At 33.4% G+C, this 143,479-nt stretch overlaps 11 protein-coding genes and 2 long non-coding RNA genes across 22 annotated transcripts; 8 read left to right on the top strand and 5 right to left on the bottom strand.

Moving 5' to 3' along the window:
* Positions 1–1,146: 1,146 nt before the first annotated feature.
* LOC129308740 (respiratory burst oxidase homolog protein C-like) lies at positions 1,147–6,679 on the top strand. Its single transcript, XM_054950076.1, has 12 exons — positions 1,147–2,087; positions 2,193–2,355; positions 2,446–2,494; positions 2,666–2,779; positions 2,892–3,317; positions 3,469–3,852; positions 3,943–4,038; positions 4,159–4,274; positions 4,393–4,495; positions 4,574–4,647; positions 5,317–5,861; positions 6,133–6,679. The coding sequence occupies exons 1-12, from the start codon at positions 1,460–1,462 to the stop codon at positions 6,240–6,242; spliced, it is 2,808 nt and encodes a 935-aa protein (XP_054806051.1). The 5' UTR covers positions 1,147–1,459; the 3' UTR covers positions 6,243–6,679.
* A 4,530-nt stretch (positions 6,680–11,209) lies between these two features.
* On the top strand, positions 11,210–11,788 carry LOC129309012 (uncharacterized). Its single transcript, XM_054950360.1, has one exon. It carries the CDS (start codon positions 11,210–11,212, stop codon positions 11,786–11,788), a length of 579 nt encoding a protein of 192 aa, XP_054806335.1.
* Positions 11,789–27,622: 15,834 nt separating this feature from the next.
* LOC129309940 (uncharacterized) lies at positions 27,623–31,395 on the bottom strand. Of its 4 annotated transcripts, none has more exons than XR_008592976.1 (4): positions 31,152–31,395; positions 30,483–30,592; positions 28,641–29,902; positions 27,623–28,253 (listed from the first exon to the last, which is right to left on the bottom strand). It is a non-coding gene; the product is annotated as an uncharacterized LOC129309940 (long non-coding RNA). The 4 variants fall into 4 exon arrangements; XR_008592977.1 differs by lacking the exon at positions 31,152–31,395 and having other exon boundaries at positions 27,628–28,253; positions 28,641–28,817; positions 28,928–29,902; positions 30,483–30,619; XR_008592978.1 differs by lacking the exon at positions 30,483–30,592 and having other exon boundaries at positions 27,626–28,253.
* Positions 31,396–44,923: 13,528 nt separating this feature from the next.
* On the top strand, positions 44,924–50,786 carry LOC129309367 (chaperone protein ClpD, chloroplastic). Of its 2 annotated transcripts, none has more exons than XM_054950931.1 (12): positions 44,924–46,122; positions 46,907–47,013; positions 47,133–47,362; positions 47,493–47,601; positions 47,696–47,826; positions 48,279–48,380; positions 48,480–48,761; positions 48,843–48,931; positions 49,016–49,310; positions 49,462–49,695; positions 49,798–50,031; positions 50,383–50,786. In XM_054950931.1, the coding sequence occupies exons 1-12, from the start codon at positions 45,380–45,382 to the stop codon at positions 50,695–50,697; spliced, it is 2,871 nt and encodes a 956-aa protein (XP_054806906.1). In that variant the 5' UTR covers positions 44,924–45,379; the 3' UTR covers positions 50,698–50,786. The 2 variants fall into 2 exon arrangements, with proteins under 2 accessions (XP_054806906.1, XP_054806905.1); XM_054950930.1 differs by having other exon boundaries at positions 44,925–46,122; positions 46,907–47,067.
* Positions 50,787–57,665: 6,879 nt separating this feature from the next.
* Positions 57,666–62,249, top strand: LOC129310093 (protein FRIGIDA). The gene is made up of 3 exons (XM_054951939.1): positions 57,666–58,894; positions 60,696–60,871; positions 60,960–62,249. Exons 1-3 carry the CDS (start codon positions 57,829–57,831, stop codon positions 61,818–61,820), a joined length of 2,103 nt encoding a protein of 700 aa, XP_054807914.1. The 5' UTR covers positions 57,666–57,828; the 3' UTR covers positions 61,821–62,249.
* A 755-nt stretch (positions 62,250–63,004) lies between these two features.
* Positions 63,005–65,279, top strand: LOC129307920 (GDSL esterase/lipase At5g08460-like). The gene is made up of 6 exons (XM_054948875.1): positions 63,005–63,076; positions 63,173–63,437; positions 63,555–63,682; positions 63,766–64,008; positions 64,124–64,379; positions 65,059–65,279. Exons 2-6 carry the CDS (start codon positions 63,197–63,199, stop codon positions 65,277–65,279), a joined length of 1,089 nt encoding a protein of 362 aa, XP_054804850.1. The 5' UTR covers positions 63,005–63,076; positions 63,173–63,196.
* Positions 65,280–70,997: 5,718 nt separating this feature from the next.
* On the top strand, positions 70,998–79,293 carry LOC129308731 (uncharacterized). The gene is made up of 11 exons (XM_054950062.1): positions 70,998–71,381; positions 72,675–72,821; positions 72,956–73,070; positions 73,162–73,357; positions 74,330–74,367; positions 74,691–74,926; positions 76,173–76,266; positions 76,363–76,553; positions 76,937–77,156; positions 78,077–78,244; positions 78,852–79,293. The coding sequence occupies exons 1-11, from the start codon at positions 71,178–71,180 to the stop codon at positions 79,004–79,006; spliced, it is 1,764 nt and encodes a 587-aa protein (XP_054806037.1). The 5' UTR covers positions 70,998–71,177; the 3' UTR covers positions 79,007–79,293.
* Positions 79,294–84,901: 5,608 nt separating this feature from the next.
* LOC129308517 (uncharacterized) lies at positions 84,902–87,269 on the top strand. The gene is made up of 3 exons (XM_054949657.1): positions 84,902–85,155; positions 85,253–85,396; positions 86,943–87,269. Exons 1-3 carry the CDS (start codon positions 84,931–84,933, stop codon positions 87,084–87,086), a joined length of 513 nt encoding a protein of 170 aa, XP_054805632.1. The 5' UTR covers positions 84,902–84,930; the 3' UTR covers positions 87,087–87,269.
* An 875-nt stretch (positions 87,270–88,144) lies between these two features.
* Positions 88,145–92,946, bottom strand: LOC129308516 (calcium-dependent protein kinase SK5). 2 transcript variants are annotated; one of them, XM_054949656.1, is made up of 7 exons: positions 92,109–92,946; positions 91,137–91,232; positions 90,846–90,998; positions 90,595–90,710; positions 89,303–89,470; positions 88,948–89,172; positions 88,145–88,471 (listed from the first exon to the last, which is right to left on the bottom strand). In XM_054949656.1, the coding sequence occupies exons 1-7, from the start codon at positions 92,653–92,655 to the stop codon at positions 88,325–88,327; spliced, it is 1,452 nt and encodes a 483-aa protein (XP_054805631.1). In that variant the 5' UTR covers positions 92,656–92,946; the 3' UTR covers positions 88,145–88,324. The 2 variants fall into 2 exon arrangements, with proteins under 2 accessions (XP_054805631.1, XP_054805630.1); XM_054949655.1 differs by having other exon boundaries at positions 91,137–91,280; positions 92,109–92,945.
* Positions 92,947–99,117: 6,171 nt separating this feature from the next.
* LOC129308135 (protein DYAD-like) lies at positions 99,118–102,823 on the bottom strand. 3 transcript variants are annotated; one of them, XM_054949166.1, is made up of 8 exons: positions 102,700–102,823; positions 101,241–101,563; positions 100,771–101,154; positions 100,621–100,678; positions 100,455–100,538; positions 99,982–100,277; positions 99,688–99,808; positions 99,118–99,596 (listed from the first exon to the last, which is right to left on the bottom strand). In XM_054949166.1, exons 2-8 carry the CDS (start codon positions 101,534–101,536, stop codon positions 99,492–99,494), a joined length of 1,344 nt encoding a protein of 447 aa, XP_054805141.1. In that variant the 5' UTR covers positions 101,537–101,563; positions 102,700–102,823; the 3' UTR covers positions 99,118–99,491. The 3 variants fall into 3 exon arrangements, with proteins under 3 accessions (XP_054805141.1, XP_054805142.1, XP_054805140.1); XM_054949167.1 differs by having other exon boundaries at positions 101,241–101,551; positions 102,700–102,789; XM_054949165.1 differs by lacking the exon at positions 102,700–102,823 and adding an exon at positions 102,299–102,692 and having other exon boundaries at positions 101,241–102,232.
* A 4,938-nt stretch (positions 102,824–107,761) lies between these two features.
* LOC129308523 (probable manganese-transporting ATPase PDR2) lies at positions 107,762–118,134 on the bottom strand. Its single transcript, XM_054949671.1, is given in 23 exon segments — positions 107,762–108,414; positions 108,417–109,272; positions 109,732–109,848; positions 109,938–110,049; positions 110,293–110,444; positions 110,752–110,823; positions 110,926–110,991; positions 111,294–111,422; positions 112,070–112,178; positions 112,511–112,590; positions 112,958–113,083; positions 113,170–113,220; positions 113,332–113,514; positions 113,604–113,690; positions 113,798–113,908; positions 114,005–114,109; positions 114,519–114,690; positions 114,784–114,956; positions 115,047–115,119; positions 115,424–115,626; positions 117,099–117,191; positions 117,285–117,587; positions 117,932–118,134. Coding segments are annotated over 22 exon segments (3,576 nt in total). The 5' UTR covers positions 117,534–117,587; positions 117,932–118,134; the 3' UTR covers positions 107,762–108,157.
* An 8,417-nt stretch (positions 118,135–126,551) lies between these two features.
* On the bottom strand, positions 126,552–128,102 carry LOC129308392 (uncharacterized). Its single transcript, XR_008592599.1, has 3 exons — positions 127,949–128,102; positions 127,222–127,287; positions 126,552–126,670 (listed from the first exon to the last, which is right to left on the bottom strand). It is a non-coding gene; the product is annotated as an uncharacterized LOC129308392 (long non-coding RNA).
* Positions 128,103–135,713: 7,611 nt separating this feature from the next.
* On the top strand, positions 135,714–138,676 carry LOC129309858 (protein LAX PANICLE 2-like). Of its 3 annotated transcripts, none has more exons than XR_008592966.1 (4): positions 135,714–135,962; positions 136,091–136,138; positions 136,337–136,409; positions 138,303–138,676. XR_008592966.1 is itself a non-coding variant. In XM_054951605.1 (3 exons), the coding sequence occupies exons 1-3, from the start codon at positions 136,083–136,085 to the stop codon at positions 138,468–138,470; spliced, it is 297 nt and encodes a 98-aa protein (XP_054807580.1). In that variant the 5' UTR covers positions 135,714–136,082; the 3' UTR covers positions 138,471–138,676. The 3 variants fall into 3 exon arrangements, 1 of the variants encoding a protein (XP_054807580.1); XR_008592965.1 differs by having other exon boundaries at positions 135,714–135,969; XM_054951605.1 differs by having other exon boundaries at positions 135,714–136,138.
* Positions 138,677–143,479: the final 4,803 nt, after the last annotated feature.

The raw sequence follows: 143,479 nt of genomic DNA, 5'->3' as shown, positions 1-143,479 counted from the left end.
TTGAAATAATTTACCCATTATAATACAATATAACAATAAAGCAACAACATTAAAATTAAAATTAATATATAAATCTATTATGATTGAAAATATAACTAAAAATAAAAAAATAGATTAATTAAAAATTAAATGGTGAAATTGATGTGATTGTGATATATTACATAATATATATATATAGACTAACTTGTTGGGCTCGTAGGTTAGGCTTTGAAAAAATAGCTTAACCTATCTAACTAAACAGGCTTAATTAAAAGTTTGAATTTGACTTGAGTTTATTTAGTAAGTAAAATAGGTTAAGCCTGAAATAGACTAGACTGTAAGCTTCTATTAAAGGCCTGACTCATTCTCATTCCTAATTATAGGTTATAGCTGTTTGTTAAGGGAAAAAAATTAACATTGAATCAATCAGTCAAATTAAATAATAAAATGCAAAGTAGTACGAAGCGGATTCAATTAACATTACTTGAAATTAAAATAAAAGATATGGTTAAAGGACTAAATTAAAAGAAAATAAAATAGAAGAAAAATTGAGATGAACTAAGGGATAAGAATAATATTATTTTCAAAGATTAGTGCCATTCAATGAAGAAATATGATATAATAGAAAATAAAAAATAAAAAAGAGCAATTTTATAAATAAAATTTTTTTTAATCAACTTTTACCTTTAAAATTTAAATAAAATTACAAAAACATGAGTAATTATTAAAGCCTTCTTATTATTTGTATAGAATAAAATAAGATCTCCAACCAAGACGCCCTCTTTATTAAAATTTTCCCATGTTTATCAGCAGTAACCGGGAATCAACATAGTTTAGACAAAAAGGTTAGGTAGACGAGGAAAAACCGTATCACTGCCCCTTACATTTTCCACATGAATTTTACTTGTTAATACTATTTAATAAGCTTTTTTCTCCTTTGTAAGGTTGATTATAAAGTCAACAGAAAATTTATGATGTGTTCTGGAATATTTCAATTTTCAACGTCTTTGTTACCGGCACGTCGCTCCAAAGCTCTGTCTTAAAAAACAAATTAACGTGCTAAGCTAGTGCCATGCGTTCAGATCTACACAGGTAACGGAGTATAATATAATATACGTGCCTCCTGTTATCTTCTTTAAAATTTTTGTCTCCTGCAGAAGGGGTGAAAGAGAATCATTGATTGATATCACTGGAGATATTTCCTCATCCTGTTATCGTCCAGCCCACTTTTTGTCAAAGTTCATTTCACTGAGAATTGAAAATCCACAGGGATCTTTGATTTGTTACCTGTCCTTTTTCACATACAGGTACAGCACGAGCCCGTGTCTTGCTACAAATATGTCCACTTGTCTTTCCTGCAAGATAGAATATGGCCAAGTAAGCATATCATTCAAAGAGAGAAAAGCAAGCAGAAAGTGAAAGGAGTGTAGTTCTCTGTATGTCAGAATCTGCATCGGAATCTGAAAATTTGAGCTAGAGAATGGGAACAGACAACGAGATGGTCGGAGCTTCATCAGATCTTCATAATCGTGAATCGGATATAGAGCTCATTGGAGGTGAGAGGGCATCTAATAGTGGTCCATTAAGTGGACCTTTGAACAAAAGGGTTGGGAGGAAGAGTACGCAGTTCAGTGTTCCTGAATCCAGCGCCGACATTATTGTTGGTAGCAGCAGTGGCAACAAACCAGAGGATGGAGACGACGGAGCCTATGTTGAGGTCACAATGGATATACAAGGAGACTCTGTTGCTTTACACAGCGTTAAGACTGTTGCCGGTGGGGATCTCCGTGAAGATGAGAGATCTGGTTTGCTTGGAAAAGGCCTTGAGAAGAAAACATCCTTTGGTGCTTCACTTGTGCGTAATGCTTCTATCAAAGTCAAGCATGTTTCTCAGGAGCTGAAGCGTTTGGCTTCGTTTTCAAAGTCATCAGCACCAATGAAACACTATGATAGGACTAAATCTGCAGCTGCTCATGCTCTCAAGGGACTCAAGTTCATCAGTAAAACTGATGGAGGTGCAGGATGGGATGAGGTTGAGAAGCAGTTTGACAAGCTTACTGCAACCACAGATGGCTATCTTACTCGTGATCTCTTTGGAAAATGTATAGGTATTACACAAACCTAGCTTCTTCACCATCTTTTTGTCAAGTTGTGACTTTACTTTTGGGTTTTGGAGCAGTTTTTAGAGGTGGATTTTGGATTTATATTTGTAGGAATGAACAAGGAATCTGAGGCTTTTGCACTGGAGCTGTTTGATGCTCTCGCTCGGAAGAGAGGTATCCTGGGGGATTCCATTAACAAGGCGCATCTGAGGGATTTTTTGGACCAGATTTCCGACCAAAGCTTCGACTCTAGGCTTAGAACATTCTTTGACATGTAATTCCTAGCTGTTGTTAATAGAAGCTTTGAATTTGTTCAATGCCCGGAAAGGCTTAAATGAATCACCAAGCTCAATTTGCGATGCAGGGTGGATAAAGATGCAGATGGCAGAATAACTGAGGAAGAAATCAAAGAGGTATGGCATTATTGATTCCCATATATAATTCCAAGCATGTAGATTCAATGTTTCTACAACTGGAAAAGGGTAAAAAATTGTAAAGTAGTCCGATCAGACGATCAGATAATATTTCCAGCAGGATAAAAGTTTCTTTGACCATAAACAATCAATTCTGAACTTGCTTTTCAGATTATCTGCCTTAGCGCCACTACCAACAAACTCGCAAATATCCAGAAACAAGCAGAGGAATATGCAGCTTTGATCATGGAAGAACTAGACCCAGATAACACAGGATTTATCATGGTAACTACTTACCTTCAATCTTAAACATGAGAACTTGTATTCACAATTACAGAATTCTCATCTCAACCACAATTGTTTGGGTAATATGGTGACCTATACTTGGGAAAAACAGATAGACAACCTGGAGGTGCTATTGTTGCATGGACCTGAAAATTCTAAAAGGGGAGACAGCAAGTACCTGAGCCAAATGCTAAGCCAAAAGCTGAAGCCTACCTATGACAACAATGTTATAAGGCGGTGGTACAGGGACACCACATACTTCTTACAGGATAATTGGCAGAGAGCTTGGGTATTGACACTGTGGTTAGGTGTGATGGCAGGTCTATTTGCCTACAAGTACGTGCAGTATCGAGAAAGAGATGACGTGTATGATGTAATGGGCCATTGTGTGTGCATGGCGAAAGGTGCAGCTGAGACGCTAAAATTGAACATGGCTCTTATTTTGTTACCTGTTTGCCGAAACACCATCACCTGGATCAGGAATAGGACCAGGCTAGGTGTTGTGGTTCCTTTTGATGACAACCTCAACTTCCACAAGGTAATTTGAACTGCTAACTGTTCCTTTCATGCAACAAAACAGTGACTAGAATTTATATTGGGGGGGGGGGTGGGGATAAGTAGTATGTTTTTCACGAGGTAAAGGGGAGCAAGTATTCTTCTTCTAATTAACAAATTGGTGTGTTTTGCAGGTGATAGCTGTAGGAGTAACATTTGGCGTTGGTATACATGGTATTTATCATCTTGCTTGTGATTTTCCTCGCCTTCTTCGTGCAAGTAATGAAAAGTACAAGTTTATGGTGCAATATTTCGGACCCAAACCTTCTAGTTATTGGCATTTTGTCAAATCATGGGAAGGAGTGACAGGGATTATAATGGTTGTGCTAATGGCAATAGCATTCACCCTGGCCACCCCTTGGTTCAGGAGAGGCAGGGTGAAGCTACCCAGACCCTTTGACAAGCTAACCGGTTTCAATGCCTTTTGGTATTCCCATCACCTCTTCATCATTGTGTATGCTATGTTGATAGTGCATGGAGAGAAACTTTACTTGACCAAGAAATGGTACAAGAAAACGGTTAGCACCTTGAGTCAACTCAACCCTTTCCTCCTTGTCTTTTTGTAACTGAATTTTACACACAATTTAATCATTTCTTGCGTTTTGTAGACCTGGATGTATTTGGCTATTCCTGTCATCATTTATGTATTAGAAAGATTGATTAGAGCTCTCAGATCGAGCATCAAGCCTGTGAGAATATTAAAGGTGATTGTCAAATATTGAAACTCCAATTCCTCTCATAAAGAAACTACGGCCTTCCTTTTGGCTAATCCTATAAGTATAATATACAAATGTCTTACTACAATTTCAATGCCAAACTTGAAGGTGGCTGTTTATCCTGGAAATGTGTTAGCAATTCACATGTCAAAGCCTCATGGATTTAGATACAGAAGTGGACAATTTATGTTTGTCAATTGTGCTGCTGTATCTCCGTTTGAATGGTATGTATTGAAGAAAACATAGTCTGAGACCCTCAAGGCGCTAGGATCACTTCCCCCTTCCCCTTCCCGTTGTTTGTTTTCCCAGAATCTAATTTTTTTAAGTGCTGTTTAATTTCAGGCATCCATTCTCCATAACCTCAGCACCTGGTGATGACTACCTTAGCGTTCATATTCGAACAGCAGGTGACTGGACCCGGAGCCTAAAAGCAAAATTCTCAGAGGTGATTTCTGGTTTCAATGCTTTTTCTTGAGCCGAAATCCCTTAGAATTACTCAAGTTCTTGCTTTGGTTTCTTTCAGGCGTGCCGGCCTCCGCCAAATGGTATGAGTGGACTGTTAAGAGCTGAATGCATGCAAGGAGATAGCAATCCAAGGTAAGGCCCCTCTAAAGAGGGGATTCCTTGAAGCCTTAATTATTATATAAAAGTAGTCCATGTTACATGGTTTTATTACAGCTGACAAGCAAAAGCTTTTGTCTGGAATTTCACGGAAGATCTATTGAAACTCGGATAATGAACATGTGGCTTGCTGGTGAAAGTATTGTGCTTTCACTTGTCAACTCACGAGTTGGAATACACAGTCACACTCGGGATAATGAACCCAATAATTGAAGCTGTGGACGGACTGCCCTTATCCATTTCTACTTATAGTTTGAACTCGTTACTGGACTGAGCATATTCTTTTAAAAGATGCAAATTTTGTTGGTTGTGCTTTTTGGGTGACACTGATCACTACCAGCATTCCCGGTGCCACCTTTACAGCTGCATATATCTTAGCGGGCAAAACAATAGTCATAAGTAAATCATTGTAATCCAAACATTTACGCTACCCTGGTGATAAAGCTGCCTGTTGAATCTTTTTAATGAAAGAAAGGGTAAGCACTAAGAAGTCATCCCTCCCAAGCATGCAAGCTAATTTAATTAGGTTCTTGATTAGTTATATTAGTGAGATACATACTGAAGCCATTTAAGATATTCGTAGGACTTAGCAAGTGTATGTTTAATAATTGAAGTATATTTTATTCATGACTACAATACGAGCAGCTCTCTTCCCAAAGTTCTGATTGATGGTCCATATGGAGCGCCAGCTCAAGACTATCAAAAGTATGAGGTAGTTTTGCTAGTGGGATTGGGAATAGGGGCAACCCCAATGATCAGTATAGTGAAGGACATAGTAAATAACTACAAGGCCATGGAAGAAGAGGAGGAGATGGCGTTAGAGGAAGGAGCAAGTGGTAAATCACAAAAATCCCAAGAAAGAAAAGCTGGACACAGTGGGTTTAAAACCAGGAAGGCATACTTCTACTGGGTGACTAGAGAACAGGGTTCTTTTGACTGGTTCAAAGGGGTAATGAACGAGACGGCTGAAGCAGACCACCGTGGAGTGATTGAGCTCCACAATTACTGCACTAGTGTCTATGAAGAGGGTGACGCACGCTCTGCTCTTATCGCTATGCTGCAGTCTCTAAATCACGCAAGGAATGGCGTCGACATTGTCTCTGGCACTCACGTCATGACTCACTTTGCCAAACCCAATTGGCGCAGTGTCTACAAGCGCATCGCGCTTGCTCATCCACAAGCCCGGGTTGGTGAGTTCCCACATCTTTAACTAAAGTTTCTTTTCGCAATTTCGAAGTCCTCCATCACTGGTACTTCAATAATTTCATACCTTTTCTTTTGCCTTTTTCCAAAGATAATCCTTTTGTTTACTTACTGCCATTATGAGTGTTAATCTTTTGAGCGAAGCATCTTATATTATTAAAGTGCTAGAAAGATGAGATAGACGGTGCAGAAAGGAACATCCATTGAAATTGAATGTTTGGTGCCTGAGATCTAACAAAGGCATACTACTTCACGCAGGGGTGTTTTACTGTGGGATCCAGGCGCTCACAACAGAGCTTCGCCAATTAGCTTCGGATTTCTCTCACAAGACAAGCACGAAATTCGACTTCCATAAAGAAAATTTCTGATGAGATGGACGTTATGTCAGGGGAGAAATAAAGAAAGAAGATGTGGGAATGATATGGTCCTCTACTTCTTGATCCCCACCATCATGATAGGCCTAGGCCAGTGCCTGAATGTACAGTTTTTTGTGACGATGCATATTTCTTTGTATTGTTGATCATAATAATATGTAACGAAGGAAGATGTAATTAAAGATGTGGTTAGTTGCCGATTGGGTGGATGACTGTGACATCTGGGCGTCAGCATGACGCTTACGTATGTGCAGGGCTTACGGAAGCAATTCCAAAAGCCAATGCTGCAGAAGAGATTGGAAGAAAGCGGATTCGGAGCATATACCAAATCGTTTGTCCTACCAGAATGTACCCGACTAGGTTTATTAAATGAGATCCTCTATTTGTAATTAGAAATTAATAATTAAATAATTAATTCCTGATTCCAGAGACGAAGTATATAGCAATGGCCAGTGGAGTTTATTCTGATCAATCTTATTTACACGGGTTTAAAATATCTAAACATATAAATAAACTAAACATATAAATAAACTTTTATAACAAAGCTTGACTCTAATACTTTTTATCTTATTCAACAAATTTAAATATTTTAATTATTAATTGTTATATTATTTTTAATTAATTTTTATTTTTATTTAAAATTTTTTAAAAAAATTTAGCAACTGAACACTACAATAAATCTTTTTAGAAGATGTTAGCTGTCAATGGATTAAGAAATAATTAATTATATTGAGTGAAATTTTTATATAATTATACTATTTTTCTATCCCCGTTAATGTGAAACCAAGTATTGCAAGACTAAAAATACAAATAAATGAGTAATTTGTGTTTATTTTTTCTTAATATTTTTTAAAAAATATTCAAAACAAAATTCTTATTAGAACATTGAAATTTCATTTAGACGTGCAAAGTATGTGAGATGAGAATGTGGAGAGGATTTATGAGTGTTTACGTGAAAGTTAATTTTATTTTATTAATAATAAAAAAATTCAGATGCCGGGCTAAACTCATTCAATTTAAGCTTATTTAGACAGTTTGAACAAACTAATTATAAAGGAAAAAGAATCTAAATTTTCAAGTCCACTCTTAAAATTTTTCAAATTTATTTAAACTAGTTCATCAAATTTGGCCGGCCTCGAATTAAGTATTAGATCCAATATGCTTCTTTGTGTTTTTAATTGTATTTTCATTAATAACATCTAAGAGAAATGCAAGATTCCTTGGTATTATGGTAATCTTTTTTTTTTTTGCCAAATTAAACTTCTTTTGAAACAAGATGCTTTTTTGTATTTGGATGTAATATTATTTGGAGTCTTAATTTTATTTTTATAACTTAAAAGAAATTTATTTAAGATAATAAAAATATTATTAGTTATTAATGCCTGGCAAACTCTCTTTGCTAGCCTCAGAATTAAAATTCGGCAAGTATTGATTATTTTTCTCTGATTTAGAGGTACTTATTCTTAAGTACTTCAAACATACTTACTCTTTTACACACACTCATTTATTTAAAAGAAGTACTTATTTGGAAACTAAAAGAAAAAAAGATTTAGAATTGTGGAGATCTTTTGCGAATGTGTGTATGTTATGTCATTGATTACAAAAGATAATTATAATTATCATCCTTTCAGGGATATCATTGAGGCAATGAGGAGACTTATGTGTAGACAGTTGAATATTAATTTCAATTTTGTGTATAAAGAGGAGAATTGGACGGCAGATTATTTTATTAAGTTGGCTCATAAGCTTCCTTTAAACTTTCTTACCAGCCACCCACTAGGCATTTTTATGAGTGGCTTTTTTGATCTTTGTTTTTTTTTTTTTTTGGTTAGGTTTTTCTATAGTTTTTTCGAGTTGATTGTTCTGTGTGTTTTTATTTGGTTTCAATGAAGTTTCCAGTTTACATTCAAAAAGAAAAAAGGAAACTAAAAAGGAAAAAGACTTCTAGCCTTCTTTGCTCTTGTTTGATTTCAAGGAGGCTAGGAGACTTTCATAATTTTTTATTTTAGTTTTTGGAGAAGATAAAATGCACTCTTTCCTATCAGGGGAAATAGTTTAAATGCATACTACTCTACCACCAAATCACTTGATTCAAATGTGAAGAGATTATTGTATTAGTTTAATCAAGAATTACAATTTTAGATTTTGATAATCAATAGCGTTAAACATTGGACGGAAAAATTTTGTCATCCTTTGTGATTTACTCTTGATTTGATTAGTTTGAGTCTCAATTATAGTAGGATAAACTCAAAATATCAAGTAATCCAAACCAAATTTAAAAAAAAAAAAATGCACTAACCCCTCTAATTTTCTTATCCAAACCAAACGACTCCTCTCCTCTCTCTCCTTCCCTCCAAATGCTCCCCTAAATAAAACAGGTGCTTATATATATATACATGCGAGCGCGCATTCAAGTGGATTTTAATTGCATTCACTAGCATTCAAGATATTTTTAGTGATCAACTCCTCCAATCAAAAATCAACTTCTTAGCTTAATAGGGCAATAGATCTAAAGCTAATTGATTATCTCCTGAAGATGGATAGATCAGATTTAACATAGATGGCTTCACCAATAATCAAGGTGCAACTTTTTGTGGCGGCCTCATTCGAGATGGGAAAGGCAATTGAATTAAAGGCTTTTTCAAATACCTTGGTTATCACATAAGTACGACAGTAGAGCTTGTAAGTATCTTGAAAAGACTTAACATTTGTTGGATGAAAAAGTTTGATAAGATTAACGTCTACTTTGACTATAGAAGCTCTCGCATTAATACGCAATGAGTTCTTTACAAATCATCTCCTTATTACAACCATCAACAAAATTAGAGATTTTATTATGAGAGACTGGATGGTCACTTTTGATTACATTTTTAGAGAAGCAAATAAATGTGTGGATTGATTGGCTCACCAAACTCCTATCGAAAACCTTAGAGTTTATATTTTTGATACTCCACCTCTTGAATATATAAATTTCTTGTATGCTGATATCACATAGCACGATTTTCTAGTCGCCTATTATTAAAAAAAAAAATTGGCAAATCAAATGCATTTCCTTGTTTAGAGCCAGTTCAGGCAATCGAACTTATTCGAGCTTAGTCCAAATCTTGAAAAATCTGAATGAATTTGGGCTTCGAACAGGGCCCCACTGTAAGCATTTTTATTTTTAAAATTAATTTTCATTCTTTAAAATTAAGTATTTTTATTTTTAAAAAATATATAATTTATTTTTTGGATACTTAAATGATGTATAAGGCTCAATATTTTTTATAAAAAATATGTGGGTCTTAAAATTTAAAATTTAATATTAAAATATATTTTAAAATATTTTATAAATTAAAAATAATAAAAATATAGAAGTATAAATATTTTTTTAAATGTATGACAATACACTCAAATATATAATATTTTATTATAAAATAATCTGAAACTTAAAAATAATTAATATTTATCATATTTTATACATTTTTTAAAATATAATTTTTTTTACTTGGATATTTAGTGACAAGTCCAACTAGATCAGGCTTTATTCAGGTTTGAACATGCCAAAACATTAAAAATCTTTTATTTTATTAAGTCCAATTTTAGATTTTTTTTAAACTTATTTGAGCTAATATATGAAATTCGACCTAAGTTACCGGTTTTACTTGTCTTCTTTTTGGCGTGTCTCCGACGGAATTGAAGAAACAGAGAAACGTGTTGACATCACCCTCTATTCTATCCGCAAACAACCTCCATGCTTTGCACGCACGATGCACTTCAACTCCCCTCCAAAACTACAATGGCCCACCTCATCGGCAAAGAAGTCAAACAAACTACTGAACTTAAAGAAACCCCTTCTTTAAAATAAATAAATAAATAAATAAAGGAACCCCAGATATGATAATATTAATAATAATAAAGGATGTTTCTCATTTCCATCTTTTTTATGGCCAAACTTATTATTCCTAACTTCTATCCGGAGGGCTTCTCCAACGTAGGATTCTTATAATTTTATAAATAATTCCCCATCTTTCACTTATCACAACATTCATATACTTATCTTTTACAAGTAATGTATTATAATGTTTTCATTCTCGTTCAACTCTGCCTAATATATCTGCTTCTACACTTTAATCTATCTCAAGAAAGAATTCACTTGAGCTAAGACTCTAGTAAATTTTAGTAGACAAATGAACTGAAATTGTCAAGTACTTTGGACCTGCAATATTTACTAAAACAGATTCACAAGTGCACCTATAATATTTCCAGTTTTCAATATCTTTTTTGGGGAAAAAAAAAATATTGATTGGGCCTCTGAAAATATCCAAGTTGAAGTGTCAAACAACACTTTGGTAAAACAGCACTATAAACGTTTTTTTAAAAATGTCAAAAGAGCAAATTGGCAAGAGAAGTTTGAGGATGGCGCTCTCCCTCCCCGCTAGGAATCTCTCTACGCAGGCTCACCATGCTCAGTCTAATGAGAAAGATGATCAGCTTCGTCGGAGCTCAAAGACGATTAAAAATGTTAATGCTCAGAAGAACGCGACTCTCCTTCAGGGTCATTGGTCGAAGCTGGGAGAGAAAGAACCTGATAAAACTACAAGCAAACCAACGTTTGTGCAGAAAAATTCAAAGGAACCTCCAATTGATAGTCATTTAGGTGAACCTCAGAATAGTGGAGAGAACCTTGAATCTAAGGAACCTGAATTCAACACTATAGAGGACGCTAAACATAACTTCCCCACCTTTGTTTTTTCATCAAGAGTGAAGAAGAGGCTCTCTAAAGTGTGGAAGAGGGCTGTGATTGTTAATCTCTTGGACAGACCGATTGGTTTCAAGGCTCCTGAGTCGAGTGTCCAAACTGTGTGGGTGAAAGGCGGAGTGATCAGACCCATCAATGATTTAACATTGGATATGGCTACTTTGTTGTTGTGCTCTGTAACAGAGAAGATTATTTTAATGTTTTGACAGGAGGTCCATAGATGATTGATGACCACTGCCTCAAAGTCCGACCTTGGGAACCCATATTTAATGCCAGGAATGCTACCATTGACAAGGTAGCTTGGTGGTTTAGAGTACCAAAGGTTTTTCTTGAATATTTTGATGATGAAGCACTTACATTCATCGGCAACAGAATTGGCCAAACCATTAAAGTAAATATTCATATGGCCTGGCAGTTGAGAGGCCATATTGCTCGAATATGTGTTCTAGTTGATTTTGGTAAACAACTAATGTTTGGATTTCATTTATATGGGGAGGATTATTATTTAGAGTACAAAGGTTTGCACATGTTGTGCACTAACTGTAGGATTTATGGGCATCAACTTGAGACTTCTCCTTCAAAGAAGTCACAAGTTAATTTGGAGAATAGAACAGAGCAAGCTAATGCCACAAGAGGTCAGGTACCACAAAATGCAAAACAAAGTGATGCTATTAAGCTTGATTGTGGAAAGTTGTTCAAAAAGAGAGGCGGCAAAGAAAAGAGAAAAACAAGGGACCTGAACCTTCTTGTCAGGATCCTTCCAGCTCACATGTTGGGGTGCTTGCCAATGGTAATGTGACACGGGAAAGAAGATAATGGAATAGTGCCAACCATGCAAGAGATATGTACAAACAAAGTGGGCCCATAAATTAGCAACAAGAGAAAGAACAAAAAAAAGGTAAGTAGTGTTAATATTGAAGAGGGTGTCGACTGGGATGTCATTGTGGAGCATAATGCTGTCATGCTAAAAATGGTAGGGACACAAGAATGGTAGGAAAGTGCACAACAATAGGTGTATCAATTTGTATAGCAAAAAATGGCTCAGCAAGAGCACAATGAGAACGTATGTCGGGGAGAAAATAAGAGGCGAGTTAAGAAGAGAACAAAAGATATGGTGAAAGAGTATGCAAAAAGTGATGAGGTCTTGATGTTAATATGGGAGGAAAGTGAGATTAACCCTAATATTGAGGCCCAAAACAAAGATGTTGGAGCCTAATACCCAGTAATGCCAAATTTTGATCCTACAATCACCCAACCTAATAGGCTGGGTGATACAAGGATCGAGGAAATGGATCCAACGCGAGTAGCAAAAGTGCCCATGAGCATATGCATTGAAGTGGAAAGATTGCAGAGAAACTTCATATGGAGAGGAAACTCTAATTTGTCAAGCTTTTCATCTTATAAGCTAGAAGAAAATTACATTACCTAAGTAGTATGGTAGCTTAGGATTTAAGAAGCTGGAGGTATTTAATCATTCTTATAGGATTAAAATATCATGGCAACTTATTAGTGGTTCTAAAGGCTTATAGGCAGAGGTGCTGAGCCATAAGTATATGATATAAAATGAGGATGAGTTACCTAAGGCAAAAGCTAGATATTCTGCATTATGGCATTTTATTTGTTAACAGAAGGAAGTAGTGGAGAAAGGGATGGGGTGGTAGATTCAAAATGGTTTGCATGTTGGCTTCTTTAATGATACTTGGTTACTATCAGATGGCATACTTAATGATAAGTACTTAAGACCACTTACAATAGAGGAACAGGAAAGTAAAGTGGTAGATTGGGCATTGTATGATACTTGGGACTTCATTAAATTGTCACAACTTCTGCCTATAGAAATTATTAGAGATTAATCACTGTGCTACCTCCCTAGGAAAATGTAGGTCATGACATTATGAAGTGGAATGCTACTTCTCATAGCAACTTCACAGTTAAAAGTGCCTACTTTATTATTGAGGAATGCTCAGAACATTTATACAATCCTCTATATAGATTGATTTAGAGATAGGAAGGTGTAGAGAGGATACAAGTATTTATGTGGCTTGCCTACTAGAGTAGACTCTCAACTAATCAATGGAAAAGCTGATGATGGAGTTCATGCTCATCTCTTTATGGCTAGTGAAATTCTGGTACTGAGAATGTCTTTCATATTCTTAGATATTGCAGCTATGCTATAAAACTTTGGCATAAGTTACTGCATCCCATGTACTATTCATATCTTTTTACTACCTCCTTGGCTGATTTGGAGATGGAAAGGTGTAGAGAGGGTACAAGTATTTATGCAGCTTACTTACTAAAATAGACTCCTAACTAATCAATGGAAAAGCTAATGGAGTTCATGCTCATCTCGTTGCGGCTGGTGTAATTTTGGTATTGAGGATATCTTGCATATTCTTAGGGATTGCAGCTATGCTAGAAAACATTGGCACAAGTTACCAAATCCTAAATACTATTCACAATTTTTTACTACCTTCTTGGCTGATTGGTTTGCTTGTAATCTTAAAAGGACCTTTAGTCATGAATTGAGTCTTGATTGGAGTTTGATTGGGGGAGTTGCTATATGGAAGCTCTAGAATTGGCGGAAAAATTTCATATTTAACTTGAGTTTTACAAAACTAAATGATCATGCTATAGCTATATATAGCAGTTAGATGTAATGTTATTAAAATTAGACCAACTGTTGAACCGATTAAGGTATTAGTTTACGGTTCAAAGGTCGGGTCAAGGTTAGACCGTTTATAATTAAATTAATATATTTTAAATATTTTATATTAAATTAAAAATTATAGGTAAAATGATAAACTTAAGGAAACTTACTGCTAATAGAACTTATTAAATGATTAAATAAATAAATAATAAAGTATTAACTAAAAAAGTAACGTATAATAATTATATATCATTATACATAGGGATTCTTGGTTATGGCATGCAAATTGATTCAATAGAAAAATAGAGGGTTAATATAAAAAAAAAGAATAATAATGGGTCAAAAATTGGGGCAGTGGAAATGAAAATAAAAAATTTCAAAACACTAACAAACAGATTGATGCCAATTGCCATGACTCCTCCTCTAGATTGAGATGATGCCGACTATGACTAAGGATGAGTGATTGCATGACTGTGATAGAGAGTTGAAGATGATGGAATGAAATTGAAGAAGACTATAGACCAAGAAAAACTTGAACAACACGAACAAGAAAAACATGGTTGGAATGGAGGAGATAATTGCGAGTAGTCCTTAAGTTGAAGAGATTGATGGACAGAGGAGAGGAGTGCATTGATTGACTGAATGAGGAAGATGGTTGAAGAATAAGAGGGGTTAGGGTTTTGATTCAACCATAAGAGCAAAGTAATTTAGGTCATAGAATATAAATTTCTTTTCAAAAAACAGCAAAATGATGTTGTCTTGTCAAAATTGAGGGGAAAAATATATGAGTAAAGTGTCTGAATCGTTGGTTCCCCTGATTCAGTTCGATTCATATCTTGTTTGAGTAATTTGAGGGTAGTATGACTCCCCCCAAATCTACATCATTTTTAGACCAAACGCTTGGCCAGTTCTCGATTAAATCAGTCGAACTGGCCAATCCAATCCGGTTCTAATAATAATGGTTGGAAGCACTACTCTATAATTGATGAGTTGATTGGTGACAACAAAAATACTAGTAGCAGTATTGAGCATGTATGGAAAAATCATCCTTTAAATTTGATTAAGATTAATGTGGATAGGGCTATGTCCACCATTAGTAATAAGACTGGTATAATGGAGTCTTGAGAGATTATAGAGGAGACTAGGTGGTAAGATTCACTCAATTTCTTAGCAACTGCAATACGTATAAGGCCGATGAATGGGCAATATTGGAAGGATTGAGAGTAGCATGGGACATAAGGTTTATACAGATCATTATTGAATTTGAGCCGAAGCTAGTTGTGGATAGCCTTCATATTAATACTTTGGATGAAAATAGACCATTTGAAAATCTTTGTCAATGATGAATTCTAATTGAAAGGTGCAACTTTTACATGTGTTGAGGGAGCAGAATCGTGTTGTTGACATTTTGGCTAAGGAGGGACTTTAATCTTCTTTTGTTTTAGATGTGGCTCCTTCTCATTTAAAGGACCTTATACATAATAAGTGTTTGGGATTACAATCCTATCTTATTTAATTTTCACTGTTGGGCTCTGCCCTCTATTGTATAAAACAAATCAAGAGAGCATGATGAAATTATGAAAGCTATATTCACATTTATGATGATTATGGAACAACTGATCGAGGATAAAGAATGAAGATTTAGACATGAAAGAGATGGAGCGAATGATTCAAGAAATTGACTTGTGTTTGAAAGATAAGTACCTTGAGCAAAAGAAAAGAGGCATAAAAGAAAGGGAGAAGGAATTACGAAGAATGGAGAAAAAGCTACTAAAAAAGAAGCAAAAGCTAAGGAAAAGGCTTATAAAGAAATACCAAAAATAAAAGTCATGAGAGAGGGACAGAGGACTTAGTTTTTTATTCATTTTTTATTACAAGTGATATGTTTGTAGTTTGTTAATGATTGTGCCCCGGTCAATCTTCTCATTATGTTATATATATTGTAGGAAATATAAATTAATGGGCTGATTTGTATTATTACCTTTAGGATAAGTTAGGTTTTGGACTTTTGTTATAGTCAACATGGTGGAGATAATGTCTGGCAAATAACGGCTTAAGAAAAGTGATGGTAAGCAGAAGGATGGGAGACCTTAGAACGTCTGGAACAGGGGTGAAGTAATTCAAGGAAACTCTGAGACAGTATGGGACCGCCTAGGGAAGCCTATGAGTTGGAGTAAAAACAAGTCTTCTAAATGGGACATAGGCCCAGAAAGGCAGAACATGAAAAGCCTAGATGGCTCCAAAGTAGTTTGGGACCGCTTGGGGGAAACCTAAAATGGAGACAGTCAACAGAAAAGGAAGAAAAATGGCAAACGACCCTCAGGATGGGATGTTGGCCTAGGAGGATTAGTGATGACAGAACCAGATGGATCTAAGGTGGTCTGGGACCACCTAGGGGAACTATCTGGCAGATTCGACTTCTTTGTAAAGCACCCCCTAGATCAGGTGAACCATTCATGAGGATACTAACGAGTTAGGATGTAGGCCCCGACGGCCTACCATTACCACCGTTAACGCCATCAGAAAATAGCATAGAGCTTCCTTCAAAACCAAAAGCCATTAAGGACTCGGGTAGGTTCGTTACACCGCCTGGCAATGTGCCGCTTCTGAAATAAAGAGTTGTGAGGCACAAGAAGTTCCCAACTGTCTTGACAAGAACCTAGAAGTGATGTCTTTAACAAAAATGAGCTACACAGAGGTACCTTAAATAGTAAAAAACTAAGGTACAGGATAGCCCCGACATTCGACAGGAGGCTAGTAAATTTAGAAAAAGGTCCATTGAGGATCAAGATGAAGGAAGTGAGGCCGAAACTCAAAAAAATGGGACCATTCACATTGGAGAGATACTGCTCAACCTCTGCTATGTGGTCTCATTAACACTACCTTCTCAATTTTGGTCCACTATTAGTAGTACCTAATGCCAGCAAAAGAAAAACTCCTCAGGGCCAACACAAACGGGCTGTATCAGTATTGCCCAATGGAGTCAAGAGAGGAAGAAGAATACGAGCCTATAAGCATGCAGGCACAAAAAGAAGAGATTATAGAGCCTGTCTGCCAAATCACTTTGCAAGCAATAGAAAGAAAACTAAAGCAGGCTATTCTTGAGAAACCCAGTGTGAAGATGACTCAACACCTATAGCCTTTATATATTAGGGCACATTTCGATGGGAGACCAATGATTAGGGTCCTCATTAATAATGGTTCAATGGTGAACATTCTGCCAGCCCTCATGATGATCAAGATGGGACGAGAGGAGCACGATCTGATGTCAATTGAGGTATCAGTTTTAAGGTTCACTAGGACTGCATCTAAAGTCCTCGGTGTACTACCATTACAGGTTGATGTCGGGACCAAGTCATCACTAACGACCTTTTTCATGATCAGTACTATAACAAAATATTAAGCCCTCTTAGGATGGGATTGGATCCATGCCAATGAATGCGTACCTCTTTACTGCACCAGATGCTCTTTATGTGGAAAGGAGAGGAGGTAAAAGTGGTCTAGGCTGAAGACAAGTCATTCACAGTAGCTATTGACTTCGTGGATGTGAGGTATTACGATGATGATGTGGGCTCGTTCACATTCTAAAAGGCTTAAGGAATCCTCTCATGCAGAACAACAACAGACGCTATAGTGCCTCTAATCTCACAGAGGCGTGAGCCCAAAACTGGTTGATGACTAAAACAAACAGAGGAAAGGTTGTAGCAGTCGCAGCTATTCAAAAGTTATGGCTACATAATATACAAGAAAAACTAGAAGACTACGGACCCGAGATTTATAGGACCGAAATTGTATATGAAGATGAGACCCAGAAGGTAGTACAAGTGCACGAGCTAGACCCTGCACCTCTGAAATTCAAAGACATAGCCCTAGAGGTTCAGGATCCACTAGAAGAAATAAACCTCGAATCCCTAGAAGAGCTGAGGATCATATTCATTAGCTCACTACTAGATAAAGAATATAAGGATGCCATCAAGCTAACACTGCTGTAATTCAAAGACTGCTTCGCATAGGACTATGATGAAATGCCAGGGCTAGCTAGGCAGTTGGTCGAACACAAGCTTCCTATAAAGCCAAACTATAAACTACACTAATAGTCTGCCTAGAGAATGTCAATAGAAATGGAGCTACGAGTAAAGGAGGAGATCAAACGCCTCCTACGAGCCGAATTTATACAACTTTGTAGGTATGCTCAGTGGCTCTCAAACATAGTCTCAGTAATCAAGAAGAACGAAAAACTACAAGTTTGTGTAGATTTCCAAAGCATAAACACAGTCACACCTAAAGAGGTGTATGCAATGCCTATTGCAGATAGGTTAATAGATGTTGGGGCTGGAAACGCTTTATTGTCATTTATGGATTACTTCTCCAGATACAATCAAATATTTATCACAAAAGAAGATATTCACAAGATCACTTTTAGGTATTCGGGCTCCATTAAAACTTTCAAATGGGTAGTTATGCCCTTTGGTCTGAACTTATCAGCGGGCTATGAATGCCATCTTTCATGATATGATAGGAAAGCATCTAGAAGTATACGTAGATGATATAATTATAAAATCTAAGAAGGCATATGATCATATTGAACATTTGAGGATGAGTTTCCTTCGAATGAGGGAGGTCAGCCTTAAGTTAAACCCATAAAGTGTGCTTTTAGTGTAACTGCAGCTAACTTCCTTGGATTCTTAGTCCACAAAAAGGGGATTGAAGTAGACTAGAATAAAGCATAGGCTATTTTAGAGGCAAAGATGCTGAGCAACAAGAAAGAACTTCAAACGTTCCTGGGGCAGGTCAATTATCTCAAGTGTTTCATCCTAAACCTTACAGGGAAGACAAAGGAGTTCTCTGAACTCTTAAAACTTAAAAATGACAAGGAATTCACCTGGGTCAGATATCATCAGGCAGCCTTTGACAAGATTAAAGAATACTTAACAAAACTTTTGATCTTAGCAGCCCCGAAGGAGAACACCCCATTTCTATTGTATTTAACTTCTACCACCACATCTATATGTTGTACGTTAGCCCAAAATGTTGATGGGGGACGTGAACAAGCAGTCTATTATCTAAGTAGGTGTTTAACTCCCACTGAGGCTAGATACTAAGCTATGGAAATAGTGTGTTTGGCTATATTATGCTTGAACTAAGTTAAGGCATTATATAATAAACGTAGTTATGTATGTGATTTCTCATTCTGATTTAATTCAATACATGCTTAATCGGCCAATCATGATGGGTCATATAGGGAAACAGAGTTTGGCCTTGGCATAATTTTCTTTAATATTTTTATCTTAAAAATCAGTAAAGGGCCAAGCATTAACAGACTTCCTGGTTGATCATCCCTCAGCCGGGCTCCTTGAAGATGAGCAGGAACTACTTGTGTTCTTAATAGATCCAGGGTCTTGGGTGCTTAAGTTTGATGGATCTAGCACTGAACAGGCATTTGGGGCTGGTATAATGATAACCTCTCCTATGGGGATAAAAACAATACTATCTCTTTAATTAAATTTTGAGTGTACTAACAGTCAGGAGGAATATGAAGCATTGCTCACAGGGCTTGAGATTTTTCAAGAAATAAAGGCCCGTGATGTGATCATAGAGGGGGATTCTCAGTTAGTCATTAAACAGTTAATTGGCAAGTACAAGTGTATGAGCCCGGCTCTAGTGATGTATTATGCTAGGGCTTCTCAAATTCTAGAGAAGTTTGAAACAGTGACGCTGATTCACATTCCTCGAGCTCAAAATTGGGAAACCAATGAACTGGCTCAAATAGCATCAGGGCTAAGGTTGTCACCTAAACTCACCAGAAAAGTAATTATGGTGGAACAGAAAGAACATCCCTCAGTCGTTTAGAGTGGTTTGACAGTACAGTGTAGTACAGTCTCATAAGGGTTAACCCGGGATCGGAGAGATGATTTTAAGAGTTATCTGTAAGATCTCAGTCAACGTTACCCTTACAAAACAAGGATACGCGCTCTACACTTTATTTTAATTAGAGATGAGTTATACAGAAAAGATCCCGACGGGTTATTACTTAGGTATTTGGCCTTCACTGATTATATGGAGGTTTTAAGACAGGTATATGAGGGAGTCTTCAGGGCTTATTAGTTAGGGCCAAAGATGTAATAACTAGTGCGTAAGCATGGATACTATTAGCCATTGATGATAAAAAGTAGGAGTGTTCATGGGACGGGACGAGACCAGGATACCCCCGTCCCATGTCCCGTCCCAAAAAAAAAGATCGGGACTGAATTTTAGTCCCGTGTCCCATCCCGTCCCGTCCCGAAAGTTGTCCCGTCTCGTTAAGAGTCGGGACAGGATCGGGACAAGATCGGGACGTCCCGTCGTCCCGATAAATGGAATAATGTCGAAAAAAAATCTGGATAATAACGATCATTAAAATTTTAAATCATATAATTTATTAAGTTTAAAATCAAAACAATACAAGCACATAAATAACAATAATTTAAAATTAATTATTGAATTATATTAATCACAACTACATATTATAATAATAAATACAAGTGATCTTTATGCTATAAGATTAGCAACAACAGGCAAGTCAAACACAATATCAAATCATTGTTCTTTTACTTTAGTGAAGATGTACTAAGCTAATTACTCTTCTAAAAATAAGCAAGAAATATGTTATAAATAAAAGTTATTAGATAGATAGATATAAGAATAAATTATATTAATATAATTAATATATTATAAAGAAAGATATCGCTATGTTTACTCCATACCATTAAAATTATCAATATAAAAAAACTTTAGTTTTAAATAAGAATTGCAAGTATTAAAAGTATAATTGATATACTTAATATAAGTATAAATTATATTAATATAATTAATATATTTAAAATAAAAAATAATATATATAATATTCGGGACGGGACGGGATGTCCAGATAGTAGTCCCGTGTCCTGTCCCGTCTCGTAAAGTCCCGTCCCGATTACTTTCGGGCCGGGACAAGACCTGTCCCAATATGATCGGGATGATACCGGGCCAATCGGGACGGGTTCAGACTGAACACCCTTAGATAAAAGACTACATCGAATACGCTAGGAGGTGCAAGAAATGTCAGACTCACGGGCCAATATAATAAGTGCCAGCATCAAACATGCATCCGATCATCAAACCATGGCCTTTCCGAGGATGGGCCATGGATATAATAGGGAAAATCTATCTGACCTCATCCAAGGGCCACTCATTCATCTTGGTGGCTACAGATTATTTCACTAAATGGGTTGAAGTCGTCCCTATGAAGAAAGTAGAACAGGGTGATATCATTAACTTCGTATATGAACAAATCGTGTTTTGATTTAGGATTCCTCAAATGATTACAACAGACCAGGGGACGATGTTCATCGAAAGTGAATTCAAAACCTTCGCCAAGGAAAGTGAGATTAAGTTATTGACATCCTCACCATATTACCTTCAGGCAAATGGACAGTCGAAGCTTCTAACAAGATCATCCTCGAAATTGTAAAGAAAACAATTGAAGAGAATCCTCAAGAATAGCACGAGTGATTGCTCGAGACATTATGGGCATACCAGACATCTAAAAGAGAAGCTACGAGCACGAGCTCGTATGTGTTAACATATGGGCACGAGGCTGTTTTGCCTATGGAAATAGAAGTTCCCTTGTTACGCGTTGCGAGCAATCTAGGAAGACTGTCTAATAACTATAACGAAGCCATAATAAACGAGTTAATCTAGTTAGACAAAATTCACTTACAAGTACTCGATCATATGATCGCCTAAAAAAAAGAAGTGTCAAGAATATACAATAAGAGGATAAGACGGAAACATTTTCGTGTAGGTGAGATCGTATGGAAACTTGTGTTACCACCTGATTCTAAAAACCAGACATTTGGTAAGTTTTTGCCTAATTGGGAAGGACCATTCAAGGTAGACGAAGTATTTAAAAGGAACACGTACATGTTAGCTAGCATCGATGGGATTCCACACTGACGGGCTATAAATAGGAAATATTTAAAGAAATACTAGCCGTCATTATAATAAGAAAGCAATAAAGGACTCGAGGCCTAGAATGGCCTCCAGGCATACCAAACTTACACAATGAAAAAAATGTTTGTTCTTTATTATTATATTAAATTGTGTTATAAAGAATAAAGAATAAACAATAAAAAAAATGTATGCATATATACATAAGTACACTATTTATAGAGACTGCATATGAGCTCCCACGTTGCCAAAGCCGAGTCTAGATCTGCAGAAAAAGTCTAGTGGTGAGCAAGGACCATCTCAAACTCAAGCATAGACTGAAGCTTAGCGTTCGAAACAACCCCTCATCCAGAACCTTGGTAGCAACCTCTAGCTCGAGTTCTGCTCGACCGTCTTCAGCTTCAGCTTTCGTCAACTCTTTTTTAGCTATTGCGAGCGGGCGCCTCAAGTCTGCCACCTTAACCCGTAATGCCCGGAGGTGATCCATGTGGGGGGCAATCTCCTAGACCCAGTTAGTAGCAGCAGTTGTTCGGGTCTTGGCGGTCAAATATTCATCCCTCACTGCCCAGTTGTTTTTTAAATACTCAGACAGGAGAAGAGTTCTTTACGGTATTGGCTGATGATGCCATAATATGCCAGGATTTGAGCTCACAAGAGCGCTAACTCAGACATGGAGACTGCCTTCTCCACAACCTCGAGAGCCCAGATCATTTCCTTAAATTTTTATTCAGGGATGAGGAAGGGATCACGACTGAGTTGGAACTGTACGACCCTCCAAGCATCAAATATAACGTTCATTTCAGGGACGTGAATGCGAGAGAAAAGGGCGTCAATAAGTACCGTTTCCAGTGCAGCCAGCTGAAGAAAACAAAATAACATTAGCAAAAGACCAAGACGAAATTGGGAGGACTAGAAAGAAAAAGCAAACAGGACAATACCTGAATTGGGTCCACGAGTGCTTTATCTTTGCTTGTGGGAAGGGGACGAGTACATGCAGACCGCACTATTAAGCGCAGAGCCTTCTCCACATAGCCCGTCAGAGTAGAGTCAGCTTAACCCCACACTAAGCCACCTTGAGCAGAGACCAGAGCAATTAAAGCATCACTCATAGACTTTATCTGTAACCCCTCCACGAACCACTCAGAGGTCCTACCCTCTTGGATACTTGACAAGTGGGAAGGAAGGATCAGACTAAGTGGGGAGACTGTTTAGGGGCTTGCGATAGCAGCAGGGTCCTGGACCCTAAACTCCAGCTTATCATTCGAGGCGGCAGCAAAAGCTTCCCCTTGATCAAGGGCAGCCCCAATGTCTTATAAACCACCTGGGGTTGTAGTAGATAGAACAACTCCTGAATCTTCATTACTTTTTGCCACCTCCTGGGCCACCTCCTGGGCAACTTCAATTGGATCCATGGGTGTAGGCTCAGGAATGGTAGCGGCTTGGAAAGGGACTATTTGGAGATTTGGGTACTGGGTCTCTTTCTTTCCTTGTTGAATTAGACTCACTCTGCCATCGTCAAAGTCTGCTGACAGGATCATCGTCTGTCGGCGCTTATGTGTACGGCTCCCTTTTTAAGGTGTGAGGCGGGTTAGGAGAGGGGTAGAAGCAGGTTGGTCAAACAGTAAGGGCATCGTCTTCTTCCTTCTCTTAGCCTCAAGAGATGTAGACATAGCCCGCTCCTTCTTGTCAGGAATATCTCCTTTGTCAAAACGATTAGAGGAGCTCTTCTTAGCCCTGAATTTTTTAGAGACCAAGGGAACAAAAATTTAGGAGGAAGTATTGTCATGTTCCATCCCCTGGACCACAGTCCTCAAAGAGGGGGCTGTCGGGGTCTCAGAAGCGGTGAGGGCATCAATATTGCCCCTCAAAAATGTCATCAGCATATGGGATTGTGTCCAATCATGACCTACAAAAAACAAAACAGGTTTAGTCTAAGGGAACAAGTAAGAAGGATAAAATTGAGACAAATACGGAGAAAATACTTACTGGTGTGGCTCTTTATTATGCACCTAAAGTGCTAGGGCCACCATTTATTGAACTGGAGGCAAGCATCTCTATCTATAAGTTTCACTTTGCACTGACTCTGGGTGGTGATAGAACAACTATTTGATCTATAGCCTCCTTATCCAATAGCTTCACACTGATTTGAGGGGACAGGCCCTAAGGGATGTACTGGCTTAATCCAAATTAGCCCACCACCAGTTGAGGATGATAAGATTCCAAGTATACTCTGAGAGACTTAGAGGAAGAGCCAGTATATGGCAGCCATATCTTTTGGGGAGTGGTGGCTAAAAAGAAGACCTCATTCCTCAGAGGGTTGGTGGGCTTGTTCTTCTCCACCATATACTTGTACCAGGTGGAAAGACGACAGTCAGGGATGTTGAAAGCTTTTAAGGTCCTCCCTAAAGACCAGCTTTGCTAATAGAAGAACTCAGAAGTTTTTTGACTCCACCAACAGATGACCACCCAAGAGATAAGTGAAGGGGTGGTTGGCGTAGGAATCATCTGGAAAGGGCTCCTGCTGAAGGTTGGGAAAGTAAGCCGTCGTTCATAACTTTAAAAATCAGACGGGCCCATGAAAGTTGCTGAAGGGCTTCTTGATCAGCGACTCCCTTATGCCATCATAGAGACGACATAGAAACATAGTCCCTAGGGCTATTTGGTTGCCACAGAGTAGGGATTGGGTGATTCTTAAATGCAGCTACACGGGCTTCCCTCCCCTCGGAGCCAGGATCCATTAGCTTAATAGGATCCTTAGGAAGACCAAGTGCTCTATGGCAGTAACAGGCTCAGAGGCTGGCTTATCAGAGAACAGCTCCATAATCTTCGTATAGGAGCCCATGGCCCTGATCTTGATCTCCAAATCAGCAAGAAAGGTGGTGTAGGAGTCGTGCTTCTCGAGGATTGCATAGAAGTTCTCCTCCCCGATGATGGGCAGCCCCAGGAACATGAAAATATCCCATAGTGTAAGGGACATTGGGCTGAGCTCGAAGATAAAGGCATTACAGCCCGGAGCCCAAAAGGTAAGGAGGGCCGTTAAAAGGTCCACGAGGACGTCAAATTGGCCAGAGACAGCTGAATCAGGTCATATAGACCTATCTCCTTCCATTGAGGCATATGATCTGACTTCAAACGCTTTACCCAGTTGACTCAAGCACGAGGTGATCAGGGCCAATTCTTGAGCTTTCTGCAGGATGACTCGGGGAAGGGCGAGGTCGTCCAGGCCAAGACCAAATTGCGGATGGAGGTCAGTGGCCATGGATTCAATTGTGTGGGAGTATTGACTTCAGATAGGTCAGGAGAAATCATCAGATACCCGATGTCACTCTTATTGGAGATTTGGAAACTCCAAGGCGAAGTGGTGGACAAAAAGGAGGCACAGTAACACTTTTCAATAAAATAGAAGGGCTAAACATGAGAAGCGAGAAACTTACCAAAAAGCCACTGATTTATGGAATGATGAATTCTCCTGAAAAGAAATGAACAATTATTAGAGTGGAAAACCAATCTAAATGAAAAAAAGGTTTTTTAGACCACTAAATATATACCATCACGAGCTCGCCTAGTTGGTTTACCGGATTCTGGATAGTTGCCAGAGAATCTGGCAGACTACTAGTGGAAGTAGAAGAAGGTGCAGCGCCAGAGGAAACAGCAAAAGCAGATGAAGCCATTTGAGGGTTAAGGTAAGAGAAATGTAGCAGACTAAAGACTTGAAGTTCAAGAAATGGCAAAGAAAGCAAAAAAAAGTGACTAGAATATAGAAACGAGTTTATATCGACAGAGGGCGCTCAGAAGTGAAGCGATGTTTTGGTTTTTTCAAATGTGCCACGTGGGTTATGTTACCAGCCATTGGCACACGGGGGGCATTGTTTGGTCTGAATATGAAACGTCGCTCAACTAGGTCATGAAGCTAGTTGGGCTGAGTAATTGAAGCATCAGGTCCAATATAAACAAAGAGGCTGGCCTCAAAGCTCAATAAGTCCACAACAAATAAACATGTTGAAATCCCATCAGCTTCAAATATCAAATTGTTGGCACGAAGACACCATCCTAAGTGATATCGAAATCTACGTCCAAGTGGTTCGGTGAAATGGGCTGGTTATTTAAATGAAGAGACCGTGCCATAAGTTTTGCGGGATTCCTGATTCTTCGACAGAACGTGCTAAGTCTCAAGGGAAAGGCTTCTGCTATTCGACACTATAAATAGAAAGAAGAAAAACAGAGAAGGCTAGTCAACACTCAATCAAGACTTGCATATTTTACATTCATTAGCCTTTTTCAGTTTTTAGTCTATAATTTTCTACACTTCAATAAAAGCATAGACTTGTTCTACCAAAGCCTTCTATCTTTTTACATCCGAGCGAACTGTGATAAGGGAACTTGAAACCCTTTTCGTTATCTATTGATACTCAACGTCTCTGGCACACCTGATATTTATTGTTCAATCACGAACATGTATATTATTTTTTTCAAGATCCCAAAATGTAAAAGCTAAAATTATAACTTTTAACTTGTGCAAGAGGTAATCAGCTGTTGTGTCACATTCACAGGGTTCTCTGGCCCCCAAAAAAAAAAAACATTCACTGGATTCAAAATTCAAGGGAAAACATGAAAAGGCGTTGATAATTGAAGTGGTGGGCGCCATTTCCGTCACTTATGGATTCCCTTTATCTTAACTTTTCCCCCGTTAGGCAATTGATTAATTCCTTAATTTCCCTTTACGCAAATTGTTACTACTTGATCAATTTTGTTGGTTCCCAATCATTTGATTGTCACATTTCTTTTTGTTTTCATTCATCTGCCATTTTAAGATTTTATACCAATATTAATTACTGTTTTTCTAATTATATCATTATCTTTCATGACTTTAATTATAAACTTGATAATTATGGAGACAATAAATAAAATAAATTAAAGGCATATTATGAAATTTAAAAAAATTGGCACATCAATTATTTTTTAGTAAAATACACCAACTCCCCTATATTTTATCTTAATTACAAAAACCTCCCTTCTATATTTAAAAAAACCCATAGAAACCTTCCTTGAAATCAAAATTTACATAACAAATACCTCCTCTTTATTTTAAAGATTTCACTTCTATCCATCCAACCATTAAATCATATATTTTAAACTAAAATACCCCTTTTTAACATAAATTATGTTTAAGAGTCATTTAAGTTTCCAAATGATAATTATAATATATAAATTTGAAAAAATATTTAATATAAATAAACTTATTTATATATACAAGTTTAAGAGTTATTTATATAATTTTATTTAAATTGTAATTTTTAAAATTTTACATATATAAGTGGACAAAAAAGAGTCAGAATTTAATATAACGAGAGATAAATTAATTAATATAATTTATATTTATTTTACTATTTTAATATTTTGTAAAATGTTTATGAAAACATAACCATAATATTCTTTAAAATAGGAGAGATTATACATGAGATTATGAAAGTAAATTAATAATTTTATTTTTTTCACAGATTTTAATTAATATAATAAATCTTTTTAGAAACTTCAACGGAGTATTTTCTACGCCTTCCTCGTTTGTTTACTTCTCAAACTACTTTCACTCTTTTTTCTCCTCCCAATGTCATATTTCCGCCCTCATTTCCTTCATTTCCCAGTTCTCAGCCGTTTTAAGCCCTGCAGATTTTACTTTTAAGGCAAATGGCACCTAAAATTCAACTTCTTATTTACCTTTTCTTTCCTTCTTTCTAATCCAAGATTTTCTCTTTACATGTCAATCTTTATATATAACGTCTAGTAGATTGAATTTGCTACTTTTAAATTCGCTGGTCAAGGAGATTGCAACGTCATCATAATATTTCCGCCCTCATTTTATTCATTTCCCTGGCAGATTCAGGTAAACGGCATTTAAAATTCAATGCCTTCTTTCTTTCTGTCTGTCTGTTTAATCACAGATGTTTGCACTGGATCCATGATTTACATTTCATTCTTATTTGTTTGCATCGAAATCAGTGGTTATGTAGAATACGACACTAATCCTAACCAACTAGACCTTACCGGTACACAATATAAGAAATCTAATTAGACACATGCCAGTGCCCGCTAACATATAGATATACTAAATGGGCTATTAGTCCAATCCTGACTCACACAGTACAAGATAAACCTACTTCAGTTCAACACAAACATTAACCTTAGAGATCAAGATAATGAAAACATCAATATGATGGGGAAAAAAAACTGTCAAATATAGGCTGGGAATCAAGCTTTATGGTGAGCCCGAACTTATCAATGAATTACATTCAAAACAGAATACCAATGATTCTGCTAATGCATGGATTAGCAGAAAACATCACAAGTAACGGAAACTATAAAGAGGAGAGGATGAGGGCAATAACTCCTAGATTTTCAGAGGCCAGGCTCTCCTGACCTGGAAAATTCCCTACCATCCCTCTCAGCCATTCTCACTACGCACGCTCTCTTGCTCTGCTCCCAGCCACCTGTCATAATTACATAGCTAGGATCCTCATTTGATGCCTGCTAGGCCTATTTCATGCAACGCTGTCCCACCTGATAAAAGTGCGCGATGCACCATTAATTTTTTAGTGGCCCATCACTCTGATAAGACAAAATATATGCAATCCTGTCCTACCACCCTTACATTCTGCAAGACAAAATAAATGCAAGCATCCCCATATTAGCAATGGCAGAATCTCATGTGTGTTCACCAGTCTAACAACAGAGAGCTACCCTATGTCCAATCTAACTTTTCGATTGTCAGTATATCACTAACCATGTGCCCCTTTCCCTTGTCCATGATTGGGGAAAAATTGGAAACCAAACAAGAAATAGGGACTCAAAACTAATAATACCACGGACAACTGCTACTAACCATTAAAATCATTGTTTGCAAGGGCAGGATCAGTTTAACAGAGAATATATCATTTTGTATTACCAAATTAGTGAACAAAGATGACAAGTATATGGAACAAATAAGCAACGATAATGTTATATGGCAACTGGAGACCATCTCCACAGATGAAAAACACACCTTAATTTGTTTGCCCAAGAGAAAAGACTGGGTATTCCACATCTGAATAGCCATTGCTGCTTCAGCATGAGAACTGCACCTCACATAACCAAACCCTTTATCACGCTGGACTCAAACCTCCTCTATCGAACCAGCCCCAAGATTATGGAGGCGGCGATGGAGATCAAGCTGGGTTACCTGCACAATAGCCAAAGTTCATGATTAGAATCACAACTGTCACAAAATTCAATGGACAGGTAACAACTTGACATAACCTATATATTGAATTAAAAGAACAAAAGATGAACCTGGAAGGCGAGTCATTCTTGTACTTCCTGTCAGTGGACTAGCTAAAAAGAAAAATATTCCAGATTGTTCATTCAAGATCTCAAGCACGTGTGCACTGACTACACAAACTTGGGCCTGGGCTAATGCCCAATACACTACTTCCTACACTATACCAACACTTCCAACCTAGTGGTCAAAAAGGAAAGACATTCCAACAGAAAGTCATTAAATCAGGGACAGCTAAAGTACAAATTTCAGCAATGCAACTATTGAAAGTGAACTTTGAAACGTCAATTGTATTGCCGTCAAAAGCTACCAGACCATTCCCCAGAATTGTCGATGGTCAACAACGTTTGCACTAAATCCAACATACAAATGATGAAAACGGTGCAATGTTTCCCATATAGACAGTAGTATATTGAGGATTATTCTCTGGGTCATCACTGTTACTTGTCTCCTTGCCATCTACTGCACCATGAGAGAAGAACATTCCAGGCAGTCCCCATATATTAACAAGGAGAACAAAATGCAACAAATGAGATATCAATATCAACAAACACTGCTTTTACAATTTATTTACAACTCCGACTACATATATATGAATGTTTTGAAAGGGAAAAAAAACACAAAAGATTGCTAGGAAATACAAAAAAAACATCAAAACCCATCATTAAAAAGGAAATACATAAGCTGAATAGAGAAATAAAATTGTCCATCGACATTGTACTTTTTGAAAATACAGTATAATTTACTCACTAGAATAGCCATTTGTGAGTTCAACCACACTTTTAGCGTCTGAACTTTGATTGTCCTCACTAGAACCAGCACCTTTTATGCCCAGTTGCAGCATATTTGTCTACCACCAAGTTTGCTCACCAGATGAGCCATTTGTGAGTTCAACCACACTTTTAGCTTCTGAACTTTGTTTGTCCTCACTCTACCGGCACCTTTTGTTACCCAGTTGCAGCGTATTTGTCTACTAACAAGCCATGTGCCTGAAAGATAAAGCTTAGATATCTTTACTCAGCCACCAAACGGATGTGCAAGTAAGATGAGAATGAAAACATATCCCTCGAGCAATTAAATACGTAAAAAGACAAGAACTTCTAAAATAGTCTCAAAAATAATTTTTAATCTTGAAATACTTGAATTAGTTTTACATTAACTTACTGTTGTTGATTTTGTCTTATAGGCGGATGGTTTGTTTAATTTAAAATTACAATGAGTTTCAGGAAGACATTTCCCAAATAGGTGAGGAGACGGGAGACCCATCAACTCCTCACTTTGGAGAAAAGGGTTATCCACGAAGAAATGCGTGTGAAATTTTTTAAAAAATTCTCTACAGTTTGTGTGAGAGGGTAACTGCAGCCGTGACGGCAAATGAAAATAAACAAATTTCAGCCATTATTGATGACGTGCTGAGCACGAGGTAACTTTTTGGTTACTTTTTCTGCATAGCTTTTTTTTTTTTTAATTGCTAACCCTTTCTAATCATTCTCAATGAAGCTGGAGATTCAAAGAATGACCTATGAAGGATTCATAGGAGGGATTCCAAGAAAATATTCTAAGGATTACCTTAGAGGGGATCCGAAGAGAGAATGGCTGGACAGACAAAGGCCAACCAAAAGTTGAAGGCTGCGGAGCTCAACACAAGAGATGAAGAGCTTAAACTACGAGCCATTAAACTGGAAAAGCAGGAAAAGGAACTAAGCTTGAGGGAAGATGACCTGCTGAAGGAGTGTATGCTTGAAGAATATCATATTGAAGATAAACAGATGATCAAGAAATATCGAAAATAAGTGATGGAGATGTAGTTTGCTCAGTTTTTTCCCTCTTTTTTTTTTTCACTTTGATATATGAGATGAACTAGGGCTCGGCTTTGCTTTGAAGTGTGGCATGCTAATTTTTTTTAATAGAAAAAACAATTGTTAGGATATTGAATTAACAATGTGATGACATGCAGTATTTCATTTGGACTTTATAATAACCATATGTGAATTTAAAAAATGGATAATAAAAGAAGAATGTGGCCCCTGCACAGTAAAAGAATAAATTGAAAGTAAATAACCAATCTAAAGCAAGTCCAACCCACAATGCAAATAATTAATTAGACCTTAGTACCAAACAAAAAGGAACTAGACGAATTTTCAGGCAGGAGGAGAGGGAAAGAGAGGCTGAGGAGCTTTTATTATGTGTAAAGCAAGACCTGAAAATATTACAAGTCTGTCGCAGCAACAAACTTACAGGTTTTATCTGTTGGGTACCTCCTGAGCATGGGTGGAGGAATGTCAATATTGATAGAGCAAGTCATGTTGTTGAGGGAAATGCAGGCTGTGGTAGGGTGGTAAGGAACTGGAAGGGGAGTTGTTGATGGGTCTTTCAAGGAATCTGGACTTTTGTCGTGCCTTCCAAGCTGAATAATGAGGCATGTTGACAGCACTAGAGATTTGTTGGCAAGCTGGGTTGGAGATGAACGTGAAAGTGAGTGCACAAAGCATAAATTTCTTTACATTGCACATACTTGATTGGCAAGGAGCTCTGAAGCACAGACACATCAAAATCGGCGCTGCGCCCCGTGTCGAATATGTATCCAACACGAACATGCGTCCTATACGTGGACGCGACGTGTCCCTTTTTTTTTTTGGCAAAACGGGCCGACGCAAGCAATTGTTGATGGACATGAGTCAATGCGGACAAGATGTGAAACGCAATATGTTTTGGTTTTTTTTCCGTAGATGCCCTACTTCACGAAACGTCGATCGATCCCTTTCATTCCCAAGTCCTTCACTTGACTCACATCACTCTGCTCTGACCTAGTGATCATCCACTATCGTCGATCGCCATCCTTTCCTCCTCCTTCGTCGAGCTCAAGCGAGTAATATTCTCCTCTGTCACTCTATCTCTCCAAGCCACTGTCACTCTCTATCTCCGCCTCCTCAGTCACTGTTTCAATGTCTTCCTCAGTCATTGTATTGCTCTGTCTCTCCTCCTCAGTCGCATCTCACAAGGTAACATTCTTGAGCATGGCTGTTGTTATTTGTGTTATTATGTGAACAGAGTGATCTGATCGCTGATAGGAGAGCTATTTAAAAAAAAGTTTTGTTTCCTTATGTCGTATGCATTTTGTAGTTTTTGCTCCAATTTCCCTTTCTTCTATTTCTCATTCACCCAAACACTGGATAGTTTTGTAGTTACAACAACGACAAAGCTTTAATTTAGATAATTTTTGTTTGTTTGTTTTAAATTTTTATTAGCTTTCCTCATATTAAAATATGCAGGAAATTATTTATAATTATTTAATATTTATTAATTTACGTTGATTATTATTTTTTGCAGCTTGATATTGCTTAATTATTTAACTATTTATATCAAATATTTATATAGCCATATTCATATCCTAAAATTTTTAAAAATTACCACATCAGTATATCATGTTATATCGTATTTGATACTTGTACTTGTATCAATGCTTCATAGGTGAGGAGCAACCTATTAAGATTTACCTTTGCTTAACTAACTGTTTCACTAGTTGTATGAAAACTTAGACCAGATCAGTCAATTGGACTGGTAACCAGTGAACCAATCCGGTCGATGGCGTGAACCGGGGCGAGAAACCCCACAGGTTGGGCGGGTTTCCAGATGACATAATTTTGTTAGTCCAAACCCAAAAAAAAAAAAAACTCAAAAATGCCAGAGCTGACAGAAGGGCGGAGGAAAGTAAGGAACACAGCATTGCGCCATTACCCTCTAAGCCACAAATTATCTCTACTTCTCTTTCGTTTCTTGCCCTCGGCGTCTGGCTGCTGCTTTGCTTGTCTGTCGTCTATCGTGTCTGGTTTGGTGTCCGTGTCTCTTCCGTCTTGCCACCACTCTTGTCTTGGTCGTCAGCTGCTGGTGTTTGGCCTTCTAGTGTTGTTCTCTTGGCCGTCGATGAAGAATTTGAAAGCTTCTTTGTTGTTCTTTGCTAATTGCTCACAGAAACAAAGAAAGCAAGCGATTGAGGAACAAGACGAGGAGGAGAGGAGTTTCAAAAAATGTGCCTTCTCAATTACTGAGTAGTGAGCACTGACCCTTGTACCGCCGAACCACATTCCCGGCGCTCTTTAAATTAAAAAATAATTATTATTATTTAATCTTAAAATTTGACTCAATCATTAAATTTTAACTTATTATAACTTATTTTTAATTTTGACTCTTTCTATTCAATTCCTATAATTTTAATTATTTAAATATTAACTTTTATATTTTTAAAAAATAAAATTTTAAATATTAAAATTATGTTAAAATATAAGACTAATATTTTAAAGTGAAAATATAAGTTTTAATCTCTATAATTTTATTAAATTTTATTTTTAATCCTTATAATTTTTTTAGTATTTTTAGCCTTTATAAAGACTAAAAGTACTAAAAAATCTAAAATTATAGGGATTTAAAAACAAACGTCATTCCATATTTTTAAAATTATAGAGAATAAAAATATTGAAAAATTATAGAAACTAAAAGCAAAACTCAATAAAACTATAGAAACTGATGATTATATTTTTTCTATTTTAAATTACTAAACTATTTTAATCTTTATACAAATCATAAAGATTAAAATTTTAAAATAGTTTTAATCTTCATAATTTTATTTTTTAAAATATAGAGATTAATATTTAAATGGTTAAAATTATAAAAACTGAGTTGCAAGAGTCAAAATTAAGAATGAATTACATTCAAGTTAAAACTATAAAGACCGGGTTATAATGAGTAAAAATTCAAAAATTGAGTTACAACTAGGTTAAAATTATAAAGATCAATGGTTAATTTTTCTATCTTAATATTAATATTTCTAAGCTTTTTAAAAAAATGACAATTTGATCTCAAAAATTGAATTAATAATAGCTAGGTTCATCAAAAAAATTTTTAAAAATGAATTGTAAATATCAATTCAAACAGTTACAAATAAAATTTTTTGCTATAATCTAAAAATTACATCAGATACTTAGAGACTTATTTGTAATTGAAATTCTTAAATTTATAATTATCTAGATCCATATTCTCAACTTAATTTTTAAAAAAAATTCTCAAGAAATTAACTGTCATTAATTTAATATTTTAAAATTTAATTATCATTCAGAACATGAAAAATAGGTTAAACTCGTGGACTAATTCATTTAACTCACTAAATTTGCTAACTCGATTGAAAAACTTAGCCTATTTTTTAAAATGGGTAAAGCCAACCTATCCCGCAAATTTGACAAATTAAATAAATTAGCCCATGGGCTAACCTATTTTTTATGCTTTTATTTTTAAATTTTTTATTATTTTCCATTGCAATATTTCTTATGAATATGCAATAATGACAATGCTTCTCAAATTTAGAATTTATGACTTTTAAATATGATTTTCAAATTTTGATTTGCAAATGAAATTTTTTTTACAATTTATAAATTTATGATTTTTTTTAGTTTGTTTAGAAAGATTTTGGATATACTATGTATACTATTTGTTAATTTCATTAAAGACTTTGAATACATATATATATATATATATATATTATTTGTTAATCTCAATCTATGATTGAAATCACAAATATGAGTTTGTTGAGAAAAATAATATTCATTTATATTCAAATGTTCTTCATCAGTAATAAAGATAATGCATGAGAGGAAGAAGATAATTAATAGCAAAAATCTTAATTTTTTATATTTTAGCTTTATTTTCCTATTTAATTCATATTCCATGAAAACCAAATAAAAATAATATAAAAAATACATATACATTTTTTGTTTTTTAATCCTAATTCGTTTATATCTTTTCGACTTCAATTTCATTTATTTTTTCAATTTTTGTAATGTTTAAATTTTCTTCCACTGGAATGTCCAAGTCAAAAAGGTTTGGTTTCAACAATTTTTTGAAGCACAGCGGCCTTTCTAAAATGCACTATAGATTGCTTTAGATTTACGATAATACTTGAAAAAATTGGATTTGATGCAGTGAACCAAGAATATCAAATCCATTCATTTGGCCAAAAAACATGAGTTATTTAGAAGTAATAAAAAAGAAAGCTTGTCACGCACATGAGCCTAACAAGAGTTATTGGAGTGATTTGATTTGAATATATACATATACATACATATAAATATATATTAATTATAAATTTTAAATTACTTAAAAAAATTAAAATTGTGTTTTGTAAATTGGCTAGTAGGCTCACCAATCCACCAATATGTTGAGAGTGGGTTGGGTTTTCCTATCTCATTTTATTTAACGAAAAACCCAACCCAATTTTTTAAGATACCATCTCACATAAGTTGATCTATAGTATATTTGCACAACTTTATTATCATTTATTTTTTTCAAAAACCTAAAAACTTAGATTATATTTAGGTTAGGATTTCAATTGAGTTCATCCAAACTTTAGTTGAGATGTCAAAGGTTGATTAGAATGTTAAAAATTTTGTTTGAATAAAAAATCCTTGAGAAGAGTGTTGAGGAGTAAACGTCCATTTCAATTGAAGCCACGAAGATGAGCTTGGAATGCAACGTGCGGCCCAATGAGCTTTGGATGAGATTTTCTCTCTCCGTTATTTCCACGTGACTTCTCATAACTTGTCTGATGTCTCCACCTCTGTCACCTCAAGTTTATCTATTTAATTTTTTTTTTCTCTTTCGCTCGTTTTTTGTTTGCCAAAAGATAGAAGCTGTTAAACTTATAAATACAAAACAAAACTTTCTTAAATTTAAAAAATTTAGATATAATAATAATAATTAGCTTTAATAATATCAATATATATGCCTATAAATTCTAAACAAATAACTCATCTCTCAGTCTTTATACGACATGTTTAACTTAAATTACAATTTAATATTCATGATTTATCAATGTATTTTATATCTATAATATGCTTTTTTAAAAATTTATAATTTTGAATTTAATATTTTTTCCTAAAAATATCAAGTTAGTCACAAAATAATATAAAAAAAACTCATATCCATTTTTATTATTATATATCAATTGAATTTTCACTCAAATCATCTAAATAAATTTTAACTTATTCAATGACTTCTGAAAAAAACAAATATCTAAACATAAATTATGTTAAAGTCATAAACTTTTTTTCTAACATAAGTTTGCTAGCCTAAGTTGATTCTAACTAACATCACTTGTAAATTTTTTTAATCCCAATACATGCACACTTAGTCTCACTCAAATAAACTAAATAATGTTTAAATTATTATTATATCTATTAATGTAACATCCTAAACTTTTTAATTATGAGATTTTTAACTAACTATGGGTGAAATTATTAAATTAGAGTATTGATTATGTTAATTGTGTTTTCTGTATAGCTAATAGACCTATTGAGATATTTGGATAGCTTAGGAATTGAGCAAGAATAGTAATTAGGCCAATAGGATCCAATTGATTGCCTAAAATTTCATATGGCCCAACTGAGCCTCCGCCATGATGCAAATTTTCATTAAATCAGATAAAGCAAACACATGAAGATGGAGGAGAAAGGAAGGAAGAATGTGAGAGCTTAAGAGAAAAGTAATCTATTTGCTAGGGCATCAAAATTCAGGCACTAGAGAATTAATTCTAAACTCTGATCTTTCGGATAAGTTTTGTATCTCCTCCTCTTATAATCTACCTTAATTCTCTTGGTTCGAGATTAAGGAAATGAATTATGAGTTAATGGAAGGTTTTGATTTGGCCATGACTTTTATAGGATTGTTAGGAGTTAAGTTAAATCCCTACATCTAAGGCTAGTAGTTTTACAAGGTTTGAAGGTTGAGAGATGTAATGACCTTTGTCGTTAACCCCTAAATAAGTCCACAAACCAACACCTTTAAACAATAGGATCAATTATGGCCTTCACATTGAACATAATTATTGAAATGATAACTAGAAATTAGAATCCCAAAGAATCATTAAAGATTAAATATAATGCTTTCTAAAATTAGAGTATCTATAAATATGCAGAAACATGAAAATATAAAATATAGTATTGATGAAGGAACAAAAGGGAAAAATAGTCATTTTAGAAGACTGTACTAGCTTGCCATGGCTAAAGACATGTTCGTTGTGATGTATGACATAAAGGCTAACTCGTTATAGCCTACAACCCTACTCGCTATGGCAAACCTTGCATTATTAGCACAGTCATGATAGCATGTAAAGATAAACTTTCATACCCCTATAATTAATCACTCAGATCTCTAATAAAGGTGATCCAAGCATCTATACCATAAAATTAAAATTATATTATTGTTGGTACCCTCTACCACTTAGCCTAGTACCAACAGAGAATCTTGAAACACTGCATGCCATCAAGAGTAGTTCAGTGCCATGTATATATACAAGTGTCTCCCCTTATAACTCAACTCACTGGCCACAGTATATTTATTATCACAGGCCAACTTTATTACACTCAAGGATATCGTAATCCAAATCCTTCCTGATAGTTCAATGAACCCCAAGGCATTGTTTCAAGCATGTAACATGATACTGCTTGCTCTAATTAAGGCTAAGTAAACAACTCATAACCTGTCAAACCCACCTATACCTAGTCAAAATGAGAGAGCTAAAATCGGTCCATTTAAAAAAAATAAGGGCGAGCTAAATTTACAAGCTCGCCCTTGTTTATTATAAAGGAGTGAGACATGCTACGGTTACCCTTTGGGCTGCTCATCCTATCCCATTTTCAAGTAAAAATAAAAAATTAAGGAATGTAATGTTGTGTTTACTCATTGAACCTTAGTCAAAGAAAAACAACTTGCTTGCTAAAAAAGCCCTCACCAGTTGCTCATGTACTCAAGTCATCAATTGCTCTTCCTTTTCTCACTAAATCTTTGGCTGCTCGATGCTCCATACATGATCTCGTCTTCCAAGCATATGCAAACCCATACGACCTCTTCTCCCAATACGACCTAGTCTCCTTGTGCTAGTGCTACATCGTACTCATGCATAGTGCTTCATCGTTTCTATTCGCCGCTTGCTCTCATCTTTTAACTCTTAAGTCTCATCCAAATCTAGTCACTGTCGCCATCCCTTGAGCAGCATAGCACCTCTTGAGGCCAAATTTCTTCTCTCAAGCTGTTACTACTTCAATCAATCGGGAGCATATGGCTATGCTTCCCTTATCTCCTCTCCATCTCTTGAACTTGTGGTGTTAAGGCTCTGAAGTCTCTAGCGAATCTAAACTCTAGAGCTCATTTTCTTCCTTTTCTTAACAAGTTTTTGGCATTTTCTATGACCAACTTTCCTAATCAAATGTTTGAGGGGTTTTCTACTCCTATATTGCTTCTTTAATTTTGCAATTGTTTTTCTCTTTTCTTTAATAAAAGTAGCATTTTTTTCATTTTTTTTCTGTCATCACTTGCTTCAATATACTCACCATTAAACCACCTTAGTGATTGCAATCAATAAAATTAACATTTTTTTCATTGTTTGCCATCATTTTTTCTCTTTTTTTTTTTTGCATTTCTAAGGGTGCAAATATTTGAATGGTATGATCTTAAATTTTAAAATGATAGTTTGGATCATGGATGACTATAATGTAATATGTATCTAGTGATATTTTAAGTTGTTTTTTCTTTGATCGTGGTTTGATTTTTATATTGAAACATGACATTTCAAACATCAAGAAAAAGTGACTTTTTTTCAAAAAAAATTGAGCAACCTTGTAAATGAGCTGGTCTAGCATGTTTTAACCTGCTCATGCTAGGCCAACCCACTTTGGTATGGGCCAAAATAGGCTGAGCATAAGTACGTGCTGGCCCAGCTTGTTTTACACAAAATGGGATTGCTATAGGTAGCCCCTTGGGCTAGCTTGTTTTGCTCATTGCATAGCCTTAGCTATAATGGATTTTCTATTATTGATAAATATTTATATTACCTTACACGAGTCAAACTAGAGGCTATTATAGGAACGCCTTAATCCCTTACTAGAAAACACTTTTCCCTTTCTGCTTATGGACACCTAATATGCATATATAGTACAAAATGTAAGATATAAGAAGGATTAGCTCCGCTCTCCAATTGTGAGGAGCCATCAGGCCAAAGGCTTCCCTACTTACTCTTAAAATGGGCTCCTTTACTCAAATTTCAATGTATTGTAAATTGTCCAAGTCACACCGTCCAATACAGGATCAGTAATATTGAACATCATGCTCAATCCATGCCACACCTATAAGTTATTGGCAATATTAAATACATTAGTAATCAAGATGCCAACCATTATGTGTAAACTCAATAAAGGCCATACTAGGTGAATTTTAATATTCTAGCCCTTTGCTACTCGAGGGTGAACTCCCACCTATCATGCTCAAGCAAGTTCAACTTAATGTATGCAATTCATCTCATGCATATCATAATATGTTAACATTCTCATTACCTACATAACTTGCATGTAACCATATCACATATAACCACCATTACTTAGTGACAAAATACTCATGTTAACTACAAATAAAGCCAATCTAACTTACATCCATCATAACATAATGACAATCCATAGTCAGTTCAAGCCTACAGTCCATATCTCATCTTACACAACATTTGACTTATGTGGTCATCAAGCATTTAATCACTATCAGGCACACTTATCATTTAAAAACAATTGAAGTTTATAGAAACCACAGTAAGTCCATGTCACTCATCTTAAGTAATTAATTTAGTAGTAAAAACAATGACATGGGCTAATTAAACTCCCAGTTACATAAAAGAATTTGTTTAATTATTAATACTCAATCATACTAACAGCGAATGAAATCCATATAATTTCAATGAACGAAGTACCGAATCTCTCAAGTACAAGTACTATGGGAAACATCTCATCTTCCTAATTAACTAAAACAATTGCTTCTGTTAAATTCTTCCACCTTAACTCGCTAAATATGCATGACATTTTTGAACATACTAATATTATCCTTAATCATAACAACATACCTTTTCGACTCCGTAAGCCAAAAATAACATTAGGCTAAATATGAAGTTCTTATTCCCTACATTTAAACTTATATTCCATCCCAAAGGCACTCCATGTAAGTATTTAAAACTCAATACAGTAGTTGTACAATTGATCAAACAACAATACTTTCTAATAAATTCACTATAGTAAACTACAACATTCTGTTATCTTTATTCTGAAGTCCTTACCATTTTTTAGAGTGGAAAGTTCGACCTCGGAGAAGCTTTTCATCCATTTAATAAGTTTGGTGTACACCTACATGTAACAGTCAATGAATCATCATTAATGACCAATCGTTAATAACAAATCCCTAATTGTGATTAAGGCCTAAACCCTTCATTATGCATGATTAGGTATACTTAACCCCAATACTAATTCCTATTAGCTCATTTAACTCTCACCAAACTCAAACATCATTGTTGGCTTCCTTTATAAATTGTACTTTAATTAATTAGTATCAGGATTAACAATTTAACCCTTAATAATGATGCTTAATGATGGCAACAACGAAAACCCATTGATGATATTTATGAGCACCTTATGGCCCCATCAATATAATTAAATGTCTTATTATTATGGTGATTTTCGAATAGCCCCATCATACTCCAAAAACTAACCAGGGGAATTGACGCAATGAAGAAATGGAGGAGAGATTGATTCATGAGTCAAATCCACGTGGTAAATCATAGATAGTCAAACTATTTTCTCTCACCTTATACTAACAGTCAACATCTATGTATTTAACATCAAGATTGACAATGCTTATCAAAGAATACTATGATGAACTTCTTCGAGTTTATTATTTTAAAGGCGAAAATGTTATAATAAATATTTTAAAATATTGAGTGTTATTCAAATAATATTATACTGACAAAAATGCACAATTATCTTATTTTAACTGAATGAGAAGTCTCAATTAAATTTTTTTATTAATTACTCTTTTTTATTAAAAATATTAAAAATTTTATTTATTACATTTCAAAAAGTTAAAAATATCTTATATTTTTTATCACGAGACTTTTTTTAAAAAATGTTGTTAAAAGTATTTGATGAGACTTTTATCACAAGACTTTTATTATATTCACATCTTGTTAAAATAAATCTTATTAAAAGCATTTGCATCTTGAAGAGTTCAAAATATCTTATATTTTTTATGATGAGACTTTTATTTATTACCTTTCTTTTTATTTAATGTGATGTTTTAATAAAAAAAATCTCATTAGTCACATTTTTTTATTAAAAATATTTCAAAAATTTTATTTATTGCATCTTGAAGAGTTCAAAATATCTCACATTTTCTTATCATGAGACTTTTAAAATAATACTTTATAATACCAAACTCGATACACTAGGGTTATTATGGATTTACATTTGTGCTCTCATTAATAATGATGAGCGCGGCATGTTTATCACCTACAAAGTGATCCTAGCCCTTCATTTTTTTTCAAAATAATCTCTGCCCTTAATTTTAAATTAATTTTTAAATATTTTAAATATTATATTTGTGAAAATAAAAATTTAATATTAAAACTGGATTGCCCTCGGTGCTCATTACATGATGACCACTATCATATACATCACTCCTGATAAGATCTGGACAATCAGATTTAAATTTAAATTTTTATTTTATATTAATCAAAAATAAAAATGCATAAAAAAGATTAAATTTTTAATAAATCTATTGATAATCAATCTTATTAGTTTATATTTAATCTAGATAATTCAATTTAATATAAATTTTTTTATATCTTTTATAAATTGACTGTTTAGATATATTCTAGACAGTCCAAATATAATCTGAATGCTCTAATTTAATATTATTTTTTATAATTTGACTATCTAGATATATTTTAAATACTTAAAATTTAACAATAACTTTTTATAATTTTTATTTTCACAAATATAATATTTAAAATATTTAACAATTAATTTAAAATTAAAGGCAGAGATTATTTTGAGAGAAAATGAAAGGTTAGGATCACCTCAGTGGATGATGAGTATGATGAGCACGAAATGTGAAGCCGGTTATCATTATATGTTTCTATATTCATCCTTGTATTTTTTGATCCGACCATCTTCTTCTGCAAATGTTTTTTTTTTTCCTTAAAAAAAGAAGAGCAAAAATCGACCCCAAATTTCATACCATACACGCTTTTCACTGCTTTTGCGAGTCTTAAATCGGTCGAAACAACATGACAAAGTAAGTGAAAGTACGTCCAAATTTGGAGTCTTAAAAAGGGGGGGGACCCCAAATTTCATACCATACACGCTTTTCACTGCTTTTGCGAGTCTTAAATCGATCGAAACAACATGACAAAGTAAGTGAAAGTACGTCCAAATTTGGAGTCTTAAAAAAAAGGGGGGAGTCTAAACACTAAAAATTTCTAATTACAAAACTTCGCGTGCGAGAACTTCCTTCTATTTTCCCCAAAAACGACAGAACCTTTCTTTGGATGGGGTTTTTTTTTTTTTTTTTTTGTGTGTGTGAAATCAAATGGCAAGTTACAACTTGAAAACGTCTAACTGGTGGTCCCAGACGCCAGATCATCCAAGTCGCAGCACGGCGCGATTACATGCATCTTCACAATGGGACAACCGCACCTTAAGCCTCATACCCCATGTTGATGGATTTGAATTTGAGAAGTATTTTAAAAATATTTATTTATTTAATGAGTCTTTTAATTATGATAACTAAAATTCATTCATATTTAAAAATTATCAGAATATATTTTTAAAAAAATTTAAAACAACCATAGCAATCAAAACACTATTACATGTTGTTATCTCTAAAAATTTAAAATTTAATACCTTTGAGAATTATATAACAAAAATTTATACAACCATTTGATTAAATTAATCCGTTATTAGTGTGTTCCATGATATATACTTTGAATAACTACATTTAAACCAATTATCCAATCCAAATTCCAAATTGAGGTGTCAGTTAGGTTACCAAAGGAAGAATCAGTGGGGAAACACAATTGGTAGCCTCAAGGAAATCAAATCACTACAGGCCACAACAAAATTGTATTCTACATCCATTGACTTAACCTAAACTCAATATCAAATTTATTGGATTCCCTTTTTTTATAATACAAGTAACCAAGCCGATGCTTGGGTGGTTACAAAAACTTAGCTAAAGCCAAGCCTACCAGAATAAACTTGTTGAGTATAAAAATCTGGGCAAGAACGCAGCATTCGAAATTCTCTTACCAAAGAGTGGGCATGCCTCGCGATACTATCAGCACATCTAATGGAATCCTTGTATGTATGACTAATGGAAATTCTATAGTCTTGATAAATTAGTTCTCTGACCTCATTAATTAAGTTTTGAAGTGGACAACATAAACCACACTCCTTAAAGAAGAGATTGATGGCTTCTAGAGAGTCAGAGAAGACTTGTAAACGCTGGAGCCCTTCCCTTTGATAGACCTGGATACTTGTTTTGAGCGCCATGAGGTCAGCTTCTACTACTGATGATGGTTCGATCTGTCGTTGTAATCCCATGACCCAATCCCCTTGGTCATTGCGACAAATACCTCCACACATAGCATGACTCATTTGATCAAACGATGCATCCACTTCTAATCGCACAACACTATGTGGTGGAGGATACCACCTATTTGTTGCTGCTGTTGAGGTTTGGAACACCTCATGCTTGTACTTATCACCATTGATCTCTTCCATAATATGGAAATGACATTGATGATTCACTTCTTGGGATCTGATTTTAGAATATTCAAAAAGTCTACTGCATCGAGCTTTCCATAGTAGCCAGTAAACAAAACCAAAGATCCTGATCCATGGCCATTTTTTGAATTTGTTTCGTCCAGGGCAATTTTCAAAGTTCCATCGGATCTATCCCTGCAAGTCAAAAGAAAAAAAATATAAATATTTAGTTAGGTCCAATAAAACTTTCCCACACTGATTTTACAAACTCACAATCCGAATTATGTGTATAGCACTCTCCTCACTTTGACACTCAAAAGGACAATTATGGTTGTACATAAGACCTCTCTTTACACAGAGTGTATTAGATGAACAACTTATCATAAAAACACTTGATTTTCTTTGGAAGAGGCCGTTTCCACAACTTAGTCCATCGAGGTTCATTTGGCCTATTTGAATGATTCGACACAAACTTATAAGCTGCCTTAACACTGAAGTGTCCATCAGTAGATTGCTTCCATCGGTACGTATCCTTCTCGGCACCACTAGGAGGTTTAGATTGGAGTATTTCATTGATCACCCATGTAGGTAGAACATGTCTCCATGCATTGACATTCCACTGACCAGATGGGAGGACAAACTGATTGACATTATCTATAAAGTTAATCCTAAAATTTACTCTATCTACATTGTGAGAGTAGAGGTTGATCTAGGTTCAACCAATGTTCCACCCAAAATTTGCTATTCATGCCCCTACAAGCTTTCCTCCTCACCCCCTGTTGAGAACCGTTCCAGACTGCAGTAATCGCCTGCCATGTAGAAGAGGAGTTGCGTTTCCTATGAATACAAGGAAATTCATTATCACCACATCCATACTTCAATTGCAAGACCTTGACCCATAGTGCTTCTTTGTTTGCGAGGAGTCCCCGACATACTTTCATTATAAAAGCTATATTATTTGATTATCAAATTTGATACCTTTGAGAATTATATAACAAAATTTTTTTATAACCATTTGATTAAAGTAAGCCGTGTGTTACATTATATATACATTGAGCAACTACATTTAAACCAATTATCCAATCCAAATTCCAAATTGAGGTGTCAATTAGGTTGCCAAAGGAAGAATCAGATGGAAAACACCGTTGGTAGCCTCAAGGAAATCAAATCACTACGGGCCACAACAAAATTATATTCTACATCCATTGACTTGCCCTAAACCCAATATCAAATTTACTGGATTCCCATTGAACACGTCACGTAATCCTTATGCTTATAATGTCTTTTTCGCTTTAATATTTTTTTAGTCGGTCGGAAGTACTACTTCACAAACAATATCATTCCTTAATCTAATTACCAATCAGTGATGTGCCAATCTCGCCTTGAATCCGGACTGTTGGAGTCCCGAGAGAGAATCTTCGAAAGCCGGACAAACTTATACAGAAGTGATGGTCGTTAATATTTTATTTTTAATTTAATTGATGTTCGGTTTGAACTCATCGTTTCTTTCTTTGATGCAAGTTACGTCATGATGTGATGTAAAGCAAAGGTTGCCTCTTTCTCTCTGGTAACGTGTCTTGTATGTGTTGTTCACTTCGTACTTTTCTTCTTCCTCCATCCTTCTTCTTCCTCCTCCTTCTTCAACCTTTGCTTGCTCCCTCTGAAAGGAAGAGGTACTCAAAAAGGATCCTTTTCTAAGTTATTGACGAAATCAAATAAAAAAACTTTTTTTTTGAGACCCTTTTTGTGAGGAAGTCATCATCGAGCGGACTTATTTCTCTGCTCTGCTATTTCCGGTGACTATCTTTGGCGGCACAGTACCTGAAAGCAGAGACTCCTTCGAGGATGCAAGTTTCGTCATCGTCGATTCACTATCGCTGCAGATTGGACCCACTCTCTATTGGATCATTTGCTTCCAATCGATCCAGCCATGTTCATGTCCAACGCAAGGCAATTACTTTCAAGTTCAACCCTATTCGCTCTCTGCCATCACAACCTTGTTCTAGCTCTACTACGACCGTTGCTTCTTCGAACTCACCTTTCATAAACGGTTCATCCTCTCATGGAAATTTCCTTGTGACTCAAAGAAAATGTTTCGTATCACTACGAAGCAAGAGGAAGATGAGAAAAAAGAGAGCTCACACTGTCTGCGCAGCGTTTGAGAAATTTACTGAGAGAGCTATAAAAGCTATACTGTTTTCCCAGAGAGAAGCTCAAGCCCTTGGTAAGGAAGCTGTTCTCACGCAGCATCTTTTGCTGGGACTAATAGCAGAGGAGGATAGTTCTCCTGATGGTTTTCTTGCTTCTGGCGTCACCATTGATACGGCTCGAGAGACAGTTCGCAGCATTTGGAATCTCAAAGATTCTAGCTCTGCTGCTACAGGCACCGATGATGGTGAAAGTGACGACAAAAAGGATGTTACTGCTGTTCCTTATCACCATGTTCCCTTCTCCATTAGCGTAAAGCGAGTGTTTGAGGCTGCTGCTGAATATTCCAAGCTTCTGGGCTATAATTTTATTGGCCCCGAGCATCTTGTCGTTGCTCTGTTCAAAGTTGATGATGGAAATGCTGGCCGAGTCCTCAGGAGGTACTGCATCATGTCTCACTATATTGTTTTGAATCCGATGTATTCTTCTCCAGTCACAAACAAATTGATCGCGTATATCATATATAGCCCAATTTTATTGTTTCAGCCCTTCTTTTTAAACACGTTGCTACAACTACAGAGGATCTTAACTTGCATTCTTTCTCTAATTTTATTGCCCAAACGTGATAAAGTTTAATTCCCCCCATTCGGTAATTACTTTATGAAACGCACCTGATTATGTCTCTGAGTTCTAGTTGAATCTGACGAGAGTTTGAATTCTTTCCACTGGCCCCCCGCCTACCTTTTTTTCATTTTCATCTTTTTTTTATGGGTATGCATGTTGGACCCACAATTATTGGCCCAAGACTGGATGGGATTTTGCTGAGGTGGCCGAAGAGGAAGAAAGAGAAAATAGTACTTATAGCTGATTCAGAAGGAACTGTGTGGTGTGTGTGTGATATATATATATACATATATTTGTTTGGCTGAGGGCTAAAGATGGAAAGGAAAATCTTCTGGTTTAGTGTATAGTCTCTGATGTCTCACATACTAGGAAGGGTACCTCTTTCTTGTTCTGTTGATTTTACTGTGGTGGACAGAGCCCAAGGGTTACAGTAGCAGCGTTGTCTATAAAAGCGATAATTTTTTATTTCGGGGGTTCCATCACTGTATTCATTTCTTGCAGTGCAAACAGCCACTATGATATTGCTTGACATAATCATCTGGGGCTGTTATTTTGATTCATTTTTTTAATAAGGATGTTGCTAATGTAAATTTCTTTCAGACTAGATGTAAATCCACACCACTTGGTATCTATAGCATTCTCCAGACTACAAAAGGAACTTGCCAAAGATGGAAGAGAACCTAAGATGTTATCCAAAGGGATGCGTGGTAAGTCTCTTTCAAGAAAGGGCAGTGCCTCAGAAACCTCTGATTCATCAAAAGGTAAGAAATATTCTTTAATTTTGTCAAATTAGTCTACTTTATACTAATCAAGTTCTGTTTGTCAGATCAAAGTGCTCTATCACAGTTCTGTGTGGATCTCACTGCTCGTGCCGATGAAGGACTAATTGATCCTGTTATTGGTCGGGAATTCGAGGTTCAGAGGATTGTGCAAATTTTAGCTAGAAAAACTAAAAGCAATCCCATTCTTCTCGGTGAAAGTGGTGTTGGAAAAACAGCTATTGCCGAGGGTCTGGCAATTCGTATCGCTGACGCAGATGTTCCTGTTTTCCTATTGGTGTGTTTCTCCATAAGTGATTTATGTTCTTCTGTCCTCTAATCTTGTGCCCTTTGGTGTGCATTAATTAATAGATGGGTCCTGTAACTTAATGTCTTCTGATCTTCATTTCTGCTTTGTGTTTCCACAGACAAAGCGTGTCATGTCCTTGGATGTTGCATTATTGATGTCTGGGGCAAAGGAGAGAGGAGAACTTGAGGAACGTGTCACAAAATTAATAAAAGATATAATACAGTCAGGTGAAAGAAAGAAAAACATTTCAGCAAAACGTAACAATACAAAGTTGGTTGAATAGAGAATTGCTTTAATTCTCATTGGTTTCTTCTGATACAGGTGATGTCATTCTTTTCATTGATGAAGTCCACACGCTTGTCCAGTCAGGGGCAGTTGGATCGGGAAAACAAGGAGCTGGCCTTGACATTTCTAGTTTGCTGAAACCTGCACTTGGAAGGGGTCAATTTCAGGTGATTATTTCTCATCTAATTGCATTTACTGATTTCTGTTCTTCTTTGTAGCTTCCAAGTGTTCCTTGAACATGGACATATTTTCAGGTTTGAAACCAGAACCATAATTCTGGTAAGCTATAACAATATTTTGCTGGAAAATGTTTTCTGTCAATGCTTTTGAAGTTGAGATGATTTTAGAAAGACAAGTTAATTAAGGTTTTTGTGTGGTAGTCATTCTGCTGGGGTTAAACAGCTGTAAGAACAGACTAAATAATTTAGACATTAAAATTTGCTTTTTAATTGGTTTATTAAGTTCTCATTGCATTTGGAATGTGTCATATATGCATGATAGTATGAAAGGGTCATCTTTATTTATTCCTTTTTCTATGAAAAAACTATGCACAATATGTTCACAGATGTCGTGCGATACTTTCTTATTCAAAGTGCATAAACATTCACCTTTTGTACAGTGCATTGCATCCACAACCATGGATGAGTACAGGATGCATTTTGAGAAAGATAAGGCATTGGCACGGCGGTTTCAACCTGTTTGGGTTGGAGAACCAAGTGAGGTTGTTTAAAGTTTTATTTATTCATCCCTTCTATTATTCTATGTAATGTGAACAGATAGTCCTAATTTGGAATTTCTAATTGGACATCATGATGTATAGGATGATGCAGTAAAGATACTTATGGGTCTACGTGAGAAATATGAGGCACACCACAAGTGCAAATATACACCAGAAGCCATAAAGGCCGCTGTGCATTTATCAGCAAGATACATAGCTGATAGGTATCTTCCTGACAAAGCTATTGACCTCATTGATGAAGCAGGAAGCAGAGCTCATATTGAAGCCTTCAAGAGAAAAAGAGAAGAAGAAGTTTGCATTCTTTCCAAGAGCCCAGCTGATTACTGGAAAGAAATTAAAACTGTTCAGGCCATGCATGAAATGGTAATGGAACTGCTTCTTGCATGCTTGTAGTTGTGTGGATTGTTTTCATTGTTCGTTTTTATCTGATGCATGCTGGTTCAGGAAGGCAAACTCAAATACTATGGAGCTTCTGATGATACCAATGAACTCGTCCTAGACTCCTATTTGCCTTACACAACCAATGATGATGAGTATGTGACTTCATGTTATGAGTACAAGGTTTGGGCTTGAGCTTAGTTTGATTTCTCAGTGGCTAACATCATGTTTTCTTTTAGACCTTCAGTGGTTGGATCTGAGGAGATAGCAACAGTTGCTTCCCTGTGGTCAGGCATTCCTGTTCAGCAGCTTACTGCTGATCAAAGAATGCTTCTGGTAAATCTTGAACACCATCTTCAGAAACGTGTGATTGGACAAGAAGAGGCTGTTTCCGCCATTTCTCGTGCTGTTAAGAGATCGAGAGCTGGCCTTAAGGATCCTGATAGGCCAATAGCAGCAATGCTCTTCTGTGGCCCCACTGGTGTTGGCAAAACTGAACTTGCTAAATCTCTGGCAGAATGCTACTTTGGATTAGTAAGTCTTCGTCTTGAGCATCAAAACCATAGATGCATATAACAAACATTCAATCTTTCCCTTTTAAACTTGTATAAGATCCTAGACTGAACTCATACATTCTTCTGGAAAAAGTTGAACATAACAAGGAGTTAAAAATACTTTATCTCAGGAGGCAGCCATGGTACGATTAGACATGAGTGAGTACATGGAAAGACACACAGTAAGCAAATTGATTGGATCTCCTCCAGGTTATATTGGTTATGGAGAAGGAGGCACTTTAACAGAAGCTATCAGAAGAAAACCATTCACATTGCTCCTGCTAGACGAAATAGAGAAAGCTCATCCTGATGTATTCAATATCCTTCTTCAGCTTCTTGAAGATGGCCATCTTACCGATTCTCAGGTTTGTGAATGTCAATGCATTTTATATCTGGGGTCAGTTGGTAATTTTCATTATCAGTGTCTTACTATTTTCGGTCATTGTTTTTGAAACTGGATTTAACAGGGTCGAAGAGTTTCATTTAAGAATGCATTGGTGATAATGACTTCAAATGTGGGGTCAAGTGCCATTGCAAAAGGTCGACGCAACTCCATAGGTTTCTTGCTTCCAAATGATAAAGAAACTTCATACAATGGTTTGAGATCAATGGTGATTGAAGAATTAAGGACATATTTTCGTCCAGAGTTTCTCAACAGAATAGACGAGGTGGTAGTGTTTCAAACCTTGGAAAAGACACAGGTTTGTTACCATTTGTTCCTTTGTTTGCTGAAACTCAGCAAAAAAGGGTAAAAATGCATTTTTAATCTTTTAACTATGCATAAGATTTCATTTTAATCTTTTAATTTTATAAAGTATATTTGTAATCCTCCAATTCTAACACACATGGCGCTTTCAAATGTTGATGTATTAAGTTTAATTTATCAGAATAACAATGGATGGCACAAAAACTCATCAAGACTAATGTTATTAGGGTTAGAGGAATGAAAAGATATTTTATGAAACTACGGGACGTACAGTTAGAGGACTAAAGGTGTATTCTTGCCCACAAAGAAAATGGTCTAACTTATTACGTTACTATTTAAAATGCAGCTTCTTGAAATACTGGATTTGATGCTGGGAGAGGTGAAGATGAGGACGAAGTGTCTAGGAATTGATTTAGAGGTTTCTGAATCAGTGAAGGACTTGGTGTGTCAGAAAGGGTATGACCCAACATATGGTGCAAGGCCTCTGAGGAGAGCCGTTACTTCACTGATTGAAGATCTGTTGAGTGAAGCAATCATTGCTGGAGAGTGCAAGCAAGGTGACACTGTCCTGATTGATTTGGATGTTAACGGTAACCCATTTGTTATGAACCAGTTTAATCATATTGTCAACTTATCTGACACAACTCAACCCTGTAAATAACCATTTTATACGGTATAGGTACACAATTCATTGTTCTGGTTTTTTAAGCCCCTTGTTTCTAGCTTGGGCAATTCATTACTGTTTTTTCATATTGAGTACATCAATCATTCTTTTTATGATTTGAGTTTATAATTTTTTTCCCCTTACGCAACTAAGATTTACCTAATTTTGATGAAATCAAGAATCTCCACTTGACAAGTACAATGCTTTACTGAGAAAATGTGAGTGAGTGACACAGAATGCAGGCTAAATGGGCCTTTTCACCCTACGCATCACTCCCTCGGCGAAGAACTATTTTAGGGTCTAGAATGTGGCCAAACGAGATAAAGATTCAAATGTCGAATTAATTATATTTTGGATTGGAATTAATTAACAATTGGTATAATTACAATTTACATTAAGCAATTATTTTTGTTTTAAATACTAAATTTAGAATAGGTTGGATCTTTTAATCACAATAAAATTTTAAAAATATTATATATATCTTTTATTTAATTTAGATAAAAATTATTTAGTTGTTAGTTTTATTTAGCCTTTTGATTAAAAAAATTAGATAAAAATTGAAAGACCATGCATCTTCGTCGATATAACCTCAATGCTCGATGTCTTGATGACTTCCCTCAGTTTAATATTTTTATTTCTCCATGGGCTATTATAACTACTGATGTTGTACTTTAATATTTTTTTATTATTGGTATATCTTTGTTTTTTTTTTTTGCCTTCAAAAAGATTAGGACTAAAACAAAAAAAGGAATGGGTCATGTTATATGGTATTTTTTATTATTGGTATATCTTTTTGTTCCCTTTTGAAAAGATTAGGACTAAAAAAAAAAAGGAATGAGTCATGTTATGTGTAATTATAATATTTATGATACTCCCTCTTTTCCTATTTAGATACTCCCCCTTTTCCCATAAACTGATTCAAATAAAAATAAATATTTTCTGTATAAATTAAATGAGCTAACTCTAATGGGTTGGGGTTGACTTGTTTAACCCATATTAGTTTAAAAAAAATTAAACTAAAAAATGGAGAGAGTTTTAACACCACAACCCTACAAAACAAGAAGATAAATTATGATGGAATGGATTAATGTCATACATTTATTATGTGTTTTTTTTTTTCACTCGAATGAAATATCATATTAAAACTTATTATTTAGGTGTTATTTTTTTTTCTAAAGTTCATGCAAAAAATATTTAAATCGTTGATAGGTTGACATTTCTAATTCACCAACCTATGAAAATAGAGTTAGGTTGAGATTTTTTTTTTCAATTTATATGAAAATGGATTGTATTCAATTGAACCCATATTTTATACAACCATATGAGTTGGGTTGGTTCATATTCCCAACATTATCTATCCATTATAAAAATGGATATTTTTAAAAAGATGGGGTAATATTTTAATTAATTTCTTTAAATTATGGGTGAATATGTTGAATGTGAAAAAATATTACTTACAAATAATAAATGATTTCATCTAAAAAAATAATAATTGATAAATGATCACATAGGGATATATATTTTTTAATACAAGATCATGACATTACCATACAAAATAGACAAATATCAAATCATGTATAAAACTATAAGGTTTCTATGTTCAAGCATGAAATTATCAAAAATCCTAATGTCAAAATTATCCCAAGATGGCTGATGGGTAAGTAGGTCAGTGCATCTATTAATTTTTTTTATAAATATAGTTGAAAGTAATCACCCAATTATTCGTAGTGAAATATTTGATTTTCTTTGTAATTTGGATATATCATTTGTTCTAGCAAGTGATGAAAGTTTATTTATCTTATATGCTTTTGACTTTATTTTGCCCATAGTGATATACTCATTTTGTATGCTAATAAAAGATATCTAACACCAAATAATATATATATATATATATACATAGCCTCAAAAATAATATTTCACATAGAGATATGTTTTTTTCAATAAGTATAGGAAATGAGTTTTGTTGATGATAAAAATTATTTCCCATATCGAGAATTATCATTTTTTTAATTCTTACATTATTTTAATTACTTGTTTAATGAAAATAGCTTTTGATACTTGGAAGCTGTTATTTATTTTTGGTGATATTATTATCATTTTTTATTAAGATATAATAATAAATTCAATATCATAACCATTTTGTAAAAAATTTAATGTGAAATACTCTCTCAAATTTCATTTATAAGTCATATTTTAGAAAGCTTATTTAGTCTCATTTATAAGTTATAGTGTGACTTTTTAAGTAATATTTATAAAATATTTTTAAAAGTACCTTTCATGAGAGAAAAAAAGTAACATGACATTACTTTTTAAATTTGTTATATAAGGATATACTCCCTCCGGTCCTATTTATAAATCACTTCTATCAATCTCACCAATACCAATACAATAAAAGTACAAAGAATAATTGTCAATGAAATTCCAAATTTACCCTTCAAAATGAAAAAGGCAAAAGTACAATCAATGAATAAATTATTATTTTCAGAATTTCTCTTTCATGCTTTATCAAGTATGAGACTTTTACAGTGAAAGTATGAGACTTTTGACAGGAATAAAGCCTTTTACAGTGAAAATGAGACTTTTACAGTGAAAAAATGAGCCTTCTTGCGGGAATGAAAAATTAGAGGTAGTGTTTCACATTTTGAGAAACTTATATCCCACTAAAAGAGAATGAGACGCATTGAAAAACAACAGAAAAGAAAGGCACAGAAACTGCACTTTTCCACCATGGAAAAGTGCTCCTTCTCCTTTGATTTAAATGCTCCAGCCAATGAGGAGGATAGTAGGGACAGCAACACCATTTCTTTAGACTTAAATGCTCCTCCCATGTGTGAGAATGTCCACCTAGGACAGCAATCAAAATGAAGAGCAACATGTTACAATAAATGAAGGAAATGGTAAGAATCTCTCTCTTTATGAAGCCTATGAATATCCACATGAATATCCCCATCTTTTGTTATTTTTTCTTTCAATGATCTAAATTGTTTCTTCTTCTTTATTTTTCTTTTAAATTATTTATGTTCAGCTAACATTAAATAATAATTACGTTAAATAAACTAAAATCTTCTACCACTTCTCTCCTCTCGATAATGCTTTAAATTAAATAAAATAAAATTTTCTTACCTCCTGTGCATCGCATGGGTTAAATATCAAAATATTTGAAGACAAGGTTGGCCAAGAAAGTGCCATCATGATGCTAGGTACAAATAAACTAGTGAAATAGGACTAGGAAATGTAACTTGATGGGTTTAAACTTTAAAGAGTACAAGGGTGAATCCTACATGGCTAACTTGATGAAACAAGTAATTGAAAAGGCTAGATCTGAAAACATCAAGTCTTTAATGATGATAAGGCTACAGTTGATTTGTTATATAATAAGTGGGATTGAATGATAGAAGCAGTAAAGGAACTGAATTACAAGCATGAGAGCAAGGAACTTTTCAGGCATCCAATCTTTCATGAAGTTTTAGAGTATCGTAAATCAAGAATATTGGTCACTGACTATGTTATAACATGAAATAAGTCTATAAATATACAGAACCAAGATCATTATTAAACACCTTCATATCATTTCTTCTTATATTCATATAATGGTAAGCAACATGTTATCATTGAAACAAAATATGAGATGGCAAAAGATGTCAAACTACATAGCAAATAAGGAAGCAGTGAGGGATAAGAGTTCAGCTAGCATTTCCCACATGTATATTGTCCAGAAAAAAACTTATAATTCCAATTAAAGAAACAAAAATCACAGAAACTTTTCAAGGTAAGCAACAACATCAATCTTTTCCATTTCTATGCAGCGATTCAAAAAGAAAATTTATACCTTGGTTTGTGCTCATCTGGTATCCTGACAGTCTTAGAAACTCACCCATAGAAACTTTTGTGTTTAATTGGTATCCTCACAGTTTTAGAAGCTCACCCACAGCAACTTTTATAAATTCTCATTTTTTCTGCAAAAAAGGAAAAAAAAAAGTTTATTAGATTATATGGTCTATCAAGAAATCTAACATTTGTAAACTTTTGAAACAGAAACAGATATGAGACAAAACACAATTGAATCACCAGGGTAGCCATCATGTAAAAGAAGAAGGTTCTTATCAAATGAAGAACGTGTCTCCATTTACAATATCTTATTAAACTCAAGCTATCAAGGTAAACTGAACAATATTACAACAAGAGAGATAGCTTCAGCATATTCAGTTTTAATCAAAGTCATTCAACGCATTTGGCGTCAAGTTAAGGAAACAGGGGATGCAAGCCATAGAAAGACAAACAAGTGTGGAAGAAAGGGACCTAATGTGAACATGGAACAAGTCATGGCAATTCCGGTACATCAATGAACTACTTATAGGTCTCTTGCAAGTGCACTGGGTGTTAACAAGACATCACTAATCAGACTTAAAAAATAAAGGAGTTCTATGGCGCCATACAATTGCACAAACCATATTTGAAGGAGCAAAACATGCTTGGTCAGTTGAGGTGGTGTTTATCTATGCTAGAGCAACAAAGTATACCAAATGACCTAACTTTCCAATCTATGTACAACATTATCCATATTGATAAAAAATGATTTTATATGATAAAGAAATCCCAAACCTACTACTTGGCGGCAGGGGAGGAGCCACCATATCGAACATCTAAAAACAAGAACTATGTTGGTAAAGTTATGTTCCTAGTTGCTGTTGCTAGACCTAGATTTGATGTACAAGGAAATGAAATTTTCTCTGGGAAGATTAGTTTGTTCCCTTTTGTTAGAAAAGAGGCAGCAAGAAGAAGGAGTGTGAACAGGAGCAGAGGCACAATGGAAACAAAATCGATCACTTTAATTACAAAAGAAGTCATGAAGTCTTTTCTTATTGACAAAGTGCTACCAGAAATCAAAGCCAAATGGCCAACATGTCATGCAAATGAAACTATTTTTGTTCAGCAAGATAATGCTCCTTGTCATATTGATAACAATGATGAGGATTTTCGTATGGCAGCAAGTGTTAATGGGTTTGATATTCGCTTGATTTCTCAACCCCCCAACTCCCTTGATTTAAACATTTTAGATCTTGGATACTTTAGAGCAATTCCAGCACTACAATATTAAGAGGCACCTAAAACTATAGAGGAGTTTGTTAGAGCTGTGGAGAATTTCTTTAAAGTTTACACATCTAAGCAATTGAATATGATCTTTCTACCACTACAAGCTATTATGGTTGACATTATGAAGGATAAAGGTTTAAATAAGTACAAGCCAAGCCATTTGAAGAAGGATGTGATAGAAAGAAGGGGTGAATTACCAATCAACTCAAGTATGATCCCTACCTAGTCCATGAAGTGTTAGAGCACTTGGAAGAAGTGGATGGATAGCTTAGATTAAGGGGTGAATATTTTTGTGAATCCTCAATGTTTTAGTCATTAATATTTTGTGTTATAATTTTTCATGTAAATTGCAACACATAATAGTAACAGTCAATATTTTGTAGTAAATGAAGCAATTTGTGTATGAAGTGGGTAATTTAAAATTTGCCAACAATTTCTATATTGACAATGCATATTGATGCTGCATATCAAATTAAAGAAGAAAAAAAATCTTTAAGGATTCAAATTAACTCCACAATTATGAAAGGGCTAAATATTCAACACTGCATATTGACACTGCATATCCATTTGTAATTTCCTAACTACATGTAATCCCTACCATAACAGAGATGCAAAAGCTCACTAAAACAAAAAGCTTGCTAATTCAAAAAAACGAAACAAAAAGCTTGCTAATTCAAAATATCTGCCATTAGTTTAAATATCATCATCTATCATTCTAATATAATAGAGACGCAGAAGTGGCTAAAATGTCAATACATTCATCCATCAGACTAACTAAAAAAGAAGATCATCGACATGCAACTTTAGCCTAACCAAAATAAACTAAACTATTATGCATCAAAATAAGCTTAAAGTCTGGACTAATTAAAATTACACAGAACTACAGAAGGCCTAAAATTCGACACTAATCAGAGCATATAATGCAAAGTGTCGTATACAAATCGCTTACAAGCTTTCTCTTCCTCGGTCAGATGCGTATAATCTTCCTCTGAAAATGGAAATTTGTTCAGATCGAATGAGTGGACAATTTTCCTCTTTTTTCTTTCTCTTCCCCGGTCAGATGTGCATTTGCCATTGCCACTACTCACTTCTTCACTGTCCTTCATTGCCTCTTCATTCAAATCAAAGGATTGGACTTGCTTTTGCTGCACCATCTCAACGTTGGAAAAATCAGAAGACCCAAGTGAAGAATCCTTCGTACAAGATGCCCACGAAATCTTCCGATTTAGAAACGTCACCTCTCCAGAGAAGTTGACTCAGGGTATATCTTCTTCCCCATCAAGAGAATCGTCGGCTATACATCCCATTAGCTCATCCCATGATAGATCTTCAAAGCCCTTTTTCATTTAGCTTGAACGACAAAGATCCATCGACATTTCAAACCACTCCTTTCATGGCGAGTCTAAGGCAGACCACGATGGAAGAGGAAAGTTAGAAATGAAAGCCAATCACCGATGAGGCGAGAGCTAATGGGAAGAATGAGAGAAGCGATTGACGGCAAAGACTGAACATGGTGAGAGAAGAAGCTCGACTTAGAGAGAGAGAGAGAGAGTTGAGCCACAAACAGAGGCAATGCGTCAAAAATGTCATACCACTAAGGGTATTTTGGAAACTTTAATGTAAAATGCACAATCATCATCTCTTGGTGACTTATGTTGTGGACCAGAATTTCCTTTTAAAAAACGTCTAATATTGCAGACCAGAGGGAGTATTTAAAATTGTACACACTTTTATTTTTTTTTTATATTAATATTGATAAAATTGATAGAAATGATCTATAAAGATAGATAAAAAAGTTTTACAAATTTTAAAATAATTACCCCATTTTATGATTTCTTTTTTGATTTTCGTACTTGGATGCCATCTCGTTCTCCTCGCATCTTCTTTTTCTTCTTAGGGGCCGCGGCTTCAACAATCAGAGGAGAGGTTTTTTCCGCCGGACAATATCCCTCTCGAAATTAAATTGTTAACATTGTTAGGGTTCCTTTTCGGTTAGCACCTGTGCTCTGATTCATTCTCAGGCTACCCTTTTCCATGGCGAAGCCTTCAACCGTATCGAATTCTATCCCAATCACTGTTAATGCACGCGTCAAGGAGGAACATGGCGCAGTAGCGTCAACTTCAGTGTCTCTGCGATCGATACCGTCTCAGCAATTTCCAATGAAGCCTGTCAAAGGAGAGCAAGATGATGTTACAAACGGTCAGCTTCCATTGGTGGTGTCGTCAGTTTCATCAGCGTATGAAGATAATAACCGTGCGGCTGAAATTGCGAAATCGGTGAATGAACTCGGCAATTTCGCTGTTGCTATAAATGCGTTCACTAGCTTGTTCGATGAATTGCAAAAGCATGTGGATTTTATCGACAAAGCCATCGACGCGAGGTCTGAAGAGCTTGCTCTGCTCTCCAATACAACGCAGAATACGGCGACAGTGTCTTGTACTCCTTTGGCAGGAGGCAATGTTCAAAGTACGGAACCCGTGAATACCCAACCTACTCTGGTGAAAGAGAATGAATTGCATTCAAATCAGAAATTGAAAGCGAAGACCGAGAATGGCGAAGGAGATGGATCCCTAAATGATGTTGTTTCGATTTGCCGAACCATGTGCAGCCGTGGCCTCCGTAAATATATAGTATCAAATTTATCACAGCCGGAGAAACTCCGTGAGCAAGTTCCCGCGGCTCTCAAGAGTGCCCCGAAACCATCCAAACTCGTGTTTGAATGCATTGGGCGGTTTTTTCTCCAGGGAAGCAGAGCCTACAACAAAGACTCTCCGATGATTCCTGCTAGACTAGCTTCAATTCTTGTTCTGGAATATTATCTCTTGTCCGGTTGCACTGATAATGAGAAAGACATTAATCATTCCTTGAAGGAAGAAGCTAGCTTGGCTGCCACTGCCTGGAAGAAAAGACTGATCGTCGAAGGTGGTGTTTCAAAGGCTTGTGAAATTGATGCAAGGGGTTTGATTCTTTTCGTTGGTGGCTTCGGTATTCCAGCTAGTTTCAGGCATGAAGAGATACGGGATTTGATTCGTTTGAGCAATCCTAGGGAAATTATGCATGCCCTTCGTCAGTCTCGTGGCCTTCTTAAGAAGGTTTCAGGTACTGCTTTTTGTATAATTTCATTGGCCTCATTGCATTCATGAGGCTCACTGATTATGCATCATGTTCAACAATTTCCAACAATTTTATTACTAAGCTATATGATTCTATTATTTATATATATTCCCACTTAGTTTGATTAGAATGGGGAAAAGAATTGTAATGAGAAGAAAAGGCAAAGTATTATCGGTTGGAACTAGAATTCCAAGACAATAGGATGGAATCTATAGGGCATGTAACTGGGCTAACAATTTTGTGAAGATTTGCGAATATAGGTCTTGTTAAGTTGAAATGCCCATTTACACGTAACTAGAGTTCCATTTAGCTTAAGTGCCTAAGGTATTGTTAGTTTATTATCTACATAGGTCCCATTCAGCTCTTGGGGATTATTCAATATAATAAAACAATACCTCAGTCAACTTGATTTGCAGATAGCTGAGGTCATGAACAGTTCTTGAATCTTGCCTGGAAAACATGCCTTACTTGCAAGAAGCCGTGAAGACTGTTTAAGAACTAACTGATGACCAAGGGATAGTCCCTGCTTTTTCTAACTGTATGAGTATGATACTGTGGATAATTAATATGATTCATTTGGGGAGACAAGAAGCTGCAATCGTTTTATTGGAATCTCAACGACCCCCCTTCACTAAAAAAAAAAAAACCTCTTATTGGAGCTTGCTTCCTTGTTTTATGCTGATAGTTTTGATGTAAACTACTCTGGCAACATCCTTAATCCGTTGCCTGCCTAGATCTGAGTCCCATGGCCGTACAACAATAACAACAACAACAAGCTTTATCTTATTAGGTGGGTTCATCATGCTTTGTCATTGACCAAGCTTTTAGAAATATTGTTAACTAAGAAGTCTTGTTCAACAATTTCCATAAGTTTTTTTTTTGTCTTTCTTTACCTTTTTTAGTTTGTACAGGGCTTAAGATTATCCGTTTCACTCTCCTTATTGGTGCCTCCCACCTCCTTCTTTGTATATGTTCAAATCATCTCAAATGATTTTCTACCATTTTCTTCTCAATAGATACAAACTTTTTCTCATATATGGTCATTTCGGATTTTGTCTTTTTGTATATGCTGGCACATCCATCTTAATATTCTCATCTCCGCTAGTCCAATTTTATACTCTTGCTATCCCTTTAAAGCCTAACATTTACCATGATATAACATACGTACAGGCCATAGTTATGGCCTTATATTTTTTACAAGTTCTTTTGAAAACTCCATTCAACCGGTCCCAACCCTATAACTAACATCTTACTAGGCAAATATTTTCAGAGAGTATAAGTTTTAAGGATAGTTCATAGCAGAAGAAATTAAAAAAGTTCCATTCTGTGTATCTTATGCTGTTAAGGCTTGTTTGTGCAATGCGTTAATTAAAATCTTTACCATTCTGTGTGACGAGTGGACTATTTCATCTATTTGAGGGCCTAAAGCTTTATTGTGCTAGTTAGTACTTCCCATGCCTTATTTAAGTAATGAGAGGTGTCAATTGGATTAACAGTTGACACAATTAGTTCTACTAGTTCCAGTGGCGGAGTTGTTTTATCTCCAAAGTTATTATCTTTATTTTTATGATTTCTGTCACCTTCTTGTTCAACATCCACTTTTTACAAAATTAGATTTTCTCCTAATCAGAATAGGATGCTAAATTGGTCATGACAATTATTATTTGGTGGCATCACTATCTGATTGATTAATTTTTTCTTCTGGAATGGTGATAAATGAGTAAGATGGTTTTGAATGTTCTGAAGCCTAAACCTTATATAACCTTGCTATTTATAATTGCCACAGATATTGCTGATGGATTGATGAAGAAGGGAATGGTTGCTGAAGCTGTTGACCTGGCATATATATTTGGATTTGAAGAAAAACTTTCCCCTCAGACAAATTTGACTTCATATCTGCAGAAGTCTGAAGATTCTTGGAAGAAAACTAAACAAGAAACTTGTGGTTCAGCTACTGCGTTGGTATGGGCTAAGTGCATTGGCATTTTTTATTGGTTGCATTTTTCTTTTATGAATATTAACCATGACAATACATCTTGATCTTTCACAGAAGCAAGCTGATGAAAAATACTTAGCTGCTCTGAGATCTGTAGTAAATTGTTTGGAAGGTCACAAAATTGATCATGCAGAATTTCTTCCTGGATCGAAACTAAAGGAGAAGATAAGCAACCTGGAAAAAGATATTGATGATGCCAATAAAAAAATCCAAGACATGGTGGTGTCAAAGAGAAAAATGGATAAAAATGATTCTTCAAACAAATTGAAGGCTCCAGAGTCAAAGCGATCAAGGTTGAATGTGAAAGATCCATCTCTAGTCTCCTTCTTGCAAGAGCAAAGGATTAGTAGTAACATGGATGGAAATAACTTGTACGATGTTTCATTGACGGCACATATGCTGAGTAGTAGACCCTCTAGCCATTTAAATAATTACCCCGCTGCAACATCTGTACAACTTGGATCTGCTGCAGGGCCTTTGCTGGATAGTGTCTTTGGAGGTACATTAGCAGGGGGTGGTAAGCTTATAGGTGCTGGAATTGGTGGTACAGCTGGTTCATTTTCTGGATATCACGGTGATAAAGTAGTCGACAATGTTGGGACAATGTTGAATACCAATGACCATCTCTACAGACAGCTTGGAATAAGGGAATCTGTATTATCTCACGAGAGGTTAGTCGGGCGACCTGTATCAGCACGAGTAAGCAGTCTGTATGGGGTGTCACCATCTGTAGAGAGTTTTGCAGGCTTGCAAGATCATCCTTCTTTGTCTTCTGCTGGTCGTATTGGTGCCTCTGATCTATATAGCTTTGCTGACGCCATTTATGAAGGGGGCTCATTCCAGGCCAGCAGCTCTGCCAAGGCCACCAATGTGCCACCCATTCTTCCTGGCCGTAGTTCCTCATACATGTATTAGATAGACCCCAGATGCATCTGTTGATCGGGGTAACTGGAAGCTTGTGCCATTCATTAAACTTCTGTACTGGGAAAATTAGCCTCGTCAACTGGCTAAGTATGATATCTGCCCTCACAAACCCATTAACTACACAGGTTTGGTTATTTTAATTCAACATGCCAATGTTGAAACTAAATTTGCCGCAGATTGCTGTGGATATTGTGCTAAGCTGGTCTTTAGTGTCTATTTTTACTCATGTATCCCCTAAGGGAACAAAGCTGTAGACGTGTACAATGTTAAATTTCTCAGAAGTTTATCCATTCGAGCATTTTGGCGTTACTGGGTAGTACCGGTTTTCTAACTTGTACCGCCAGATTTTGTTATGTAAAATGAGGAAGGTGTAAAGTCCCTGTAGCAGCCGAACCCTGGGTGACTCGGCTGTTTTGATAATTTGTCCCTGGTTGATGTTTATAATTCCGACCCTTTTGATCCCTCAAATTGATTGGACTCTCGTGTATGTATGTGCTTATAGTTGGTTAAATACCGGTAACAGTGGACGTACCAAGAAAAGGAACTTGACAATGATGAATCTTAATGTCGGCAGAGGGAAGACAGATTGACACGTTTTGACTAGGTCATTTTCAAATTATCAAAACAGTGGAGCTAATTTAATAGAAAATATTATGTATTTAGACATCTTATCTTGATATAAAAAATAAACTTCCATTATTGGTTTGTTTTGATCAATTTTATCTGGTTTGATTCAACTGAAACTCCATCTAGTCAGATATACTAATTTAGTTCATAAAAAAATATGAAATCTTAAAAATAAGTAATTTTATTATGCATGAAGTTAATTTCTTTTATTTTTTTATGCTTTCTTTCTTTCCTTTGCTTTTTTTTTTTTAAAGAAAACTTGTTGCATAAAAGCAGTTGTTGCTGGCATAAATTCAGACTGATCAAAAATTAACAAAATGTACAGATTCTAATTATCGTAACTACTGTATCCTTTTCCATTATACATCTTTCTTTCCCCCTCAATCTAATTGAGGAAAAGTCATATTAGACACAAATATTTATGATCATCATATTAAGCTTTACAAATCAAATGAACTCAGACTTCTAAACCTCATATTGCACACTGATGTGGAAGGGTGGTTTCCTTTGAACTTCCTATGTTACTTTTTAGGCATCAACAACTTCCCCAAAAAAGCTCAAAAGAGAGCATGAGAAGTGCCAAGAAATCGTGATCATTCAAACAGTTTCTTGTTTTGCAAGTAAGTAAAAGCATCACGCTTTTGTAATTTCTTCCGTTAGTTCCTTCTCCTCAGGATAAAAGCGAACTGATTTCAACTATTGAAAAATGTGAGAAGAAGAAGAAGAAACAGAGATAGGACATGGATATGCCATTTTGGAGCCTCCTTTTGATACTTGTGTGTCGCAATGTTGTGGTGGGGGCTACTCCTTCTCCTCCACTTTTCCCAGCGATGTTTGTGTTCGGAGATTCTCTTGTTGATAATGGCAACAACAACTACCTCAACTCTCTAGCAAAAGCCAACTATGTTCCTTATGGAATCGATTTCCCGAGTGGTCCCTCTGGCAGATTCAGTAATGGCAAGACCCTAATAGATCTTCTTGGTAAAAAGAAAAACCAAAGAAAAAGATAACTTGGTTTCTATTTCTTTCTTGTTTTGATTATCTTTTTCTGGTTTTAGAACTGCAAAATCAGATAAATATTGAGTTTGCATTCTATAGGGGAATTGTTGGGTCTGCCTTATCTTCCAGCTTTTGCAAATACTTTCTCAGAAGGAAGCAATGTTTCTTCTGGTATAAACTACGCTTCAGCAGCTGCTGGCTTTCTTGATGAGACAGGACTCAATCTGGTAATCTCTCTGCTAAATTCTCACAGTAACTTTTTTTTTAAAAGAAAAAATCGTAATCAATACTAAAGAATAGTAATTTGCAGGGAGATCGTGTTACCATTGGCCAACAGGTCCAGAATTTTGAAACAACCTTGAAGCAGCTGAGAAACCAAATGGGTGACAACAATCTAAGTCAGCATTTAGCGAAGTCTTTGGTTGTTGTCCACCTTGGAAGCAATGATTACATAAATAACTATCTCTTACCAGAATTATATGGATCAAGCTTGATCTATAATCCTCAAGACTATGCCGATCTCCTCATTGGCCTTTACAAGAAGTTACTTTTGGTACAGTGTCAGAGACTAATAACAATAATTCCAAGATGGTTTTTCTCATATTGAAAGTATGCGTATATGATAATATCAAGTTATTACAATTATGATTTTTTTTCCCTTTTTTCAGGACTTGCAGGGTTTGGGACTAAGAAAATTCTTGTTGGGAGCTCTTGGACCACTTGGGTGCATACCAAATCAACTAGCCATAGGCCTTGTACCGCCAGGACAATGCAATGTTTTGGTGAATGAAATAGTTTCCATGTTCAATGATAGGTTGAAATCATTGGTCAAACAACTTAATTCAGATCACCCTAGGTCCATTTATGTCTATGGCAACTCTTATGGAGCTTTCAGTGACATGATAAATTACCCAAACACATATGGTAAGAAATGTCCCTAATTGTTCGCCTCTGAAAATTTAAGACATTCTCAATAAATCTACAGTAGATTCCATGACAAGTGCATTTCCCATGCCCATGTTTTCCATACATTCCAAAATAGGAATCATGCATCTCCTTATAACATATTTGCTGCATGGAACAGTGTTTTAGAGCAAGGAAATAGATGTACATCGGGAAAAAAAAAATAGGATAGGTACATTTTTCATTTCCTTCTAGAAAACACTTTTCCACTTACCAAATATTTTGCATTAATTTGAGAAAATTAATCATTTGGTTTCTATATTTTTGATTCAATTGTAATTTAGCTCTTAAATTTTAACTCAATACAACTATTCTCTATAATTTAATTCAATTGCAACTCAATTCTTATAGTTTTATCAAGTTAAGATATTAGCTCCTGAGCTTTGATAATAACTTTATTCTTTATAATTTTATTTTCTAAAATGTAAGGACCAATATTTTAAAGGATAAAACCATAGGCACACAATTGTAAGGGTCAAAGTTTATAAATTAAGTCTTAATCAGGTTAAAGTTTAAGGATAGAGTATTAATTGAGTAAAAACTATGTGGACCAAATGATTCATTTTTCTCATAATTTTCATTGTATTCCTTTTCGTTCTTGCAACCAAACTGAGCCTAAACATGGGATTTGTTTGGACAGGGTTTAGTGTAGTTGATAGAGCATGTTGTGGAGTAGGGAGGAATCAAGGACAAATAACATGTCTGCCTTTGTCAGTTCCATGCTCAAACAGAGACCAATTTGTGTTTTGGGATGCCTTTCATCCTACCCAAGCAGTTCATGAAGTTCTTGCTCATAGGGCCTTTTCTGGACCCATCTCTGATTGCTATCCTATTAATGTGCAACAAATGGCTTACATGTAGCTACTCACCTTCACATCTGAACTACTATACAAGATTATATTTTTGTATTGGGCTGATCAAAGAGATTAATTCATATGATTTATTAATGTTAAAGTTTTGTTTGTCTTACTTTTAATATCAATGGTCAGATTTGTGCGATATATATTCATAATTGATTAAAGAAACTTCAAATTTTTTTCACTATATTCTAATCTTTAACTTTATGTTGTGTTTGGATGGGTGGATTTAAGTTGAAAATTTGAATTTAAAATCTCATATTTAAAATCTCACATTTAAAATTCATAGATTCTAAATTCTTTGTTTGGATGATATAAAAAATTTCAAATTACAATATTAAAATTCTTTGTTTGGATCTAAAGTAAAATTTTAAATTTTAAATTCTATATTTAAATTTAAAAGAAATTTGAAAGATTAGTCAAACTTGACAATTTGAATGGCCAACTTTCAATGGGATCAAACAAAAAAAGTTGACTAGGATTGTGGCACTGGTGATGACCGGGATGGGGCCTCCAACTTCCACCGAGATTGAACCAACAATGACAGGCACCGAATAGTTGACTTCCATTGGGACTGGACCGACTACAATGATGAGGATTAGAGGACTGACTTCCACCGAGGCTGGACTGGATTAACGGTGATGAGGACCGGATGGCTGACTTTTACTGGCACTAGATTGGACCAATGACTATTACAACCAGACTGAAGGGATGGCGATGGAAGGAGACTGTCCAGTCCTTGCCTGGTGAAAGTTTGACTTTCGGTCCTCGTCATCGCCATCGGTCCAATGCCCAGTAGAAGTTTGACTTTCGATTCTCATCATCGTCGTCGGTTTGGTGCTGGTAAAAGTTAGTCGTCTGGTCCTCGTCATTGCCATCGATCTAGTCTCGATGAAAGTCGGCCATTTGATCCCTGTCATAATCATCTATTCAATCTAGGTGGAAGTTGGCCATCTGGTCCGCATCAGTTCAGTCCCTGTCATCGCTGTTGGTGAGGTCCTAGTGGAAGTCGGCTGTCCGATCCCTATCATTACAATCAGTCTGGTCCTGATGGAAGTGGTCGTCCCATCCCCGTCGATCTGATCTCGATAGAAGTCGAACGTCCCATCCTAATCAACGGTGGATGCTTATTTCCGTCAACTTTGGTGGTTCGGTTTAATTATTGTTAGCAGGTCAATCAAGCCTTTATGCATTAGGTTAAATTACAAAAGAGCGTGAGTTAAGATTTGAAATAATGGGGGTTTAGAAAAGATTTTAAATTACAAAGAGATTAAGGGAGAACTTGAATTTGGATTTAGGTCAAATCCAAATCCATACATTTTTAATTATTCAAACAATGGATTTGACTCAAATCTAAATCCAAGTGTTATCCAAGCATAGCATTAATGTATATTCTCTTAAATAATCTTTTGAATTGAGCCTCATTGGGAAAACTTTACTAACTAAAATTGGCATGAGTAGTAGAAATTTTCATCATTTAAACAAATGTTTTACGCTATGTTTAGGAGATTTTTTTAGGAGGAAATGGAATGGAGTGAGATGACTAAAAGACATAAGCTATTGTTTGAGTTTGTTTTTTAAAGAAGGATGGAATTGCAAGGAAGGATTTCTAAAGCCCTCATTTGCCATGCATAGTTCAATATTTTTGTCCCCCCAAATTAGGGGGTCAAGGATGAAGTGGCATAGTATAATTATTTCATTTACAAAATTACTTCAAACCTTCTATCCTAATAAAAAAAATCTTACATGACATTTTTATTCTTCAATCATCTCTTTCACCTCATGTTAGGATTGCACATGGGCAGGGTTGAGTAAGGCATCACCCTAGCTTGGTGCCCAACTTGATATGCATTTAAGCACCAAGCTAACCCAATTGGCTTCACAATATTTTTACAAGTATTTTTTGAAAAATATATAAAAAAAGTTTTCCTTGAAAAAATATTATTATTATTATTTAAAATATATTCTTCATAAAAAATTTTAAAATAAAAAGTAATTTTTTAAAAGTTTAAATGAACAACAATTGTCAATTATTTTTACATAATAATAAGTTTAAAATAAATTTTAAATTTTAAAAGAGATTTAAAAAATTATAATAATAAAAAATGTCTAAAAGATCATAAAAATAATATAATTCATGATAATTTTCAATAAAAACTAATTCCACAAGATAGATATTATTCACAAAAAAATTTTAAAAAAAACTTGCATGTGTTCGGGCAAAGCAAAGTTTGATCCCTGTCGATGCCTAGCCTCATATGCCCTAATACTTCAAGCAAGGTCGGGCTGATCGAACATTTAGGCATAGTGCATAATCTTACCTCCCACCATATTTCTTTCACTCTTGCTATCTCTCTCCATCGTGCCTTTCAACACTTCAATTTTGTTGTATTTTCCTCTTATGCAATAGGAGTGCTTGCTTAAATAGTTATGTTATTCGCTTTCTCTTTTTATTCTTAATTTTTGAATATGTTGTTTACCCATTAATTATTATTATTATTATTATTATTTATTAGATAAATATTATAATTATTTAATGGCATTATTATTTTTTTAAAATTTAGTCATATTGGTAATATTGAAAGAAAAAAAATTTTAAACCATTCCGTTCCATTCATTTTATAATAATTCTCAAACAATAATAATGTAAAACCATTCCTTTCCATCATAAAACTTTCAAACAATAAAAAATTTTGTTCTATTCCACTCTACCCCGCTCCATGTCGTTTCATTCTATTAATGATCGTTCCTTTTTATTTAATTATAAACTTCCAAATACATTCTTAGAGTTCAAATCTTAATCCTCATATATGTATTAACTTAATTAGGAGATGCCTATTCTTCATCATTAGTTGGCAGAGCCATTCATTATAATTCATTTATTTGTTTTGAATTTATTTATTTATTTATTTTAAATTTTTATGACATTCTCTCTCATTTATCACATCATATTATTTTTCATGTTCTGTTTATTTTTAAAAGTTTTAACAAATATAGTACAATTTTAATAAATAGATTTAAAAAAACAAGAATTTTTTTTATTAAAAACTTAACAAGCCTTGAAAGTAACTTCTCAAACTAATTAAAAGAGAAAATTAATATGTAAATCCTTATAGTTTCCCTCACTTTTAAATTTATAGTTTATTTTGTTTTAATCAAGTACTTATTATTTAATCCATTAGACATGTTAATCCTTAAATATTAAAATTAATAATGAATTATTAACTTAAACAAATCTTTTAGAGTTTATAGAAAAATTGATTTAAAATTTTTGGTCAAAATGAAAAAAATAAAATTTGATTTAATGCAATGTTTACATTTTTATTAAAATTTTTATAAAAATTTAATATGTATTAAAATATTTACAGAAAAAAGACTCGGATTTAATTCAAAATTGGGAAAACTATAAAGACTTGCACGCATATATTTTCTCTAATTGAAAATATTTTTAAGATTCTCATTATTAAATATTTTATTAAAAAAAAACAAGTGATACTTTCAATAAAACGGCCCTGTATATTTTCATCCAATTGAGGGAGTTTTCACTTTCTTACTATCGGATTCCACCATATATAATATACATTATCCAATATTTCAAATATTTGCATTATCTATACGTTTTTTATTGTATATATTATTTAACATATAAAATTTTATATTATCCATGCTTTATTTTATTAAATATTATTTACTATATCAAATTTATATTATTTATGTATGTTTTTAAAAAATTAAACTTTATATAATAAAAATTACACATCATAAAACTTATATCCTTTTTATTTGTTATACATTTAAAATATTTTTTTATTATACTTTATTGAAATGAATATTATTATTATTATAATGTTTATTAAATTGATTTTTGACAAATAAATTTGGATAAATAGGTATTTAACAAATGAAAAACTAAACACACCATGGCCTGAAAGAGAAGCACTCCATCGTAGCTATGAATCTAGTATATCACAAATTGTATGGATAATGTTGATAAAGAAGTAATGATAATTCGGTAACATACTCTGTCAACTATTTGATGAATGACATCCAAAATTTTAAACTCATATATTGTGCAATTTCTTTTCTTAATATTTACATTTGTATTAGCTAACTCTCAACGTTAAATATAAAAAACAACTGTTATTTTTTAGATTGTGGGGATCACTTACGCGTTTATGTGGCATTTATATTTGACAATTCACCTCTTGTTCTCTTCCCTTTCTCCCTTATCACTGCTACACTCTATGATTGATGCACATTCCTCCCTCCCTCCCTCCCTCCCTCTCTCTTGTTTTCTCTGGATATGTCGCTAAACTGATATAGTTGCTCTGTGGCAAAGAAGATGACAAAGAGAACAAGCTTTTCTTCATCCCTTGCTTTTCTTTTGCTTCACCTCTACATGAGGTGCCATCTCAGAATTAACAGCTATCTAAGAATCATAGTGCCAAAACCATTCTCACAATAATTCTTAACATCAAGAGCATGGGTCAATAGGGTACACCAGATTTAATGAACAACGTCTAAGGTTGTTTCACGAGGTACTTGTTTCCCTTGATCTTGAACCAGCCTCAGCTTGAGAGCAGCAACCAAATCATCCTTGGAAGAACATTCTAGCTCAATGCTCCCAGATTTATGATTAGTCATATCCATACTAAGATGACAAATACTGCAATCCATCTTCACCTCACTTGAATGTACCTTCACTTCTGTGATCGCATTCCCCAAACCCACCTCCACTGAACACTCCGATGCAGGGGACACCCTCTCTCTTTCTGACACTCTCACAACCTCAGCACCAGAAGCATCGTGGGAGGACCTTTGATCCTTATCTTCACTGTCGGCAGCATGTGGATGCTCGTCACTGCCATTGCCATCGATGAAGCTACTACGTCGATGACCATTGTCTATGTCAACAACATGAGACTTCTTTGTGATCTCCATTCTGAAAACATGAGTTCAGAATCTTCGTGAAATGGCTCCACGAGTGAGCAATGACAAACACCCACCAAGGTTGAAGAAAAGGTCAAAGATTTTTTTTTTTTTTTTCAGAGTTCCAGTAGGGCAAGAGTGATGTGCATTTGTTTCGGGTGTTAAGCTACATGCTTCACAAAAGCACCTCTGGCCATTTGCGGGAGTTGGGAAGAGAAGAAGAGGATTGTCATATATGAAGGCCACGTTAGTATGTACGTAAGCCCCATCATCTAAAAAGTAATTATCGTTTCCTTGTATTTAACACTGGGGGCTTAGTTGCTACAAATTTAAAAACTAATGGAAGAAATTACATAATACATCAGCTTGGAGCTTTGGATGCCATTCCACATATAATTTAAGAGATATATTGCTCTTTTATCCGAGGATTAATAATAACAATAATAATTTTTTTCAATTAATAATAATATATTTAATAATTAATATTTAATATTTAGAAAAAAATATTACTTCCTCCGTTTAAAAATGTAGAACATTTCTAACTCAATCTTATCTCTTAATAAAGTACTTATTTATTTTTAAATTAACTCTATCTTTTTATATTTATTTTTATTAAATTTTTTATAATAAATATAAAATTATTATTAATAAAAATAATAATTATATTTTAAAAAATTAAAAAATATTTTATATTTTTATAGAGAGGGGTAATATTGTTAATATAGAAGCTTGCGGCCGCGGGGCCTGCGATTTGCACTATGGCTCACCGCCTCACAGATGTTCTGTGCGATCCGTTTTTCAATTTTTATATTTCTCTTATTCTCCAAAATATCTCTGCAAATTCCGCCTTTCCCTTCCCTTGAGCTTGGGGCATATATTATTTCGATACTTCGATTCCACCACCCGCTACTTCCACTCTTTCTCTTTCTCTGTACCTCGGCCACCGCAGCGGAGAGGGATCAACTCTCCGACGATGGCGCCGCCGACGACCGCTGCAGTAGAAGGAGGCCAACGGCCCCAGGGGAGACAGCAACAACAAGGTGGCTTCGGCCAAACTATCACCGGAATTATTCGGATGGCGGTCTTTTGGTATTTCGCTTCCAAATTCTTCTCTCCCAAGAGACCCACCGAACCTACTGCTCTCATGTCTAATCTCTTTCAGAAAGGCGAACCGTTGGTACTCCCTCAGTCTCTTAACTCCACGCGTCTTTACATAGCACCTTTTTACGATCTGATAGACTGATGCTGTTTCTAGATTTAGAGTACTCCATACTCAGTAGCAATTAAATCGCGCGTTGTCTTCACGTTAGGTTATGTTATACTTTTTAATCATTGTCAAAGCATTTATTTTTCATTCCAATAATTCTAAAGTAGCGACTTCCCTTCCTAATTAACGAGTATCTCTGTTCTAAAGGTTTACGGTTGTAGTAAGAGATGATGTTGAGTGGCATCTGGATGCCTTACGCAGGTACACCGCTTGATGTATGTGTTGTTTCGCTTGCTGATTCAGTTAGTTGTATGCTAACTACAATATCTCATACAAAGTTTGTATAAGTTTTTGCGACTTCTACGAAATTCGTTTCTTTCGTTAGGGTCTAACTCCTCGCCTCTCGTCTTCTCTGGCTTCTTGAAAATCGTAGATTCTTTTGGTATCCTGCAAATATTGGCTTTATAGTCATTGACATTGAATAACTAAGATATTTGCTGCTGTCAAACGACCACATAAAACTGATTATAAAGTTGGCCACTTGTTTACCAACACCTCTGATTTATAGATCTATGTTATTTAGTGCCCAAAAAGTCACAATTAAAATATCAAAATGTGGTTTTCAAAAAATTTATCCATATTTTGATTAAATCAATTGTGAGACCCCTCAACCACTGAGTCTCATAAGTAGCTTCCACATGCTTCTGCGTTTTGACTAAATTAATTTTGCCCTAAATCATGCTTATAAATCAATTTGTCCAAACTTTGTTTTACCCAACTCTAAGGAAAACACACACCTAATATAATCCATGCTTCAAACCAACATCTTACCATGTTTGAAAGTGTACAATGTTCTTGCTGTTATAGTACAATGTACTTATTTACATCTCATGCAACTTCATTGGGTTTGTTGTGATTTAAATTGAGCTTTTGAAGATATGCTATTTACATGCTAGAGTGTTAATCTTAACTCGGCTGATACTTTTAATATTAAAACCTTGCTAAAGTTGCCTGGTGGAAAGCTTTGCTGGGTATCCTTTTCTTCAGGATTTGACTCTCAAAATAAAGCATTTGTAATTTTACACGAGGAAAAAAAAGTTCTTTACATACAAAAGGACCATCGGATCTGACTTGTTTTTCTCTGAAATTTATATTGCAACCTATTGTAACTTAGTTCTTCCATGGTATAAATAAAAGGCTTTCCTTAATCATGATTCTCTTTGTTTTCATACTCAAGTTCTTTTTAAATGCTACTTTGTTCAGGATATGTGGTTATATCTCTCAGAGCACGAGAAGTTCAATGACTTTGGTAGTGAAAGTGCTCTTGTGTGGCATGAAACCAATATACCATATGCTGTTTGGGGACCTGAGAGTACCCGATCTCTTTCTTTGAAGTATCGCCCGTCTGAGGTACGACTGATTGGAATTGCTTCTTACTATATTAATCTTGGCTTAGTGGCTTAGCCGTAATTGTATAAATTGATGAGTGTTTCAAGTAACTTCAATGTTATAGTAGATTTCCTGATTGGGTATTCATTTTTCAGGCTCTGAAGCACAATGGGAGCCTATATGCTCATGTTTTCTTTGCACATTCTGGATATTCACCGGACCCAAATGACCCAGAATACCAGCCTCAAGCAGCATTTGGAAGGACATATGGTAAGATTTTTGGCTTTCCACTACGTGAAGTCACTTGGTGTATAAGTTTTAAATTTGACTTACAAAGGCTCTCTCGTGTCATGGATTTCAGCTGTTGTGACATACTTGCCAAAGTCAAAAGCAGATAAAAGAAGGAGCCTCTTGGGGGATTCAGAAGATTCTAATGAGGGTCAAATGGCATCTGAGGTTGATGACACCCAAGATAATTTAAAGGACAATGGCCCTGTGGAGTGGGTTTCTTATTGGAGACCAAATATTACAATAAACTTGGTTGATGACTTCACACGGTATGTTTCTTGCTGTTGTTTGAAACTGCTTCGCCATAATCTATTCATGAAATTCTGACCAGTGATCACTATCCTGGAAGGAATTGTTTAGCACTAGATGATCAACCTAAGAGCCTGTCAAAAGGAAGGGCCTTCTTTAATGACAATAGAAATATTGAGCACTCCTTTGGCCTTTGGTTTCATTGGAGACCATTATCTTAAAAGTTTGATTTATTTAGCAATATCCCATTTGTTACCTTTTGCATCATCTTGACTCCCATTTGCTAAGATTGGCCCAAATTAATTGAGCTCCAATTTGTTTTTGGTCATAGAGTGTGTAATGTCAGTGAAGACCATGTTTAGGATTCCTACATCTGGGATACAATCTTTTGGTCTTAGAATTGACATTTATTTAAGAGCATGAAGTTGCCAGTTTTCAATATTGAGTTGACATTTCTATCATTGGCATTTCGCTTGTAGTCTTTGTTCAGTCTTAGCATGAAGTTTTATATCCAAGATATGAATATAAGATGTGAAATTTTATAATAAAACACAGAAGTTTTGAATTTAAAATATTTATATAAATTGATAGCAATTCGCAAAGCACAAGCAGATGCATACAGGTCTTCCTTCCAAGGTGAATACCTTTTTTGTTCCTCTCACTTCAAGCATTTTACAGGTCTGACACCTCGAGGTGCCTTATGCCTTTGACTCTGATGTTGGATACTTATTTAACCAAGTTATGTTTGGGAGAAAACATTTAATCCTTTGATTTTGGACCTTTCTTTACCGATACATCCTTTACTTAAGGAGATATACACCAGTCATTTATAGATGAATACTTAAATTGACTGACATGATTCCTTCTCTTTACTGGTCTGCTGGTTCTATCTTCTTGATCCTCTACTCTCAGTTTTTGATTGGCCTGCAAAAGAATTAGTTTCCATGATTCTTGCTGTGTTTTAACTTTGCTATCATTTTCCTTGTCTACAGGTACCCAAAAAAGGGTGTCCCACCAAATATTGCTCCACGTATCCCTTTGATCTTTCCATCTTTTGTTATGTGCATTTATTTTTTTTATTAATTTTGGCCTTGATGTTTTTTCAGTTTTAAAATGAATGGTATTCTTATTACTCAAGATGAGTGCAATTGATACTTACCAATAAAAAACTTGCAGATAGTACGTTTCTATTTTTATTTTTCAATTTTTAGATCCCTTATTTGACAATTTCAATATGCTGAGATATTTTTACGGTTGTGCTGGTCTTTTCTTGTGTTGTGATCTTTTCACTATGGAGTATGGACTGCAGGTTAGCAGATTTGGAACTGAATTTCCTTAATTTTGCGTGTCCAGACTTGAACATTGATCCTATCTCAGAGAACTACTATCCAATTGTTTTTTTCAATGAATTCTGGTTACTGAGGGATAAGTTGATACCTATAAATGAGACGGTAACCGAGTTACCTCTTCATATGGAGGTAGGCCCCATTAGCATGACAAAATGGCAATTATTCCTGCAGATTGATCAGTCCTTTCAGATTCACCGTAGTTATGGAAGCATGCTTGAAGGAGAGGGTGATGAGCTGAAGGTATGTGTTTGTAGAAATTTCCAGTGATGGCTCAAACTTCATACTATCGATTTCTGCCTTTTGATATATAATGTATCATGAACTTATTTGACAGGCCATGCATGTCGAGTGTTGAATGACCTGACATTTCTGCACATTCTTTAGCTTTTTTTTTTTTTCCTTTTAATAATTCCGCGACTGCATCTTTCTATTAGTTGGTATCATCACATGTCCTTTACTCTGTTTTTCATCTTTTGTTTCATCACTTACATTGTTGTTCGTGTGCTTACACCTACAATTGTAGTGCAGTGTAGGAGGAAATTTTACTAAAAGAGGTAGTGTCTGGTGTGTATAAAAAGTCTAGGAGAGCATGTCCCCCATTTACCCTTTTAAAAATGAAAATTCTTTAATGTTTCAGGAGGATATGGGATCCTATCACCTGTTTCCCCTTTTTAAATCGAGGTCTTTTTTATTGAAAGATTACTCCAACAGTATCCTTTTTTGGGTGGGGGTAAGCCTTCTTTTATTGAAGATCATTCCCAAAGTATCCCTTGTTTTTTTGCATGGGGTAAGGATTACTTGTATGTCCCATAGAGCATTAGCCGGCAAATGCCTAGAGCTAGAGCTGATGCCTAGAAATTTACCTAAGGAATTTATTAAATTAGTCTCACATGAGGTTTTAGATGTTAGGTGACCTATGAAAATGTTATTTTAATTAAAAATTGTGCATGATGTTAAGGGCTCAATCTTTTGGATTGATATTCCAAGACAAGGTTTATTATTGCAACTACCTAAATGCTTTATAAGCTGCCATTTAAATCTTATTCATCGTTATCTTCTATATTCACTTATTTGCAACCGTACCTCTATTTTATCTTGATGAATTCTACCATTTAAGATTATCCTTGATCTCTGACTATCTTTTGGTTCTGATTTCATTATTATTCTGCATTGTGGCATGTGCATCTCAGTTTGCGATGTTCCTAAAACCATTAAAGGCATTTTCCCCTTGCCCTTCAATTGTAGATACAGCTACATGTCAGAATATTGTCCTGATGGTTTTGATTTCATCATTATCTCTCTTTGGCTTTACCTTGGTCCATTAGTATCGCAGCATTCATGCCATAAATCATTATTTTTGTAACAGATAATGGTTTTTAGAGGGAGTTTCTAGTGGCTCGAAAGAAACTTCTCTGTTGGTTGTGCATCTGTCTTCTGTGAATTGATGAATTGATTTCATTAATTATTTGTTTGTTTTTTCAATCAGAGGGTATTCTTGGAAGGAAATCCTTACCTCCTGGCGGTTACCATGGTTGTTTCTCTGCTTCATTCAGTTTTTGACTTTTTGGCTTTCAAGAATGGTGAGTTATTTTGTATCAACTATTTTAATGAAAGCAACGCCAATGAGGAAACTCTGATGACATAGCTTATTTTAACAACTCTGTTATCTTCTACAGATATCCAATTTTGGAACAAAAATAAGTCTATGGAAGGACTCTCTGCAAAATCTGTTGTCGTTAGCTTTATTTCTCAGCTTATTGTATTCCTTTATCTGCTTGACAATGACACTTCGTGGATGATACTTGCAAGTTCTGGCATTGGCTGCATAATTGAGTTCTGGAAAATTGGAAAAGCCATGCATATTGAGGTATCTCCTGTAGTCTTCACATTGTATTTTCTATGTGAGCATGATTGATGACTGTGTACTGATACAGAGAATATTAAGATGGCACGTGGTTCATGATATCTCCAATTCTGCATTGTCTCTCGCTGACCATTGTTTGATATTGTTTGTGGCATTTTGATGTTTTCACATTATTTTTCTGGAACAATGGAAAACCTCTGATTGTTCTTGCTTTTAGGGCTATGTTTGAAATTACTTTCTAGCTTGATCTGCATCTTTCACTGCTCAAGATCTGTTAATTTTTCCATATTTAGATTGATCTGCATCTTTCACTGCTCAAGATCTGTTATTTTTCCATATTGGATGTCTGCAATCAGCAATATATATATTTTTTGTTTTGTCACCAGCTTGATAGGACGGGGAGGATACCAATGTTGAAGTTCCGAGATCGAGAATCATATGTACGGAATAAGACAAAAGAATATGATGACATTGCAATGAAGTATTTGTCCTATGTTTTGTTTTTCCTTGCTGCATGCTTCTCTGTTTACTCATTGAAGTACGAACGCCACAAGAGCTGGTATTCTTGGATTCTGTCTTCACTCACAAGCTGTGTATACATGTTTGGTAAGTAATCTTTCATCTGTGTTGATCTTTCATTTACGAGTGGCAAATGGCAGCACAGGAAGTTATAAGTTGGTTGCAACTTGCAGCTGAGCAAGTAGGCAATAGATCATTAACAACTGAATATGTGTTCCTTTTTCTTTTTAAAAGAGCTCAGCTGAACCATATGCTTGGGTGAGTCCTATCGTGTTAATCAATCCACTGCCTGAGATTAAATGAAAGCAAGATGCAAGTGTCACTAAATAAATTAGGTTAACGATGAAGTTAAACGTAATTTCATTTTGTCCCCTCACTTTAATGACTAAATGGATTCTGCTTTAATCTTCATGCTATCCTAATTGAGAATGTCCTAAATTTGGGATGAAGCATTTTGCCAAGGGAGCTTGTGATCTATTATTTTTTTTAATGATGAATGAATCTATTGTTATGGACCTTTTTTTCCCTCATGGGCTCCCAAAGATGATTATAACTGTCTCACATAGCAAAATGTAGTAAATGAATCAGAGTCAAATTTACTTGGTCAGGTTTTGTAAACATCTCTTTTGCTTTGCTTTTCTTCTCTGGAGTAAAATGCGCATGGTCTTCAATTTACTTGGTCAGGTTTTTTTAAACATTTCTTTTAAATGTGCAAGGTCTTCAATTGTAAAGACTAAGTGAATCCTACTTGAGGCAGTATCATTTCTCCTTATTGGAGAAATTTGTTAGAATAAATCTGTATAAAATGTGCTGTTGCTTCCTTTTCTTTATGTTTGGACCAAAATAAAATAATGGGTCGATACCCTTCCATAGTAAAATGCTGTTGTTTGCTACTCAACAGAGTACCAGGGGAAACATAAAGCTCTCTTTCTCATATTCATGGTCAATAAGTTTCTTGGTTTACAAAATTTGTAATATCTTCACTTTGTGATGAAAAATTGCTGCAGGTTTTATCATGATGTGCCCTCAATTGTTCATCAACTACAAGCTTAAATCTGTTGCTCATCTTCCTTGGAGGCAGATGACTTACAAGTTTCTCAACACAATCATTGATGATCTTTTTGCTTTTGTCATTAAGATGCCAGCATTACATCGGCTATCTGTTTTCCGCGATGGTAAGATTGGCTTCTCATCAGTTAATGGATCATCTATTTTTGAACTTAACATATTCTGCAACTTGTGAAATGTCTGTAGCAGCATCCACTTTAGTTTCTACTCTGATCTATAATAGAGTACTGAATTTTGGTTTGGCTAAGAACTGTTAAATGTGGACCTAGAACCTTTTCTAAGATGTAGATGGAGCTTAGGTTTTGTTGGTAAAAGCATGTCCCATGAGACAGGGACATAGTTTACTTTTTCAAAATGAGAGTTTTTGAAACTGAAAAGATGGTTCAGCTATGTCTGTGAGGAACACGAAACTAAAAGGATAAATCATGCAACTGGTTGCATCTATATTGTGGTTTATATTTCCTTACCCCATTCTAACCGACTTCTGGTGTTGCTTCATAGCTGAAAGGTTCATCATCAGACAATCGGTCACTTTACTACTGGACTAATTTTTGTCATTACAATTTAAAATTTGAGTCATCTTTTTGGAATTAATCATTAAACTGATTTATTGTTCGAGATATATTAAAATTTGGTTTTTTCTGCGCAAGTGAGTTTGTGAGATGGCCACATTTGTTGTATTAACTTGTTTTACTCTTTTTCTTTCCTTTGCAGATGTTATATTTCTCATATATTTATATCAAAGGTGGATTTATCCGGTGGACAAGAAGCGTGTTAATGAGTTTGGTTTTGGTGGTGAAGATGATCAGCCCGCAGATGCTGCCGCAGCTGTAGATCCTGCTAAGGAGGAGGAGAAGAAAACTAACTGAGAAAGGTTTCTATGTTAGAAAATTTCACAGTAAACTCGGTAGAATGTAATGGTGAATTAGTTAGTTTTTGTCCTCCTCTTTTTATTTTATTTTTGTTTACTGTTTTGCTTTTACTGTAAGGCTTTTAGTCCGGTCTTGACTTCCAAGTATTTGCTAGCACAGAAGGATAGAGTATATTTGATTTGGGTCTTGATTTCAGTTTTCGTGTTCTTCCAGTAAAGGCCCTCAACAATGATCTGTATGCTTAGTCATTTTTATTATTTAAGAATTATGAATTGTTTTATACATTTATTCCTGTCATTTAGTATTTAGTAAGAAATGCTGTATTATAATCTGTCTTCTATTATATTTGATCTTTTGGAATATATAACTTCTGATTTTTTTTTTTAATTATTGATTCGTTCTATGAAATTTTACTTGAGACAACTCAATCTAATTAGTGTTTTGCTTGAAGCAATTTTGTCTTTATTATCTTTTTTGATTTGTTACAATTTAGTTTTATAACTAGATTAGATGCTATCTAATCCTCATTTTTTATTTAAACTAAATAAAAAAGGAAAGATAATATTTTAATGAGTTATTTTTTTTCTGAAAATAGATAATTATGTTATAAAATTTTATTTGAGAGACATAAAAGAAAAAAATTAAAAAATTTAATTTAAAACTTTCTAATTACAATTCTCCATTCTTTAAAGTTGAGGTTATCAAAATATAAGATCCCGCCCCCAAATCTTTTTCTTTGATCCAAATGAATTATAAAAATTAATAGAAGTTAAATATGAGTAAATATTAATTTGATAATTTGATAAGAATAATAGTTTATAGAAAGTGTGAAATAAAATTGTATATGTGATTATAGATAAATAATTATAATAATAAAAATTAACTATATATTTTTATTTCCCCAACATATTTGTGATTGAAAAATAAAAATAAAAAAACTTTTTTTATCATAAAATTTGTTATGCCATACGTAATCAAATGTATACAATAATTTATTTTAATTTGTAAATTCTTAAATCCATGTAAATTAAAAATTATAAAACATATAATAAAAAAATTAAAACACATACCTTGTTTTAGAATTTTTTTTAAGTTGTATGAACATTTTATTTTATTTTAGTATTGGTTATATATAACAAAAGAAAAATAAAAATTATTTTTTGTTGGGAGAAGCATGCATGTTTAATGCTCAATTGTATTATAAATATAATTACTGTCAATAGGAGAATAAATTAGATTGTTTATTTTTAAAGGACTAATTGGATTATAACTCATTCTACTTTATGATTTGTTATCTAATGCATATTTAAAAAAGGATGATAAAATTTGCTTCAACTCCTTCAAGTTTACCTCAATAACAATTTAATATTTTACATTTGTTTTAGTAATAATTTAATCTTTCAAGTTTATTGTTTGAAGAAGAGGTAATATACAACTAAAATTTGCTAATATAGATAACAAAAAATATTGAATTGATAGTCATGTAAATTAATGACAAAATAAAATTGATTTGAAAACAAATTTGTTCCCATTTAACTATATATAATTATATTTCATATTAATTTAATGATCAATTTTTGTTTTAAAACCTAAAATATTGAAGTCATAACTTAAGAAATCGTAAGGAATTAAATTAATAAAAATTAAATTTGAGAAAATAAATTAATAATAAAGTAAATTTGATGAACTTAAAGTTTCATTTTCCTTCTAAAAATAACCAAGGTACTTTATTCTAAAATTTATAACCCCATGGATATTAAATATATGAATACTAATTTATTCCAGTTTAAAATTTATTGTACAGGATAACAAATTAAAAATGCATCTTATGTGTAAAAATAAGCAATTTATTTTATAAAAATTTTTTTTATTCTATAATTTATTTTTCCATGCATGTATACCTAAATTTCAATGAATGTAGACTTGAATTTTTATAATTTGTAAAAATTAAATTTACAATTTTATTATAATTTTTATTTTATATTTTTATTACACGTTTGACATTTAACATTTACAAACACATTTACAATAAAAAAAAAGTAGATAGCATATATGACAAAATATCTTACAACAATTCAATTAAATTGAACAATTATTATTGTACTGTATGTAACACTTATTAAGTGATAGAATTTGTTTTAGTCATTATCTCACAAAATTACTATAATTTTATCATATATAATCTACTAACAAATTTTACTATATATTTCCTCAATTTTTAAATATAAGCAAAATTTTCATATAATTTGTTATTTTTTTTATAAGAAAACAAATAATTTTCAAAAAGTATTTATGACATCTTTTCTTAATTACTATTCATTAAATGATAGTATCATTAATTAGAAAAAAAATTAAATGTTAATCACAAGTACATCTTAATCCAAAATTTTTTTGCTAGACATAATTATTAGGATTAATTAATTTTTGATTAAAATTTACTCATATAAAAATGAACGGGAATTTTTACCCAAAAAATAAATGGAAATAAGTTGATTGATTTAAATAATAAAATATTCTGTTTATAATTTATTATTTAAATTTGTATGTTACATATAATTAATTATCGATTAAAGTATACATATAGTTCTTTAAGTTTATATATTTTATTTTAATCCCTTAACTTGATAAAGTTTAGTCTTTAACCTTAACACTATTAATTTTATCTAATAAATTTTTACATTAAACTTTCAAATATTAATAAAATATACTCAAATATTGATATATTAAGTTTAATTTTTTTTAAAATAACAATGATTAACACAAAAAATAATCATGTGCAACTAACAATGTTAGGGTTAAAAGGTTAAGAAGATACTTTATAAAATTAAAGGATTGAGTTAAAATTTTATATAAAGTTAGCGGACTAAAAGTATACTTTAACCATTAATTATCTAATACATATATAAAATACAAGCAATAAATGATAAATCCCCTACATTTGCTAAAAAAAATATTACATCTCATACATATTTTTTGTTTATAAGCCTCATATTTACAAGCATTTTTTACTATGGGTTTCACACTTATTTTTTTTTTAATTTGTATGTTATATACATTAATTGTCTAATACATATACAAAATACAAGCAACAAATAATAAATCTTCTACATCTATAAAAAAATATTAGATCTCATATAAATTATTTTTTATGAATCTCATAGTTATAAGAATTTTTTACCATGGATCCCACATATATTTTTTTTAATTTTTATTATAAGTTCCATATAAACTTTTATTATACAAAAATCAAATTTTAAAAACAAAGAAAAAAACCATGGTACTGTGGATAAACAATACCATGTATACATTTTACAGTAAATATTGATTTTTAACTTACTAAATTACAATGACTGGTTGTAGTGAGATAAATTTAATTTAAAAATTAAATCGGTAAGAGAAAAACATATATATTTAAATTATTTATTTTTAACTAAATTAAATTAAGAGATATGTGTCATTGCTAAATTATTCATTTTATAATAAATCTTTATTATTAATAATATTAACATATTAAAATTTATTTAATCGAATAAAAGTAGATTAAATATATAATATTAAGTGCGTCCCCAAAGTAATTGATAAGGAGATGGGAATTAAAAATTATATTATGTTTTAATTTTTTTTAATATAAAAACAGCTTTTCCCACCTGCCTCCGTAAAAAGTATATATTTGAGAATTTTTATCAAGTCAAGTGACAATATTTAATTTCGTATAATTAATTAATATATTATACATAATTAATTTAAATTGCGGAAATTTTATCTTTTATTGTGATAAAAAAATCTATAGTTAAAAGGAGATTTAACTTCATTCAAATTTGTGTTTTGTAAAATAGAAATAAAAGTTAAGAATGTGATCAAGTGATCAGTTACGTGCATGTTTGGTTTTTGGTTGGACAAAAGTTAATTTATCAAAAGTTTGTTTAATAAAAATCACTTTAATAAAAATTATTTATTATAATAAAATTTGTATTTGGATATATTTTTTTTAAAAGCTAGTTTGTTAAATAGAAATTTATTTAAATTTGTATAGTAAAAAGTGATTTTGAATGTATAATTATAAAAAAAATATGATTTATAATTTATATTATACAAATGCTTCATATTAAAAATATTTGAAAACTATATGTAAAAAAATTTTAAAGAACATAAAATTTGATACATTAAATAATAAAGATAAAACAATATAAAGTTTCACTTAGTGAACAAAAACTATATAAATAATTCAATAACGTTAATATTGAAAATGAACATGATTAATTGTTTAGTCTTTATAATGTCTTGTTACAATTTTTTTTTCAAAAAATTGTTAGGAACCAAACTATCGTTAATTTAATCTATCAAAAACTTATATACAATTTCTCTTTGTATAAAAATATGGGTATTAGGGTCATGTAAAAAATAAAGGTTGGTCATGTTTTAAAAGCACATCTCAGAAGCTTTTTTATATTTAAGATGTGCTTTTATTAAATCTAATAAATAGTTATCCCTCAAACGTAATTTTGCCAAGTGTTAGCTAAAAAACAACACATATTATGATGAGGAAGAAGACTTTTAAAAATCTTTTGAAAAGACTTTTGGATTAGACTTTGAATTAAAAAAAAAAACCTAATAATTTTAACTTCCTAAAATTCTCAAAATCCTTCTTAAAGTTAAATACCCAAGCGGGCCTGACATTCCTCATGTATGTATAGAGTGGACAAAATATAAGAGTTAATAATTTGAGGTAGGTTGAGCTTATTTAAATTAAACGTATTTAAATTATATTTAAAGTATCATACTTATATAAAAAAACTCATATAACTAAATCTAGCCCTATCACATTCAAGCTTCGAGCTTATTCAACCACCTAAAATATTTCAAAAATATTTTTTAAATTTTTGAATCAATTTCAATTTTTAAGCAACTCTGTTAAGCATAAAATATTATCTTAACTTTAAAAGAATAAAATAAAAATAATAATTTATCAATTTTGTACTTAAATAACTCTATTACTAATTTGTTGTATTATATATAATTTATTTATAAATATTTTTTTATTTATAAATTAATATCTTAATAGTTTAAATATTGCTTTTATCATGATTATATATAAATATTTTATATATTTTAATTATGATTAAATTAACTTCGATTTAATTACGATTATATTACTAACTTAAAATCATTACGGTTCAAAGTTTTTAATAACTTTTGAATAAACTATACTTTTTGTTGTTAAAAATATGAAAAAAATAATCATTATTATATCATATAAGACAAAATTATTTAATTATATGTAAAGTGTGGCTTTTTTATGGAATTGTTTTTTCTTCAAATTTTTATATTGTTTAACCCTTACATACAATAAATTTTTTAATTTAATTTATTCTTAATTTTAGATCAAATTTAGGGTGGACGATTACTAAATAATTATTTAATGGTATTATCTATTTATTATTACATCCCCAAATTAGCAAATTTCATTTTTATAATTACTTATAATTTATTTTTTATCTTAAATTTAATTATTTTATTTTTATATAATATATCTGTTTAAATACTTAAATGATATAGCTCTTAAAAAATAAAAAAAAATATTAAAATATATTTTAAATATTTTTTTGAGATATTTATTAATTAAAAATACTAAAAATATAAATATTTTAATTTTTAAAAAAATAAATATAGTAATGCACTCAAATATATGGGTATTTTAATATAAAATGATATAAAAATTAAAAAATTAATTAATATTTATTATATTTTTAAAATTTAATTTTTTTATTTAAATATTTGAGCCAAGTTTGAATTTAATCTGGCCTGAATTTTTTGTGCCTGTTTGGGGCAGATGGATATACTCAAACAATAAAAAATTATCATTTTATTAAGCCTGGTTATACGTTGCTGGCCCAAAATACCAACTTTAATGAAACTAATTGATGGTGAGGACAGACATTCTTTGGGGGAGAGACGAATTGGAGCAGAATATGAGTGAGGATTTGGAATCTGCGAGGAAATACTTAGAGCAAAGAAGCGAAAACGCATCACTGGCTGATGGATTACCTACCAGATTCTGGGAACCCTTGATCATGAGCAGCATCAAGGTCGATCTAATCGAGCCTGGCCGCGTCCTCTGCTCCATGAAGATACCCCAACGTTTAATTGTACTGACACATACTTGGGGTCATCCCTGCATTCTTTGAACTACTATATAATTTCGATCGCTTAATTTTGCTTTGCTTTTTCTTGTTCCGTCCTTAGAATGCTGGTAATTCCTTGCACGGCGGTGTGACTGCAACGTTAGTGGATTTGGTTGGGACAGCTGCAATTCGCAGTTCGGGAGCTCCGCGATTAGGAGTTTCGGTGGAGATCAATGTTTCATACTTGGATGCTGCCTATGCCGACGTGAGTATCTTTCCTATTCTATTGCTTGGTACTAACATTTGCTTTGTTACTTATATAAATATGAACTGGGATGTTTTTTTTTTTTTTTTGTGATGCTTAAATGGGAGAATATTCTGTTTTGTTTTAGGATTTTTTTGGTAATAGTTGCTTCTATTCTGCTCTCAAGTTTTGTGAAATCATTCCAAATTAGATGGTTCTAGCCAGTCCGAATTGTTCCTAGTTTTTTGCTTCTTCTTTTTTAAAGCAAACCCTCTTAACTTCACCTTTCAAACCCACTCACTGTGAACTCAAGTGATATTGTAATATTTAGTTAGTGAGGATCGAGATATTTTTTTTTTTTTTTAAAATGAACTTCCAATCAATGAAGATAACCCACTCCCTTCAACGTATTGGCCCGCGCCACTCTGGCTCATCCCTTCATTCACCTCTACCTCACTCCACTCCCTTCAAAATTCCCGCCAAGTTCTGAAGTAAGAAGATAAACCTTCTCTTTTCTTCGTTATAAAGAAAGAAAGGCTAAAGCCAAATTGCAACGACTCGGGGGGTTAAAGTCTCCAATGCATCATTGCGCACAATATATGGCACTGGGTATAAAGAAAGAAAGGCCACCAAATAGTTCTGTGCTTCCTTAGCTTCACCTTTTAATCTTTCTTACTGTCCTTGACCGCTAAATAGTTCTTTGCTTATTACTCTACTGACACATGGGCAGTGCCTAATAAAAATGCTAATTTATATACAGCATGCCCAGGGAAAAAAGTCCTTGGTTCTAGTGGAAGATCCCATTTTCGTGAGCTCGAAACGTGACCCCTTTTGTTTGACAAATCACTGATACAGAGGTTTGGACAAGGTCTTGTAATTTATCCTAAAGCATTAGTGAGCTTGTTCCTTATAGGCTGCGAAGGTCGTCATGGTCTTTCAACCAAGAAAAAATGTTTCTATACTCCAGTATTCAAATTTCTGTGTTTTTTTAAGCCGTTTATCAAAAGAAACATATTACGGTATCAAATTACTCAAGAAAGTGGATCTTCAGATTAGTTCATTGGGTTCTTCCAGCATGGTGCTTCTCTCTTCTCTGTTCTTATGTCACCCATGAAGTCATAACTTTGCGGACTCCAAGCTTTGTTACGCTAGAAAAAGAAGGAATCTTTCTGAGTGGAACCGTATTCTTCTAAACGTTAAGTATTTCATGACAAATAATCTAGCTTTCAGAGGAAGTAACCATGAAAGATGCAGACTTTGAATCTGACACTTGACTGTAGTAATATCAAATTGAGTTTGTTGCTGAAGTTGGCTCTAAATGCCACTTTCCATTTAATTATAGCCTAGGTTGACAATTGTCATTTACAAGCTTTTCAAACCTTTCGTACCTAAATGTTTATGTTTACTCAACCATTGAAATGCCTGATGGTTAATATCTTCGACAAGACGTAGTATGTTCAGGATCAACGCAGTGTAGTTTGAGGATTAAGTTGTTGGAAATTCTTGTTCTGTTGCATGCAATGCATAACATGATATTCATGTATGATTTTCTCTTACGCGATATTAGGAGGAAATTGAGATCGAGGCCAGGACTCTTCGTATTGGAAAAGCTGTTGGGGTTGTCAGCGTTGAGCTGAGGAAGAAGAAGACTGGCAAACTTTTTGCTCAGGGGCGTCATACCATGTATCTTGCTGTTTCAAGCAAAATGTGAAATTCTGCACACATGTTTAAGTGTTTAAACATTTCCATGGTTGCTCCCCGTGGGATTTGTGATTTGTCCCCTGAATCTTCCTTCACAAATACCATGACCATGACCATGACCAAGAAATACACTTGTAGTATTCAGTTTTAAGTCCTCCTCATATAATATCAAATTTGTACGCATTTTACTTTACTGAAGGAGTCTCAAATGCCATATGATTTGTTATATGAATTGATAAGAATCAGGCAAAGAATAGAAAATGCTCAGAATAATGTGGTGCCATTTCCAACTATGTAAATAGCATAGGCGTGTCCAAAACGGTTACAAGAGAATGAAATGAATGACACGTAGAGAGAGAGAGCGTACGAGTTACAAATATCATCCTTACCTGCAGAATAGCTAATTACATAATTACGTATATAAGACAGTGATTGTTTTCCCCAGATTAATGGACGCATTTCAATAAAGTTGTGGGATGAGAGAATGAGATTATTACATCCAAATCGTCATATTATTTGTTTCTATTATAAAGAATTTCTAATCACCACACCGACGAAAAAATTTTGTTTGAAAGTGAAACAATTTTTTAATTTCTCCCATTTTAATTTAAATTACATTATTTCTTATATAGGCAATGACTTTAAATGGAAATATTATTCAAAAGTATAATTAATATTATATTAAATGACTTATAATAAAAATTATCTCTCTTAGAAAATGTCATATAGTAAAGATGGGAGAGTATCTGGTAAAAATAATTTTAGAAAAATTTCATTACCACCATGAGAGAATATTTGTGGTTTAAGAGAAAAGATAAATATAATTTAAAGTTTATATTTTTAGATAAAAGGATTTTGTTCTGAAAAACGATACGCCAGAAATTCTCTAATATCGAACCATTCATTTCATTTATTTTATTTTATTTTATTTTATTTGTGCATGGCGATGTCCAACTATGAACTTCTGTTTTTTTTTTTTTTTGTTTCATAATCACAAAAAAGCATTTTGTGATTACTTACCAGCTTGCCAGTACCAAGAAATTCTGACCAGAAGAGCAAAATCAAATCTGATGCAAGACGACTTTTTCAAGCCAGCTCATGTTATGTGGACCTCATCAAGGGGACTAAGTCAACAAATACAGAGTCAGATATATTAATTGACACAATTTGGTCAGCAAAGTTACATCGTTGAAATTCACTGCCTTTTTTTTTTTTTTAAATTTTCCCAGTTGCTTGATTAAATAACTACTAAAGCTGAGAATCATTAGAACCATTGCCTATCAATCCAAAAGCATCCCTGAAATTCAAAGTCTTCCTCATTGTTCGCCTTCCAACCCCTCCTCCATTACCCTTTCTCATCATCGCAGCAAATTCCCCATAATCTATTTGACCATCCTGCACCATAAACCAACCTCTAATAAAATAATCTCAACCAAAAAAATTGCCAAGCTAATGGGGTTTCCACAGAAAAATCCGTAGTGTTGAAAACCAGGACAATCTGACTGGTTGAACCAGTGTCTTAAATTGTTCAATGAAATATTATTCATAACTAGTTTGATCACACTTAAACAATGCATTTGACCGGTTTAATAACTGGTCCATACGGTCCAAATTTCAATACCTTGGAAATATCACATCTGAAGACCCAGATCATAAAAGATTAAAAGATCAAGTTATGGTCAGATCCCATGAAAACTAATAGTATCTTTGATTTTTGGCCTCAAATTTTCAAAAATTTGGGTCTACAGATGTAATTTTGCCGGGTTCTAGTTTCTAGAGTGGCAGATGTGTAGGCTGACATATAATCTAGAAAGATTAGTGGTAGTGAACAAGGGAACTTCTGATCGCAAGACATGATGAAAGCTACTTACATTATCCTGATCGATTTCCTTGATTATTTCATCTATAGGGAAATCATTTAGACCAAACTCTTTACAAGCCTGTTGAATCTCATCAATAGTTATGTAGCCACTTCCATCTTTGTCAAAATAGGAGAAAGCTGATAGCAGATTCTCTTCCCTCTCCAGCTTATTCAAGTGTATAGTAGCAGCAATGAATTCGCCATAACTAATGGTCCCACTATTATCAATATCAGCCTACCACATGCACAATCACAAGATGTTGTCAAGTTTTTCAAGAAATTTATCAAAAGGAAAAAAATAGAGGGCAAAGAAGTACAAGGAGCAAAAATGGATCAAACCAAGAGAAACAGAGAATTTATCTTACTGCATCCATAAGATCCTTGATTTCAGACTCCATAAGGTCGGATCCTACTCGCCTTAAACCATCTTTTAGCTCGTCAAACGTTATGTTTCCGCTGTTGTCTGTGTCGATCATTTTGAATAACTCCCTCAGTCCGCCTATTTCTTCCTCAGAGAGCCTCTCAGCTATGACCTGGGAATCAGTAAGAACAATGATAGTAAATGGTATGGTGCTAGGATTTAACACACTAGAGACCATCACAAGAAATACTTCCACGTGCCTATGGAAAGGTATAACTGAGAACCAAACATCAGAATGTCGGTGTGCACACCCAGACAGACAAATCAGAATGTATCAAGGATTTGAATTCATAGAGTTCATATTGATTACATCTTTTCCTCACAACAAAGCCCATAATCTATCTACATATACCACAAGAATATACATGCTTTATGATGCTCCCATTGAAATATGCATTTAAAAAGTTGGATCCAGAACTCTAGTGAACACAATAGGGCTGCAGAAGTGCAATCAGGATGCATAAAAAGAATAGGGACAAAAATTATCGTCACATTCCTTACATTTAAGCATGCACCAAGGATAATCCTCTCGGGAATCTGATGCCTAGCGAAGCTCCCAAAGGCATCAAAGGATGCCAGTTTTAAAAATTAAGAAATTCCTTAACCATACAAGACAAACTAGCTATGTCAAATCCACCAAAATCCATATTACAACGTGTTACGGGCTCTTAAAGCATTAGCTCTTTTTTTTTTAATTAAAGTATCTTTGACATCCCAAAAGTCTGGGAATACTATCCATTTCATCCTAAACGTTTATTCTGTGTCAATTTCATCCTACATGCTTGCCAAAATTTCTCAATTACATCCTAAACGCTAATTCCATCAATTATATATAATAAGATTGATGGCATGTTGTTACACATGGAATGTCAATCATCACAGCATGCTGAAGTGGATTATGCTTGCAAGCATAGATTCTACATTATGTAATCTCATAACCCTAGTCCCTAGCCTCTAACATGAAGAACACTTCCTATTTTTCTATCCCCTAACACTCTCATATGGGGCAAACCTTCCTCTCCTGCAGGCTGAGAACAAGAGATGGAAATATCACTATGTAAAGTGCCTTGATTCAGTTACCTTTAGAATCAATTATTACAAAATGATGAGTAACACCATTACAGCCAACATATTTCAGGGTAGAGAATACACATGAAGTGCTCATGAAACGGCTCTTGTATATACTAGCACATAGAAATAAATTTGTCAAAGCGAAAATATATAATTAAGTCTTACTCGCAAAGCCATCTTTTTGAGCTTATTCATTGCAGAGAACTGCTTCAAGCGTGATAAAACAGCAGAATCAAGAGGTTTATCTGGTGCAATGTTGTCATCAACAATCCACGGGTGGCCTGACAAAGAAAAACAATCCAGCCCCACAGCCTTGTAAAAATTTTAAACTTTTCAACCTCATTTTAAAATTTTTTTATACTCAAAGCATTAGTACTACAAAACCCACACATCAACAAAAAGCATAAAAGACCTACGGAGTACTTCATGGGCTGTAAGCCTTTTTTTGGGATTTTGCTCAAGCATTTTTCTAATTAGATCCTTTGCACTGTCTGAAATGCTAGGCCATGGTTCAGACTGAAAATCAATTTTTCCTTCCAAAATCTGTCGGAAGATCCCTGTTTCAGTTTCTGGAGGAGGCAGAATTTAGGTAATTATATTAGCAACAAGGAATAGATGAAAGTTAAGAACCCCAAGAAAAAAACAAAAGAAAATGGTAAAGTCATATAGGCAAATTATAATTTAACATATCAAATACAGATACCTACCGGCCCAAAATGGTGGCACCCCACTAAGTAAAATGTACAAAATAACCCCTGCACTCCACACATCTGATTCAGGTCCATAATGTTTGCGTAACACCTCTGGTGCAACATAGTATGGGCTTCCAACAACATCAGAAAATGTTTCACCTGAGATCATATCACTTTGCTAGGCATAAACAGCATGAAGAGGTTTCCAGTTGATTTAGCAATAGTTGAAATTAAGAACAGTATGGAATATTCAAATAGTAACTATGAGAAACGCTGTTAAGTTCACATTTAACTTTTAATAGCTAAATACATTTTTCTGTAAACTGAATTGATAATCTGCACAAAGACAATACTTTCAGTGCACCAGCTCCCAACACTCGATGTAGTGTTTAAGAATATACCTTTTGCCAAATGCCAACCAACCACAAAGATGCAGATAAATAGCTTTATATGCATATTTTTGAGAAATTTTGCAGGAGAAAATAATTAAACATAGAACATGTTTCACATTATACTCACAGAGCACCTATACAGTCATCTTCAAGTGTACAAAGCTCTAAGCTTCTAGCGGTTTGAAGTCCTTAGTCAGAAAAGAGGAGAGGATAGAACAAGGGGTTTTCACTCCCCTAATCCCTTTAACCATCCTCTTCCATTTCTTTGAACAAGTACAGAACATGCACATATCCTTAAGAAAAAGCACTCCACTTGGGAACTTGCGAAGGGAAGCAACCATGCCCGATAACAAGTCCAGACCAAAGGTTCCATCTCAATCAGATTAATAACGTTTGGATTTGGTAACTTAGAAATAAACAAGTAAATCGGGCATGCAGGATTCGAGATCATGGGATAAATTTGCATGTGAACATCTTTCACAGTACTGGAATAATTAAACTACCAAGGATCTATTCAAGACAATACAAACACAAAAAGCCGAGACATTTCAACATCAGACAAGATTAAAGACAAAGAAATAAACCAAGAAGAAACCTGGCTTGTAAAAAACAGACAGCCCGAAATCAGTTGCCTTAAGTTTGGCATCCTCTTCGACGCTATCGAATAAGAAGTTCTCTGGTTTAAGATCTCTGTGCATAACCCCAAGAGAATGACAAGCTTCTACAACTTCAACGATGGTTCGGATTATCTTGGCCGCTTGCCTCTCACTGTAATGCCCTTTCTGCACAATCCTATCGAACAACTCTCCACCTTCGCACAGCTCCATCACCAAGTGAACAGAAACATAGTCCTCATAGGTACCATGAATTCTTACCACATAAGGATGTTCGGACAAGTGGTGCATTATCTGAATCTCTCTCCAAACATCATCATAATCCTCTTTGCAGATGAGCTTGCGCTTCGGAATTGACTTGCAGGCATATCTGCGACCTGTGCACTTCTCCGTACAAAGGAAAGTAGTACCAAATTGACCTTGACCAAGTTTCCTGCCCAATGTGTAAAGCTCTGTGAGGATTTGGGTCCGATGGGGAAGAACCCATGTGGGTTTTGATGGTAAAGTAGATGAGCTCGATTTCTTCATTCTCGTCCTTGCAAAGTTGCAATCTTGTTCGAACAGAGAGGTAGATGCAGGGAGGGGATGAACGGGAATGACAGATACCTAAAAACGCTGACCGAGTCTTCCTTCTTAAGAGAGAGAAACAACGATCTTATTGCATCCTCTAAATTCTCTCAAGTCTCAAACATAGTGTTCTTGGTTTCTTCCTTTTCTACTTCAGAGATTTGTGTGTGCGCGCGTCTTCAAAAGATTTTCACTTTCATTTTCTGCCTTTGCTGCAGCTTTTTCTATGGGCTCCAATCCAGTCTGCACTGTTTGAAGTTTCTTTTCTTTAACCTTTATTTTTTCTGTGTATTTTCTTTTGTTTTTTTATTCAACGACAGTGATGAGCGCCTCTTGTGGCCCCATGATGATTCAGAGGATCAGAGTCATCTCTGATTTTCCCCCCCAAATTTTTTACTTAGGCAATGAAGTTTTTATATTTTTGGCCTGATGGGAAAGAATAATAGGAAATCAAATTTTTGCTTTTGCTTTATAATTATGATTAGGTATTGAAGTTGTAAATGGAATGTTTAGAGCATTGTCTTAATTGAAGAAAACTTACTTCTTTAGTTGTCTCTTAGTTGGGAGAATTTCATTGCAAACTAAAAATATGACTTTATGTCAAATAAGTCTTAGACAATTGAAAAAGGATGAACGAGAAATAAATCCTCAGAAATAAAAAAATAATAATTTAATAAATGAAATAAGATAATTCCTATTAAGTTTTAAAAGACTTAATTGTTATTAAAAATTTTAATAAAATAACAAAAATACTCCTTAATTTAAAAAAATGCAGAAAATGGTTAGAAAAAGTTGTAAATGCCTATTTTAATTATTCACTGAATTAAATTTGTGAATTTCATATTCAAAGTTGTGAAAGAAAAAATCTTTATTATACTATATTGAGTTGCTGATTGATGAAAAATGATAAGAAAAAGTTACAAAGGCCTAAATCACTTTAATCATATATTGAACTAAAATTGTGAGAAAAAAATTTTATTATATTTGGCTAATTAAAAGAAAATGGTAAGAAAAAATTGCGAATATCTAAACCACTTTAATCATTTTTTGAACTAGAGTTGCGAATTTTAAAATTAAAATTATAAATAAAAAAACTTTGTTGCACTTTTTATAAATTAAGAGATATTCTTGTTATTTCATCAAAACTTCAATAACAATTAGCCCCCTCATAACTTAAAAGGCATTATCACATTTTATAAGATTATATTATCATATAAGGATGTATTAGTTATTCTCCCATTCTAAAATTATATTGCAAAATGAAAGGATCAAATTGAAATTATGTTATGCAATAAAATGACTACAATACCCTTCAATTAATTTTTTTTTTGTAACAATTAAATCCCCAAACAAATAACATTACTAAAATAACAAATTAAGTTATGATTTTAACAAGTTTACTTCATGTTGTTATAAAATAATATTAAATATACAAAATGTATACTATAACAAGTTCCATTATTGAGTTAATAAGTAATAATATTAAAATAACATGTTAAGTTACAGTTTTAACAAATACAATTCATGTTGTAATAAGTCATTAAAATTGAATGTGCAACATGTGTTATTAAAAAATTCTTTGATTGAATTTACAAATAACATTATTAAAATAATAAATCAAGTTAAGGTTTAAGACATTTTTAGATGAAATTTCATATGTTAATAACCTCATAATTACACTTAACAATCTTCTTTTTTCAAAACAAAAATATAAATTTTAAAAATATCCTTTATTTAATATATTGAAAAGAGAGAATGATGAAAATTAAAGAGATAATAAGAGAAAGAGTAATATTAAAATAATTATATTTAATAAAATCTTAATCTTCTTAAAATTTCTTATATTTTGAGACAATTTATCTCTCCTAAAAATACCTTATAATTTCAAATGGAGGGAGTATAAAATAATATTAAATATGAAAAATGTATGCTTTAACAATTTATTTTATTGAGTCAACAAATAACGTTACTAAAATAACAAATCAAGTTACAAAAAAATAATTGGAGGGTATTTTATTCATTTCCCTACAAAACATAACTTCAATTAAATCATTTGATTCTACAGTAGAATTTTAAAATTTTTGAGACTGATTTAAAATGAAATCATATCCCTAGTTCTTTAATAAAATGGGAAAACTATTTTGTTGGTACCTATAATTTTTTTCAATTTTTAATTTGGTACCCTTTTTTTTTTTTTTATTCCCTCCTTCAACTTTTTTCCATTAAAGACGCTAGCCCTTGTAGATTAGAAAATTGCTTGAGGGACGAACGGAAATGCAAACGACGTTAAACCAGAAAGTGACAAGGATCTAAAGGCTTCGTGTGTGACTGGGGATTGGAAGATTCAGATCATAGCAAGCGATCTTCATACATGCAACTGGGCTATGTCTTATCACCAGAAAGCATGCCAATCTTTGTGCGATAGGCTGATCAAAGTTCACCAGAAAGTGAGGTTCCAATTTTCATTGACTTGTGTCTGCGTTTTTCTGGTGCAACTCCTTGACATTGTAGAAGAAACTATGCTTGACCCCATGACAGTCTTTGCCCTAATGAAATTGAGGATCCTGATAAATTACATGAAAATTTAAAATTGAGTGTGTCTTGCAATTCAGTATATATATTTGCATATTATGACTTCCCTGTTGATGGATTCTTGCTGAAAGGAACTCACAAACCATGGCAATAAGTACAAAGCGCATAAGTAGCACTATAGCATTTCCCTACTCTCATTTACTTTGAAGAAAATTCATCTGGGTAACTTGTCTGCTAGAAACTACCCATTCTCCTTTCCTTTACATTCACAAAAAAAAAAAAATTCCTTTTAAATCCTGCATGCTTATAGAATATAAATTTGTTTATCTCAACCACTTTAATCAACAATAATTTGGCAAATCTCCTATCGTGCACCGAAGACAGCTAAAAGTTGTGGCATTCCCAATCACAATTTTGATAGAAAAAAGAGTTTTGGATAGAACAAAGTATTGTGACAGATGAATCTTTGCAAGCATCACAGAGCAATGTTTGACTGTGCTTTGAGATGAGTTAGTTGGTAGAGTGAACTTCACGATCATGAGAGAAACAGAGCTTCGCAGAATCGGCTCGACAGTAAAGCAAACCTATGGAGTCGCCACAGTAGTCGTATGGCCGTTGAGCTTTCGGCACCTTTTGGTTTAACATTGTTTTTGTCTCCGTTCATCCCTTATAAATTTTCAAATCCATAGGCGTTAACGTCTTTAACAGAGGAAAGTTGAAGGAGGGAATAAAAAGGAAAAAAAGTAGAGGTACCAAATTAAAAATTGAAGAAAATTATAGGTACCAACAAAATGGTTTTCCCTAATAAAATTCTCCCTATTGTTGACCGTAATATATCACTTTTAAGTTTTAAAACAAAATTAAGATAATGTATAGCCTCTCCTGTTTTGTCCGTTGAGTTGGACAAGACAACGTATAAATTTTAAAATTATTAGACTGGATAATTAAATAAATTGGTTCTTAAATTATAAGTTTAAAAATATTTGAAATTGTAAACTTGATTTTGGTGTAATGTTTCCCTTTAATTTTTAAAAAAAGTGTAAGCTAATCCTTACTATTAATAAAAGTTAACTTTGATGGTTAATTAAACAAAAAATGATTAAAAAAAGATGTTAAAAATTATAAAAATGATCAAAAAATTACAATAAAAGATCCTAAAATTACTGATAATGACTTAAAATATTACATAAAAGGATCAAGAAAATCTTATTGGTCATTTTCTATAATTTTTTTAATTTTTTATATTACTTCTAGTTAATTAGCAATCAAAATTAGCTTTTGTTAATTATAGAGATTAAATTGCACCATTTTCAAAAGTTGGAGGTGCAATATTGCACCAAAAATAAATTTAGAACCTCAAAACCTTCCAAACATATAGTTGTTAGGGGCCAATTTGTTGTTTTACTTCATTAAATATGAAATTTACAAAAGTGGATCATAAAATTTGAGAAATTTGTGTTTTTTATATCTAGAGATTTTGAAAGCTAATCACTATTCAAAGAAAATTGAGTCAATTTAAAGGAATTGTATAGGTAGTTTAGCAACATTAATTTTGCGGAACTTTGTGGACCAACAACATTTTGCGGAACTTAGAATTTGAAAATGCCCATCCCATCATTTTATTGAAAATATCAGATTTAAATGAATCAACAATATGTTTCAAATCATAGGGTGTGTTTGAATTTTAAATAGGAAAAATTGATTATACAAAAAAAATTAATGGAAAATGGTGATGTTTAAATAAGATTTTCTAAAATTGATTTTGCAAAATGAATTCACCAAACGGAGGAAAAATTAGTTCCTACAAAAAGAAGTTTCAATAGCCAAATGAAATTTGAAAAAATTGAGGTGTTTGATTAGTTTCGATAAAATGGAGTTTTAAAGGTTTAAAAAAATTAGGAGTGTTCAGATAAACTTTTTTTAAAACTATAATTTTAGACCCATAATTAATTCTAGGGAATATCCAAACAGGCGCATAACTCGTTCTTATAAAATATGATTCACCTATTTACCAATCAAGTAAAGATTATATGCTTTTCACAAAAGTCTTCCGTGTTTCTTATATGAGATGATTAACTTTGATGTGACAATGAGGGATCAGACTTTATGGTATGTTAGATTTCCTTTTCCATTTCTCGATATATAATCAGCAATCAGGATAATATTCCTAAAGGCCAGATGGCTCTCCACTCGAAGAACAATTTTATAATTCCCATGAACAATACAATAATAGAATGTCAAATTATTAATTAAAAAGACTTAGATCCAGTCTTTAATTAGGTGGAATTATTTAAAAAGGCCAGATTACTGCTCATGATTTTTTTTTAAAAAAAGAGCTATATAAACTAAAATTGATTGAGATTTATTATTATAAATTATATTTGTTCAACTTGAGCATAAATAATTATTTTAGGATATCTTTAACAAAACCAAGTTTTAATCTCCAAATACCTTTGAACCTTGAGCCGAGAAACAAATTTAGATCAATTATTGTTGGAGATTAATGCTTTATTGATCTTAAGTTATTAAATAAAATAAATTAATATAAAAAACTGAGAAGGAAATTAAAATAAAAAATATATGAGTGACATCTAATAATTTAGTGATGCGGACAAGACATTTATTTTGTTTAGGGAAACAGGTCTAAGATTAAGTGCAATGAATTTTTGTCACTGTTTGGGAATAGTGTCATGTTTTGCCAATTTAACTAAAGCAAACGAAAGTTTGAGTTAGACAATGCAATTTAAAATTGTTAGTTTCAGAGTCCCTAAAAGGAATTATTCGTGTCGCAGATAAAATCACATGACTTTTTTTTTTTTTTTTTAGCCCTGAAATTTCTTTAACATTATCGCTATTCATAACTTTCTCACAGAGTGACTATGGGACCACTATCATTATTATTAGTATTTTTTGTCCACTTGCATTAGTTAAATCCGTTAGTTGTTATATAGTAGTATTTTTTGAATTATTTTTGAAACATAAAAATTACAGGAAGTAATTTAGATATTTTTATTTTTTAGAAATTAATAATATACATTCTAGAAAATAAACAAAAAGATAAATACTTTTGAATGATAAATTTCAAATATACTTCTTATGTATAACATATACTAGAAGATATACTTCATGTATATAATAATGAAGTTTTAAATCTTCAATATCAAAATTTGAAAAATAAATTGTAAGTTTTTCACCCATCTCAGTATCAAATGTTACAAGATTTTGACTAAACAAGTTTTTGAAACCTTTAAACATTGAGTTACAAATTCTCACATCAGTGTTCCATCAAATTGCTGAAGTGTCAAGAGTCCTGAATTGAAATTTTTGGATCTTTTCTCCGAAAATGACATTGAACATATCAATTGGCCCAAACCCTCTTCCCCATTTATTATTTTACAAATAATGACAACCAAAGACTTCCTAAAAAAATTAATACCAAATCAAGATTCTTTTAAAAAAAATTAATGGTGAAGTATAGGAGGATGAGTACTAATTTTGAGAACTTAAGTTATGATAATTTTGACATTAATTTTATGAAATCTTTAATTGTTATTCTCCTACAGTTGTCAACCATACACACCACCCAAGAAAATCCCATTTCCACCTCCGAATCAATAGTGAAGTTATGCATCAAAAACCAATAATAATAATAATAACAATAGTGGAGTTCTCTATCAACCAAACTCGGCCTAACCCTTACACCGATTATTTTGACTGTGTTTATCTTCTGTATAATCTTCCAAGTTGGAATGTTAAAATAATTTATTGGAGTTCTAAAACAACCACGCCATTACAAAATCATACAAAGTCGCCCAAAAGATTCTTGGAGCCAGGGAGAAGAAACAGGGGAAAAAGAATAAAATGACAGCAAAACAAGACATCAATACGATCTGACAAACCATCCTGGAGAAATTTTATATTCAAATATGTCAACTTTGTCTCCCAAAACAGGGCTAGATACAGAATTCAAAAGGTTACTCTAGCTAATGAGTGAAAGGTAAGCTTCCTAAAGAGTAAAGACCTATATCAAGGTAACAAAATCTTTCCAGAGGATGTCAAGAAACCAAAATCCTCCTGAATATCTACCTTAAACCAAACTCAACTGTAACAGGCCAGTCAAACTCAAAACATATGAACAATTCGCAGCTCGCTACGCAGATCAGATGCAATTGCTATGAACAATCATGGTCAGATTGTCAATGCTGTACAATATCTAAAACCTACGGGAATTAGGGTAGTTAATATCCTATCCTGCCTTTGATACTTCAAACTGTAGTGTACTTCATATCCAGCATATGTACGGAATTAGATACCTCCAAAAGCTGCTGCTCCATTTTATCTTTCCATTTAACCAACTCCATAAGCATCCCCTAAAATAGAATGTAATAAACATATTTAGCTGCAAGAAATTAACTTGTAGTAAAAACAGTCATATACATGCACATACTCTCAATATCACACCTGAAACAATATCAATGTTTTGTTGTCTAGATCTGATTTTGAACTAACAGTCGTAGAAGAACAAGGAGTCACATCAGGTTGATCTTCATCTTGTCTCTTGGTAATGACCTCCAACGAATTGCTAATATCATGAGGTAAAAATAACAATAATAATAATAATAAGGCACAATAAAAGAATAAAAGTGCCATTATTTCTCTTTATCTATCTCTTCTACGATTTTTATTCCCTGAAGACAAAAGCAGAGCCTGGGGGGAGGGGATGTCATGTTAAAAGAGTGACTTCAAGTATATTACCTCCTTGCGTCATTTAGTTCTTTGTTGCATGGTGGAGACGGTGTGGATAAGATAGGATCATGAAGTACAACCTCTTGCTGAACATTCATCAGTTCCGTACTCCCTAACCAAGTTGCAAGTCCATCACCTGGAATATTGTCTAAGGTGATGTTTTCTAGCCAATCTTCCCATTCCTCTGAAGGAAAACCCATGGTAGTGCGTTCCTGGGATGACTGCAGATCGTTCAATTTATTGGCTATTTCTGCAAGCTGTTGATCAACTTTAGTTTTCCAAATGACCAATTCACCACACATGCCCTGTCAATGGGTTAAAAAAAAAAAATTAGAATGGAATTATAATACGTGAATAGACACACCCCCTAGCAAAAAACCTTATTACTTCCTTCCATTAGCATAAAACCCATTCCACAAAACATGAATCCCATCAAATTCTTAAAAAGGTGAAGAAGCGGTTGTTGTGTATTGCTTAGCTACCTGCATACCCTTCAAAGAAGTAATAATCCCAGCTAAGTGCTCCTCGGTCGTAGCTTTCAACCTCCCCAATTCCTTCTGCGTCCCCTACAAATAAGAATCATATGAGATATCATCAAGTGCTGGAGGAGACATCAAAACATTGACAGTTAAATAATACAGCACTCACTTCCATCAGATAATGTCCATTCTTCACTTGCTTCTTCAATATCAGCTCCTGCATGTCTCTGGCAATGCAAATGAAAATTATTAATAGAAGTATACATAATGGCAACAAATTCAAGATCAACTTTGAAAATCTAGTTTTGACATTCAATACCTCTTCATTTTGGCCATTTCTATTTGAAGCAACTTCAGTTCACAAGAAGAACCAGTATTCTGAGAGAAGGCACTGCCTGCATTAAAATTAGAGGGTGGCAACCAGTAAGGATCCTGCACCCCAGCCTCCTGACGGACTTTATCTAGGTGAGCACTCTCCAACCAATACTCCATAATTCCTTTGGGGTTGTGCCACCGTCGAAACCGATCAGTCCCTCCAGGTGCTAGTTTGCCATCAATTTGCTTCAGTAAGTGGTCTAAAAGTCCAGTATCACCAATATGTTGACGGGCAGCCTTTCTTAGAGCATGTCGTGAAATTGGATTTGCAAAATTTGCACCCGCACCCTTTAATACCTCCCACATTCTTTGCTCAGCCTGCTGATACCTATATTACAAAATTGCCATAACTTACCATGAGGTGATAACAAAGAAGACAGCAATAATAAAATAAATATAATTTACATTTTTTACCTTTCAGCTGACCATCTATTTCTACTCTGATGCTTCTTCGTCTTAAGCTTGTTTATACCTTGACCCTGGTCTACATCTAACAGCTCTTTCATCTCTCCAAGCTGATTAAGGCTAAGCTGCTTTCTTCTCTTAAACTTTGGTATGAACAAAGTTTTAATTTTAAAATCTTTTTCATCTTCATCTTTTGAATCCTCTTCCTCTTCCTCATCTTCAGAAATTCTCAGCGAGACTTGACTTTTGTATCCGTCTTGCTGATCAATGAACAAAACTTGATTACAAGCACCACACTCTTCCATAGAGGCACCTCTTCTCTGTCAAAATGCCTATGCATTACATCAATATTTTGCGTCACTAAAGTCTTTTATGAAGCAATGAAGAAAGGAGGGAAACTGAATACAATGTGCTATTAGTGGAACTAATTAAGATCTAATACAAGTTGTCCTACAAGAATATCAATTGTTTTGACTTCAGTCTATGTCTATTGGTTAAGAAAAAGATGACGACTAACATGGCTTTGAACTTTCGGTTAAGGTCAAGAGAAAGTGGAAGACAAGCATTAATTGGGCCACAACCAGAAGTAACAAAAGATTCAAACGCTTGAACTACGTACGGACCAAAAACATAAGAATATTAAACAAGTAGTCATCAGCATGTATTTCTCCATTGTAAGAGTAGAGAATTTACATTACAGAAAACCTGCCAAGCAGTGTCAATCAAGAAAGCCCCTCAGATTCCTAGTGCATACTAGTTTATTTTAAAACATAAAAAATTTTCTGATATATAAAACTACATGTCTATGTCGAAAAAATAAAAGCAGCTTCTTCATAAGATACTTCTTGTGAAAGGTCCCCAACAATTGAGAAGCATAATATCGATGATTTCTCGACAAACATCATGAGTCAAGGAAAGAAAATGTCTAAAAGAATTTACACGATGAATCATACCAATAGAGAGAACCAGACATCGAAAAAAAATAAGGGACAACACAATCACTCGGTTTCTTGGCACACACGGGGTGCCTAAAAAGCCTCTTTAAATAGAAAGTAGAACAATCAAACTCCGGTTTCTTGGCACATACTGGGTTATATGACAGCTAAAAGCAGAACAGTCAAACTGTAACTAAAATCCATCTCTGCCATCCTTTCGCTGGGATGGCTCAAGCCAGATTCAAAAAAAAAAAAAACAAACAAATTCAAAGGAAAAAGAGGTTTGAGAGATAGAGCGCAGGGAGCAAATAAACATCAGCCCAGGACGTAAAACCGCACGAAACCCAAAGCAAAATCAGAAAGAACAATTACTCCAGCGACAATGCACTGAACTTAACAGACAATTAAGCATGCTAAAAGCCCTTGAAAAATAATAAGAAGGAGAAGAAGAAGAATGACAAAACGAAAGAGCGAGGTAAGGGGCGTGAACTATGACACTAAAAGGAGGAAGAAGAGACAAAGGTTTAACAAACCAGCGAGGGGATTAGCGAAAGGTTGCGCCGCGAAGGTTGTAGGACAAAGCAGAGGAGGGTGGCCGACACAGTCGCAGGGAAACCAGTGACCCAGACCCAAGAGCTCTGGAAAAGAACGTTTAAAATAAAACCCCAAAAAAATTGGCCCAAAGAAAGACCAAAATAAATAACTTTTAAATTGGATTCTTTTTTTGTAACAAATTGTATATAAGGCCAAATGCAATCTGAACTTTTTGTAATTTGAATTTTTTTTTCACATGTTTTAAGGATTGAACTGAAAATATTTTTAAACCTCAAAGAATGAAAATATCCTTGATGAGTGAGAAGTAAATGCGATACTAAAATGGATATTTGACAAGTAACTATTTAAATATTAACAAGTAAAAATTTAGTCATTGACAAGTTAATGTTCATGAAGCAAATACAACACTAGAATAAGTACATGTAATAATCACATATTTACTTGTCAACTCCTAAATACGCTCTCGTCAATTCACAAGCCTTTAGTTGCTAATTTTTTGGGAAAACAAAATATTGAACTTATGTATTTTATTCAAATTTTGTTATGAGTTCTTATATTTTTTTAATATTTTATAATCTTATATTTTTATTTTTTTTAATATTCTAGATTCCTATAACACCGCTCATAGAGAGTTTTAGAATATCAAAAAATAAAGGTGTAAGAATCTAAAATATTAAAAAAATACATGAATCTATAACAAAACTTGAGTAAAACACAAGCCCCACAGTTATATTTTTCTTAATTTTTTTGAATTACTTGAATTATTCAACACTCATAATTTTACTTGCCAAAATCGAAACAATTACTTGTTAATATGTCAATTTTTACTCGTTAAAATCTAGATATTTATTTGCTAATATTAGAACATTTACTTGTCACTGTGTGAACAATAACATTTCAATATCTCAAAATTTACTTGTTAGCACTTGAATTTTCACTTATCAATATCTATTCCAGTATTGTATTTGATTCCTGCTTATCAAAGGTACTTCGGTCATTTGAGGTTTGAAGTTATTTTCAGTTAATTTCTTCATGCCAGCAGGGAATATTTGGATTGTGTTGAGCTGTGTCAGCAATTTTATTGCTTGAAGGAGCTGAAGATGCAATTCTCCCAAGTATCAATATTCTCTCTCTATCAGCATTTCTTGGTGCGAAACAAGGCAAAACCCAAAACTATATTATTATTTTTTCTGCCTTCCAAAGCTATATTATTGAAAAAGATATCATGCGAGGGTAATTTAGCCTTTTGGCCACTGTGATCCCATAATACTAATAGAAGCTCCATAATTCTGCTTTTATCACCGAGCTCTTCCCTATATTGCAATAAGAATTGCCAAGCCACTCTTCTTTATGATTCAAGAAGTACATCAAAGTCACGCTTTTTTCCCGGTGAAATAAGACATAAGAATTATAGGTCTTAAATAATATAGCCTTCTTTCTTTCTTTCTTTCTTTTTTTGCCATCAAACAATAGCCTATTCCAAAGGAAAAATTACCCATATGTCCCAAGTGACAAAATTAAATACAAAGAAATCATTAAGGGTCCCTTTTTTTTGTTTCATCTTATTTTATAAAAAATCACTTATTTTTTTTAAAAAATCTATTTCATGAGTTTTAATGATATTTGTTTAAAATTTTAAAAATAATTCAAAATATATAAATAAAGCATATTTATGGTTATTTTAAGAAGCTTTTAAAAATAATCTGGATTCTGTTTGTTTAAAATTAAAAAAATAAGTTATTTTCAGATATTTTTAAGATTTTATAAACAGAGATTTATTTGATAGAAATTTTATAAAAAGAAGATATTATTTTATGTTTTGTTATAATAAAAAAATAATTATTAGTTAATTATTTTTAAATTTTATGATATCTACTTTGATTTCTTTTTCATAAAATAATTTATTATTTTAAAATTCTATGATATCTTCATATATCCTGCCTTTTTAAAATACACTCTTATCCATACCATTAGATTATTTTCAGAAGCTGAGTAGCTTTTTAAAATAATCAAGAATTTTTTTAAATTTTGATTATTTTTAAAAATTTAAATAAATATAATAAAAACTTACAAAATACTTTTTTTTCAAAAAATAAGTATTTTTTTACAAAATAAGCTAAAACAAATGGACCCTGATATGGTAAATGAGAGGAAATGTTTTAAAAAGACAGGATATGTGAATAAATTATTTTTATAGAACAAAAATTAAAAAATATATCATAAAATTTAAAAATAACTAACTAATAATTACTTTTTTATTATTATAACTAAACATTAAATAATTTTTTCTTTTTATAAAATTTTTAAGCTATTTAAAAAGTATTTATTTTTTAAATCTTAAACAAATGGGCCTAAGTTCTTCTTAAAAAACTTATTTGCCATAAAGGATTAAAATATTCTGAAATTACCCGGCAAGACCTAAGGACCAAATAGAAAATAAGTTTACTTGCAAAATGACAAAATACCCCATACTTGTTTCAAAAGAAAAAAGTTCACCCATTCACCACTATCAACCCCTTGTAAATAAGAAAGTTTAACTAGTATAACATTAATTATTAAATTTGACCCGCGCACCCAAAAAAAAAAAAAACAAGGGGCTAATTTCTCGATTTGAATTGTAAATATCTGAGCAGGACTTGTAGACCATCAGAACATGAAAAAAAATAATTAAGTAAATATTTTTAAATTTTCATTCAAATTACACAGAAATAATTTAACATTGTATGTAAGAGTGTCCAGGTTAAAAAATTTCAAGAGAAGAGATAATTATAATATAACAATCCTATGATTTAAAAAAGGTATATTTTAGAAATAAAAAAGTATCTTGTAAATTGTAATGCAGCCATTTTCATATTAAAAATAAAATCCGTCTCGTATTATGCCAAAAAAAAATCAAAGAAAATAAATATAAGAAATTGTTTCTTATTAAATTAGATCCCCTTTGTTTCTCTGTTCAAGCATTTGAAAAGAAGTGATATAATGTTTAGACAGGCAAACTACTGTGCCCACTTTTTAGCTAGAAATGTTGATGACTTGATAGATAGTTTTTATACTTTTAGACAACCATCATCTTGCTGTGTTAAGATAATGAACGACCAGATGGAAGCATCTCTTGGAACTATCTAATATTGTACTTATTGGCACTGTAAATGTACATCTTTATTCCACGACACATGGGAATGGGGTAATTTGGATCCTTTATGTTTACAAAAATTAAATATATATATATATATATATAGAGTGTAATTATAAAATGTAGACCTCATATTCCATCACTTTTTCTTGTGTCATTCAAATGAATGATTGGAAAGGATGAATTGATAAATCCATGCCGTATTTACGCTGGTAAAAAGAAAAAATCATATTTACAATACTAGTAAAAAAAAAAAAAAATCATACTCACACTCATCCACTCTTTCTAGTTGGCCTTTTCTAAAATGCACCGTCTCTGTTCATTTTCGTAAATGGCTAATTTCTTTTCTATATATATATATATTTTTTTAATCATAAAGGAAAGTCTTAGCTTGGAAAATTACAGAATATATACTCCTTTCGTTTAAAAATATAAAATATTTTTAATCGAATCTTACTTTCAATAAAATAGTTATTTATCTTCAAATCAATCTTCTTTTTATATTTGTCCTTAATTAATGAGGTGTTTCATCATAAAATAAATATAAAATAATTTATTTAATATGAACACTTAAAAAAAATAATAATTATGTATTAAAAGAATAGAAACACCTTATATTTTTTTAATGAATAAAATAAATATTGTATTTAAATGTTAGAGGAGCTAAATGTTTTAAAAGGGGTAGACAGATTAGGGAGGCCCTATTTGCAGCTTTTCCTTTTTCCTAATCTGGCCATTACATGCATTCATTTCCATAGAATGATAATTCAAAGTATTAATCAATAACTAGGTGGAGTATAAAACGTGATTAAGCAAATAGGTAGACTACATACATGGCTCTCAAATGTTAAGTCCCATCAGTATTTGACACAGCAAAACTGCAGACACGTATGAAACATTTCAAAGAGAGTGATGGCACATACAAGAAAACAACACATCTCAATTATAAATATTGCAGTCATCTTTGATTTCGGCAGCACTGTAGGATACGTACGTTGCTCTCCAGCTATGTTGTACTCTCAACAGTTTCCTAGGTCGAAGCAGGCAAAAATGTTTTGATGATTATATATAAGGATGATGTTGGCTGGTGTTATGTTGTATGAATCTAGTGTGTTTTCAGAATAAAATGAGAGAGCACGAGAATGGTGAAGAGAGGAGGAGAAGAGCAGCAAAAGGGCATTTTGTTGTTTATGTGGGCAAGGAGCTGAGGAGATGTGTGTTGCCACTGTGTTACTTGAAGGATTCTGAGTTTCAGAAACTGTTGGAGGAAGCAGCACAAGAATATGGGTACAGTAGCCAGAGGATAGTGCTGCCATGCGAGGAATCAACCTTCAACAGAGTTCTTGATGATCTTAGGTTTAATAATAATGGTGGCAAGTTCAGGCAAGTGGTAAGTGCCTTTCTGAGTTCTGACTCGTGAGGACGAGGATGAAGATTGTTGGATAACATCATGAGCTTCAGCCACACGAATGATGATCCATATCAATTCGTGTACACAGAATCATCAATTCATTAGAAACAGAAACCCGATGGAAGCCTAGTTTGGAGTTGGAAATTACGTAGTGAATAATGTCATTAGCATGGTTATTAATTATTACTACTTTTCACTGAGTAGAAAAAATAAATAATTTATTATCCGTTCTCCATTGTCTCCCCTTTATTGTCATTATGATTGCTTCTCTGACTCAGCTTAGTTCCAATTTTCATTTCTCTCTTCATTTTCACAAATACAATTATCCCACATAGGATACCAGCAACCAATTCAAATTTGAAAATAATCACGCAACATAATCTTTTTTTCATTTGGAATTGATTTCATACGATATAGGAGGGAAAAACATATTAATTAGATGTTACCAGTGTTTGGTTACATTATTTCCCTTATTTTAGAGGATGAAGGAAAGGAATAGCTGATTCATCTTTCATGTTTAACAATTGCATGCTCGAAGATAACAAAGTAACTTCTGAGTACTTCCTTCCATCATATCTGCAGCATAGTGTATCAGATATTGGAAAAAAAATGGGGATCCTACTTCACAAATATCAAAAAAGAAGGTACCAAAAAACATCTCAATTTCTGGTGAGGGCCGGTGTCCTAAAATTCATACCTCGCACCCATTTTTAATATTAGACAAAATTCTCTGATCTATAAAATGGGAAGAGAGAAACCTGAAACATAACTAAAACAAAATTCATCATGATACTTCCTCCTGATGCTAAATGGTTCTGCCAGTAACACCTTCAGCTTAGTCATGAATGCATTGCCCTAGGTAAATCTCTGTTTCTCATGATCATTAACCTACTCAGACCTGTTTCTTCTTTTCAAAGCTAGATGCAGCCAGACGTTGACGCTTCTTCCAAGCTGGAATTTTACCAGGGAAAGCCCACCTTAATAGTCTCTCCCATGAATAGCAGGCCGAAAACATAAGAGCAGCCCAAATCAATAGTTTATCCCTTAATCCCTCAGGCAGTGGCACCAGCTTCAACCAATCATTCAAGTCTCTGAAGAGATCCGATGTGATCACTGTGAAGAAGCCAACGGCACCAACGAGAGCATACGGAATGGTTTGTTTTCAGAGATGCTTTGGTTGAAAGGATGACCCATATAATTCACAGCAAAAGTGGCCACCTGAAGCATCATGCTCACCATGTAGGAAACGGTATTCACCAGGTTGGGATGAAAATCAGAATCTACTTCGATGCATTCCTCAGGCATGTGTTTCTCAGCCTCTTTAACAGAAGAAATCAGAAAAAACAGGTGAATTGCAAATTGTCCCAAGAGAGAAAGAAGGACATAAGCACAAAAGACATTGGGGTGAGGACGTTCAGCTGAGAGTGTTGGGAGAGGGCGGGCGTGTGAGATGAAAAGGAAAAAGGCAGCAGTAAACACCCCACTGATTGTGGCTTGCACATCACCTAGCTTGACTCCATCCAGGTACATGACACTCAACACATATGCAGTAGCAAGGCAGTTGAGGCCAAGAATTTTGAACATCTGGAGGGTAGTCACGAGAGTACTGCGACCTTGTCGAATTATGTCAGTGGTGGGAGCAACAGATGCATGCTTTGCAGTGAAAGGAGATGCCATTGAGGCATCCCCAAGCTTTACTACAGGAGCAGTGCGACCATCTCCTTCCTCATTAAGCTCATCCATCATTTTCTTAAGCTTCTGTCTTTGCATTTCTGCAGCTGTTAGATGACGGTTACTAGAGTGGCTAATGGAATCTGATCGTGAAGCACCTTTGGCTTTTGAAGTGCCTTCTCCACTAGAACCAACAAGTTTTCCGGATGAATCAAGTGCAGACTTGGATCTCTTCGGCTTATTAGACTTTGAACCTTCTTCCTTAGATGAGTCTGAAGAGGAGCTCCTACTTTGAGCTGGAGGTAACGCGTTCAAAAGAGCAACCCCTACATGGGCCTGAAACAGAGAAGTTAGCCTCTTACTGGTTTGCTGTTGCCTTATCCATGGCAAAAACCTTAACAACCATACCAACTGAAGACGCAAAAGTAAAACAAGGGCCTAAAGGGTTAATAATACCAACAACAACACATCAGTAACAACTAACAACTGAAGATGCAAGACTAACCAAGGGCCTAAAGGGTTAATATTACCAATAACTGTTACGATTAGAAAATGGAAAGATCCAAATAATCCTGGAAAAGCATGGCTGTATTTAAGCTGTCACCAATACCATTTATGACACTGATAAAATGCATTCTCCTTCAGACTTCAGCAAATAGACGTACTAAAAACGTTTATCATATTGGTGAGTGGTTGTAGTATGCCATAACACATCGAAATAAAAGAACAACTGAGCAATCTCAATATTTAGGAAATAGGAGAGCTATTGAATATACTATTATCAAACAACATTACCTGCTTCAACGCTCCAACATCATTTGTTCCATCTCCACACATCAAAGTTACCCTTCCTACTTTTTTGAAAGTAGTCATTATAAGTTCCTTTTGTTCAGGAGCCACTCTAGCAAACACCTGAGGTAGCGATTTGGGTACAAAATGTCAGAATGGAAGCAGCATAGAAAACACATCTTAGATATACAATCATTTCATATAGAATAAACCTTCACGTATGGAATGACCAGTAGAGAGGCAGAACTTTGTTGTAACATCTCAATGCAATCACCTCCAATGCAGAGATCATGAGTCTCTGATAAAGATTCAACCTCTTTCACACTGAAATCAATTCTATATGTCAACCAGCCTAGAAATTTGACCAAAATAAGAACAATAACAAATAATAGCAGAATAGGAGAGCAAGAACTCAAGATCAACAATCTGAAAGCAACGAAGGCAATTTTATGAAAAACCTAATTCAAAAAAGATCTAATTTCAGAGGTACCAAAAAGTTTTAGTTGAGAGTCAAAACAAGGAAAGAACACCAGTGATGTAACAAGCAAACAGAGAAGTTGGAGTTACCTGTAGGGGAGTATTTCAGACTCATCAGGAGACATCCAATTATGCCCTTCACCATTACTTGCTGGACCAAGAATTAATGTAGGTTTCGATATTATATGAACTTGACTAGCAACATGGCAAGCTGTCAAAGCTTGATCACCAGTAATCATAACCTATAAATGTTCAGAAGAAACTTTTGCAAATCAATAATTAATCATTAAAAAGAGTTTATCCCCCAAAAAAAATCTTGAACTCGTAACCCTGACATCAAATCGGGAGCAAAAAAATTTTACCAAAATGTTCCTTGCAAAATATTATTTTGGGTAGCATTTAGTTTTAAACTCAGAAGAAAGAGGCCAAAAAGCCTGGAAATCCTTTTCCCCCCCTGTCCAAGAAGCTGAACTTCCAGCTTTCATGCAAAAACTACAGGGGGAAAAACTTCTTTGGGCCAGAGAGGCTCATTCAAATGAGCATGCTCACCAGGTCATGTGATGATCCTTTCAATTCAGATAAAACTGATGCTGAATCCGATCTAATAGGACAATTAAATACCTAGAAATAAGTCATGCCAACATGAAGTACCAAGTCAATGGAAAGGGAGACTCAAAAATGTAACTTAAAAACATTGTATGAATAAGGTAATTCAGTGCTCACCACAAATCCTGCAAAAGTAAGCCCGCTCTCCACTTTATCCCTTTCCAAGCCTCTAGCTTCACTGACCTTCAGGAGTTTCAGCAAATTATAAGCAACAATTCAAATATGTACACATATGTTGAATCGCAGGCTAAAACAGAAAAGATGGTAATCAAGAAGGCAACAATCAGAGATGGATGGATTGAATAGACAAAGCATGAGCCTCTCTTTCTTCCATTTTTTTCCCAGTATAGGATTGAACTTAAAAGTTGAGATCCTTTTTTCCTTAAAAAGGAACAACTTTGATCATCACTCTTGTTCTGCTTATCATCATGTGGGATGTCGAAGGTAGTTGTAAAGAATAAATGTCAGCCAAGAGAATTTCTTACTGTCATGTCAGGAAGAGACTTATAAGCAAGTGCAAGAACCCGAGACCCCTGACGTGTATACTTTTTGTAGGTCTCAACATATGATGGCGGTATATCAGTAAGCCTGTCCTGAATAATTTCTGGGGCACCCTGAAACAATTTACAAAAGAATTGGTTAGCTAATATGAAAAAAGGTTTCAACGAGGGGGAAAGATCAGCATCAAGATCCAGAAAGATGCATATATATCAGTTTTCACTTTTGATCAACAATTCCAAAAAGTGAAAAGGACAAGAGCATGAATCAAGAAGTAAGCAACTGCTTTTAATGTAGACATGATATAAGTCAATCAATAGTTCAAGCTCTAGTCACGATTTGGAGGTGCGGTGTCACGTGTCTGTAAAAAAACTACAAAGATTTATAAATAAGCACAACCAATCATGACACAAAATGCGCGCTGAGAAGATAAAGATATTGATTATTTTAATCCTTAAACTAATTTTATTATTCAGGATATACATGGATTTGTAATTATTTATATCAGGGTCATTTAACATTAGTTTATTGTCATCAATTTTAATGTTTGAGTCAACACGTCTGTCAGGAATCTTTTCCCATGACATAACAAGAAAAGAATCAATGCCAATGTGCAGAAAATACAGGAACTAAAATATGTAATGCCTCAAAGATGAGGTCAACAAATTAAGCTTGTCAAGATACTATGTCAGGAGGGACCTGAGTAAAATGCATGAACTAAAAATTTTGAATTACAAAATCCATTACTTGACAACAAACCAACCTTCACAAAGGCCAAAAACTCCTCTTGAATGCGAACAACAACTGCCATTCGTTTTAAGTGAGATGCAAAATGGTGTCGCTGAACAATTTGGACAGGATTGCCATTCCCCCTGCAATTAAGGTGACGGATGATGGAGGAGAGGAAAGGAAAAGGAAAGACAATATAGCATACAAACCACAAAAAGTGATAATAGATGCAAATCTCATCACAAACCATAACAAGTGCTCTATCTTTCAAAGTTAGAGAAACATGACCCCTAGAATATAGACCAATTTGCTGACTGGGAATTGCAATATTGAACATTCAAAATAATGTGTCCAATACTGGTTCAATATAAAACCAAATTTCAAATGTATTAGCCAGCAAAAGCAAATTGCCAATTGAAACAATACAGAGAAGAGGTAAAAATAAAATTTATATAAGCAACAACATTTCACTTACTTTTTTGGAACAGCCTTCTCGTCAGATTTATAATTCCAATCTATTCCCTTTAGTGCTGCCTTCTCAAGAGGATCGCCAACCTTTAAGACATTATGGATTTTATGAGAATACAGTACGAACCAAATGATGGAAGGCAGCATAGAGGTAGTGAATATGCATGTCCATTTGACTCTCTAGAAGAGATCATGAGGATCCCTTGCGCAAGTGTGACCATAATCAAGCAGAGAGTATGTCAACCAGAATTACAGGAAAAGAAGATATGAAAAGATTTCATCCCCAATTTGTTTCCCCAAAATTGTCTACTTTTATCCAACATATATAATTCAGCACAATGTTCAAGAACAGCAAATTAGCAAACTCATATCCAAATCAATCATCCAGATGTCACTGAAGGGGAAAGGAAATAATGACAATGCAAGGACTTGGCTTTCTGGAACACATGCATACCAGTTTATTATCAACAAACACCAATGCATGACAAGAAGCCAGAATTTCTACGGTACGTGCAGGAACTCTGCTCACATCAGATTCTAATTCTGTGGACCCTGCCACCCCAACAACTCCAGAAAACTCCTACAATATAGCAGAGAAGCAGTTAATGAGCAAAACAAGGTCCTATAAAAAAATTGAATGCTATTACCATGAAGAGATGCAATTACCATGTCATCAGATGTAAGTGTTCCAGTCTTGTCAAAACAACATATGTCAACCTAGGACAAGGTACGTACAATAAGTTCAAATAAACAATGACAATATATAATCTGTGTGAAGTCAATGATGTAAGAACAGAAGTATGGTAATAGTTGTCCTCGTCCAGGTACCTTCCCAGCAAATGGTATTCTGAAAGGTTCTGTACAAAATATTCCATGCCGAGCCAGTGCAATCAAGGAAGTATTAACTGCTATTGACAATTCCATGGGTAACTCAGGAGGTATCACAGAAGTGATAATAAGCGAACAGCTTAGTATAAGCTTATACTTGCTCCTTGTGGGATCTTCTAACCCCTGCAACAGGTCATATCAAGCCATATCACAGTGTTCGACAAAGATCGATTCATATCACAATTTGTAATGCATCTGTAAGGAAGCATTACCTTAATAAGTACATAACCAGCAGCTATTAAAGCAAACACAACCAAGAATAAAATGAACAGCCCACTTTCCCAGCTATTGGCAGTCACCTATGGTATATGCGTTCAGAAGAGAGGAAACAAAATCAATAGATGCAAAGCATCAAAATGATAGCAACATAAAATACTTAGGCTTACTAAGGTCTATAATGATTTACCCTTTCAGTGGAGAATAAGATTGTCCGCATCAGCTTTCCTTGACTAGTTTCAAATCCCGTTCTTAGAACAACAGCCAAGCAGCCACCGTCAGGTGTTTTCAGTGGAAAAGTCTGACACCAACAACAATGTCAATAGCATAATAACAAATAAAGCATGAGACCACAACACCAAGAACAGAATATATAAACATCATAGTCTCAAATCACCTTGTCAGGGGTGTGCTGCAAAATTTTAGTCCCACCGAATAAGACATGGCTTTTATCTCGCCTTGCTGACAACTTCTCCTCAATGCCCTTACCCGAGATTGAAACCTAAAAGGATGGTCATTTCTAAATGAAAATCATGCAAGAAGAACATCATGACATAAAAGGTCCAGCCTCAGGCTAATTAGAGATGCTGTGAAATGGGGTGGTTAGCTTGAACGATGTAATGATTTTCATTTATGATGTCATTAAAATTGCGTACCAGGGTAACAAAGCAATCACATTGCCAGACGTCAGACACATGCACAAACATTAGAATTAGAGTTTTTTTTTTTGGGGGGGGGGGCTTTAAACTACTATGAATATTTATTTTTTTCGACAGCCAATATTTCCAATCGAAATAATTGCCTCAGTTGAAAAATAACCATTCCCACAGAACCAAGCATGCGCTTAGAAAGACTTAACATTTATCCATTCGACATTCACATGAGAAAAGCATTTCGGAATAGAGAAACACCTTCCACTGAGGAGTAGACTCGCCTGTGAGAATTGCTTCATTCACAATTGCACTTCCAGCCAATATAAGCATGTCTGCAGGTACAGACTTCTCTTCTCCATTCTGACCTGAAGAGCGTCCAATAGATACAACATCCCCAGGCAAGAGATCAGTGCCAGAGAGCTTTACCCACCTATGATTCAGACCAAAACACAAGCATAAAAGCAGCTTGAGAGACAATTCCATTAAAACCCAATATAAGCTTATTTAGAATGCAACAACATACTTGCCACAGCGATGTACCATCAAGGTTTGACTATCAACACTAACACGTCTCAACTCAGTTAAAGTCTTCAGCCGACTTTTTGCCATGGTCGACTCAAACATAAACAGCATAAATAGAGTAAACAAACTGTAATACCAATATTCATCCAAACACCAGAGGCCCACACAAAAAACCTGTCCACATGTAGAAGATCAAAACCGATCAAGAGTTGCATGAAGATTAAAAAATAAAGAAGAGTATAACCCTGACAGGAGGAAGAATACCTGAAATACAAAAAAAGGCTCCATGCAGTTCTCTTTCAACAATTTCTGAAATGTAGGTTGAGGATAATCAAATCTAGAAGACCAACATATGTTAGACTTAAGAGAGATCAATTGGGATTACACAGGGTATGTGTAACCATTAAAATGAGAAAACACAGCCAACCAAAACATGAAAGTGAAAATAGAATTTACCATTGTAATTAAGACGTGTTCAAATATTAGGGGGGAGGATTTAGCATTAGCAGCATGAAAAAAACGACATGCACACAAGCATGAAAATTCAACTCAAAACATAAATGTATAAATTTAGCTTCCAGCACTAAGAGTTCCAGGTTCAAATGAAATTTACAAAAATCTAAACAGAAATAAGAACCTACACATTGCGGCCCCATTTCTCAGTGGCAGCAAGAATTTTAGCTTCAGTGCCATGACCAGTACTTTTGAGATAATATCCAAACGTTTCCTTGGTAGGGTAAGAAAGTTTGCAAAATGTCCCATTCTCCTTTGAATAGACAAAACATTGTTTCCTGAAGTCAAAGTAAACCTCTTCCGAATCCACCTGCGATGAAGAAACTCCAGGCTGCATAAGCAAAAGTTAACACAAAGCAGGATCTCAAAATGAAGAACAGAGAGAAAGAGAAATGCTGCAGTCACAATGCATTAAGACCAGAGACAAATTATGTCAATAAAGAGGAAGCTTGATTATTTAATTGCCAATTTCAAAATTAGTTGGTTATCTTTGCATAACTTAATAAGACAAGTAATCAACATTGCAAACTCTGAAAGCGCAATTGTGCAAAATGTGCATAAACGCATGTGAATATGTGATAAAAAGATATATTTTAACTAGGTCCACAGAAACGAACAGAGATCGTCACCTAGCAGAGAAATTTGATTCAAACCTTAGCCAATCTTATAGACAGTGGTACACAAGACACCTAACCCCACAATCCTTTCCGCAAGTCATCTACCCAAGTCAAGCTCAAGGAAAACATGGGAGAAAACCCAATAACCATAGACCACCCCTCAAGCACATAAAACATGTGCATGTAGAGGGAGGGAGGGAGGGAGGGAGCGCTAAAGAATAAACTTAAATTAAATGCTTTCAAATAGGGGGAGCAGATTTTACCCTTGTGAACTATGATATAATTAAAAAATTGTAACATAAACTTTAAAACATGACAAAACACCCTTCATGAACTTTAAAACGTTAAATACTCTAGTCAAAGTAGTGTTTGGTATTTGAGTGTGTGCATATTACTATTAGTATGGCTAGCCTATCTCAATCCTTATATTTTCTCCAGCATATTTCTACTTCAATCCTTGTTGATATTTGTATGACTGGCCTATTCAATCCTTACATCTGTGCACATGTATTTTTATTTTGAAGAGGGAAAGTTCATTGATCCCCAATAACCTATTAACTATAAATTCATTGATCCCCAATAACCTATTAACTATAAAAGGGGTAGACGAACATCAAATTGTAACAACGTACCCACCCTCCGAATGAAAATGGTGTTGGCTGTTTGAATTGAGAGCGCGCTTGGTACCATTTTAAATTTCATACAGTTGATAGTTATGTTTTTATGATAAGGCCATAGTTTATTGAAATAAAATGTACTTTCTCCATTCCAAAATCATATACGAGCAGATATAAGGATTAAAATAGGTCAGTGGTATACATAGCAATAATTATACAAAATGCAACATTGGATCATAAACTGACAACTCATTCTCGAACCATGTAACTTGTTTCTCTTATCATTCTGCAATCAGCATAGCTTCCAAACCCAACATTTCCTATGTTCATGTAACCCCTCTCTCACCTCTCATTCTCTCTCCATTTATCTATCTAGCAATCTATTCTATCAGTTATCATTTAACTGAGCTGCAACTCTGAGAAACAGCCCATGCTACCTCCCTCGAAATCTAAAAAATTTGCTGTAAAGAGTTCCTCCTCATTACAATGCTATATAAGTGAGAGATGAATTCTCACTTCCCATACAATAGAAATGATAATCAGTCAGCTGAAACATCCCTGATACTTACTGTTTTTCGAAAGTTAAGTGGTACAACTTCTTTAGAACCTGAAAACTGAGCTGGTGTTATCTTGCATGCATCTGCATCGTGAATATTTTTAACCTGCAGACCCAGAGAAAGATAAATGATAATGTCTAGCATAATTATCTTCATCACAGTCTAAAATATTGGACCTGGCGTTGGAAACCATCATACCTTGCTGTAATGGGCAAAAGATTTGAATTCAACCGACCAAACCGTGAACAACCAGAACAAAATGTGGAGAGCTACGAGGCCACCCAATACAATGGCAGCATCCGCAAAGTCTAGGCTGGGAAGAATTGTTGTTGGCCACAAAGCATATATTATAACAAAAGGCCAAACATCCAAGCGCCATGGCCAATGCCTCTTCCTCAATAAATCAACTCTATCCACCACCTTGCCACCTACTCTAAAACTTGACATTGCACGACCACCCGATAGACTCTCTAATCTTTATATCTATGCTCAAAGTTTCTTCTGCCCAAAAGAAACCCCAAATGCATAAAAAGTCATGAAACAATAATATTGAAAGCTGTGATTACAAACGGTCCAGTGAATTAACGAAAACATTAAGACAAATATATACAAATTAGTAGACAAACTCCGGCGTCTACGTAGCCATTAGGGTTAGAGTAAGGGCAAGCTTCTGAGATCATAAATTCGCGCCCAGATCTGATCAAAATCTTGCCTTTCTTTCTTCTGAAGATACATGCTGATAGTAGCTTTAGAATAAAATAAAATTGCTATAATCGTAATTGTATTCCACGATGGTTGACGACGGTGATAAAATGTAGGAGAATAGACGAAAGAAAATACTGTACCCGGATCAGAGACGGTGGACAGGGCAAATCTTTGGAGTCCGATAATCGCAACCTTTAATACAACTTACAACCTACCCAGAAAAAGCTAAAGCTTGCAGGCGAGTAACTTCTTTTTTTTTTTTTTTTTCCTTCTTTTTGCCTTTGCCTGCTAGGCCTAGTTACCGATGCGCCTTGAAGGCCTTAGAATGATCACTGTCTGAGTATCGACATAGTTTTCGATATCTAAACAAACATTAATCTATTTGCTTTTTTCAATAAAATACCAGTTGCGATGGGTGGAGCATTTTTCCGGTGCATGGAATTTGATGCAATGAATCTACTTTTAAAATAAGAATTAATTAATTAATTTGCATGATCAAAAAATAATTAACTAATTAATTAATGTGCAGCATAAGTATTTTGCCATGAATGTTACGTGGAGTTTTATTACCTTGTGTATTTTTGAGTATCTCTTTTTTTCATAATTTATATCTTTTCATTTGATTATTTGAGTTTTATTGTATGTCTGTGTAGGATATCTGCATTGATAGTGTGAATTAAGAAAGCTCTAGCTCCTCTTAATTTATTTTTTTATTACTCACATCACATGTATCCTCCTATTTAAGATACAATAAGTCATTAAATGTGAATACATTATCAAACACTTCTCTTATTTTATTAAATTTGTTAATTGTTGATTTGTTGATATCTGTATTCTTTGTTATTAGAGAACTCAAGGCCAGTAATTATGAAAAGTGTACTCAGACAACTAAATAAAATGTCAAAATAAAATAGTTCTGTTGATTATGAGATAATTCTAAGTTAATTGTGATATATTCCCACATTAGTTTTCTATTCCCGAATGAAAGTGGGCGAGTACAAGGACTTGAGAGAAAAATTAAAAATGATCATTAATTTTTTTAACGTTGCTAACTTATGAGTTAAAATAAACTTGTATAAAAAGATATAAACTTATAACATAAACTCATATCATAAAATTACTAAAATTTATTATGATTAATATATTATTATTAAAATATCTAATTCGTCAACCTTCATCACATAATGTAAACATGAATATTAAAATATATATATATATATATCTTGTTACTTAAAAAAATTAATTATGGTATTTTTTATTCCTAGAAATATTTATTTAGAATTTTGTATTAAAAAGTAAAATTATTGAAAATTAATATACATTCGAGAGTAAACAAAAAAATTAATGCAATTTCAGTTTCACTTATTCATAAAAAATAAAATTTTATAACAAATCATATCTCATATAGAGTTTTTTCAAGAAAAATATAATTTTTTATCCTTATACTTTACTCACGTTTTACTATAGATCCTTACATTTTTTTTAATATTTTAAATTCCTACACTTTGTTCATTTAAGAATTTAGAATATTAAAAAATAAAAATTTAAAAACATAAAACACTGAAAAAAGTATAGGGACGTATAAAAAAATGTGAATAAAGTATAAAAATAAAAAAAAGTTCTTTTTTTTATCATCATGGCTTCATGAGCTACTTGCAAACTATGTATCTGACAAGACTTACATTGATTTGACCAAGAAAGCAATTTAAATTTATTTTTATCATATAATAAAATATTGTCAATTACTAGCCTGCTAAAGAGCATTTGACATTTGAAGAAAACTTCTTGACTTTTAAAATATTAAAAGTTTTTTTGAAAATTTTTTAATGTAGCAAAATAACTTTTAAAATGTGGATTGAGGGTTTTAAAGTGAATTCCCAAAAAAGTGAGAGTTGAATTTGAAATGTTAATGGAGAGTTGGAGCATTTAATAAAGGTACCTACTTTTATAAATGACCATGCTACCCCTTTTTTTCCTTCTCTTCTCTTTGTGCACGACAAGCTTCGCTCTCCTCGATTAATCTCTATCTCATCTATACTCTTCTCCTGTAACTGTAGTTTCAAGTGTCCCTTCTGATAAATAGATAAATAAAGTTCACAATTCAATTAGAAACCAAGTTGTACATTATAAATCGAATCATTAATCACGTGAACATTCAATATTAATGAATGTTGACCTATTTACTACATATTTTTTCCAACATAATTCCTCCATTCAAAAATGTAAGACATTTTTTAAAAAGTTAAATGTTAAAAAAATGTAAGGTATGTCGCGCCCAAATCATGATCTCCCCGAAAAAGAAAATCAATAAATGTACGAGTTACCACTAAAATTTAAAAAGATAATTTTGGGAACCTCTTAAAAGATAAAATGGTTTATAATAACCATAATAGGGTTCAGGAGTTGATTATGTGTAGGAAAGGTATTAGGCACCTCACGACACCCGTTCGTAAGAACAGTTACCCTAAGTTGATTGTGTAAAATTAATTGACCTTTTAATAATATCTTAGTTATCCTTTATTGCACATGAAAAATAAAGATAAAAAATAAAAAAAATAAATTATTTATTTACATGGAAAGACTTGACTTATGATCAAAGCTTGAAGCCTATGTACCCTGTGATGAGGATCAAAATTCACGTAGTTTGAAATATTATTATTTAGGCTTTCTTTTAATTATTTGTTAATTTATTTTATGAAGAGAAGGTTATTTTGTGTTACATAATTATATTTATTTTTAAATAAAAAATTGTCATAAGGAAGTACCTTTGGATAAAAGAAAAATAACCAATATCAAAACTTGCGGTGATTTAGCATCACTCATAGTTCGCTGGTTGACACTCTAAATGCACACGGTAATTTAATATCACTCATAGCAAACCCTAAAGAAATTTCAAAGTGAATTTGCTATAAAATAATTTAATTTTGAAAATTTAGATATACAATTAGATACTTGTGATGACTTAGTGTCATTCATGGTATCTCATTTAATTTTTTTAAGAATCCACAGTGATTTAATATAACTCATGGAATAACCTAAAATATACTAAAAGTTTTATTATTTTATTATTTTTTAATAATGCATGAGAGAGATAAATTTAACAAATATTGGAACCTGTGGTGATTTAGTATCACTCGCAGTCAACTAGTTGATGCTTCTATATGTACCCAATAATTTAGTATTACTCATGACAAACCTTAAATAAATTTTCAAAGTGAATTTTCTATAGAATAATTTAATTTTAAATTTTTAAATATAAAATTTGATACCTGCGATGACTAAGTGTCATTCACGATTTCTTCTTTTGATATTTTTAAGAATTCAAGATGATTTAGTATCACTCATAAAAAAAATTTACAAGAGCTCATGGAATTTAATTCATATATTTTGGATGAATATAATGATTTATGACACCCCTTTTTTTTCTTTTGACTGTGTTTTCGAGACCGGATTGATTATGAGGACAAGTTAATTCTACTTATTCACATTTAATCATTTTGACTAAAATGAATTCTCACTTGTATGACTACAAAAGTATAATTGAGAGGTCAAGAAAAAAGGTAAAAGAAACGGGTAAATATAAAATGAAATATAATATATATATATATATATGACATTAACCTAAAGCATGTCATTCAACGCAAATGCTAGAAACAAATGGGATAAAAAAAATAAAAAGGAAAGATTAACACAAACAGTGGCATCATGATTTTTCAAAACAAAGGCACTACTCTATTAGTTAGACTTGGAAGGCAAACCACAATTTTACAATGTGAGAGGTACAAAAGGTAGGCTATCATGTTTTTTCTTTCTACTATGATCCCATGAAAATAAAAGGCTTGAAAATCATTCTCATACCTTTGCAACTTCACTATTTGTCCTCAATTTTTCTTGCTCTCTTTTCCTGCCTCCACTTCTCCTTCACAGCTATCTCTTTTTTATAAGTGCTAACTAGGGTTCTCTTATTTAATGATAAGATCAAACAAAAAAGACAATTTTTATTTTGAATCTTTTTTATTATTTTAGATTTCAAATTTTTTTATTAATTAATTAAAAACAAATCCCAATCAAGGCATAATTTTCTTAAATTAGATTTCAAATATTCTAAATTTTCTTTAAAAAAAGTCAACTTTAATGGGAACATAATTAAGGAAATTTGGGGTAAAAAAATATATTATTATTATTATTATCACAAAAGCCCCTCCTTGTTTATTCCTTTATTTCTTTATTTTTTTATTGTATTTTTATTAATTTTTAATTTACACTTTAAAGTTCGAAAAAAATACAGTGTTTACTAGGTATTTTTAGTCTTTTAAATTGTAATCATTTTTTTTTTCAAAAGTACCTCTATCGAATAAATCACTTCATATTTTTAGGGTATAAATCAAGATAAATATAAAAAGATAAGGTTTATTTAAATATGAGTGACTACTTTATTGAAGGTGAGATTCAATTAAAAATATCTTATATTTTTTAATGAATGGAGCATTAACTTTATATTTTTATTCTTATTATTTAACTTATTAAATTTTGTTATTTTAATTTTTTTTGGATTTTCTAAACATTTATAACATATTATATTTGTATAACAAAAATTACAAATAATTATAAATCAAAGTCTTTTTTTGTCATTGTATATTTAAAAGTGCATTTCAAATGTACAAATCATCATTTATCTAAATAACTTTTAATTTACCAAATTGACTTTTAAAAAAAGTATTCAAACACAAATTTCGTTACAACAACTGACTTTCAATAAACTAACTTTTATCAAATAAACTTTTAACAAATAAACTTTTGACAAATTACAAACCAAACACACATTACGTCTGCGTAATGGGAATCTTATAAATCTCAAGAAAAAGAGGGCAAGACTTAGCACATCACCCTTATCAAAAGCACCTTTTATGTGAGAAGCGAGACACACAACAGGTTGTTGACTTGCCACTGACATACAAATCATCTATTTCAATCGAGGTTGACTGGGTTGAATTCATGTATGTGCAAGTTGGAACTTCCATGGAATTTAGCTCTAATTTAACTCATTATTACTATTAACCTCTAGAATTTCATATCATTTCATCACATTTTTCTTAGATTTTAATCCATTTTACCTCATTTGTATATATTTTTATTGTTCGAATTAGGAAAATGTGTATTTTGCTTTAGGTTTGCATTCTTAGCTTTAATTTAATATTTTTGATCTAATTTAATATTATTTTGGTTTAAGATTTGATTAGATGCATTTCTGAAGCTTTGCTGATATTTTTAAAAGGCTTTTAGATGAAGAAATCAAGTGCAAAAGGATAAATTTTATTAATTGTAAAAACAGTTCAAAAATGCCAACGCTGTCAAAAAGTTGTGACTTTCGTTCACGACTTTTACCACTGTTAGAAAAACGCTACATTTTATTTATTAAAAATTGATTGACCAGGACATATATATCCTAAGAGCTCAACTCAGAATAGATTCTTTAGACTTTTAGACACATTAAGAGTTTGGGTATATTAGGGTTTGGGCATTAGAAGTACTTGAAGCAAGGAAATGGAGTTTTGAAGACATATAGAGCTCTTTTTCTTTCGTTTTTCTATTCCTCTTCCCTTTTCTTCTTGTAATGGTTGTGAATATCTTGTGTATTTATAGCTTTTTGATGTTTATGAGTAGCTAAATTCTTTGCTCTAGGATTATTTTGAACTCTTGTATGGATTAACATTATGTTTCTCCTCTCTTTTTATGAGTAATAATATATATGTGTTTATTTTACTCTTTTTTTAATGCTTCTAAGTGATTGGCCACCATTTAGATGTTAGGTTCACTTAATTGATGCTTGAGAGGACTAGATTAAGTGTAGAACTTAGGTAAAATAGTATAAGAACTTAATATTTGCATGTTGAATAGATAGTTTTACTAGTAAGATAGAAATATACTTGCTAGCCTTGTATAACCACATTAAGATTGGTGTTTGAAATTGAGTTTTATTAATTGTAATAAGAGATTGGGTACTTAATTTAACTAAACACTTATTCATGATTTGAAAGAGTTTGTCTAAGTATTTTTAGAACCCTAAGTTAATACTTATTTTCATTAAAAGCATTTATGAGAGGAGATAATTTTGGTATTATGAAATGCAAAGGGGATAAATAATTCTAGGTCTTAATTTGTGCTTGAAGTGTGTGAATCAATTGCTTTTCTTTATTTTCTAGTGTTAATTTAGTTTTAAAATCATTTTCACCTAATTATGTTTGGCTCAACTTAGTTGAACTCACTTAGTCTTTTGTTTGATCATCATTATTTTTAAACAAATCCTCGAGGGAATGATACTTTACTCATCTTATATTACTTGCTACGATTCATGCACTTGTGATGAGCAACAATTGCTCTCTAAAAGCACAAACTCTACAAGTCAATTAAGTTTGACAGTCATGTTCTTTCTTCTTTCATATTATATTACTATTATATGGTACAGATCTTATCATCAGTATCATCATTATTAGTTTTGAGTTTTCAAATCTCTTTGTTTTAATTATAGAAATTTTTCCCTCACAAAGCTCAGAATCACTTCTAAAAATGATGATCTTAACTTATCTCTGTTTACTTATTTAACATCTTGAATTTTAATTCTAGAATCAAGTGAATTAATAAAGGGTAAATTAGCTGAATAATTAAGTTAGTAACATTTCCGAACAACTAATGTGCTTATTGGATTCTTGGACAACCTTGGATTTGAGTAGGAGGCATATTGGGCCACTGTGTGCCCCAGAGGTGGTGTATAACATAGATTTGAGTTTCTGAGCCATTTGTCATAGCGAATGGTCAAAAATTAATTAAATCAGATTGCAAACAAGCTTAAATCAGAAAGGAAGAAAAGCAAGGAGAAATTAGGAGACATACACAAAGCTTTGGTAAGGCATCATTCAGGCATAATGATGAGGAGAATTTAGACTCCAAAGTCTAAGGGCCTATTTTGTATCATGGAATTAGAAGGGTGAAAATGGATATGGAAATAGAATTGAAAATTTATCTTGTTTGGTTGGCTAAAATCAGATTGAATTGAGTTTCTACATGGAGATGGAAATCATTTCCATTAAAATTGATGGAAATCATTTCTATAATAAAAACCAAGTTTTGCAATTCCATGATGCATTTTTTATTTTTTACCCCTCCTTCTTGATTTTTTTCTTCTTTGTATTAGCTTTCTCTTGTCTTAGCCTTTTGATGATTGACTTGTTGGATTGGACAAAGGTGACGATGACAACTTCTTCTCCGTCTCCTTCATCAACGGTGACGTCAAGCACCAAATTTGGAGAGAGAATACAGCTAACACTTGTTCTTAATCCTCCTTCTTTATGGACGGTGATGATGATGATGAAGATGATTTCCATCAACAGCGACAGCAAGCACCAGATCTGAAGAGAGAATACAGCTAACACTTGTTCTTCATCCTCTTTGTCGATGGTAACGGCGATGATGATGATGATCTCCATCAACAATGACGGCAAGCACCAAATCTAGAGAGAGAATATTTGTGTCGATCTCATCGCTTGTATCTTTTGTATATTTGCGTCTTTCTTCATTCCTTTGTATAAATCATTGATTTGTTCCCAAATCTGGGTTCTGATTTTTCTAGATTGTTGCTATTGATCGGATGGAGATTTGGCTGGTGGTTTTTCAAGAAGGTGGTCGAGGGATTTTCCCCCCAAATTTTGGAGGGTACTTTAGTATTTTTACATTTAAAATATACATATTAATTAAATATTATATCAAGATTTCATGAACATACCAAACATATTTTTAAACCTCATTTCTTTTTGCACTTCCATCTTCATTTTCATTTCCATCAAAATCATTTCCATTATACTGAACGAGGTATAAATCTCTAAGATAATCATCTCCTTCAATCCCTCTTCCTTTTTACACGTTTCAAGGGCTAAGGTTTCTGAGGAAGGATGATGATTTTCACTTTTAAAGGGTAGGGTTCGAACCTATTAGTATTAGTGAAAATAATGATACATGTTTTAAGTTTCTAAACTTAAGGTTGATGATTTTGTGAAGTTACATGATATACCAGATTGTAATATCACCATAATTTACCATTTAAATGACCATGATCCCCAAACTTTACAATGGTAGTTAGAAAATAACCAACCATGACTACACAAGGGTAAGTAAAACTGAATCAAAACCAAAAATTGAACTAAATCGAATTAAATTTTGTCTATTTGATTCGGTCTATTCCATTTTTTGGTTTGTTTTGATTTTCTTTTGATGAAAATTTTGGTTAATCGGTTTGATTCGATCTGAAAATTCAAGAATCAAATAAACCGAATCAACCAAATTATTCATATTTTTCCTTTCATATTTTTGAAAACGTGAATAAATTCTCATCTAGGTGTGTAAGAAATATCTTTCTACTACTTGCAGTAATCGTATTTTTTTATTTAATGTGATGTTCTAATTTTTTTTCTATAATTTAGTTTTTAGTGCAATAGTACTGAGTCTTATTAATTTTCTCATGAATTATATGTAACACCCTCAAATTTACAAACTGATTTTTTACAAATTATTAATTCAAAAAATTATTTTTTTTTCATTGAACCCTTATCATGGTAGAAAAATTTCTACCATGATACATCCAAGACAATATATCACAGGTCTTAAAATATCTCAAAAAGCAATTAGAACCATGAGGGACAGACATGATCCTCTTGGTCATATAAATACTTTTAATAAAAAGGATTAGAGTTTACATGCTTCTCAAAGAAGATATGTCCTAAGTTGGCACAAGATACATTGTATAATCCAAAATAAGAGGGAACGTAAAAGATGGTGTCTCATACACCATAGTTACACCTCTGGTGCTTTTTTGGCCGGACTCGCTCCTGTAAAAATGTTAACCACAGGGAATGAGACTTAAAAGTCCCAGTAACCAGAAATTAATATGTAATGATGCATGCGGATGTAACTAATCATGCGATTGCTAAGTGGGCACACAAAACATTTAACCGAACAATACTTTCAAACAAACCGAACAAGTATTTAATTTGCATGACTGCATCTTATATCCTCCTTTCGCCATGCTCGGACGCCAAATCACCCGACCAAAGGTGAGTTGGATCAAGCGACACGCCACTCATTGGATCTAATGAGGGCTTACCACGTGGTAATAATTAACCGAACAGAAATTCCCATTAACACCATACATTAAAATACCCTGACAAGTCATGCATCATTCAAATATCCAAACAGAAATATATCCGAACAATAACATCTCATCATGATAAACAAAAAATAAATTTTTAACCCACTTGGCAATGATTTCACAGAAGTATATAACAGTATTTATTTTCAATAATTCATAATTTTTTCAAACAACAAAACAACACAGAACCATTCACAAACACACCCATCACAACACATTAATAATGGTTACCTTGTGTCTTGAATAACAAGTTTCCCTTCACAACTCCTTTTTCACCACTATCTTTGTCAATATAATCTACATAATTATTTCACAATACTATATATTAATTTTACATTAAAATAAATAACTCTAATTAAATAGTTAGAAAGTCTTAGATCTATAATCCATATTAACACTAATTTAAGATTTATGCCTCATTTAACTTCCTAAATTCTTTTCTAAAATTCTCGTACCCTAATAAACTATTTTTTTATCCTCAAATCACTTCTAGTATCACAATTTCATCCTTCTATATTCTAAAAATTCGTCCAAAAATAAATTAAATTTTAAAATTATCCTGAAGCCTCAAATCACCTTTCTATAACCTCAAAAATACCTATTCATACTTAAATAAATATTTAATAATCATAGATTTATCCCTACATCTCAGATTCCACATAAATTCAACCATATAGATCTAGATTTTAACTCAAAAATTCTTAAACATGAGTTTCAACCTCAAAAAAATATTCTATAATATTTATTATATCCCTAAGAGTTTTAACCTATATTTTTAATCCATCATATCATCAGATTAACTATCCTATAGAAAAATCCTAATCAAAATATTTACTCTATCCTACAAAATAATCATATCACTAGAAAGCTAATATTATTTAAAAAAATAACTATAAAATTAATTTTATAATTAAATAAATTTTTAAATGCTAATCTAAACAGGAAAGTTAGAACATACCTGAAGAAAAAAGAAAATAATCCCCCCTTGCGAGAAAACGCCAAGCAACGTGAGAGGAAGAGAGAAAAATAATATAAAAATGGGATTATGAGTCCCAAAATTATATTAAAAAAAACTATAGGTTTGAATTTAATTATTCAAACCTTTGGGCCAAAAGTTGCAATTTCCTCTAAATTGTATCTTAGCCTCTCATGCTTCCTAATGCACACACCCCCTCCTTTTTATACATGAAGGCACCTCTTCTCTTTCCTCATCTAACCAATGTGGGACTTAGAAACAACAACCTTCCACCCCCTTTTTTTTGTTCCTTCTACCTTCTCTTTTTTTTAACACACACATAAAAAAATTATTTATGTATTATATCTTAACTAAATATTGCTTATGTGGTTTTAAATTTAAATTTTTAAATTCATAATTAAATACCTAATCATAATATTATTTTTAAATAACCTCAAATAATATAAATTTCTATTATTATCATTTTTTTTCTCAAAACCTAAATTCTACAATTTCTTTATTATACACAATAAGCTTTGAAAACCATTCAAAACAAAGCTGAAAAGACTAACTTTTTTTTGCAAAATGAAACATATCTATCATGGCCAACCAAGTATCCGCCTTGGGCAATGACACGGAGGGGTATGGCCAAACCACCTATGTGTTGTAGCCTATGGTGTTTGTACCGTGCATTGCAACAAAAATGCTAGCCATAGTGGTGCCCTGCATATAACTGTTGGCAACAACTTTATTGTTATGCAAGATCCAAAGGCCAACTTCTAGAATGTCTCGAATCTCATACCAGGTTCAAGGGCCAACTTCTAGCACACCTCAAATCTTTCACCAATATCAATGGCCAACTTCTAACACATCTTAAATCTCATACTAGATTCAACGACGGGGAAGGAGATGATCAAAGGAGAGCGTGGAGTTTTTTTTTATTTAGGGCATCTTGGTTTTTTTAGTTTTAAATTTATTAAATTGTATATAAACTATTAATCTATATTCAATGTCGTTAATAGCAAACCAAGCAAACTCGATGTAATCAACATTAAACTGCTTTACATTACATTTATTGTACATAGCAAAACCATATCCACCATTAACACTGCATGGCCATTTTTATCGAGATTTTTCTTGCTCTTCCTAACTTGAACTTTGCCTAGATCACTTCAAAGAGAGAAGAAGAAAAGAAATGGAGACTTATCTTTACAAATAAACAAGACGAGAGGGATTTGCCTCAGGCATCAACGTTTAGCAACTTAAATGATTATAAGAGAAAGATGGGAAAGAGGGAAGAGAAAAGATGAAGGGGATGGGAAAATAGGATTCAATGCTTCTCTTTTCCCCTTTTCATTTGTAAGGGTATTTTTGTCCAAGGCAAATTTTCTTTTGTGTTTTCATAGGGATAAATTAATCACTTGGACCCTAGAGTTATAATTCCTAAACTTTAATTCAATGCAATCCAATCTATATAATTTGATTAAGTTACAACTCAGTTTTTAAACTTTGATTTGGTATAATTTTATCTCTATAATTTAACTATTTAAAATATTAGTAGTGAAGAAATAATTTTAGTCATTATACATTTTAAAAAAAATAGAAAGATCAATATTTTAAATGGTTAAAATTATAGAGATTGAATTGCACCATATTAAAATTTATAGACTAAGTTATAATTGAATTAAAATTATAGGAACTGAGTTGTACATAACTAAAATTTTAAAATTAAATTACAATTAACTTAAAACTATAAGTAAATGAGTAGTTTTTCTTTTGTAAGAGAACCTAAATCTCTGTTACAATGTCAAAATTGGTGGTCCTTAATTGAAATTTTTGGTTGGTAGAGTCCTTACTTGAAATTATTTCTGCTAGAGGTTCTTAAAATGTCACGTTCGCTGGAGAATATTAAACGATGAAACAAGACGCATGGTTGGAGGAATCCAATGGACTTTCAGGGACATCCGGCCCAATGGGCTTTGATAGCCTACCCTGTTGGTCACGAGCTTGACTGTGTGAAGGAATACAAGTAACTCCTCCAAAATGTAAGTGTCGCATGGAAAGCGAACCCAGGACCTGAAATTTTGACCACTAAGTTGAATTGCTATGTTTGGCCCAAAAAAAAAAAAACAGAATTGCCATGTTGAAAATTATGTGAAGCTAGGAATTGAGGGAGCTTAAATTCTCTAATCTCTCTAATAATGTGCCCTATCCTCCTCATATTTTTTTGCCTTTTTAATTAGAGCCGGGCACTCGATTTTTTAAACCATGCTATTTTCACTAAAAAAATGGAAATGAGAAGCTGGCAAGTGGGGGAAGAGGTGCTGGTAAGAATAATAATTAAATAATTTATTCTTTAGTCTTTACACTATAATAGACTCTATTCATTATCACGTCACGTCAATAAATAGTATTAAGTTCAGTAATCATTCATAATATTTTTATATATAATCTGGCCAGGAAATATTATATTTTTATATAGTGTATCAATATATTAAAATTCATTACCCGTGCATACAGTGCATGTGAGAGTAACAAAATTCCATGTAAACTGCTTATTGCTAGAAAAGACCAACAACTATCACCAAATGCTTAATCAAGGATTTCAAATTCAAATTTTAAGCATGCAATAGTAACCAAATTCTCAATAGTGAGACGTGACTCTCAAAAAGTACATGTAAATGTGGAGCTTGACGAATATTCCAGGGGTAAATTTTTTGATTTTAACTTGGGTTAAAAAGAAAAAGAAAAAGAAAAAGTTGAGATGTCACAATTGTAAGTTTGCAAAGAAGCATGCCTAGTGCACCAAACCTTATGCTTTCAATATGTAAGTCGGCATTACGACTGAATAGAAATCCTGGTTTATATTTTTCGTTTTTTTTTCATTGATATCTAAAATTTGGTCATTTAAAGATTGTGACAATTATGAGGGTGGGTGCTGGTTTTAGCCTAAAGTCAACCTCCACTCACAGACCTTTTGAGCACAGTTAGTATGAACATGAAACTCTCTAGCTAGCGGGAGACCTAAAAAAGCTTAGCATATAAGCGGGGACGGGTCTAATGAGAGTAGAGACGGTCAGACGGATTCAGAAAAATTTATTAGTAGGAGCAATATTTATGTCAAACATAAATATAAATGTTCTTTAAGAAAATATAATTATAAGTATTAATTAAAGTAATATATAAATAAATTATATGAAAAGCTTAAAAATATTTATTAATTACATTTGCATCATAAATTTGATTTTGTAATAAACAAAAGAGTAAATAATATTTTAAAGATGTATGTTTGATAATTTGAACGAGAATACAGGAAATTGCAATTTTTAAGAAGGGGCAATAAGTGTAATTTCAACAAGAAAGTATGTGAAATTTCTGCTATTTTAGTTTTGCTCCCTCTTAATTTTTATCTCCCCTTAAAAATTATGAAATTTTTAGATTTAATGAGCAATATATTATTTAAACTATTGTGAATGTCATCCTAAATGCTAAACTAGTGAAATGTGTAATTTTTTTTAATTTTTAAATTCTAAACACTTAAAATCTTATCAATAAATCATAAAAATGTGACTGTTGCCTTTTAGATTGAGGGGCACGCTCACACATATTGATGTAGTACTCATTCCTTCTCACCATTGCTAACGTACCATTGCTGACATTGCTAACATGCATGTGAGTAGGCTTCACAGCTTGAAAAATAACAACTGTTTCATGAAAGGTTTTTGAAAGTTGAAATTTTAAAAGTTGAGAAAATTTTTTACATATTTTATGAGTTTACAATTTAATATACTATTCATACAATAATTTAGAGGTATATTGCTCGTTACCCCAAAATTTTATAAAAATTGATAAAACCATCTTTATCTTGAAATTTTATCCCCATATTTATCATTATGAATATGCCTTTGTATACAAAATTAAGTATATAAGTTTATATATATATAAAATATTTTCAAAACAAGAAAATATAGCATATTTGTTTAGACATAAATTCTTCCTGCAGAATTGAAGTAAGCATTTTTTTAATAAAGGTTATGTATATTATAGACAGAGCTATTCATGCATATAGATAGATAGACATTTTCACTTCAAAATTAATAATCAATATATATATATATATGTAAAAATAATTTCAAATTTTGTTAACAAGAGTTAACATCAATTAATATTTCAAAGTTCTTGGCGGCCCATCCTTTGTTAGAGCGTTGGATGTGCTAGCTGATTCATCACATGATCTCAAAATTCAAGCGAAAAGATGTAACAACATAGAATAGAGCATCTATATAGAATCTAGGAGTGATTTACTGCGAAAAGTCCTGCCCTAAAAAACTTTTTCTTGATATAGAATACAGCATCTATGCAAGACTGTAACTATTTTCAAACATCTTCAATCAGGATACTGGACGTGTGGGAGTAACAATAACGTCAGTGAGTAGTTTACAGTCAAATTCAAGTGCCACACGTTTTCATCCATGATTATATATAAAGTTTAAATTCATTCATGCCACTATTTTTTAACAGGGAAAATTACTCGCTCCTTACGACCAACATGAAAAATAGGGGAAATTACACCCAGTCCTTAGGAAGTCATTTTAAACACTCCTCCCGCTCTTGGTTGTATGAAATTTGGATTGGAGAATTAAAAGTGGAACTAATGAAAAATGGATTGTATGAAAATTGGTGAAACCCATTTCTATTTTCATATCCGTATACATATCCATGAAACTTATTCCTTCCTCACTTCCTTCATAAAATTACGACTCATTTTTACACGTGTATGTCAAACATTTTAAATCTTCCTTTTCACATCACTTTTTCCCCTCTTCCTCTTTTGCCTTCACTTCCATAAAAAGCTTTTACATACTGCTAAACAGGCTCAAGATATCATAAAACTATAATATTACATTGGAGTTCAAAGTTCCCTTTCTTGTATATAATTGGGTTAAGAGGCAAAAATATTCTAATAATTTTTTGAAAAAAGTAATAAGTATCCTTACATTTTAGAACGAATAATGTTGCATTGCAATTGTTAGAAGTTGAGCAATGTCACCTTTTCCAACTTTTGACAAACATTGACTAATGGAATTTTGATAAACTCTCCACGGCAATCATACTTCACTCCATGCGCTGGCGTCATGCTTCACCTGGAAGGCCATGTTTTGGAACAAAGGCTTCATCGTCTTCCTTTTTCCAAGACACAATCATTTCTCTTTTGGCCATCCTCTTTCTCACTCTCACCATTAGCATCACTCTCGAAGCTATCATCCACTCCTTCGATTTAGGACTGCTAGAAACCCGATAAGCCCCTTCTCCCACAAACACCGACATTACTTCCTCCCTTAGACCCGTCTGCCATCGTGAACACTTCCTCACCAATTCCCTCCTCAATTAGAGCTTTGCCTGATTTCTTGAAGCATCATGAATGCTTCTTGGACTGGAGCTCTAGTACTTGTAACTTTTTTCCCCATAAAAAAGGTGTGTTTCTCACTTTTCTTATGGATTTTGGTGCTGAAAATTACATTTTTATGCAGTAAATCGGATTGGAAAATGAGGGGTTGCAGAGGTTAAGGGAATATTAGAAGGTGGACTATAAACTTGAAGCTCACAACACCTATGGTTTCCTCTATAATTAGAAGGGTATCTAGTGTTTGGCTTGATTGATCTGCAATCACAAAACTTTTATAATTAGAGTTTTCTTGTAGGGTTTGCTATGCCACCATGTGGCTTTGCCACATCAAAGTTTTCAACAATCCTCTAGTCAAACATTGGAAAAAAAAAAAGGTGATATTGCTTTACTTTTAATACTTCTAAGATAACATGGTTCTTCTTAAAATGTAAGAATATTCATTGCTCCTTTGATAAAATTTAGGGACATTTTTACCCCTTAATTCCCATATAGTTTTCGAGTATAAATAATAAAATGCCCTCACTTCCCTATCTTTTTTCACATCCACCCACCACCAAATCTCCCTCACCTTTTAATATAAGGTGGCTGTGAGATGGGATTATATTTGAACCTATGACTGGTTGACTTGAAAAAAAAAAAAAGCATACAGCCACAAAGTTATTAAAGCATTTTAATATTATAATACAAAATTATATATATGCGTATATTATAAACTTTGTTTTCAGCTTTTATCCTCTTTACTTGTGAACAACTTGAGTTAGCTTGTGATTTGGTTTTTAATTAATTTGTTAACGAAAACTGATCCAAAAGGTTTAATATATACTTACAAAGTGTTATATGATTCTTGAAAAAAGTGAGGGCATTTTAATAATTGTGCTTTAAAAGTTATTTACAATAAGAAAAAATTGAGACTTCAATGCAATAAGAATTATCATATCGTCAGATTTATTTTAAAAAAATCAGATGTATTTCTTAAAAAATGTAATGATAAAAATTATTGGACCTAAATTTTGCTGACACTTAAAAAACGGAACTTTCCTTAAAGAACTTGATCATCGCGGAAGGCCTTGACAAATTAAAAGTTATTTGGCTGTTGGTTATCGAAAAAAGAAAAAAGGAAAAGAAAAGGGCAAAAATCGAGAAAAGGTTATTCGGCTGTTGGTTTTTTACGTTTCAAGGGACAAAGAGGATGTCTGGAAAAAAAAAAAAGGGGACAAAGAGGATGAACAGAGGAAGGAACAGTGGGTAGTGCGAAGAACGATGCAGATGAAAACCGATTCGTACGTTTACAGAAGTCGCAGCCCCAATCACGCTTTCCTCTTTCCTTCTTCCTCTTTCTTCCTTTCAATTCAAACTCAACATCAGCTACGAACAATACACAATCATCATTCCCCCCAACCCCACCCCCCCCCCCGCTCCCCCTCATTCTTCTTCCTCCTTTGCGTGTATCCTGGCACTACAAACTAGAAACAAACAAATCTCCCACGATCCTAGTTCTCGAAACTGTTCAGATGTAACAGAGACCCCATCAGTTTTCCTCGGAAAAGAGGAAACTGCCCTTTCTCTCTGCTTGTCTCTCTCTCTCTATGTTTTGGGTTTAATCCGGTGAGGCTCAAGAGAGAAGAAACCTTTTCTGTTGTCTTCTTTTTTAATATATTGAGGGTTATTCTCAATACTATTTGCTTGATTTTATTTTATTTTTCTGATGATGATGGTTAATGTTTGGAAAAAGCTTACTCTTCCTTAAAGAGCCAAACCGAACCCTACCCCATTTCTCTTTTATCAAACGCATTACTTGAAAAAGATATAGCTGCCTTAGCTTATAATATACACACACTACTCATGGCCTCTTCTTCTCGCTATCTTTAACAACCAATTCTTCAAATACATCGATGAAGACAAAGGACAAAAGGTGCACAGGAGGTTGAAGAAGAAGAAGATGATGATAACGAGGAAGAGGAAGATGGAGAAGAAGACGACTTGCTGAGGCTAAAATTGGGGTCAGGATCTGCTGCAACCTGGTGCAGGACAACAAGTGGGTGATATTATTGGTGAATCAACGCAGAGTAGGTCCAAGATCTGGCTCACTAGGGTTAGGGTTAGGATTAAAATTATGGCCAAACATGGAGGAAGAGGGTTCAGATATGGTGGGTGTGGAAGACTAAAAAGAAGATTTATTGGGAGGTTACCATCATGGCAAATGGATTCTCAAGATTGGTATAATAATCCCACTCCACCACCTCATTCTCATCATTACTCTCACACAAATCCCCACCACTCTGGTTTGTGGTTTACGCTTCGCTCTTCTACAACCAGTAAGCCCAAATTTCCATTTCTTCATCATCATTAGGCACTGTATAGCTTTCAAGCATATATCGCACTAACCTTAAATAAATGACACAGTTTTAATGTAGTCTTCACCCACTTGGAATGATCTTAACAGAGGCTTTCTAAAATCAACTTTACTTAATTTTGGGTTTGATAATCATTGTTGCCTACTGCTCCGGCAACAAGTGTTCTTCTCGTGTTATGTCCATCATTACAAGATGTACACAAGCAACCTGAGTTTTCGATACATCATCACGTTTTAGTACCTCGGTTTCTTTCCATGTCAGTTGTATGTAATTTTATGAATATCCGTACTGTCGCTCTTTTATCTTTTTATCTCTGTTGGAGGGAGTTAATTTGGCTAGATATGGTTATCGATGTTTTAATTGGGTTTTGGATATAATGCGCAGAAGAGGAGAAGCTTTGCCTCAGGTGCCAAAGGCGTACATTAGAGTGAAGTAAGTGGTGCAAGTTAGCATGCATGCCTGATCATCATATCAGAAGCATATATTTTCCATTTTCTTAATGATGGGTTTATTGAAATGAGTGAAAAGGCTGACTCTAGCTTTTCTTTGCCTTTTCTGTGGCCTCTTTTTTTCTCTTCTAACTTTCTTGTCAATGTTTTTTCCTTTTGTCCTTATTTAACTCTGGGAAAGGAACGAAGACATGACGATCTTCATGGTTAAGAAGTATCTGGTTACAAAACTTGGTCTTGCCAACGAAAATGAGGTACATAATTCATCCTCAATCTGATATGATCTCTTTCTGTTTCTTTTTTTGATTTCATTAATTTGTTGTTATTGTTGTTGTTGTTATTATTATTATTATTATTATTATTATATTAAAGCATGCATGCATTAGAGGAAGTGAATTGACAAGCTCTCATTACGTGGGTCATGTTATGTGAATGATATCTTTCTTCTCTGCAACTGCCATGCATTTGACCAGAAATGAAATCGAAAGCCCTAGCTAGTGTGTTTTAGGGTTTACAATTTCAGAGGGTACCTCTAGTCTGGATGGTAGACCATTAATGATGAACTAACTGTCAACAAGGTTTCATCATCACCTTCTTTTGCATCAACCTCTCGAGCGTTAAAACTTTTAATTATTATTATTATTATTATATTTTTGTTAAGTTCTTATATTTCATCAAGTTTGCAGGAAGCACTATAATATTAAAGCAACTTAACTTGGAAAAATATTGTAAGGAAAATGACTTTGATAAGCTTTTTAACTTGTAACTTTTAAAAAATCTGATGGTGAAAAAATTTCTTAATTTGCTATATATTAACTTGTCAAGTTAAAGTCTTTGGTTTCGGTGAATGAATCATTTCAATAAAATGTGTTCCCAATAATTTTGAGATCAAAGTTACTTATTTGTCTTCGTTATCAAATCAAAAAATAGATATCAATATCAATATAATTAATTTGCATCACCGCTAATTTAGAATAAATCACAATATTTCGTGCAGAATGTTAACCTTATATAGAAGGTAAATGAATCGGAGGAGATTTTTTTTTGCCCAAGCATTATCAAAATGTCAGGGGAATGCTTACATAAGAGGGTGATTCGTATAATTTAACCACAGAATATTATCAGCCTGAAATTATAACTGATGTATCGAAGAATTTATTCAGGGAGGCGCTTTGCAAGTCTTCCGACGTTATACATCTTCTGCTTTTGGCTTTGGTTGTGATACACAAATTCTTTGTTGTTTGTAGGTCTTGATATACTATCTTTTTTAAAGAAAAAAAATTGTTTCCTCTGCGACCTGTCTGAGGATTTTACAAATTAGGTTCATCACATATGTTACACTAAGATTCGTGCGTGGCTATATAAGAAAATGCCTGATTTAAGATATGTGTAAATAGTTCACGTTTATCTTTGCAACTGATGTTTAATGGACTACGATCGTGAGGGTATAGGCTAGTCTGTTTTTTCTCCATCATTTGTAGCCTTTTGAATGCCTTTGCCGATGGCTCATGGCTTAACATTATTTTCTTCATCATTTAATGAATATCCCTTTTCTGATCAAGAGAAGAAGAAGAAGAAAGCTAAGTCGTTCTCTATTTACTTAGGATTAATGGTTTAATTCTTTATCGAAAGAAGAATAGTGATGTGATTAATCTACCTTCACCATCGACTGAATAGGAAAATGATCACGGTATTGAAAGATTTTGAGTCTTTGGGCTGAGAACACAAGATTTTTTGCCAATTATTAGAAACCCGCTGTTAAATTGGATTATCTTCGTACATTTCTGTAGGTATAATCAATGCTACTTCTCTTTACTCCCAACTGCTCTCCTTTATTTCTTTATGACTGTGTTATACGAGTACTATTTGTGCATGACGGATCTTGCAATGGTTCCATGTTGAAAGTATTCCTATTCTCTTTTACTTTTTCTTCAATGTAAGTCTTTGATTCTGCTAGCTGCCTGAAACAACTATAATAGTAGTACGTGTAATGCTCTTGGGAGGGACTAGAAAGCCATTTCTATAAGCCATCTTACAGCTTATAATAGAAATCATGATACTGATTATCATAACCCCATTTACTGCATGATATTATATTATATATATAGCCATCACGCACAGTTTATATATAGAATTTACTATTGCAGGTTGACATCTTATGCATGGGACAGAGATTGTTGAATGTGCAAAGCTTGAAGGTGGTGCGGGACGCTATTTGGATACCTGCACTTGTTGATTCTTTGAACTCTTCATCTAAATCACTTGTCGGCATGCCTACCCCTAATCTAATGCCATTACTTTACCAAAAAATATAGTCGTCTCTAATATATAACTGACATCATCATTTTGTAGCTACCTAGCTCTAATTTTATTTTAGTTATCAAACTACATGTGTTTTAGATATCAATTTCTGATCTTCTCGTCATGTAAAACTAATGCCGCCCTTATAATTTGTTTTTCTATATAATTAAGCACTTGCTTGACTCCTCCATCAGCATGTTATATAAATCTATAGTTCATGAATCAATACAAGTCGCTTATGTATGATTATTTTTTGCAGTTGAAAAATAGGGATTTCCGCGTGTGTGTGTGTGTGTGTGTAGAGAGAGAGAGAGGCGATTTAATTAATATGGCACGCAGACAACCTTTAGATATTCCCTAGATATGGTTATAAAGTTGAATCTTACTAACAGAAAAAACATGATAAAAGAATTATTTTCATTTGTGACGATGTAAATTCTTGTCTTGAAGAAAAGTTGAGCCAATATGTATTAATCTTGAATCTGAATGGCTGAAGGAGCATTACATTACTTTGGAAAGGAATGTTAGCAAATATGTGGAAGCTTCGCTGCTAATATACTGTTTTCCAAGCAATGACTCCGTCGCTATTATGTAGAAAAATACATGCACATGTTGAATGCAAAAAAAAAAAAAAAAGTTAGAAGAGCCTCCTGATGTGACCATATCATGTCATCCAAGTTGATATGAAAGGTGGCAACTAAGATCTCATTTGGCTGCTAGAAAAAAATAAAATATAATGGATTAAAAAATAAAAAATAAAATTTGTTTTTCTATATAATTAAGCACTTGCTTGACTCCTCCCATCAGCATGTTATATAAATCTATAGTTCATGAATCAATACAAGTCGCTTATGTATGATTATTTTTTGCAGCTGACAAAATAGGGATTTCGTATATATATAAATATAGAGAGAGAGAGAGAGAGAGGCGATTTAATTAATATATGGCACGCAGAAACCTTTAGACATATTCCCTAGATATGGTTATAAAGTTGAATCTTACTAACAGAAAAAACATGATAAAAAGAATTATTTCATTTGTGACGATGTAAATTCTGGTCTTGAAGAAAAGTTGAGCCAATATGTATAATTCTTGAATCTGAATGGCTGAAGGAGCATTACATTACTTTGGAAAGGAATGTTAGCAACATATGTGGAAGCTTCGCTGCTAAATAATGTTTCCAAGCAATGACTCCGTCACTTATTATATAGAAAAATACAATGCACACGTGAATGCAAAAAAAAAAAAAAAAAAAAGGTTAGAAGAGCCTCCTGATGTGACCATATCATGTCATCCAAGTTGATATGAAAGGTGGCAACTAAGATCTCATTTGGCTGCTAGAAAAAAATAAAATATAATGGATTAAAAAATAAAAATAAAAAGGTAAGATTATCAAAATATAAAGAGAATATGTTAACCATATTCATAAAAAAATTTGTATATAGAGTTGAGAGTCATAATAATTTATGAAGTTTTTTGGAGTGTAATGACATTCACATTTTTAATATTTGTATTAAATTTCATCATGCTTACCATGGAGGGAAAAAAGTAATTTAGTTCATTTTAATTTTGACTTTTCTCTATTCATTTTATTTCATTTTTTTTAAGAACCACCTAAATTTTACACAGCAGCCAAGGTGGCATCATATATGGTAACCAAGTCCATGTGTAATCCAAGATAAGTTTAAGCAAGCTTAAGATCCTCCTTATGTCATCAAAGGTCCCATGACTAGAAATCCAGTTAAAAAGGGAAAATAAAAGAGAGGGATTCAGATAATATTAAAAACGTACACTTTGTTTTTCCTTTTTCTGTTTAACCTTCTAGCCTGTTTTGTCCCTTCTTCTTTTTTTTTTTTTAATGTTTGAGTAGTAGCTTGTGAAAAAAATAAAAGTTAATGTAAATTATTTTTAATGAATGCATATAATTCTAATTCACCTTTACGTGCAGTGTAAAGATGCATCTAATTATACCAAATGGATATGAGTAACATCATCCGTATACTTGGTGGCCATGGTATTGTCCCGCCCTGAGCACTTCACAATGATATCTTTTTTGATGTGCCATCATGTAGTGCCATTTTGCATTACAAAAATAATTTTCTCTTACATTTTATAATTATGTTTTTTATTTATTACAATTTTGTTTTCGATTAACAAATTGGAGACAAGCAAACTATAAGGCTTGATTTATGAGGAAAATAGGGACAGAAAAATAAGAGAAGAGAAAATAGATTGGAGAAAATAATGAATGCACTTGATTTTCTCTTCTTATGTTTGGCTGACCCAAAAAACAGAAATGAGAAAAAAAGTTATTAATTTCATATGGACAATAATAATTGAGTTAATATGCAATTGAAACCTTGAACTATAAGTCTAGAGATGATTGAACTCTAATTTTTAAAATATACATTTCAAAAACTTAAACAATTAAAGTTAAGCTAATTTTACTTCACTATTAAATTTCAACAAACACTCATAAAAATAGGGTATAATGTGCGATTTTACTAAATGAGAGTAGGAGAGAGGGAAGGAGTGTGAAATTAGGTGAAAATCACACATTTGGTCCCAATTTTAAAAAAACTAACAAACATTTATTTAAGTTGATGATGGGTTGAAATTACCACAATTTTAATTGTTTAAAATTTAGAATATACCTTTTAAAATTTTAGGATTTAAATTATTCTTAGACCTAGAGTTCAAGGTTTAAATTACATATTAACCCGTAACATTTGAATCATAGAACTTAAATTTTTGATATATTATTTATCTAATTTTCATTATATATTACTTATGGAATAAAAAAAATTCATTGGGCAAAGACTAATAGAAAAAAAATATAATTATTGCCAAACTATTTTACAATTTTTAATTTTTATTTATAAAATTATAAACATAAAAATATACAATAATCTAATTTTAGATTGCAACACCAATAAGAATACAAATATAGGAAGATAGGAGGAGGGAAATGAAAAACATCCATAGATAAATTTAGAAAGGAAGTAGAATTTTCTCTCTATGATTTACCCATTTTTAAAAAGAAAAGTTGGAAAGAGAAATGCATGAAGTTCACATATTATTTTTAAAAAAATTTGTTCTTCCTTTTATTTTTCTTTCCTTGGCCTAGTCTAAATTACTGTAGGTTATTATTGACAGAAAGAAATAAATTGTATAGATATGACTATAGATATGAGTTGAATATGAGAAAATTTGCCTTATGTTTTTTTGGGGGCGAGGCAATAATTTGACCGGACCTTTTAGAGCTATCTCTTAATAGGTTCAGGGTGAAAAGTGTCCATCCAAAAAATGTGATATTCAAAAGTAATTTTATTTGTAAAATTTGATTTTTGAGCTCTCAGGCCTAATATCAACATGCAGGCTTTAGGCCATTTTATTTGTTTTTCAATTTTTATCTTGAATTAATATATAAAAAATAAAACAATGAAATTGAAAGTATAAATAATAGCATATAACGTATCATTCATTGTTGAAATTCCTAAAGTCAAACTAAATCATTGTCATACTTGGCCACAGCTAAATAAATCAAACTAACAAGTGATGAGTGAATTGTTGAGGATTGAGGAGAGGTGACCGGACCAATAATCAATGATCATGAACGAAGTGATTTGGTTGGGTTGGGGTTTCTTTTCTTTGTTTTCTTTTTTTGCCCTTTAATCTTTTTCCTCTTTAATTCCATGTTGGTTTTCCTCTCCCTCCTCGTTTTCATTCATAAATATTAATAATTGATAAAAAAATTAAACAGGCTTAAATAAACCAATCCTTTTTTTTTTAATCTTATTAGAGGAAACCCGTTTAAGTTTGATTAAAGATTGAACCTCAAATCCTATGGTGTTGCTCTCAAATTAAATGAGCTTAAACAAGTTGGATTTGATAACTTGACTCATTTTTTTGAGTCTAATATTTGTTCTATCATCTAACACTAGTTATCTAGTTAGTTTAGACTTTTACATGTAGTACTCCTTAGTAAAATTTGATTTTCATTATAAAAAAAAAGAAGAATAGTGAGAGGATGTTTTTTTTCCCCTTAGGCACGTGAAAGCCATCTCATTTTAAAGATTAGAAACTTTGAAAAAAATATTTTAATTTAAATTTTTTTAGGAAAGATTACAACCCAAGGCATTTGAGAAAACTTATTCACAAAAAAATATTAAAAAAAACTTTGAACCACTGTAAAGGATTAGGGGACACAAAAAAAACTTTGAACCGCTGTAAAGGATTAGGGGACACAAATGTAATTAAAATTTAGTGTAAAAAGACAAAACTTTTTCTCAATTTGTTAAAAAAAAATTCTCATACTATCACCGGTAGCTGGCCATTAGACCGGTCGTTGTGATGGTGCCAAATTAATCTTTTTTGAATGTTCATAAATAGTTACTTGTTTAAATTATTAATAAAATTTATTAAAAAATTTAATATGCACATATTTTTATAAATATTTATTTATTTTTATTCTTAAAGGCTTACACAAACTTGTTATTTTATTAAAATTTGCTTGTTAAATCATTAAAAAATTTAAAGTTAATAATAAAATTTATCTTTTTACAAATGATTACTTGTTCTATTTTTTATAAATATTTTTTTATTTTATTATTAAATGTTTATTTGTTAAAAGTCTATGTGAACTTTTTTATTTTACTAAAATTTAATTATCAAATTATTTTTGCAAACATTTATAAAAATGGGTGGAAATTATTTTTTTTAACAAGTTTCAATTAATATTTATCATGTAATTATTTGTAAAATAACAAGTTCTGTATTAACTTTAAATTTTTTTAATAATTTGACAAGTAAATTTTAGTAAAATAACAAATTGACATATAATTTTGATAATAAAATAAGTAAATACTTATAAAAATACTACATATTAATTTTTTCAAGCGTTCTTATTAGTAGTTTAAAAGAGATATTTATTTGTAAAGTGATAAATCCATTGCTAATTTTAATTTTTTTAATAATTTGATAATAAATTTTAGTTAAATAACATGTCATATAAGTTTTGGTC

Source organism: Prosopis cineraria, unplaced genomic scaffold, assembly GCF_029017545.1.
Source record: "Prosopis cineraria cultivar Desert tree isolate PC_DT_omini unplaced genomic scaffold, ASM2901754v1 PC4, whole genome shotgun sequence".
Lineage (NCBI taxonomy): Eukaryota > Viridiplantae > Streptophyta > Magnoliopsida > Fabales > Fabaceae > Prosopis > Prosopis cineraria.
Note: the sequence above shows the minus strand (reverse complement) of the source record. Positions and strands in the feature narration are given on the sequence as shown.

What these genes read in the sequence shown, in the direction of transcription:
- LOC129307920 (XM_054948875.1), top strand. Translation starts at nt 63,197, where the DNA reads ATGGATATGCCATTTTGGAGCCTCCTTTTGATACTTGTGTGTCGCAAT. An exon ending in GACCCTAATAGATCTTCTTG is followed by an intron (nt 63,438 to 63,554) that starts GTAAAAAGAAAA and finishes TGCATTCTATAG; the next exon opens with GGGAATTGTTGGGTCTGCCT. An exon ending in ATGAGACAGGACTCAATCTG is followed by an intron (nt 63,683 to 63,765) that starts GTAATCTCTCTG and finishes AGTAATTTGCAG; the next exon opens with GGAGATCGTGTTACCATTGG.
- LOC129308516 (XM_054949655.1), bottom strand. Translation starts at nt 92,655, where the DNA reads ATGAAGAAATCGAGCTCATCTACTTTACCATCAAAACCCACATGGGTT. An exon ending in GTCTGTTTTTTACAAGCCAG is followed by an intron (nt 91,281 to 92,108) that starts GTTTCTTCTTGG and finishes ATATGATCTCAG; the next exon opens with GTGAAACATTTTCTGATGTT. An exon ending in GGTGCCACCATTTTGGGCCG is followed by an intron (nt 90,999 to 91,136) that starts GTAGGTATCTGT and finishes TGCCTCCTCCAG; the next exon opens with AAACTGAAACAGGGATCTTC.
- LOC129308731 (XM_054950062.1), top strand. Translation starts at nt 71,178, where the DNA reads ATGGCGCCGCCGACGACCGCTGCAGTAGAAGGAGGCCAACGGCCCCAG. An exon ending in CCCACCAAATATTGCTCCAC is followed by an intron (nt 74,368 to 74,690) that starts GTATCCCTTTGA and finishes TTGCGTGTCCAG; the next exon opens with ACTTGAACATTGATCCTATC. An exon ending in CTTTTTGGCTTTCAAGAATG is followed by an intron (nt 76,267 to 76,362) that starts GTGAGTTATTTT and finishes TATCTTCTACAG; the next exon opens with ATATCCAATTTTGGAACAAA.
- LOC129309858 (XM_054951605.1), top strand. Translation starts at nt 136,083, where the DNA reads ATGCGCAGAAGAGGAGAAGCTTTGCCTCAGGTGCCAAAGGCGTACATT. An exon ending in AAGGCGTACATTAGAGTGAA is followed by an intron (nt 136,139 to 136,336) that starts GTAAGTGGTGCA and finishes ACTCTGGGAAAG; the next exon opens with GAACGAAGACATGACGATCT. An exon ending in GTCTTGCCAACGAAAATGAG is followed by an intron (nt 136,410 to 138,302) that starts GTACATAATTCA and finishes TTACTATTGCAG; the next exon opens with GTTGACATCTTATGCATGGG.
- LOC129308135 (XM_054949166.1), bottom strand. Translation starts at nt 101,536, where the DNA reads ATGGAAGAGTGTGGTGCTTGTAATCAAGTTTTGTTCATTGATCAGCAA. An exon ending in AATAGATGGTCAGCTGAAAG is followed by an intron (nt 101,155 to 101,240) that starts GTAAAAAATGTA and finishes TTTGTAATATAG; the next exon opens with GTATCAGCAGGCTGAGCAAA. An exon ending in CTTCTTTGAAGGGTATGCAG is followed by an intron (nt 100,278 to 100,454) that starts GTAGCTAAGCAA and finishes ACCCATTGACAG; the next exon opens with GGCATGTGTGGTGAATTGGT.
- LOC129309012 (XM_054950360.1), top strand. Translation starts at nt 11,210, where the DNA reads ATGATTGATGACCACTGCCTCAAAGTCCGACCTTGGGAACCCATATTT.
- LOC129310093 (XM_054951939.1), top strand. Translation starts at nt 57,829, where the DNA reads ATGGCGAAGCCTTCAACCGTATCGAATTCTATCCCAATCACTGTTAAT. An exon ending in CCTTCTTAAGAAGGTTTCAG is followed by an intron (nt 58,895 to 60,695) that starts GTACTGCTTTTT and finishes TAATTGCCACAG; the next exon opens with ATATTGCTGATGGATTGATG. An exon ending in GTGGTTCAGCTACTGCGTTG is followed by an intron (nt 60,872 to 60,959) that starts GTATGGGCTAAG and finishes GATCTTTCACAG; the next exon opens with AAGCAAGCTGATGAAAAATA.
- LOC129308517 (XM_054949657.1), top strand. Translation starts at nt 84,931, where the DNA reads ATGGTGAGGACAGACATTCTTTGGGGGAGAGACGAATTGGAGCAGAAT. An exon ending in AGATACCCCAACGTTTAATT is followed by an intron (nt 85,156 to 85,252) that starts GTACTGACACAT and finishes TTCCGTCCTTAG; the next exon opens with AATGCTGGTAATTCCTTGCA. An exon ending in TGGATGCTGCCTATGCCGAC is followed by an intron (nt 85,397 to 86,942) that starts GTGAGTATCTTT and finishes ACGCGATATTAG; the next exon opens with GAGGAAATTGAGATCGAGGC.
- LOC129308740 (XM_054950076.1), top strand. Translation starts at nt 1,460, where the DNA reads ATGGGAACAGACAACGAGATGGTCGGAGCTTCATCAGATCTTCATAAT. An exon ending in CAAGGAGATAGCAATCCAAG is followed by an intron (nt 4,648 to 5,316) that starts GTAAGGCCCCTC and finishes CAATACGAGCAG; the next exon opens with CTCTCTTCCCAAAGTTCTGA. An exon ending in TCATCCACAAGCCCGGGTTG is followed by an intron (nt 5,862 to 6,132) that starts GTGAGTTCCCAC and finishes TACTTCACGCAG; the next exon opens with GGGTGTTTTACTGTGGGATC.
- LOC129309367 (XM_054950930.1), top strand. Translation starts at nt 45,380, where the DNA reads ATGCAAGTTTCGTCATCGTCGATTCACTATCGCTGCAGATTGGACCCA. An exon ending in ATGTTCCTGTTTTCCTATTG is followed by an intron (nt 47,363 to 47,492) that starts GTGTGTTTCTCC and finishes GTGTTTCCACAG; the next exon opens with ACAAAGCGTGTCATGTCCTT. An exon ending in GCCATCTTACCGATTCTCAG is followed by an intron (nt 49,696 to 49,797) that starts GTTTGTGAATGT and finishes TGGATTTAACAG; the next exon opens with GGTCGAAGAGTTTCATTTAA.